Here is a 144,179-nt window from a genome sequence, read left to right as displayed (position 1 = left end):
GATTTGTTCAACTCCATCAGCAGCACCTTATTTAATTAATGAATGATTGATTAGATAGCTAGATATTGACTGTAAATGCTGGATTTAGAAAATGGTTCAGCTCACACATCAAATCACAATGGATTTTCTTATTAAAACATATTAACTTGTTAAGAACTGGATGGCAGTAACACATCTCAAAAAGTTGGAACAGGGCCACGTCTACCACTGTGTAGCATCCCCTCTTCTTTTAACAACATTCTGTAAATGTCTGGGAAGTGAAGAGACCAGCTGCTGGAGTTTTGGGAGAGGAATGTTGTCCCGTTCTTGTCTGATGTAGGATTCTAGCTGCTCAACAGTCCTGGGTCTTCTTTGTTGGATTTTTCATTTCATGATGTGTAAAATGTTTTCTGTTGGTGAAAGGTCTGGACTGCAGGCAGGCCAGTTCAGCACCTGGACTCTTCTTCTGTAAATACATGCTGCTGTGATGGATGCAGTATGTGGTTTAGCATTGTCTTGCTGAAATATGCAAGACCTTCCCTGAAAAAGATGCTGTCTGGATGGGAGCATATGTTGTTCTAAAACCTCTATATACTGTTCAGCATTGATTGTGCCTTTCCAAATGTGTAAGCTGCACACCATAGGTACTAATGCAACCCCACACCATCAGAGAAGCAGGCTTTTGAGCTTTTGAACGCAGATAAGAAGATGGATGGTTCCTCTCCTCCACAGGACACAGCGTCCGTAGGTTCCAAAAAGGAGTTCAAATTTTGATTCATTTGACCACAGAACAGTTCACAATTTTGCGTCAGTCCATTTTAAATGAGCTTTAGCCCAGAGAAGATGGCAGTGTTTCTGGATCATGTTGACATATGGCTTCCTCTTTGCATGATACAGCTTTTACTTGCATTTATGGATTGCACAGCAAACTGTGCTCACAGACAAAGGAACATTTTTCTGAATTTGTTCCACAATTTTTAGATGCAGTTTTTCACAGTTTGGTGAATCTCTGCCCATCTTTGCTTCTGAGAGACTCTCCCTCTCTAAAATGCTCTTTTTATATCCAGTCATGTGAGTTAATTGATCATCCAGCTGTTTTTTTATTAGTACCACTTACTTTTCTAGCCGTTTGTTGCCCCGTTCCAACTTTTTTTGAGATGCGTTGCTGCCATCAAGATGTAAATGAGTTCATATTTTTGATGAAATGGTAAAATGTCTAATTTTTATTATCTGATATGTGTTTTATGTTCTACTGTGAATAAAATATGGGTCTATGATATTTGCAAAGCATTGCATTCTGTTTTTATATACATTTATTTACATTTTACACAGTGTCCCAACTTTATTAGGGTTGTATACATAATAGTCAGACTTACCGTTTATATCCATTGCGTGATGGAGTCTTATCTTTGTTTTGCACACTCAGCATTTCACTTTTGACTTTAGAATTTGTTTTCATAAGCATTTAATTAGCATACATACATACATCATCTAAACCGCTTATCCTTCTGGGTCACGGTGTGGTGCTGGAGCCTATCCCAGCTGTCATTGGGCGGAAGGCAGGATACACCCTGGACAGGTCGCCAGTCCATCACAAGGCAGACAGACAGACAGACAGACAGACACAATCACTCACACTCAGGGGCAATTTAGCATGTCCAATCAGCCTGACTGCATGTTTTTGGACTGTGGGAGGAAACCGGAGTACCCAGAGGAAACCCACGCAGACACGGGGAGAACAGGCAAACTCCACACAGAAATGACTCTGGTCACCCGGCCAGGAATCAAACCCAGGCCATTCTTGCTGTGAGGTGACAGCGCTACCCACTGCGCCACCGTGCTGCCCCATTTAATTAGCTTGCTATTAATTTTCTGCCTCCCTTGGTTTTCTGGTGCTCACACAGAGCACTGATCTTCATAGCAAGCTAAGCGCTTTTTTTAACATAATGTTTACCTCAGAAATTGACCAATCACGGCCTACGAAAAAGTGGGGTGCATGCATGATGGGAAAATAACTGGCCTACAGATGGACTTCCTTCAAATGTAAGACAAAGAACTTCATTGAACTTCCAGAGTGTAACACCAGTGGGATACAATCTAAAATCAACTAAATATCATATTGGGTTAACACACAAGAGAGAAAATTACATGCATTGGTGGATTAATTGTCAGAGACTGTTGTTATGCCATTGTAGATTTGGTACGTCACACTCTTTCCAGATAGTTTTGATGAGGAAAGCAAGATGAGCTGGTAAGCAGAAGTTAGTGCAAGAGGATGATAGCTGAGTGAGGATGAAGAAAGCACAGAGGAAGTTGTTAATATGTTTGATAAATTAATTCATTTATTCATTAATTCCATATCTGGCTGTTGGTCGCTACATACTGACTCCACTGGCCTAGCTAGCTACCATTAGTGACAGCAACCACTGAGACTTAGCTATGAGGCTGAAGTAAGCTACTTATTTGCAGCTACCGATTTATTCAATAGCAAAGTCTGTAAATTACTTATATACAATAGGCTACTGTGAAAAATCCTAAGGCAGTCTGAGAAAACGATATGTAAATCTGTTTATCTGGGTTTATTTATTCAAAAAGTGTAATAAATACAAATTCACAATTCGCCTAGAATTAAAAGTTACCATCCAGTACCTAAACTGAATCTCAAATGGCTCTCTTCCCCGTATAATACACAACATAGGCCTTAAACCAATAGTTTCAATAGCCTCTGCTCCTAAACAATATTATGTCTAAAAAAGAGGCATTTGGGATTCAGACACATGCACATAACAGCATTTATAAGGTTAGTTTTATTCCCTTTGTAGTGATTAAACATTACTGTCTGTCAGTGTCATGGCAGCAGTAATTCAGTAATCAGTGGTGTTTTCCACTGTTTACTGTGTTTATGTCAGTGCTACTATCTTATTTCCCTCGGCCGACAGCGCTGCAGGTTTTTTTAATTTGCTGTATACAGCTTTTAACTAACATTATCACATGATTTCAATGAGCATCAGTCCCTTATTACGGTATTTTCACATCGAGTAACTTCATGTATGACCTGTCTGTGATATTAGGGAACAAACAACAACACAATGGCGTTTGAGAGAAAAGCAAGAGTTTAATATTAGCTCTAGTTGAACTCCAAGGAGCGCAGCATCAGCAGAAAATGCACCAGCAAAGTTTCCACTCTGGCTGAAAAGCTCTGTTAACTGACACAGACAAACAGCGCTGCTAACTAAACACAGAGAAAAACAGAGAACAGAAACACAGACAACAACGAGAACAGAAGAAAAACAATGAAGAAGGAAAAATTAGTAAAAAGAAAACTGAAGTTGGACGCGACTGATTCCAGAGCTTCCAGTGGACACTCCCTACAGCTGGACAGCTGCAAAATATGATACACCATCAATAAAATCCTGGATATTGTTCAAAACAAAAGTTCTCAACGAACCCAGAAACATTACTGAGAGGCTTCACTTTAATAGATAGCCAGGTAATGTGCAGCCAACTTTACACATCATTCCTGCAGACTGGTCCATATTTTTGCTCTCTGATCACCAGAAATCTGTCACATCAGTGGTGGGATTTGTACAGAGTGGACTGAGTGGAACTGGCAGACATTAAACGGTGCTGGGTTTGATGCATTCTTTCAAGGAATTGAACCACTACTGAAAACACCACATTTAAATATTTTAATCAGGGTTGGGATAGCTACTGAAAAATTTGTAGTTACCCACTTTGTAGCTACTTCCCCAAAATTTGTAGCTAGCTACAATTTAGCTAGCTACTACTTTTCCAGAAAAAGTAGTGGCTACTTTTTAGCTACTTTCAAAGTGTGATTGTTAAAAATGTTTTTGAATCTCCAGCTGACACACCAAACAGGCCCAACTGACAGTGTAAACAAGACACTGCATTTAATCCTGTGCCAGAAAGAAACATACAATTTAAAAACTGCAAATATACAAAAAGATCACCAAAAAGTGTAACCAACAATCAAACTCACAAACCCAAAGGTGTGATATCCAACAGAAATTTAGACTAAAGGCGAAATCAATCATTCCAGGTTTTTCCTCAAATCAACAAAAATAACCGAATACAAACCAGAGAATTTTGTGCAAACCACTGTGAACTGTTGAAATAAAACTGCTCCAATTTAAACATTTCAGCAAGATATACCGATCAGGCATAACATTACGATCGCCTCCTTGTTTCTACACTCATTGTCCATTTTATCAGCTCCACTTACTATATAGGTGCACTTTGTAGTTCTACAGTTACAGACTGTAGTCCATCTGTTTCTCTGCATACTTTGTTAGCCCCCTTTTACCCTGTGCTCAGGACCCCCAAGGTGAGCATGTACTATTTGGGTGGTGGATCATTCTCAGCACAGCAGTAACACTGATGTGGTGGTGGTGTGTTAGTGGGTATTGTGCTAGTATGAGTGGATCAGAGACAGCAGTGCCTCAGGCACCATTTAAGGTGGAACGGGACAATTCGAAGCGACTTCGGTCTCGTAAAAAGTCTAACATTGAGAGACATTTTACAAGAAACTTGCAGAAAAGTTTCCTGAGATGCGAGGAAAGCAGCTATAGCTGAGTTAAAGGTTAAAGCAGAGCAAAGTAAGTCTGAGTTTGTGTTCATATTTTTAGCCTGTACTATCAGCACATTCGCACACACTGAGACATATTTACAGCCAAGATAGTAAAATGGACATAAAATGTTGTGGCTCCCAAAGTGGTTTCATTTTTGTTGAAAGGACAAAACGGCTCTTCTTAACATTTCGGTTGCAACCCCTGAGTTAAGCCTACTAGTAAGTGGTGATCAGCACGTGGTTGCTCGAACTGTCTGCGGCTCAGTCAGGATTACACAGTCGCCACCAGCCCAGTTAACGGCCGTGCTCTGTGGTTCAGATTTTGTGTGGATAGCCTGAAGCCTGTAGCGAAATTGTAGCGAAAATCTTCACTGTAGATACACAAAAATTTGTAGGTGCTACAGTTATTAGTTACATTTCATAAAATTGTTTCGGCTACAGCTACTAGCTACAAATATTTGTAGCTAACTACAAAAAGTGGCGTGCTACTTAGCTACTCCCCCATCCCTGATTTTAATGTCATTTTTTCTTAGGTCATTTAGCTGTATATCTTTTTTACCTTTTTTTTTAATTATGATAGAAATATTCAATCTTATTTTTAGCTATTAATACCATATTTTATATAATTTTATTTATTTATTTAATAATTTGGATGTCTTCTATTTCACATTTAATCACTTATGATGAACTTTTTTTGTGACAAACTGCAATAATAAAACAAATATTCCAACTGATCTCATGCTTGTTTCACAGAAGGTGCATTAATGTGAAATTTGTAACCTGAAAACTGCAAAGCAAGTGTTATTAATAGTTTTGGGGGAAAAGGAAAAATTCTAATTTGTGTTTCTCTTTTACATAATATGGCTCTACAGCTCTTCTTCTAACAGGAGGTGTAAAGCAGAAAAAGTATGTGAACTGTTCGGCTAATGACTTCAACAAAAGCTAACTGGATCCAGCAAAACTGGAGTCCAGTCAGTGAAAGGAGTTTGGAGGTGTGATTAGAGCTACTTTGACTCAAACATTTTCAGTTTGTTATTCAGAAGAAGTATCTGCTGATGTGAACCATCATAAGAGATCTCAGAAGATCTACAATCAGCAACTGCTGATTTACATAAAGCTGGAAAGGGTTACAAAGTAATCTCAACGATTTTACACATTCATCAGTCTATAGTTAGACAAACTGACTGTAAATTGACACAATTTATTACTGTTTCCACTGTCCATAGAAGTAGGCAACCGTCCAAAAGCACAACACATAATGCTCAATGAAGAAAAAAGACCCAATAGTAACAGCTAAAGGCCTGCAGGAGTCATAAGAACTGGTTAACATCTCTGTTTATGAGTCTACCATACAAAAAACATTGAATAAATATGTGTCCATAGCAGGAAACCATCAAGGAAGCCACTGCACTCCAAATGAAATGTTGCTGCATGCCTGAAGTTTTACAAAGAGCACCTTGACAGTCCAAAACTGTACCGAGAGTTTTGTGGACTGATGAAAGTAAGATTGAACTGTTCTGAAAGACCAAACAGCACTATGTATGGTGTAAATAGGGCACCACAAACCAGCATGAAAACACCATGCCATCAGTGAAGCATGGTGGAGGCAGCATCATGATTTGGGGCTGCTGTGCTGCCTTTGAGGCTGGACTGTCTGCCATCGTCAAGGAAAAAATGAATTCTCAAGTTCATCAAGGTATCCAACAGGATCATGTCAGGTTGACTGTATGCGGGACAATCAACCTTATTCACCAACCATTCTTAAGAAGAAATTTCATCCTGAAACCCACTTACGCAGTTTTACGAAGATTCCGACATTCAGATTCAGTGTTTTCTTATTTGGGATTTGTTCTTAGGAAAGAACAGAGTCTATACACACTCAAGATCACAGAGGGAGAACAATTCTGCGGTTTAAGAACACAACAACAACAAATCTGACACAGACTTTTCCTTAAGACCTTTCTCAAGAACAAATTTAAGAAAAAAACTTGGTGAATGAGGCCTGTTGACCCTAAATATCGAAGTAAACTTGACTACAAAATGGCTTTAAAAATCTGGCTTTTGCAGTGTTCCAGTCAAAGTCCAGACCCAAAGAGACAGAGATGTTGTATAGTGACCTCAGGAGAGCTGTTCACACCAGATATCTGAAGAACATAGCTGAGCTGAAGCAGTTGTGCTAGGATGAATGGTGCAATATTCCTCTTCGATGCTGTGCAGGTCTCGTCCACAGTTACTGGAAGTGCTTGCTTGAAGTTGTTGCTGCCAAAAAGGTTTGACCAGTTATTAAACCCAAGGGCTCACTTATTTTGTAATAACTGTATGTTATTAGTTTTAGCACATTGTGTTTGTCTATAAAAATGTTCATGAATCAACTTACCTGAATCTGTTCCTGTGTTTGCATTTTTGCTCCTACTTGTGGTTGAGTATCTGTGTGTGTGTGTGTGGATGTGTAACTCTGTCTGCTGTCACATTTCCCCTTGATCTCCCCAATGCAGTCAAACATAAACTCCCTGAAGTTTCTATATTGTACTAAATACACACACAAAGCAGTTTTCAAAAGGGTTCTTAACAGCTGCAATCAAATACTGCATTAGCAGCACTTTTTAATGAAGGTTTTATCTCCAGAGAATTTCCTTTAAACATGTATTGCTGCTGTTGCTTTGTTAGTCTATGAGGTGGAAGCTGAGTTCTAACAGTGTTTCCTCCACAGAGAAAGAGATCTGAGATCTGATGCATATCTGCTGTTTTCTCATGATCACTACATGTTCAGGTCCCTGACTTGGTCTTGAGAAATGAAAGTGCAGATGTAGTCGAGCTCTTACTTGAACAGACAGCACTGTGTATAGCAAGACTGCAAGTAGTCCAATTTTTCACCTTAAAAAAGGTATTTTTCTAATTTCAGTTGATTTGGCTCTGATCTGTTACAGAAATATATAAATATAACAATAAAACCGCTCCAGACAAAAAGAAAAAAATAATATCAAATTTAAAAAGTATGTTCAGCCATTCAAACAAAAGCAGAACAACAAGCACACATGATTTTATTGCTCGAAAAGCTTCAGTCATACTGGTCTTCTGTTTGTTCTGAGGTTCACTTGATCATGTCCAGTTTATCAAACATAGCTTTTCCCAGAGGATAACTGTAAACTTTCAACAAAGAAATATCAGTTTAAAAATATTAGCTTAGTCTTTTCGTGTGCGTTCAAGTATTAAGTCTTAAAACATTATATACACAATAACGTACAGCTTGACTGCAAAAATAAGTGCATAGAGCAGAATCTTTAAATGCATTCTTTGCACATTGATGAAGAGCACCATTGAGTATGAAACTGTAAATCGTACAAAAGATTGCAGTGAGAAACACAATCACTGAGTCAAGTACCTGATTAGTGTACAGTGTTACTGCTACATTAATACAGTGAAAACAGCACTGAATCCACTCACTGCTTTAGTGTTTCAGTTCACAGCAGCTGAGTCACTATCACTGATATGACTTAATGACACAGTGTGTCAGACGCTGATAGAGCAGTGTCTGCATATTGTGTTCTGAATAATAGAAACACTGTATGTACATAAATCATAATATCAGTAGATTTACTGTAACAGTATCAGGCAGTATTTAAACCCACAGAGCCTGTTCTATCCAGTCTGTATGTCCAGCAGTAGAGAAGCTCTCTCAGCATGTTGAGAGTCTCCTACTGACCTCCTTCTGCTCCTGAGCAGCTCCTCCTGAATATTTATGGACCTCCTCCAGTAAAGTGTTACTAAGTTCTCTCACTCTGAGTCTCAGTGTCTCCAGCTCTCTGTCCTTCTCCTCCATCTGTCTGCTGAACTCTTCCTGCATCTTTGACTTTGAGACCAAAATGTTTCTCTGGAGTTCAGGCAGGATGATCTTCATGAGGTTCCTCTCTGCCTCCATTCTGGCTTCTCCTTCATACGTCTCCCTGATCTCCTCCATGTCCTGTCTGTGTCTCTCCTCCATCTCTCTCCTCTCCCTCTCTCTCTTTTCTTTTAGTCTCTTCACTTTTCCTTCCATTTCTGTTCTTCTCTCTAATTCTCGTTCTAGCTCTCGTTCCAGTTCTCTCTTTTTCTCTTCACTCCTCTCTTCTTTCATTCTTCTCTCTAGCTCAGTTGTTCGGTCATTTAGTTGTTTGATCTCTCCTTCGTGCTCTTGTACTGCTCCCTCTATCTTTCTCAGAGAGTTCTGCACCTCCTTTTCTAGTTTTTCTTTCATTTCTTTTTCTTCTTTGAGCTTCTTTTCTTCTCTTTCTGTCATGATCTTTATCTCCATTGTTCTGATCTGAGATTCTGTCTCCAGGTAGATCTCACTGCTGTAGAATTTCTCTCTGTTTCCTTCCACCATCTTCTCTATCTTCTCTAGCAGCTCTGAGGTTTGAGAACCATCTCCACTCTCCTTAATGCTGAGACAGTGAAACCTGTTCCTACATTTCTCTACAAGTCTCTGGACCTCCTGGTTTCCTGACTGGATAAACTCTTCAATGTTCTTCTCTTGGACTTCATCAGTGAAAAGGATCATGGTGTTCCTCCAACATCTCTCTCCGAAGATCTCCTCCATTTTCTCCAGCATGCCTCTCTCCTCTCCTGTAGACTGCTTCACTGGTATGACTAGGAGGAAGGCGTGGGGTCCTGGGGCGGACAGACCGACACAGAGTCCCACGTCCTGTCTCAGCTCCTCCAGAGAGAGTCCAGGACAGAACCAGTCAGGAGTGTCCACCACAGTCACCTGCCTCCCAGCCACCTCCCCCTGTCTGCTCTCACTCTGCTGCCTCACTGTAGACGCTCCAGCCTGGCTCCTCTCCTCTCTGCCCAGGATGGTGTTTCCTGCTGCTCTCTTCCCACATTCAGTCCTCCCCAGCAGCACCAGCCTGAGCTCTGCTACAGGAACTGACACTGGAGAGGCTGAACTAGAGGATTCTCCACTCACTGTAAATCAACAAGTATAAGGAATTTAATGTCTTACTGTGTGATGGCGATTATTATATTTATATAACTATTTAAGATACTGTATGAAACTGGAAACATTACTTTTTGGAGGAAGTCCCTGCAGACTGTCTCTTCTCCTGAGTGGTGCTGCAGATTCTGAAGTCTCTCCACTCACTATTAAACAGAACAAACAGCAAAAAGGAGATTATGTCACTGACTACTTGTTCACATTGGGTGCCACTGTCACGCTCCCTGCCACTCATCAGACGGAGCTAGTTCTCTCGCTCGCATGTTCTGACACGAACTCCATTTCCCAGACTCCTCAGCAAAGTCACATGACTCCGGAGAGATCCTCATCCTTCAATCATCGCTCAAGTTCGCCTGAATACTAATGCTTTGCAGCTGTTTTAGATAATATTTAAGCCCGGGCTTTAGTTAGAATCTTTGCGAGGTATTGCTTTCTCTACGAAACTACTGAGCGTTTTCTTTGGTTATGACTTTATTCTTATCGTTTTCTCTGACTCTGTTTTTGGATTTGCCATTTTGTACTTCTGCCTGGTTATTTGGATTGGTGACCCTTTGCTTGTTTTGTGAACTTCGACCTGTTTTGCCCTTGTCTGTTATGGTAGCCATTCTCATCTTGCTGTGTTTTCTGGAACTGACCCATGCTCGTTATCTGACTACGGTGCTCATCCCTGGTTCCCCAAGTAAAGCTTCCTTTTTGTTTTCAAACCGTGGGCGTCTGCTTTCTGTTCAAACGTTACAGAATACCTCGCCACCTATGCAGATGGTGGATCCGGAAGCTTTCCAAAAGGCATTGACGGAGCAAGGACAACTACTCGGCAGGCATCAGCAGGTTCTGTCCGGGGTAACTCACTCGCTGGAGACGTTAGCTCATCAGCAAGCTGAACAACAGTCCCAGTTGGCGCAGCTCGTCACTAGTGTCAAAGAACTGAGTACTCAACTCCAGAATCTCAGCGTGACTGAACCTGAAGTAAACATCGCGACTCCGTTGGCTCCCATGTCGACCACATTTACTACTTTCCCGGTTAGTAAACCAGATAAGTTTGAGGGTAACCCTGACAAATGTAGAGGCTTTTTGCTCCAGTGTACTGTGTTTTTTGACAATTCCCCTGCTAGTAATGACCAGGCTAAGATATCCTTCATTGTATCAAGGTTAGCAGGTAAAGTGTTAGAGCGGGCTATCGCTAGCTGGAACAGGATTCACCGTTTGTTATGTCCAATTCCTTAGTGAATTCAAAACGGTTTTTGATCATCCTTATGAAGGCAGGATCAGTGGGGAATTATTGGCTAAACTTAAACAAGGAGCTCATTCAGTGGTCGATTATTCCCTAGAATTTCAGACTCTAGCAGGAGTACTGGCTGGAATGGAGCAGCCCTTTTAGTAATGTTCAGACAAGGACTCAACCAGGAGATATTGAATGAACTCGCCTGATAGAAACCACAGAAGAATCCTCTCCAGAATAGGGAGCCCACCAGAATCACCTGAAGCCACAGAACCCATGCAGTGCGATTCAACGCGATTGACACCAGAAGAAAGACTTCGCAGGCTCACAAACAACCTCTGCTTATACTGTGGGAACCCGGGACATCAGATAAGAGAGTGTAGAGTGAGGCCTCCTTAGAACATGGCGCCAACCCTTGGACAGCACGTGGAGTACACTCCGCATGCTAATGTGGTGAGTCTTTTATATTACCTGTCAGTATCTGCTGCCAATCCGATTCTCTTGTTTCAGCCCTCCTAGATTCCGGAGCAGAAGGGAACTTCATTCATGCCCGGATCGTGGAACAGCTGAAGATTCCTGTGGAAAGTCTTCAGGACGTGTTAAAGGTGGCAGCGCTAGATGGAGGACCCGTTGGAGTCGGGACCATCTACAAAATCACCACTCCCATCGTTGTACGGACCAGCGCTCTCCACCAAGAGACATTGTCTTTTTTAGTTTTAGAACATTCTGAGTTCTAACTGATTTTAGGACTCCCATGGCTAGAGAGACACAATCCTTTGATTTCCTGGTCAGAACACACTATCACAAAGTGGTCTGACAAATGCCTACTCACTTGCATGACCCCTCCAGTAGTCTCCATGTTATCTACATCTGTAGAAAGTCCTGATGTGGAAGCCCCAATTCAAATCCCACCTGAGTTTCTAGACCTTAGAGAAGTTTTCAATAAAATGAACGCTACCAAGTTACCACCACATCGGCCATATGATTGTGCTATCGAGTTGCTAGATAATCCTACTTTCCCCAAGGCCAGAGTGTATCCATTGACCCAAGAAGAACAGAAAGCCCTAGATGTATACATTCAGGAGGCTTTAACACAAGGGTTTATTCGGCCATCCACTTCCCCAATCTCCTCTAGTTTCTTCTTTATAAAGAAAAAAGATGGAGGACTGCGCCCTTGTATAGACTATAGAGCCCTGAATCAAATCACCAAGCCCTATTCCTATCCGCTTCCCCTGGTTCCAGTGGCTTTAGAACAATTAAAAGTGGCTAAGGTGTTCACTAAGCTAGATCTTAGAAGTGCCTATAATCTGATCAGAGTCAGAGAGGGAGACGAGTGGAAGATGGCCTTCATGACCACTAGGGGGCACTATGAATACCTCGTGATGCCATTCGGGCTCTCTATAGCGCCCTCTGTTTTCCAAGCTTTCATAAATGAGGTACTGCGGGATATGCTAGGGAACTTTGTCATTGCATATCTAGACGATATTCTCGTTTACTCACCAGACCAGGAGACTCATGTGCAACATGTCCGTGCAGTTTTGAAGAGGCTATTGGACAATAATCTATATGTTGAAAGAGAAAAACGCAAGTTCAACTTGGAGTTTGTCGACTTCTTAGGATATGTCGTTAGTAATCAGGGAGAGATAATGAATGATCACAAGGTTGATGCAGTGGTAAATTGGCCCGCTCCCACTTCAGTCAAGGAGTTGCAAAGATTTTTGGGATTCGCAAATTTCTATAGGAGGTTCATTAGAAATTTCAGCACTATCACAGCTCCTCTTACTTCCCTATTAAAAGGTTCGCAAAAAAAGATCCGCTGGTCAGAGCAAGCAGAGGCTGCCTTTCAACGTCTCAAAGCAGCTTTTACCACAGCTCCCATTCTCAAACACGCCGATCCTTCCCAACCTTTTGTGGTAGAAGTGGACGCATCAGAGACTGGCGTAGGAGCAGTTTTGTCGCAGAGAACTGGGTCCCCTCAGAAATTGCATCCGATCGCCTTTTATTTCCACAAGTTGTCGCCAGCAGAAATGAACTATGGTATTGGTGATAGAGAATTATTAGCTGTAAAATTAGCCTTAGAAGAGTGGAGACATTGGCTTGAGGGAGCAAACCATCCTTTCACCGTGCTCACTGATCACTAGAATTTAGAATATCTTAGGAATGCCTGGAGATTGAATGCTCGTCAAGCTCAATGGTCACTGTTTTTTGCCCGTTTCAATTTCAGCATCACTTATCTATCAGGATCTCGTAATACCAAGGCCAACGCTCTTTCCCACATACATCAAAGAGACAGTGTCAACACAGAGCTGGAGAACGCTAAACCCATTATACCCCCAGAAGTGATCCTTTCATCGATACGCTGGGAAATGGATGATGATATAGAAGCTGCTTTAGTTAACACTTCCATTCCTAATCAGTGTCCTGCAGGAAGAAAGTATGTACCCCCACAATGTCTTAATAGGTTGATAACTTGGGCCCATTCATCTCTTACTTCGGGCCACCCTGGGGAGACACAAACACATCAGCTATTAGCTCACAGCTCCACTTGCTCACAATGTAAGACCCCGAAAACCCTACCTGCAGGCAAGCTAATGCCCCTTCCGATACCTGCCAGACCTTGGTCTCATGTAGCCATTGACTTTCTGACTGACCTTTCAGATTCGCAAGGTTTTAACACCATCCTTACAGTGATTGATAGATTTTCAAGGGGAGTCAGATTCATTCCATTTCAAAACATTCCAAGTGCTTTCCAGACTGCTGAAGCCTTGTTTAATCATGTATTTAGGCTGTTTGGGATCCCGGAGGACATTGTTTCTGATCGTGGGTCACAGTTCACGTTTTTTGAGCACATTGGAGTAGGACAATGTGAACGTATGAACCAAGAGCTAGGCAAGTTTTTGAGAATTTTTTGCTATGACAACCCTTCTGATTGGTATAGGTTTTTAGCCTGGGCCGAAATAGCCCAAAATTCTCTAACCAGCTCTACCACAGGGATGACTCCTTTTCAGTGTTTTTTGGGCTATCAGCCACCCTTAGCACCATGGACAGGTTCAGTGACAGAGGTTCCGGCTGTGGATGACTGGGTGAGCTGGAGTGAACAGGTCTGGGAACAGACGCACAGACGCATAGAGACTGTCCTACAAAGGAACAAAACAGGCCGACCGGCACAGAGGTGAAACGCCTGTCTACCAACCTGGTGATCGCGTCTGCCTGGCCATGAGAGACTTTCGCCAGACGGAGGGAAGTGGAAAGCTCCAACCTAAATATATTGGACCATTTAAAGTTGTTAAAAGGATTAACGAGGTGACTTATAGGTTAGAATTACCCCCTAGGTTTAGAGTTTCATGGTCTTTTCATGTGTCCCTTCTTAAACCTGTTGTTGCAGGCCCATTGGACGAGGTGTCGCTGGACGTCACACCACCCCCGCCGGAGGTGATAGATGAGGCCCCAGTCTATGCTGTTCGGAGGTTGCTGGACTCCAGGAGGCGGGGTGGACTGTTGCAATATCTGGTGGATTGGGAGGGTTACGGTCCTGAGGAGCAGAGTTGGGTGCTGGCTAAAGACGTTTTGGATCCAGGTCTTGTCGCAGACTTTCACAGCCAGCACCCGGTAAAGCCTGCTCCACGTTCCAGGGGTCGCCCACGTAAGGGGCCCCCTGCCTCCCTTGTGGCGCGTTTGCGGAGACACCATGATCAAACCCCATCCGTCCAGCGCCTCGACGGTTCTGGTTCCGCCCCTGTTCAGAGGTCCGGTGGGGGGCTCGGTGGTCGTCCTGGTCGCCCTCGTACCAAGGCCCGCCAGGACTCTTTGGAGGGGGGTACTGTCACGCTTCCTGCCACTCATCAGACGGATCCCTCGCTCGCATGTTCTGACACGAACTCCATTTCCCAGATTCCTCAGCAAAGTCACATGACTCCGGAGAGATCCTCATCCTCCAATCATCGCTCAAGTTCGCCTGAATACTAATGCTTTGCAGCTGTTTTAGATAATATTTAAGCCCAGGCTTTAGTTAGAATCTTTGCAAGGTATTGCTTTCTCTACGAAACTACTGAGCGTTTTCTTTGTGATTGTTTTCCTGGTTATGACTTTATTCTTATCGTTTTCTCTGACTCTGTTTTTGGATTTGCCCTTTTGTACTTCTGCCTGGTTATTTGGATTGGTGATTTTGACCCTTTGCTTGTTTTGTGGACTTCGACCTGTTTTGCCCTTTTATGGTAGTCTGTTATGGTAGCATTCTCATCTTGCTGTGTTTTCTGGAACTGACCCATGCTTGTCATCTGACTACGATGTTCATCCCTGATTCCCCAAGTAAAGCTTCCTTTTTGTTTTCAAACCACGAGCGTCTGCTTTCTGTTCAAACGTTACAGCCTCAATCTTGGTAATTTTGTCTTTGAATGTCTGGTTTAGTCTTAACGACTAATGATCACTGAAGAGAAGTTTAAATGTATTTTTTAAAAATCTAATATTTTTGCTATGCTTGTTAAATTGTTTTACAAGTTTTTATGTTTTTGATTTGTGAAATTAATAAATGTCAAGAATTAAATAACTATGTTTGTTATTTGGAGTGATTAAAAGGGTACCACAGCTGAATATAAGTGTTATTATAGCGAGTAGCGTCTCTTTGTCCTCAGCGTGGATCTCCTCTGGTTCAGCACAGCAGCTCAGCTGCTCCTCCTTTAGGTAAAGAGTTCCTGCAGTAACGGCTGCAGCAGAACCTGCTCAATTTATCCTACTTTTACTCAGTTTTGTTCCTTACCTTGCAGATCTATAACTTTACTCAAAATTTACTCAATCATATTGCATCTTCATAGTAAAGTACATATTTTAAACATTTAGATTTTGAAATTTTAAGCATCTTCAGCCAACCTGAGTAGTCACTTACATTCTAGAGGCTCAATCTTTTTCCTTCTCCTGGCTGGAGCTGCTGAGTCTGGATCTGTTCTCTCTTGCAGCTGCTTGTTTCTCTCCTCTAGAAGTCTGTCTTTCTCCTCAACCTGCTTGTCTCTTTCCATTAGCTGTGTGTTTCTCTCACTTAGAAGTCTCTCCTTCTCTTCAAGCTGTTTGTCTTTTTCACTCACTTCAGTTTTCTGTTGTTCCAGTAGGATCATCATCTCCTGTAGTTTGCTGCTCTTGTCCTGCAGTTCCTTTCTCAGAGTCTCCAGCTGCTTTTTACTGCTTTCCTCCTCTTTCACTGTGATCTCCAGTAGAGTCTCTTTCTCTCTCAGCAGTTTGATCTGATTCTCCAGTTGTGAGTCTTTATCTTTAAGCTGTTTATTAACACTTTCTAATCTTTCATTAGTTTCCTTTAATAATGAATCTCTCGTATCAACAGTCTCTAAATGTTCTTTTATAATCGTGTTTTTATCTTTCAGTTCTTGTTTTGTCTCTTTTAATTCTTCATCTTTCTCCACAAGTCTTTTCTCCATTTCTTCCATTTGTATTCTATGATTCTCTAATGTCTTTGTTGTTTGTCTCAGTTCATCTTGTGTCTCTGTGAGAAGTTTGTCTTTCTCTTCTAAAATCTTCTCCTTCATCTGAAGTGTTGTTGTATTTTCTGTCAGAAGTCTGTCTTTCTCCTCCAATTGTTTTTCTCTCTCCATTAGCTGTGTATTTCTCTCAGATAGAATGTGTTTTGTTTCTTTGAGCTGTTTGTTTTTTTCAGTTAAATCTGTTAGAACAATTCAGTTTGCCAAGATGACAGATACACAGAACTGAGATTTAACAAGTAAGGAAATATTAGCCCCTTAAAATGTTAAGCTTATTAGTTAAGGCTTATAGTTCAGTAACTACAACTTCAAAGCAAACTGGCTGATCTATTCTTATGTTATATAAGTGTGTGATAACACTTTGGACCCATCAGTGGGTTCTGGGTGTTTAAAGGGTTAAAGTGGAATAGATTTTATCTCTCTGTTAAGAAAGCTGGGAAGAAAATCTATAAAAATAAGGAAAAAAATAAATATGTTAATGAGGAAATTAATAGTAAAGATTCATTAACAACAAATAAATATAATTACAAGTCAAAAGTTTGGAGACATATAGACACACTTTCTCTCATATAAGAGTTTATCTTTTTTATATATTTTCTCAAATTTTAGAATTAAAGTGAAGATAAAGTAACACAAAATCACGCAGAAACAATAAACAGTGTCAAACAAATCAAAATATCATATACTTCAGATGATTTTAGAACTCAGCCTTCCTTTCTCTTGATGCAGCTTAGCACACTTGTTTACACTTTCTTGCATTTAAGAAAGAGACTTTTGATTGTAACATTGGAGGCGGGATGCAGGTATGAGTTGCTTTTATTGAAATTAGAGTTAACAGAGTCCAGAAACTGAGAAGGAGAAGTTGGAAGATCAGATAAGTCCATAATGAAATAAAACCAAACAAAAAGATCAAAGAAAACAAGCAACAGAGGAACATCCACAGTGCAAGACAAAGAGACTGAACAAACACAGGGGTATAAATACACTGAGGAAAAACAAGAAACACCTGGGACTAATGAGGAGACGGAGCTACAGGCAGGTGGAGCAGATAAGGGAGTAGGACAAGGGAGGAGACAGAACAACACAACAACAAAAACACATGGTAAAAGTAAACAAAAGGCACATGGCTACAACAGAGGGGAGGAAACAGACACACTCTGAACAAAGAGGAAACCATGACATTGATAAAGATTATAGAAAATAAATATTAAGATGGGTGTGTCCAAACATCTGACTGGCAGACTCAATTACATGTATTATACCTATATTTCATAGTGTTGTTACTTAATTATATTTACTAATTTAGTAAGTAAAGATTTAAATCTTTAAATCTGAAAACTCACCAGTCGTCTGTGATGAAAGGAGAGTTTTCAGGGTTTCAGTTTCAGTCTGTAGGTCAGAATTCTGTTGTGCTGAAATGATAAAGACAGAATATTAATTTATCAGTCAGATATTTTACAATCAGTCTGTGTCTTAAATTCTTACCTGTGTGTTTCAGTTGTTGTTCTTTCTCTTCTAACTCTTCCTGCTGACGGGTGAGTTCAGTTTTCTGTTGTTCCAGTAGGATCATCATCTCCTGTAGTTTGCTGCTCTTGTCCTGCAGTTCCTTTCTCAGAGTCTCCAGCTGCTTTTTACTGCTTTCCTCCTCTTTCACTGTGATCTCCAGTAGAGTCTCTTTCTCTCTCAGCAGTTTGATCTGATTCTCCAGTTGTGAGTCTTTATCTTTAGGCTGTGTCTGAGTCTTTTTGGCCATTTGTTCCAGTTTTTCTTTCGTCTCCTGAAGAAGTGTTTCTTTCTCTTCCAGCATCTTGTCCTTCATCTGAAGTGTCTCTGTGATTTTTGTCAGAAGTTTTTCTTTCTCTTGTATTTGTTTGTCTTTTTCTATCAGCTGTGCATTTCTCTCCATTAAAATACTCTCTATATCTTTATAGAGTTTGGCTTCATCTGAAAACTCTGTGAGAAACACATTCATTTAACATCCAAGACGCATCTGAGCAGCACATTGATCCATATACACCGATCAGGCATAACATTATGACCAAAAAGAAAGAAGACCTTTATGAATGAACATAAACTCAATTATAACTCTGTTTCACCAAGTTATCTACAATTAACACACTGATTACACATTTGATTATGGTGAAAATCCAGATATACACCGATCAGGCATAACATTATGACCACCTCCTTGTTTCTACACTCACTGTCCATTTTATCAGCTCCACTTACTATATAGGTGCACTCTGTAGTTCTACAATTACAGACTGTAGTCCATCTGTTTCTCTGCATACTTTGTTAGCCCCCTTTTACCCTGTTCTTCAGTGGTCAGGACCCCCATGGACCCCCACAGAGCAGGTACTATTTGGGTGGTGGATCATTCTCAGCAACACTGACGTGGTGGTGGTGTGTTAGTGTGTGTTGTGCTGGTACGAGTGGATCAGACACAGCAGTGCTGCTGAAAACACTGTGTCCACTCACTGTCCACTATATTAGACACTCCTACCTTGTCAGTCCACCTTGTAGATGTAAAGTAGATGTTGATGATAGCTCATCTGCTGCTGCACAGTTTGTGTTGGTCATCCTCTAGTCATTCATCAGTGGCCACAGGACGCTGTCGGATGGATATTTTTGGTTGGTGGACTATTCTCAGTCCAGCAGTGACACTGAGGTGTTTAAAAACTCCAGCAGCACTGCTGTGTCTGATCCACTCAGACCAGCACAACACACTCTAACGCACGAGAATGATCCACCACCCAAATAGTACCTGCTCTGTGAGGGTCCATGGGGGTCCTGACCACTGAAGAACAGAGTAAAAGGGGGCTAACAAAGTATGCAGAGAAACAGATGGACCACAGTCTGTAACTGTAGAACTACAAAGTGCACCTATATAGTAAGTGGAGCTGATAAAATGGACAGTGAGCGTAGAAACAAGGAGGTGGTCATAATGTTATGCCTGATCGGTGTATATCTGGATTTTCACCATAATCAAATGTGTAATCTGTTAATTGTGTCTGTTAATTGTAGATAACTTGGTGAAACAGAGTTATAATTGAGTTTATGTTCATTCATAAAGGTCTTCTTTTTGAAGCTGATTGATTCTTGTGAAGCTGCTTCTGTATTGTCAATACTCATACTTCTTCTTTTTGCATCTGTGTCCTATTTCTGTCTAAGTGCTAATATTTCTTATCTTGCTGTTTACCTATATATTTTAAGTAACTTAGCACTTCATACAGGGTTTTTAAAGTATATAACTAAACTGGAAGTAAAGTTAGTTTACAACACTTGTATTAACTGTAGTGGCACAATCTCTTGCTGTTACACAAGACCAGTTCACTAAAGAAGATGATCAGATAAAAGCAAAGAATTTAGAACAGGAGCAACAGGATCTCCAACAGAAATCCTGTTACTGCAGAAACTCACACCAGCCTGCACAGCTGCACTGATTTCTAACTGAGGCTTTAATGATCTGAGCAAAGCTGACAGCAGTAGAATGTGTTTTAGTTAAAGTTATTCTACTCTCTGTTCCACTGTTCATCAAATCACTGCATTTAATGCGAAGATTACTAAATACAGCTTCCTCCTTCAGACGTATCAGACACCTCCCTCATCATCTGACACCATCTGCACTCTCACAGCAGCTACACAGAGTCACACAGAGATGAGCTAAGATCACTGATTCAAGACTGAAACTCAGTGAATACTGCTGATCAGAGTGAAGAACCACAGAACTTTTCATGAAATTGTATTAAAAACTAATATTTTTCATTATTATCATAAATTTAATAAATAAAAGAAATGGTTTTGAGAAAGTTACTCCATTCAAATTTCACAGGTTTAACTATGAGTGGGTTTTATTTTAAAAAATCTCCTTTAAAACTCACCCATAAGCTGAAAAGAGTCCTTCATTTTCTTTCTCTCCTCTTCTGTCCATTCTCTGTCACTCTGTAGAAGAGAATAAAACAGAGTGAAGATGTGATGATGGTTGGTGTCAGTATGAATCACTGAGAGCTGATATTACTAACAGTAGAGACTCTGCTGATTGAAATATTTAAACTCAGGTGAAGAAGAGATTAAAGCAGAGTTAGAGCAGGATTTTATAACAGGAGTTAAACTGAACATCTGACAACAAATCAACAGTTGTTAGGGTGATGATAAGGGAGTTAATACAGTGATCAGAAACAACATAATATTTACATTATATAATACATAATATATAACATTAACTGCTTTATTAGTTTCTTATTACATACTAATACAACTTGAGTTAAAGTTAATTCTTTAAGTTAATTTAAGTTAATTCTATTTATTAATCAGTGAACTCACCTGCTGGATGAAGAAACTCTGGAGAGGAGAAACTGATTAGTGAACAAATTTGACCTCCAGAACATTAATTAGATGAAGTGGGATTGTGAGATCGGCCGCAGCCTGGGACAGGCGGCAGCGGTGAAGAGGGAGCTGAGCCATAAGGGAAAGCTCTCAGTTTACCAGTCAGTCTACATCCCAACCTTCACCTATGGTCATGAGCTGTGGGTAATGACCGAAAGAATGAGATTACGAATACAAGCAGTGGAAATGAGCTTGTATTCGTAGGCTACAATACACCTATGTACTACAAACGTAGGTGTATTGGTGGGCTACACTCTACTTAATAGGGTGCTTGATAGGGAGCTTGGTCATCCGGGAGGAGTTCGGAGTAGAGCTGCTACTCCTCGGCTTTGAGAGGAGCCAGTTGAGGTGGTTTGGTCCTCTATATCTCCAAGTTGGCCTAGGAGAAGCTTGTTAATGATAATGATGATGGAACGACTCAAAAATATTCCATCATCACATAAGAACAGTGACATCACTCCCAACAGAGCCAGACTGCTTTTATTTGTTGTGTCTTTTTCTCATCAGTGAACTTCACTGTCTCTACATTTCTGCAGTGCAATGGGATTATGCACAGGAGCATTGTGGGAAGGAAGGAGGGAGATGAAGTCAAAAGCTTTCATTCTGAGATCAGAGACTTTGTTCATCATGTGAAATTTACCTGAAACTCAATATTATGTAGCTGCTTGATGTCTGTATTGAATGTAGTTCATGTGATAAGAGTATAAAATCAGTCACTACCAGCAGAGAAAGAAGAAAACACAGTTATTTACTTACCAACCGTGCTGTGGAATAAAAACAGAAGGAAACACAAAGTTAGTCAAACCTCCATGAGAAACACTTTTACAATTATAATATTTCAGTCTTTTTAACTCTTTATCTCCTTATCAGAATCTCCTTTTCTCATCTGTAATGTAGTTCTTCATCCTTCACTACGGAATTGTCACTCAGTGCTTTCAGTACAATTTTTTTCTTTTTTTATTCCAGCAGCAGTTAAAATCAGATAAAGTACATTTACAGAATGAACAGACAGATTAACTAATATAATAACTAAGATTAACTGATATATGAACTAAAAGATGAACTGATATAATAACTATTATTAACTAATATAGTGTCAGTCAGGAACAGATCATGAAGGATTCTTCACTAAAGAACCACATAAACTCTCTCTAAATGAACGACTAACAGACCCATCAGTTCCTCACACAGAGCTTCTGTATTAGAGTTTTACCTGCAGCTCAGCAAAATAAATACAACCCCATTTCCAAAAAAGTTGTGATGCTGTGCAAAATGTAAATAAAAACAAAATGCAAATCATTTAGTTGGGAAAGCAGAGAATCCCAGACAACCCTGTCCCCTGCAACTTCCTCCAGCTCATTCCAGGGGACCCCAAGTCCCTCCCAGGCCAACATGGAGATATAATCCCTCCAGTGGGTCCTAGGATGACCCCGGGGTCTCGTCCCAGTAGGCTGTGGCTGGTAAACCCCCACCGGGAGGCGTTCAGGGGGCATCCTGATCAGATGCCTGAATTGTCTATGTATATTTTATTTTACTGTTTTGATAAATATTGCATTCATTTACATGATATTTAAAATTGGCCTTGATTTGTTTGTTTGTATTTTACACTCAGACTTGAATTTCAGTTTGAAATATTGTAGTTTCGTCAAATCAGTCAGACGGGGGCGCTTGACCTAATACAGCTCCTGACGGGAGTAAACATCCCTCAAGAGAAATGAGCTGAAGTTCAGGGACTGAATCGGAGAACTGAGACTCGCCTCTTTATTGGTGAACTCTGAGTCTGAACAGCACGCGAGTCCACAGATACGACTGAAGTGTGAATAAAGATGCGCAGTTTCGGTTTTATCTCCTCACTACGCGCAGCTCAACTCTGAACACGCCCCTTTTAGTGTCTGTAGTTTGTAGATCTGCAGCTTTAATTAGTTAAGAACAGGATTTTTGTGAGTCAGTCAGCAGCCTGTAGTGACGTCACACATTAAATATAATATTTTAATAATATAATTTCTGTTTTATTTTTTCATCTAAAATGTTTATTTTGTTGTTACAGAAGTTCAAATTCTGTTTTTTCTACTGAAATGCTCCATCTGTCCTTCACTCCACATTAACATCATTTATCCTCTGTATGTTTTACCTCCTTTATCTGAACACAACACCATTCTGAACATCTGTGTTTTTCATTTCTGTCTCTTCATCTTTCATTCTGAGATGAGACGCTGATGATGATGATGACTTTATGTAGAGTGAACTTCAGCAATACTTACTGCCCCACACATTTACAGTACACTCCTCTGTTGTGTCTCCATTGATGATCTGACACAGATAATCTCCACTATCTGTCAATCTACAGTCTCTGATCTGTAAGGAGATGGTTCCTCTCTGCAGCTCCTGAATGAACAGACTCACTCTGCCCTTGTAGCCCCTCCCCTCTGTCACCTGCCGGTTCTTATAGACACAAACACAGTTCGTCCCTTTAAACCACCTGATCTCCATGGCAACAGCACTGATTTCAGGTGACAGGTGACAGGAGAGAGTGACCACAGAGCCAAACTGACGCTCTCTTTCTCGAGGACCAAAGAGTTTAAACTCATCTGTGTAGAAACACACACACACACACACACACACACACAAACACACACACACACACACACACACACACACACACACAAACACACACACACACACACATTAACAGTTGTGTCTCGTGTGTCTCCACAATAAAAATAAACTCTCTGATTGAATATTATTTAATGATGTTCACAGTAAAACCTTTCGTAGGTTCTGGAAGTTTAACTTACTGTTTCTCGCAGCCGCCATTTTTATCTCTTTATCTCCTCCTACAGATTCACACTAATACAATCCTACAGAAAGAGAGAGAGAGAGAGAGAGAGAGAGAGAGAGAGAGAGAGAGAGTTTACCATCCGTTATTGACCATCAATTAATCACACAGAAAGACATCAACAATCAAAAATAAATAAATGTCTTATATTAAGACATTAGAAAAAGTCAAAACACCGTCATATATGGTGCAGAGAAACTCATCATAATTCCACACCAGCTCAAAGCCCTCATAGCCCTACATTATCTTATAGAAACCAAAATCAATCTTAATTCTTGACCATACCAGGCTTTTAAAGACCTCGCAGACATCACAGTTCAGACCAGAGTCCAGCTTCTTCTTTCCACTAAAATAAATCGCTACTTTAGCCTGACCTAAAATAAAACTAATCAACTGGCACTTATTCATCCATTTTTGACAATATGGAAAACGAAAAAAAAAGCATTGAGATTAAAACATTCACCAAAAACAATAAAAAGTGAACTTAAAATCTTAAACAACCCATTCAACCTTACACACTGTGTAAAACAATGGCACACTGTTTTCCTCAGTGAACAGAACAGACACGCTGAGGAGACTGCAGGGTTTAAAATAGAGACAAAAGCACTCACAGCAACTATGCCATGTAAAACTCTCCATTGCATGTCCCCAGCTGACTTGGTCAACGGTGGTTTGTAGAGCGCCCTCCATGCAGGTTTCGTAACCAGACCCACCTTCCTAATCCTCTCAGACAGCCTTCAGGCCCCTCCTTCCATGAGTGACAGTCTTGCTCCATGGATAACTGGCTCCCATAGAAGCTAGTAAAGGGGGTCATAAGAGGTCTGCTTCTCCAACTTATACAACTGCCATGCTTTAAAGACACTGACATAAAAGGAGGGAAGTCCGAAAAGAGACAGTTCATCAGTTTGTAGTAGAAAAACACTGCCCTCCAGTCCTAAGCCTTCAGCCTTGCGTAAAACAAAACCTGCCATAGATCCCCAAAGAGCATCCACAGAACCATATAAAAACTTTTGTAGGAACTATAATCTAAAAGTTGCTTTCCGACTGTCGAGGTGTATAAGGCCCTGCCCCCCCTTCATCTCTAGACAAGCATAAAACACTTTGTCTAACCCAATGAAGTTTATCCCACATAAAATCAACAATGAGAGTCTGAATCCCAGTTAAAGACTTGTGAAGCTTAAGGACAGCCAAACCAAACCCCCCTTAGACCAAACCAGCCCCCCTGGCAATGTTGGCTCTCCTCCTTGCCAGTTTCCCACCAACAAACCCATACTTTTTCCTCAGTTAACTTTTATGGAAGAAACAATTCCAAAATCATGTATAATGGCACTTAAAACATTAACATCGCTATCTCCAGTAATCCCTACAACCACATCATCAGCATAGGCCGCCGCTAAGAGACGGTGGAGCATGGGCTCAATAGCTATAGCATATAGCATTCCTGACAATGAGCAACCCTGTCTGATTCCCCTCCCGACTTTTAAAGGAGCGCACAAACCACCGTTGACCTTCAGCACACTCTCGATGTCACTGTAGAGCACCCTCACCATTGAAACAAAGCTGGGGGAAAACCCAAATGCCCTAAAGGTATCCCACAAGTACTGATGCTCAACCCTATCAAAGGCCTTTATTTGGTCCAAAGAAATGAGCCCAAACTGGTGCCCTAACCCAGACACTTCTAAGATATCTCTAATAAGAGATATATTATCAAAAATTGCCAGTGTACCTGCCAGGAACACAGTAGGCCTGATCCGTGTGTGTAACCTTCCCCATCACCTTCTTTAAGCGATTAGCCAAAACTTTAGAGAGGATCTTGTAGTCAGTTCACAGCAAGCTCACAGGCCTCCAGTTTTTGACCTCACTGATGTCACCTTTCTTGGCCAGTAGGGTGAAGACTGCTGTCCTACAGCTTTACGTCAGTTGTCCTCCAACAAAGCTGTCATTAAGCTACGTGCAGCTCCTTCATGGTAATCACTCACACCAACTCTTCATTTTGCTCAGGTGCCACCTGTGGCAACCCCTCATGAAACTGTTGTGATACTGACTGGTCCTCCCTATACTCACTGGAGTAAAGCTTTGAAAAAAAACTCCACTGCCCTCCCCCTGACCTCCGCTGGGTCTTTGAGTTCTTGGCCGTCAGCTGAGCGATGGCTATGAATGAACCTGCTCTGTCCATTTTCTTCTCCAAACTGAAGAAAACCTTTGATGGGGCATCCATCTCCGAAATGTTTCGAAAATGAGATCTTATCAATGCCCCCTGTGCTCTCACCCCTAGCAGGTCTGCTAAAGCTGTTTTTCTGTTACGAAGTGTCTGGATATGGCAACAGTCCCCCCAGAATCTACTAGATTCTGAAGAAACATAATGTCATTTTCAAGCTCTGTAGCAGCCTTGATGATACTGGAAGTGACACCAAGAGTGTACTGTTTACAAAACTGCTGTATTTGAATTTTGCCAACATCCCACCATTCCTGCTACATATTTATCCTTTCTCAGCCTCCATGTGTCCCAGAAGTATGTGTCATGTGGCAGTATGCACTCCTGGATTTCCCTGAACTGATAGATCCTCCCGGTCACCATACTATGATCAGTAAAACCAACAGGTGTAATTGTGCTGTGCTTAAAAATCTGCAGATGATATTTAAAACAATAAATCCTATCCAGCCTAGTCAAAGAGACAAATCCGTCACGTACATGTGCCCATGTGTATTGTCGAGCAGAGATATGCTTAGTGCGCCACACATCAGCCGAATCATGAATCTCAATTATACTATTCAAAATACGCCTTGAAGCCGGATCTGACTCTATACGATTCCTATCTAAAACACTACCTGTGCAATTAAAATCACCCCCCAACACCAAGTATTGATCGGTGTCACACTCAACTAAAGTCTGTGAGAGCTTTTCTAAAAATGCAGAGCTCTCTCTGGGTGTTACTGGTGCATAAACACACAAACTTCGCAGAATCTTTCAGAAGCCGTCCCTCCACCACTTCCTTATAATCACAAGACTGAGGCAAGAAGGCCTTAGAAAAGAGCACAGCCACATCTGCACTGCTGGGGCTCCCATGGCTTAAAACGACCCTGCCCTCCCACTCCCTGCCAGTCCACCTCGTTCACGCGGTCACTGTGTGTCTCCTGAACCATGGCAACTTTCAACAACTCGTACAGAACTGCTCTTTTTCTCGCGTCTCTCGCTCCATTCAGATTGAGCAGAAATTTTAATATCACACATCCCAAAGAAGAGTAGAAACAGAAGCCAGCTCAACATTAAAGCTGAGAAAAAGAGCACTTCAGTCCTTCGCAGCCTCATCCACATCCACGAGTTGGGTTCAGACTTTCAGCACTAGATTTTCAGACGATGTATCTCAGGCTCCTCTGCTCCCCCTCCTCCTCACTTTTCATCAACGCCCTCGCCGATTGTATGAACAGATCTAAATTTGGAAAATACTTTCAACATTGACGTTTCTCTTACCTTTCGTTTCATTCAGAAATCGGCGCTCCTGCTCCGGGCTGTAAACCCCGCTGCGGACACGCGCTTCTCAAAAAGCGAAGAGTCAGAGGAGTCGCGCTCCGATTCACTCCCCGTAGCCCCCCTCACTCCCTCACTCCGAGACCCAGATAAAGACACTGCACTTTTATTTGTCTATCTAGCGCGCCGGCCTGTTGGCCGGCCTTTTAAACACAGATTCTGCCCCCTTTGGACCCTCGCACTGCCCCACCTGTTCCGTTTCTGTGTGTTGTTCCTCGTCTACACTGCCCTGTTCCTCAGTGATACCCACCCTTACACTCTGCCCCTCGTTCCCGTCTCGCTCACCTTACTCTGCCCATGATCTGTTGCTGCTTCTCCCGCCTCCTCTGCCGAGGCTCCCACCTGAGTCCCGACGGCCGAAGCCACTTCTGCGCGGCTGGGCTCAGGCCGAATCCCGCGGCCGTACCCGGGCAGTCCCGCACTAGGTGCCCTTCCAAGCCCCAACCGAAACACTTCATTCGGTCGTGGCAAAAAAAAAAAACATTTTCAAAGTCATAGATCTTAAATCTCAGTGCCAAGTTCAGCTCATCCACGTCATTTTTCAGAACCATAAAACCCTCTTCTGAATGAGACTCTATATTGAAGCAGATCTGATTGGAGATTTACGGCCCAGGGGGATTTTATGAATCACCGAAACAATCTGGCCGAGCCGAGAGAGCTCGCGCAGCAGGACTTCGTCTTTAATAAACGGGGAGAAGATGCTCGGGGTAACTTTTTTCGCCGGATTAACGAGGGAAACACAGCATTGTGGGTGTCTTTTACCACACTGCCCCGCTCCACCAGCGCGTTCACCTTCACTACCTCATCTAAAACAGAACAGCGCTGTTCATGCGGGAGGCAGACTTGATGGCTTTATAACCCCCCAGAGCTAAACTGCACTCCTCCACAGAGCACTACAGGCGAGATCCATTACCCCCCCACAATCCCTCACCTAACGCCCCCCCCGCTCTGTAAGCCCTGACCTACATCTAAGGGGAAAAAGGGGAAATCAACAAATTAAAGGGAAAGAATAAAGCCAGAAAGAACCCAGCCGCTCTCACACACACTCCGCTCCACCTCAGACGCCCGCACATGCGCACGAGAGAGAGAGAGAGAGAGAGAGAGAGAGAGAGAGAGAGAGATTTCTGTACTTATTTTCCACTCAGGTTTGATGTTCACATTGGTCTTTATCCTGATTAGCATGATGCTAACTGCTCTTACCTTCGCTGTTCTTCATACAGTCATATCGCTGCTGGTGGTCAAATATGTCCACATTTTAAATCAGTTCATATCAGGTTTTTGTCTACAACAGCAGATCCATAATAATAAGACCGAGTTTAAACTCTCTACTAATCTCACACACGACTCTCCACTTCAGCGTCCAGAGCGGAAGAAGCAGCGACTACTTTTACTTTTATCGTCATTCCAGTCTGGGTTGCCAGATTGGTTCGAGAATTTCCAGCACAGCAACTTTTCCAAATCCTCCCAAAATATTGTTCATCAGAAACAGACAGGGGGGCAGATTTGATCAGATAACTGTGAGAGTGACCAACGAAAAAATAGGTTAATAAAATATGTCTACAGTTTCCAAACTGACATGATATCTAATGATTTATATGACAATATTAAAACAAAAACAAACAATATTAATAACAGTATAATAACAATGTCATGTGGTTTCTGCTACATATTCAGTAAAGAAGTTCAGTTTTATTTTTCATCACTGTGACAGTTTTCTCTTTATTTGTCTTTCAAAATATCTCAGTAAAATATCTCAGTAATAATAAAGTGATGATGGTTAAACAGAAAGAGAAAGGACTATTAACTGTTATGGAATGAAAACAGATGATCATTATACAGAAACACTGTGAAAACATTTTTTAGCTTGCACAAAACACTTGCTACTGAAAGAAAAAGAAAGCAAAAATAGTAACAAACATTTCAGACAAAACATAAAGATGACAATAGTCCAAAAGAGAGTATGAAAAATAAACATGCAAATCAATAATAAGAAAAAGAAAAGGCATATGCAATAGAATACAAGAAGGAGCATGTTAATGTGAATCATAATGTACTACATTTTCACAAAAGCACACAATCTTGAAAGCTCTTGTTTTCATGCAACAGTTTTGCAAAGTAAAGAAAAAAGCAAAGCATATGAGCCATAGTTCTAAATACATCATAAAATACATAATATTGGCAACATTGAATGCTAAAAGATGTAGTAAAACATATAATGAAATATGTATATATAATATGAAGAGCAATACTATAAACAATACTATAAGTGAAAGCACCTGGGTCAAGCTGTAAGTCCTGATCTGTTAAGAACCAGATGGATATCTTTAGGAAGACAGAACATTTGGTAAAGGTTTAAAAGTCTAACTTCAACAACTGAAACAGATACAGACATATTTCTGTTGACTAATTAAATTTGTATAAGCATTCAAGCCTCTCAAATCCAGTAAAGACGTTGCTTACATACCAAAAAATACAGATACCTTTTTGTTCCTGACCTCTTCTGGTCTTAAATGGTCAGTGAATAGCAGTGTGGACAAAGTACACAGCCTCTTAATTATTATGTAAGACAAGTTTTACAAGCTTGAGTAAAAGCTGAAACACTCTTGGTTGAATATTACTTGTACAGAGGTTTTCAGTCAACATTTGTGCTTCAGTACCTGCTTTTAAATGATATAGCTATCAAAAGTAAAAAATATTATAGAAAATATGTTAATTGTGATGAATACTTTCTGTTCAGGAGACTTAGCTACAGACATGAACCATTAACTTTGATGTTTGCAGCCACCCAGCCCTCCCCAGTGTCACATCTGCTGGCCATTCTCCTCCTCACCAACGGAGGTCTAACTGTCCTGAGTATTGAGTTTCATGTCACACCTGCTCCTAATCAGTGGCTGTTTAGTGGAGTATTTAGATTCTGTTCAGACATGAGTTCAGTGAGAGGTCTTGCTTTGGTTCTTCCTTACATTTCTGTAGTGGTGTATTTTGTGTTTTCTTCCTGGTTATGACCTGTAGCTCTGGAATTTTGGTTTGGATTGTGTTTTTGAAGTGTTTTCTGACTGTTGACATCATCTTGAAGTATTCATCAAAATAATATAACTGCAACCGTTAGTTGATATCCATGAACATATTAAACACAATGGATTATACATAAAACACTAAATTCTTGTTTTACCATTACCTTCCACTTTTCCAAATAAATATGTAAATAAAATATCAAACAATAATTTCAATGCAGTATGATATCTGATTAACACTGACTTCAATTTAACTCAAATCATATTTTATAAAGAGAATTTCTATTTTTACTCAAGTTCAGTGGTTTTGTACTTTGTTCACTCCTGGCGAGAAGCTCCTGTAGCTGCAAAGTGGTGGGTGGGAGGGGCCTAGAAGTGAGAAAAAAGAGACACTGAAACAGGATTTTACTAAAATTAATATTTTAAACTTCAGTTGTATAAGATGGGGATCCACCAAGGAAGCAGATCTATTAGTCATGAAAACTCTGGAGAAGTGAAAAGGGTAGTTGAGAAAACAGAATCTCCTGTAGTCGAGTTTAAAGGCCTCACCAGTCAGAATTTTAGTGATTTTAAAATGAAAATGAACAATCCTGGTGCACATTAGATTAAACTACAGAAAAGGAAAAAACAACAAAAAAAAACCATGTGGTTCAGTCAAGCAAAAAAGTTTTATTACCTAGAAACAAAGCATGAGCACAATCTTTATGGGCACCTCCCCACCTTACAGTATTGTCCAGTTTCAAAGACAGAAGCCCACCATCTCACAACGTCATCTCCATCCTTAAAAGTGGGCAGATTTTGGTCCACATTGTACTGAAAAATGTTCGCTACCAATTCTGAATGAAGCAGGAGGGCACAGTTCTCTTATTTTTCTAATTAAATCTTAATGTTTTAATTGCACAATTTGAGGTGTCACGGAAATATGCATAAAGGTAAACCTCAGCTTCATGAACGACGCACAATGTTTATCTTGAATGACTAGAAACAGACATATGATCTGTGCTACAGATAGGAGAACTTTTCCTAGTGCACTCTGTGCTCTGTTGAGCACCCCCACCCGCCTATTTACCATTTAAAATGCTGAATTCATGTATGACATAGGCACGCACACCCCTAAAATATAAAAAGAGAAACAGCATTCTGAATACTATCTTTTCAAACAGTAACATGGACTGAATACAGATACTTAATTTCTGTATTCTGAATAGTTTTCTGCTACATCCCAACCAGTTTGCAGATATAAGGATCCAGCGTAACTGGAATAATGAAAAAGATCAGCACACACAGTATGACCTGCTGTTGCTCTCTACAGGCCGAGTTAGGTTTTATGAGTTTATTGACTGAAATATGAATCAACACATCATGATGAGGATGGAGATCCATGCCTCGTTCAAAACAGTAGCTCCACCTAGTGTTAAAACTAAGAAGTACAATACAGTTAAGCACAAATTTCATGTGTGGGCCATATTCCATTATATTTTCAGAATTTGCTGTGAGCCAATTAAAAATGGACTAAGGGCCGCAGTTTGGAGACCCCTGCTTTACATGCAATGCAGCAGCGACTGGAGCTGCTCACGGAGCCGCCATTTCTAACATGCTGCCTCATTTACATTTACAGCATTTGGCAGAGCGACTTACAATTTGATCATTTTCACACAGGTAGGTGAAGGTAGTGTTAGGGGTCTTGCACAAGGACTCTTATTGGTATAGTGTAGGATGTTTACCCAGGCAGGGATTAAACCCCAGTCTACAGCACAGAAGGCAGAGGTGTTACCCACTACACTATACCAAACACACAGTCACTGCAGTTCTGTTCATCTGTGAACGATTTTTCATAACTTTTTATAAAGGATTGTTGTTCTTTGGAAATTTGAACTATGCTGTTTACCTTAAACTTAGAATTTACCGGACATCCACTCTATAAAGGATGGAGCCCTTAAACTGGTAGTGCTGGTTTTCCTTTTCATCTGACCAGAACTGAAAAGACATCTAAATATCTCAAAGTGTTAAAAGCTGTAAAATACCTAAACATTCCAGTTTAAGGACTCCTGTTTAATCTCTCCATGGTATTTTTAGACTAAATACGGTACAAACATTCAGTACAAACACTGTATAAAAATATTGTAATTTTTTTTACTGAAATATGAAATAAAAAAGGTTACATTTTTTACACTGAAATCTAAAAGGAAAATATATAAAATGTATATATTCAAATATAAAAAATTTGAACTATTCCTTTAAGTGAGTGTTTCAATATGGATGAAGAAGGCTATCCTGTTATATGGACCTAAAGTGACCAGTGAGTGTATCTTACAGCACTGTGTGTCTCTAGAGTGCCATGACATTACAGCATGTATTATATGAACTAAATTCTTTGTAATTACCTTCTTATGTCTACCTGAAAAATGCAAAGTATAGAATATATAGATATAGATATGTAGACCTCCTCTGGCTTGGTTCTCTGTTACACTAAAATATTCAAATTATTGTGACAAAATATAAGTGTGAGGTGTCATACTTCACAACTTCACCTGAATCAAATCAGACCATATTCCACATGTCCACATGAGGGAGAGCAGAGGGAGAGTTATGAACTTTCCTCTAACTTGAGGTTCATGAAGCCCTACAGGACCTCCAGTTCGTCCACTAAGAAAGGCTGCTTCACTTTAAGAACTTTATAGAATTCTGCTTTCACAGATTTTCCTCCTGAGTCAAGAACTCTGTACAAGATCCTCATTTGTTTCTGAGATGGTGTTGCATTTTGTATGTTGCTATACATTTCAGCAGTGATCATGTTTTTACTGTGTAAACAGTCCACCATCTCCATCACTGAGGAAACTCTCTGAATGAGCTGTGCTCTGTGTTCATCCACAAATGCAGCTCCTGAAATAAAGATCAAAGCAAAATCAAAATGATCATTTTAGCATTTTATGGTTTTATGGTTATACCCAAAATTTTAAGCATTAGAATTACATGACGACATGACTTTCAACTGAACAATACACTGAGGAGCTCAAAGCAGGCGTCCATGACCAAAACAACTTCAAGTGCAGCTTTGAATGTTTTAACCGTTTAATGTTCTGCTCAACCATTTGGTAGAGCACATTTTGAGTCACTATATGTGCCACAAAGTGCCATCTCGACCGTTTGGTAAACGTGAATATTTTTGGAATTGTGGGGTCAAAAAAACAAACAAACAAACAAAAAAAAGGCCAATTGTTTTTATTATTGCCCCAAACAAATAAAGAATCCAAAAAAAACATCCATCACTTTTTTCTTGGTGAGGACATTAAAGGGTTAAGTTAGCAGAAAGAAAACCTGTCAGTAAAACAAGCGACTCCCCCATGAGCAGTCTTTATTCATAAGCCTGATTCAGGATAACTGTGGAGTGAAGATGTTCTTGGTTCTGTTTGAGAAGGAACAAATTCACAGTAGTGCATTAAGTGAGCACAACATACCTGCTTCCATTCTAAGTGGGCTTGTCTCTGTACTGTAACCTGAGGAAAGGAGACAGAAACCAAGTCTTAGTGAACACATGAAATACTATGACTTCAGGATAATGTTTTCTAAGAACTGTACATGAACACCTCCAAATGCTGTTTTATCTGGCTATGTTGTATTTGCAAGGAAAAGACAAAAAAAGAGGAAAAAGTAGAAGTAAAAAGTCATTCTATTGGCCTGTCATGAGTTCTATGGCAGGGATATTACTAACTTTGATTAAGTTCAGTAGTTCCACTTTTGGTGATATTTATTGGTTGTAGGGCCGATTGAGCTGGAGGGAGATCACTGTACACAGCTTCGTCATTACCCATGTTTAGCAGAGCACTTGCAATACATTTCACTTTGAACCTAAGAATTAAACAAATAAAACATTCATTCATTCATTCATTCATTAATCCATCATCTAAACTGCTTTATCCTCCTGGGTTGCTGGGTTGAAGGAAGGATATACCCTGGACAGGGCACCAGTCTATCGTGTGTGTTTGGCAAAGAGGCACATACATTTTAGCATTTCTAAATGGCCTGATTGCCTGTCTTTGGACTAGGGGAGGAAACCACACAGACACAGGGAGAACATACACATACAGAAAGGACCTTGGTCACCCAGCCAGGATTTGAACCCAGTTCCTAACCATTGCGCCAACTTGGCACTCTCTCAACAGACAAAAGTTAATTATTAAAATATTGCCTGAAGTCCTCTCCCATTCCAGTTTTGCATTAAAGAAAAAATGGAGCCAACCGCATAACTGGCACTAAGCCAACAATCCAGCACATTTATGAGAAATCGAAGGACACAGCTGATGTTTCAGACCTTCAGTCTCCCACAGTCCTTCACTCATAAGAACTCATGGACTCTATCAGTACACTGAAGCATTCATCAGTGGTGGGGATTACATGTTTTCACGTCTGCTGTCACTAAACACCTGGACTGAACATGTAGCTTAAATGGGCTGAGCTACATAGACAACTTTAACCTGTTTTGGGAACACAAGAATTTTTTTCTCTCATGATAGCCTCAGCCCCAAAGCTTTACCTAAAAAGTGACTGTCTCCTCTACCCCCACCAGCCAGCATACCAGGAAGAACAAACAAAAAACATGGGTGCTCTGCTACAGCTCACCAGGTTTTTCAGTTGCTAGAAGGATCTGATGAGGTTCCCACACCTCCATGTCATCTTTATCTAAGAGACTCAGTGTAGCCTCCTCAGCCTGCAGGAACACCACAAACGTGGGGTGATAGTTTGGGCCATAGTCACGCTCAAATATGGCAACCTGGGTAAACAAAATGGTAGCAAGATAAAATGTCTGTAAACATGTAAACATTATGGAGCTTTCTCCTTTCAGGGTGATCACACAGGCTGTACTTTACCTTTGGTTCAGAAACATAGGGGTCACAGAGTGGCCTGTACCTTCTTCCAGGGATGAGTTTGCATGTGGAGCTGGTCTTAAAATACATGACATCTTCATGCTTATCCTTCACCTTTGGTCACAGGAAAGAAAGGTAAAGGTGTGTGACTATATTTGTACATTAGGGGGCAGATCTACTAATGCTGTCACAATCCTTATTTTTGTGTTACAAAGTGACTCTTGTGATTTACTATACATGTGCACAACAGCTCTTTAGCATAGATAAGGAGAACAAAGGGGTGGTCATTGCTATTTTGCACTTCTGCATATCTGTTTATGGGAGGTTCCCTCACAAAGCATAAAAAGATATTATAATAAACCACCTACTCCAATTTACCAAGGCAAGTATAACTACTGACACTATTTAATATCTGTGAATAGCTTGACTTATAATGGCTGCCACAGGAGGAAAAGTCCGGCGGCAGTACATGAAATTTTGGATTATGTGTGAGCTCTCAAAGTCTTTAATTATCATGTGGGAATAATAACGTGTTTTTGTGATATTTCAACTGGTCCACTAAAAATTATTACATTTTCTTGAAAAGCAATAACTTATTTTCTGAGATAAGTAAAATATCAACATTTTGAAAATAAATAAAGAAGATAAGTCATTATTTTGACTTACTAGGTCAAACTAACAAGAAAACAATTTAATATTTTCAAACAATAACATTTCAAAATATGTTCATACAAAGGTCCTGGCGTAAAGAGGCTTCCATTCAAAAATGTTGTAAGCCAAACTGGTAATTACTGACTGCTTTACTAAATCTGCCCCTAGTCTTAAAGAGGGCTGCAGGGTAATGCTGTGGTCTTCATGAGGACAATGTTAGAATAAAGTGACATTAACACTTTACCTCTTTATCTGGAACATTCCCTGGCAGTAAGTGAATGTTTAGTTGTTTCCTCCTTTGCTTGTCCATTATTTCTTTATAGAAGAGCAGCACTTGGGCGTTTATGGGACTGGGATGTAAAATCATTTTCTTTAGAAGTCCAAAGAGGGAAAGGCCTTGGATGTTAATAATAACATGTGTGTTTGTCACATTCAGTGGCTGTATGATTTCTGTATTATCACCAGTGAAATGTGCCACCACAACCTGAAAAAAAAAATTACAGTCTATTCAAAGTCAGTAAAAATGTCTGACGTGCTGATATTTATATTCACAAACAGCAAAGTGTTCATAAAAAACATTCAGATAAAATTAAGTGATAATTTGTGGTCTGTGTAACTGAAGTCTTTAACAACATTAAAAAAGCTGTCATGGTGGGCAGGTTTGAGTGTCCTGGTGCGTCACAGAGTTCACCTAGAACCTCACTGGAATTTGTGCTTGGAGAAATGTACCCTGTAAAAATAAAAATGATGGTCTGGTCTACATTTCACTGATTTCCTAAGTGAAAAGAAGTTAACGTCATCTCTGATGGAACAATCTTAAATATGACATATTTCAGTAAATTCTAATGGACAATTATAATTTGTTTACTGAAATAAAGTCATCTTGCATGATCTAACCACACAGTGTCAACAGTATTCAAGCTTGGAGTCAGTAAATGCAATTTCAAACCCTTAATATTTGGTTATTAAAGAAGTTGAAGTTTGATTTTGATGTATGTTTTGGATCATTATCTTTTTGTAACATCTAATCTCTTTTCTTCTTCAGTTTCTTCACTGACTGTGGGACATGAACTTCAAGAATGTGTTGATATTTAGTAGAATTGTTCTTTCCTTTATTCCCACAACATTTCCCGGGCCACTCTGTGCTACACAATCACAATGCATAATAGATTAACATCATATCATATTCACATCATATTCATATCATATTTAGCAGTTGTTAGGGTATTTTTTTAATGCTTCTCCTTTTTCTTCAAATATACCCTAACACATTTCTGATGACCATTCAATGTGGATGATGTTTATCTAACAATATTGCACACTGGACCAGTGCATCATTATTCATGTGGCAGACACCTCTTCCTGTATGTCATTGGCAGTGATGTGGGGGTTTTGCTTTGTATACTTGACCAGTTTACAGCAGTTCTATAAGAGAATCTTCTTAGTTTTTGAGATCTTTTTTTGATTTCTCCTTAACTTCCATTTCTAAATTGCTTTGAACAGTGGAAATACAGAATGTGTTTAAATGTATTTTATAATAATAATAATAATAATAATAATAACAATAATAATAATAATAATAATAATAATAATAATAATAATAACAGTATCTGTATTTATAGAACATTCATTCTAGAGGGAGCTCAAAGTGCTTTACACACAAGTCATTAAAAGTTTAAAAATCATATAAGACAATTGTAAAGAAAGACAAGAGGGATATGAGTTCTAGGTTATATTTTATTAAGGATCCATGCTGTTGCATTTTGTGCCAGTTGGGGAGGATGTATTGTTTTATTAGGAAGCTCAGTAAGAACACAACACTGGCATTTTGACAACCATTGCTGTCTCAGTACTATGGTTAGAAAGAATACTTGATTGAAATTTGTTTGATATTAGATATGCATTTAATTGTTTGGAAACAGCTTTTTCTTAGACTTTTCTTAGACTGGTTCTTCAAAGGTTCTTTAATAAAGAAAAAGGTGCCTTTTTAATGGTTTTGTATACAACCCTTTCTGCAGGAATGTTGGGATACTGTGCAAATGTAAATACAAAGAGAATGCAATTGTGTTCAAATAATTAAACTATATTTAACCGAAAATAGGACAAAGATTAGGTTGAGGTAAATAAATTTTAAAACAATATATGCCTATTTTGAATTTGATGCCAGCAACATGTTTAAAAAAAATGGGACTAGGGCATGTTAACCATTGTGCTGCAATACCTCTTCTTTTAACAACACTCTGTAAGCACTTGGGAACTGAAGAAAACAATTGCTGTAGTTCTAAAAATGCACTGTTTTCCCATTCTTCCGTGATATACAATTTCATCTTCTGAACAATGGGTTGAGAAGGATGACAGGTCTGGACTGCAGGCAGGCCAGTTTAGCACTTGGACTATTGCTACGGAGCCATGCTGTTGCAATATGTGCAGAATGTGGTTTGGCATTGTCTTACTGAAATAATCAGTGTCTGCCCTGAAAAAGACGTTGTCTGCATAGTAGCATTTGTTGTTCCAAAATCTGTATATATCGTTCTGCATTGATGGTGCCTTCACATGTGTGCAAGCCACCCATGCCATGTGCATTAATTTAAACCAGAGGATGCGCCATGATTTCTATACATTATTTCAAAGTTTGGTTTCTCAAACCACAGGACACTTTTCCACTTTGCCATAGTCCATCTTAAATGAGCTTGGGCCCAGAGAAGTTGACAGCACTTCTACATCCTGTTTATATTTGGTTTCTTCCTTGCATGGTAGACTTCCAGTGATTTCCACTAAAGAATCATATCTGTTTTTAATGCAGCACCGCCTCAGGGCCCAAAGATCACAGCCAGCCAATACTGGTCTTTGGCTTTGTCCCTTGCATACAGAGATTTCTCTGGATTCTCTGAATGTTTTAATGATGTTATGTACTGTAGATGCTGAAATCCCCAAGTTCTTTGCTATTTATATTGATAAATGTTATTTGCCCATGCAGTCTTTCACAGAGTGAGTGCTCTTCACTTCTAAAAGGCTCATCCTTTCTAAGATGCTCTTTTTATACCCAATCATGTTACTGGCCTGTTGATGATTAACCTAATAAGTTGTGGGATTTCTATGTGTAATTATCATACTACTTTACCAGTCTTTTGTTGCCCTGTCCCAACTTTTTTGAAACATGTTGCTGGCATCAAATTCAAAATAGAATATATTTTTATTTTTTTAAAAAAAAATTTTTTTTTCAGTTTCAACATTTGATATGTTCTTTTTGTATGATTTTTAAATAAATATAGGGTTTAAATGTTGTGCACATCACTGCATTCTGTTTTTATTTACATTTAAACTTTTGTGGAAGCATGAACACTCAAAGAACCATTTGCATCAATCTAGCATTTAGATCAGAGACCAGATCTTTACAGGAGAAAGTCAGAGCTGTATTTGATGAGCTATTATAAATGTTTTTAAGTCAATGTAATGCTTCTAAAAATAATTTTCAAACACTTTCTTCCTTACTTCTATATTGACCTAAAAGAATATACAGAGTATTAGTTTTTTTTTTGCTTTGTAAAAATCAGTTAGTTTTAGATGCTCAGTCAGCCACTTAGTTGGACCCCTGGCTGTGTAAGTACAACACTCACAAGTTTTAGAAGATAACAGAATGTATTAGCCTCTAAAATCATTTACACCTGAGACATTAAAATGAAAAAAAAGGTGAATCAGCTGAAAGGTCTCCCAAACCTATGCGCACACCACACTTTTTTAATTTCCCAATATCTTAAATTCAGCAAACGAATAATAATTGTGCAATAAAATTTGCAGAAAGAATGTTATATTTAAGTTTGTTTCATGCGAGGTGATATTAACTTATTTACTTAGAAAATCAACAAAATGTGTAATTTGACCAAGGATGTTCAAACTTTTACTTTAGTTTTAGTCTTTCACAACTTGCACAGTTAAATCTTTACAATTACGGTTGACCTTCTATACGACTTACTGTCTACCTCAAACTTTCTTGTTCAAATGTATTATTGTATTGTATTTTTTGCAGAGACTTGAGCCAAATTACCTGTATTGTGCAACATGTCTGTATTGTACGTCTTTACTGTGTAGTTTTGTAAACAAATGTCATTTATGTATGTTTCACCAAAGCCTTGGAGGAATGTTGTTTTGTTCATAGGGTTAGGATGACAAAGTTCTTGTTGACCTTGATCTACAGAATTAGCATTCATGAGGAAGCAGATCTATATGATGTTCGAGTTTCTACATGTGAAATGACACAGAAATGATCTGCCCAAAACCTGAAGACTGGAAAATTATTTAATGTTCCCCTCAAATTTTTAACTGAAGGTTATGCATTATTTACAAAGCAATAGAGTAAAATAAGCACAAATTGATAACAATCATTGGTGTAATAACTGTTGATGTATTTAACTAAAATGTCTGCAAAAAAAATAATTTAAAAATCTTCATTAAATTTACCATATTGTATCTCACAGTGTGGGAGGAGCAGATGACTCAGTGAACCTTCAAAGCAGTCAATACTGTATAGAGGTCCGGCAGGCTGCATCTGACCTAAACCGTCCAAGAAATGGGGGTCCCAGGGCTCTATTTTATACAGCACCTCCCCTTTCCCCTCCATCTCAAACACAAGGTGGGTCTCACTACACTGAAACTGACCAGCATGAGGACATAAAAACCTAAAATTAAGAGGACAAAATGAGACAAAATCATGTCAAATTCATCTTTCTCTACCTTACTGTGCTGTTATTGTTTGAATAATGTCATAAACTGAAGACACGCAGTACCTGTACAAGTTATGGTGCATTTCAGGACTGAACCCCTCAGCAGCAGCCATGGAAAACTGTGGAAGTGCAGCACAAGACAGAATGATATATATCACTGTTGTCAAAAGAAAACCTTGTATCTTCAAAATGATAACTTTACAGGTAAAGGAAAAAAAAACTACTGTACTTTTAATGTAAGTTAATGGAACAAGAATTGTTTCTAAGTCAGTTTAGTTCATGTCTTTTAGTCCATTCACTGTAAAATTTACATACAGTGTAATGGGTAACAGATGTTACCAGGTGTTAAATTATGTCAAAAACTGAAAAACGTCAAACATGGAGACAAGGTTTTCTTTCGACAACAGCGATAGACACTGATCAGGCATAACATTATGACCACCTTGTAGACAAAGTGCACCTATATAGTAAGTGGAGCTGATAAAATGGACAGTGAGTGTAGAAACAAGGGGGTGGTCATAATGTTATGCCTGATCGGTGTGAGTATATATATAATCTGATCTTAATCCAGTTAGGCATGTATTTTACTAACAAAACTGAACACGTTTTTCAAGATTTTTAGAAATGCTGAGGAGCTCCAGTTTAACTTACAGTTAAATAGTGATGATTTATTACCATATTAAACATACCATTCCTTATAACATGGTTTTGTGTAACAAACTGCTTGATAAAGACATTATGTATGTTAAATGCAGAAAATAGAAACAAAAAAATCTTTGTACAAAGTGAAACCATGGAAGTTTTCTTCAACGATAGAAGTCCCCAAAATGTATATTGTTCATAACGCAACATGCTTCTTCATCCTATACATATCATGCTTTTAAATACAATATTATGATATAAACTGTGATATAAGTTTTGGTAATCATCATGATTGTGATGAGTGAATTTTATATCACTATTTGTCAACTGACCCCTTTGGACTACTGAATTGGCACCAATGCACTCACATGTTCATCATAAGAGGTCTGTGCAGATGCTGAGCTAGAACCTTCAGCCAGGGAATCACCAGAACTCACACTGACTCTGGAAAGGGACTTTTCTGTTGAAAGAATAATAATAAGCACAAATGAATGTATTTATTGTATGATGTATAGGGTTACAGTATAAAATACTGTCAGTGCTGAGAAATAAATGATTACGTTTTGTAATTTTCCGTTAGTGTCCAAGGACTCAATGTCTTTTTCATCAAAGTCTGCTCTTTTACATTTTTAAGCATTCTTTTCAGTTCTTATACACTTTGCTAAGCAGCTACCTCAAACATTCAAACATCAAATGTATCCAATATGCTAATTAGTTCTTTTTAATAACACCTGCTTTAAAGCCCATTTTATAGCAGGGAAGTACACATAGCACATAATGTACTTCTGCATATGTTACTAGATGCAAACAGCAACACAACAATATGATATGAAAACAATAACACAGTTGCACTTTTAAACATGTTACACACCCTCAGAAAAGACTGCAACACAAATGGCTTAAACAAAGGAACATTTTCAGCTGCATCCAATGGAAGTGTGCAGCACAAGACTGGAGACTGCATGATAATGACTCTCTGGTAACGATGCACAGTCACATGTGGACGTTTCACAATGTAGTCCAAGTAGGAAAGTGACAGATGAAGAGAACACAAAGCTCACAAAAGAAGAATGAGAGAACACAGTTTCACACTCTCACTCACCCACACACAGCATCACAAACATGACTGAAAAATATTCACAGTCACATCTACTACAGTTTGTCTTTAACAGATTACTGAGATAAATGCAGAAAAGCCTTCTTTTCTGACTTTCTGATTACTCACCAATCAGCAGAACAGACTCCTTCATTTTGAGTCTCTCCTCTTCTGTCCATTCTATGTCTCTCTGTAAAAGAGAATAAAACAGTGTGAAGACTTCATGCATGATGTCATACTGCATGTTATATGATCATTAACTATTTAACAGAAGTGGTAACAGAAGTGGTAAGTAATGAAACAAGTACTTTATTTGACTGTATTTAAGTAATATTTTTAAAAGAAATCTTAAAAGAAAAATCTGTACTTTTTACACACTACATTTTCAAAACAGGCTCATTGCTTTAGTTTAAATAATCTATCTATTTTATCTCTTTATCTAATTTATCTACAATTCCAAAAAAGTTGGGACGCTGTGTAAAATGTAATAAATGTAAATAAAAACAGAATGCAATGATTTACAAATCTCATAGACCAATATTTTATTCATAACAGAACATAGAACACATATCAGATTTTGAAAGTGAGACATTTTATGATTTCATGAAAAACATTAACTAAAAAAGTTAGAGGCAACAAACAGACAGAGGCAACAAAAGGCTGGAAAAGTAAGTGGTACTAATAAAAAACAGCTGGAGCAGCAATTTGCAACTAACTTACATGACTGGATATGAAAAGAGCATTTTAGGGAGGCAGAGTCTCTCAGAAGCAAAGATGGGCAGAGATTCACCAATCTGTGAAAAACTGTGTCTAAAAATTTAAAAAATTGGAACAATTTCAGAAAAATGTTCCTCAACGTAAAATTGCGGAGACTTTCTATGAGTCTATGAGATTTACAAATCATTGCTTTCTGTTATTATTTACATGTATTTACATTTTACAGAGCGTCCCAACTTTCTTGAAATTGGGATTGCATTGTTTTAATTAGGCAATTGTATTAAGGCACCTAATAAAGCACAAATTGGCTCCCTCCTGGATGTAAAGTGGGGGAGGGGCTAGAGGAGTGACTTTGGCTTACAGGCCCCAGCAGTGAGCACATGGGAAAAGGAAGAAAAATAAGCATATAAAACAATGGAATCCAAAGAGATCGACAGCGCCGAGCCAGAGCTTAATGTGGACAATGCATCTGAAAAAAACCTACATCCAAGGCTTTACTCAGTGCCGTCTGAAGTGATACAGCGCTGGTTATCTGACTGTAATTGAGACTGTAAGTGGATAGAGACTAGATAAAGCTGAAGTGAGCTTCATTTTCCTTTCCACCTTAAATATTGAAGTGGTTACGTTCAGACACCCATATGGACAGACAGTATCAAGTCATTACAGGTAAGATATAAATAGACCATAATCATTTTTCATGTGTTTAAGATTGCTGTGTTGTTTTTCCTCATTCCTTGATTTAACTTTCCCATCACATCATTTGTGTCTGCCTGCTGTGCCAGTAACCTGTGTTTTTGGCTTCAATAATTATCAGGTTTTAAGTTTGTACATCTTTACCTTTGTAGGTTTAACATTGTACATCCCAGCTGACTTTATTTTAACTTAGTTTTGTCATCTTTTCTGGGCAGAAGTTTCTGTCTGTCTGTGCTGAGCAGACATGCTTTAAAGTAAAAGTGCTGTAGTGTTCATTGTGTTTGTGTGAATCCAGCTTTCTGATTGGTTGCTACTGTTTTGTGTCAGGGTGGAAGTGTTGGAATATGTAGGGTGATGACTGCACCGATGTTAGGAATAGCCTATAGCCTGATATAACGACACTTCAGGACATTAGCACATTTTGTCTGTGTGTGTGTGTGTGTGTGTGTGTGTGTGTGTGTGTGTGTGTGTGTGTGTGTGATGTGTGTTTGGAATGTGGGCTGGTCTGTGTATCATTTAACTCCCAGTCTGGAAATAGGAATAATTTGGTATGGTGTTTAGTATTGACTACTAAAATAACAAACAAATAAATAAATAAATAATACAAACATTTTTTCTAGAAATTCCATCAATGTCTATCTCAATTTCTTGTAAAGGAAGTCAAACATGTAAACGTGTTCAGGTGCTCTAGACGAGTGCATTTTTGTGGATGATGCCTGCAGTTTAAGTATAAACCATGTAACTCAGTGTGATGGATGTTTCCCTCTAAACTGATCTCAGAACTGATTTTTAAAGAAATACTTTCACTTTTTTACTTTAAGTACATTTATGAGCATGTAAATCTAAGTCATACTTGAACTTTTACTTGAGTGTTTTTTTTAGATTACTAGTACCTTTACTTTAGTAATTTGTGTACTTCTGACTGTTGGTGTGTCAGTGTGAATCACTGAGAGCTGATATTAATAAGAGTAGAGACTCTGCTGATTGTGGTTTAAGCAAATGTAATATCCAGTCACATGAGCCAAACTAAAGGAAAAATGCAGCACAATAATAATAATAATAATAATTTGATATTTCCATTGTTATTATTATATTATATTATATTATATTATATTATATTATATTATATTATATTCAGTGTTGTGCTTTAAGAAACAAGAATACCTTAATTTGTCACTATATTTGCCCTAATTTATCCCTAAAAGCTATGCACTCTTAAATATTATTTAAGGGAAAAATCACTGCATGCAAAATATCCTGATATTTTTCCAAGGAATAGGTTGCCCCTTAATTTTTCATGGAAAACCAATTATTATCTAATAATAATTATTATTATTATTTCAGATTTCATTAATATTGAAATATTTTATAAAACATAAATATTTTAATTTACTGTTTGAAAAAATGTTTGTACAAATGTATATGATACCTTTAAAATCCACCTTGAGTTTTTGTTTGTTTTACATCACTAAAAGACATTTTCAGTTTCAAATATTGTGGTAACACCAAATGGTCAAACAGGGATACTGAACCTAATAAAGCTCCTGGTAGGAGTGGACATCATGCACGAGAAATAGTCCGACTGGTAGAACTGATTCCTCTTATTAACTCCACTCTGCACACGCAAAATTATCATCAGTATTATCTCCTCTCTACGCTCTCGTAACTCAACTCTGAATACAGAACACTGATCAGTATCAGCACCGTAATGATTACACTTCACTCCATGTTTTTGCATTTTGCATTAAAAAATTACAGTGACAGTTTGCTAAAGAATTGTGGCATATTTAGAACAATGTGCTCACCTGATAAATGAAGACTGTATTAACTCTAAGAGACTCTGTTTAGAGAGAAAGTATGGAGTTTTAAAACATGGAAAGATGAACTTACACCTGTATACACTATATTAAGAATAGTAGCTCAAAAGAACTCCAGTTGTGTAATAAATATGTCTGACTCCACATCAACAAGATGTTTAAGCTCTTTTGAATAAAACAATTCATATTCAGAGAACAGATTTCTGATTATATTAATGATAATCAGTGTGAAAAGCTGGGAGTTTCACTTTGTAATCTGTCAGTATCACTGTGTGTAGATCAGATGTGTGTGTGTGTGTGTGTGTGTGTGTGTGTGTGTGTGTGTGTGTGTGTGAGTGTGTGTGTGTGTGTGTGTGACTGTGTGTGAATGAGGTAACAGTGTTATTAATGGTGTTCAGTCATCTCAGGCTGCTGTGAGCTCTACACTATAGTGATACATACAGAGCTGAAGTGTGTGTTAGTAACTCTCTCTGCTGATGATGTTCAGCTGAACACTCTGAACACACAGTACAGATAAATACATTCAGTCTTTACAACACAAACATTCTTCATCAACAATCAGCTCATCACAGTAAAATTATACACTGAATTATACTCACTGCTCTGTGCTTCTGTCCCTGAATGCCCCTGTGAAATAAATAATATAATATAATGTTTCAGTGTGTCTTTCACTTCTCCCTCTTCATTCTCTCCTCTCTTATCTCTCTTATTACAGACAGTAAAAATGAATAAAACAGCCTGAAGATTTAATGCTTGAAGTCATGAGAGACACATAAAAAACTAAAAATAACAACGTTTCTCTGAAATCTCCCCTTCAGCTCCGTTACCATTAGTTTTAACTCTTTGCAGTCCATCTAGTGAATCTGTGCTGAGAGACTCTGCAGACTGAATAAGAGAAGCTGATCATTCTTAAATGAAGTGAATGGAAGTGAAGGAGATGAGAGGATCTCAGTAATCAAGTCTTTCAGAGCTGCTGACTCTTTATTTGTTGCTTGTTGTGAGTCACTGATATAGAGACTCATCAAACAGGCAGATAGTGTGTGTGTGAGTGTGTGTCAGAAGCTCCTGCTGTGTGTGTTCTGGGCTATTTTCAGTAATGGAGGAGAGGAAAACTACAGTAATGAGAGACACTCTAATGAGAGAAAGAGAAAGAAGTAAACAGAGTTATTTACTTACCGACGGTGCTGTGGAATAAAAAACAGAAGGAAACACAAAGTTAGTCAAATCTCCATGAGAAACATTTTTACAGTTATAATATTTCAGTCTTTTTAACTCTTTATCTCCTCATCAGAATCTCCTTTTCTCATCTGTACTGTAGTCCTTCATCCTTCACTACTGAACTGTCACTCAAGGCTTTCAGTACAACTCCATGAAGATGTTCAGCTAAACAGTTAAAGTGTAAACCTACAGCAGAAACTCAACCCTTATAGAAATGATTGGTAACACTTTACAATAAGTTTCTTTAGTAAACTAGTAATTATGCATCAACAACTCATGAACTAATATAGTAATTATCAGTAATTAATAATGTGTTATGATTCATTACTGATGAACAAACTTTGCCAGGTTTTTCTTGTGTAGAGATTTACCTGCATCTAAGCTCCTCTCTTTAAAACAAGCACTTAACTTTAAACAGAAAGAAATCAGGTGATAAAAAATGTGACTGATAAAGCAGATCAGACTTTATGGGTAAAATATGACTCAACTGTAATATGTTGTAGAGTAAAAGCACAAGATATCTAAACATCCTACAATAGTCTATGATTTTCAGTCTTAAGTGTCATAAACACCATATATTTTAAATATTTAAGGATGATTAGACAGCCAGAATAAACATTTCACATCTTATTTATATTTATTTCACATCATAATTAGTACATTTACTTAAGCTCAGCATGTGTAAGAACACATTTAAACACTGAAAGAGTCACAGCTCATCTGTCATTTTTATGTATTAATCAGACAGAACTGACCTTATGGAGGAGAAAGTTTGGAGAAGAAAGCATTCATAACTTTAGAGGAAATAAAGACTCAAAAAAATCCAGAAATGGATTTTTAGTTGTGAAGCCATTTTAAACTTTTTTTAAACAAAAATAATGAGGCTTCCATTTTTTTTACATTTGATATTCTACAGTTTGAAAGGAAAAATGACTGAACACTGAAACTGAAACTGCAAACTAAAGAGATCTAAAAGCTCTTTCTATAGACTGAGATCTGCTGATCTGTAGCTTCTGAGAAGTTAGTCTGATTGTCTCCTCTATAAGTCTGACTCTCTGCAGCTCTTCTCTGACTGTCTGTAACCTGTTTGTTCTGTCCAGCAAACTCTGTATGAAAATCCAGGTGATCAGTTATTATAGTTCATTATTAGCTCCATTATCGTCTTCATAGAACAGTATTAAATACAAATGCTAATATAAACGTGACTCTGCTGTTAAAGTTCATGTAAGGAAATGATTCTAACACAAATTTCTGATTATATTAATGATAATGTGTGTGTGTGTATGTGTGTGTGTGTGTGTGTGTGTGAGAGAGTGTGTGTAGGTGTGTAGGTGTGTATGTGTGTGAATGTGTATGTGTGAGTGTGTGTGCGTTTGTGTGTGTGTGTGTGTATGTGTGTATGTGTGTGTGTATGCGTGTGTTTGTGTGTGAGTGTATGTGTGGATGTGTGTGTGTGTGTGTGTGTGTGTGTGTGTGTGTGTGTGTGTGTGTATGTGTGTATGTGTGTGTGTATGCGTGTGTTTGTGTGTGAGTGTGAGTGTATGTGTGGATGTGTGTGTGTGTGAGTGTGTGTATGTGTGAGTGTGTGTGTGTTTGTGTGTGTGTATGTGAATGAGGTAACAGTGTTATTAATGGTGTTCAGTCATCTCAGGCTGCTGTGAGCTCTACACTATAGTGATACATACAGAGCTGAAGTGTGTGTTAGTAACTCTCTCTGCTGATGATGTTCAGCTGAACACTCTGAACACACAGTACAGATAAATACATTCAGTCTTTACAACACAAACATTCTTCATCAACAATCAGCTCATCACAGTAAAATTACACACTGAATTATACTCACCAATCAGTCCTGCAGCCTCCTGTGAAGTGAATAATATAATGTGAAGACTTCTTGCATTGAATAATAAGTGAATTATTACATTTAATTATTAGGAAAACTGTAAGTGTAACAGCACAGTGAATGTGGATGATGCTGCTCTGTTGTTTGGGGGTTTCATTTCTTAATGTGGATCTGATACAGACTCACAGTGTTATTTTTAGAAAAAGTAATTTCTAATTTAGTATTATATTTGCAAATTTTATTTTGGTCTCTCTATCTCTCCCTCTCTCTCTCTTGCTCTCTCTCTCTCTTTCTCCTTCTCTCCCTGTTTTCCTAGAGTACTGTGTTATTAATCATTGATGGTATGTATATGAATGTGTCATTATTTAAGTAGATTAATATTCTGGTTCAGCTTCCAATGTTCCATCTTCCACCTTCTCTGCGAGCAGCCCAACTGCTTTTCTCTAGAGCTTTCAGAGCTTCTCACTCACATTACAGCCTTCTGTTCATTAGTACACCTGAGATTCTGTCATTTCCTAATGAGATGAACTCAGATATTTGAGTCTCACATAATATAAACACATGAACTTTTGTAAAACAAATGCATTTTTAATTTTTAAACATTTGAGCATAAAATAGCAGAAGGTACTCTCTGTGATCCGACTAAAAAAATGCTATAAAATCCATCTCTGTTCATTTGAATTAAATACTTAAGACACTGTTTGTATCAGATTTTTTTTCAAAGCTCAGGAAATGACTAATGGAGGAAAATCTGCTCTCACAGTCAGTTGTTTGCTGTGTTTGTTCACTACTGGACTGAACTGTGAGGAGAAAGTCTAAAAGTAATGTAACAGATGTCATGTAGTTCATTTAAATAGAACAAATGTAAAATCAAAAATGAGTCTTCTCTGTTTCAGTCAGTCTTACACTCCTCCCTCTTCATTCACCCCTCTCTTATCTGTCTTATTACAGACTGTAGAAGTGAATAAAACATCCTGAAGATTTTATAAATAAAGCCACAAAGAATATATGAACATCTAGTAAATCTGTGCTGAGAGACTCTGCAGACTGAATAAGAGAAGCTGATTATTCTTAAATGAAGTGAATGGAAGTGAAGGAGATGAGAGGATCTCAGTAATCGAGTCTTTCAGAGCTGCTGACTCTTCATTATTTGCTGCTTGTTGTGAGTCACTGATATAGAGACTCATCAAACAGGCAGATAGTGTGTGTGAGTGTGTGTCAGAAGCTCCTGCTGTGTGTGTTCTGGGCTATTTTCAGTAATGGAGGAGAGGAAAACTACAGTAATGAGAGACACTCTAATGATAATGATGTACTGATGATGAACGACTCAAATATTCCATCATCACATAAGAACAGTGACATCACTCCCAACAGAGCCAGACTGCTTTTATTTGTTGTGTCTTTTTCTCATCAGTGAACTTCACTGTCTCTACATTTCTGCAGTGCAGTGGGATTATGCACAGGAGCATTGTGGGAAGGAAGGAGGGAGATGAAGTCAAAAGCTTTCATTCTGAGATCAGAGACTTTATTCATCATGTGAAATTTACCTGAAACTCAATATTATGTAGCTGCTTGATGTCTGTATTGAATGTAGTTGATGTGATAAGAGTATAAAATCAGTCACTACCAGCAGAGAAAGAACTAAACATAGTTATTTACTTACCAACTGAGCTGTGGAATAAAAACAGAAGGAAACACAAAGTTAGTCAAATCTCCATGAGAAACACTTTTACAGTCTTTTAACTCTTTATCTCCCTATCAGAATCTCATTTTCTCATCTCTACTGTAGCTTCTGATGAACAAACATGAGAAGGAATTGTTTTTATTCCAGCAGCAGTTAAAATCAGATCAAGTACAGTTACAGAATGAACAGACAGATTAACTAATATAATAACTAAGATTAACTGATATATGAACTAAAAGATGAACTGATATAATAACTATCATTAACTAATATAGTGTCAATCAGGAACAGATCATGAAGGAACATATGAAATAAATCATTAAGAAACGGTAAATATAAGAAGAGAGTTTTGTGTTCTGAAGCTTCATGAATGAATGAGGATCATGAGCTGAAGGAAAACTAATGAATAAACTGAATGAAAGACTAAAAGATGAATCTCTATTGTAACAGTCAGGAGTCGGAGCTTCAGGAGAGCCGAATACTCAAACACCATCAACACGTTTTCAGGTTTATGTGGAGAACTGAGAGCTGAAAACAGGTCAAATCAGAGCCGTCAAGCAGCAGGTCAGGCTTTTTAACTGTGCTGATCATTCTGGGTTCGTTTCCCAAAATCACTTCATTAACCTGTTTTTAAGAAAGTTCGTTAAATAGCGAGTTTTTTCAGAAACGCTTCTTCACTAAAGAACCACATAAACTCTCTCTAAATGAACGACTAACAGACCCATCAGTTCCTCACACAGAGCTTCTTTATTAGAGTTTTACCAGCAGCTCAGCAAAAAGCTGGAGGGAAAAACTTTGAATGAAAAACAAACAAAGCCTCCCAGAGTAAAAATCTAAGACACTAATAATAATAATACTAAAATTGCTCGTTTAATCAGGAAATCAAAACATGGTGAACAGGAGCTTTTCTTCACTTTACATATTATTATTATTATTATTATTATTATTATTATTATTATTATTATTATTACTTATTATTATTGTTGTTGTTGTTATTAATATTATTATCAACCATAAATATGGCAATAAAAATGAGTTAAGAATATTTGTTAATATAATCGTAACACTTTGTTAACATTATAATAATTTACTTTTCTTATTAAAAAAAATCATTATATAATACATACAAAATAATTTAACATAATAATATTAAAACTGGATACAAGTTTTTGATTGTAATATTTTCAGTTGGAGGTTAAACAATTCATCCCTTAAGAGAAAATAAAAACTCTAAAAGATCTAGAAATGGATTTTGAAAGTCATTTTGATCCACTTTACTCTTAAAGCTACTTCATTCTGTAAGAAGAACTCAATATTTAAGATGATTTAGAACTGAACTAAACTGATTTAGAGTCTAAACTAAAACTTTGCTTGAGTTCATTAAATAAATGAAGCTTTTTTCTTGAATGTTTGTTGATGGAAATCCATGATGTGTCCTGTCAGGCTGAAGGTGAGCTGGCTTGAAATAACTCAGCTGTAAAACTGTAGTATTGCTGTGATTTTACAGATGTAGAGAATCTTCACCATCATCACCAGATCTACAGGCTGGAGATCACATTCACTCACATTCTTCACCTTCAACTCTTTAGAAGATTAAGATCAGATTTAATCTTCTGTCTGTATTTTAATGTTTTTATAAATACCTTCATTCATTAATTTGGTAATTTATATTTAAATTTGGTCTCAATTCCTTTGTTTGTATTTTACACTCAAAGACATGAATTTCAGTTTGAAATATTGTGGTTCCATCAAATGGTTAGACGGGGGCGCTGTACTTAATACAGCTCCTGGCGGGAGTGGACATCGCTCAAGAGAAACGAGCTGAAGTTCAGGGTCTGAATCGGAGAACTGAGACTCGCCTCTTTATTGGTGAGCTCCGCCCCGCGCGCAACCAGTCTGAACAGCGCGCGAGTTCACAGATAAGACTCAAGTGTGAATAAAGATGCGCAGTTTCGGTTTTATCTCCTCACTACGCGCAGCTCAACTCTGAACACGCCCCTTTTAGTGTCTGTAGTTTGTGGATCTGCAGCTTTAATTAGTTAAGAACAGGATTTTTGTGACAGTTAGTCAGCAGCCTGTAGTGACGTCACATATTACATATAATATTTTAATAATATTTCATTTATTTTTATTTTTTCATCTAAAATATTTATTTACTTCTTATAGAAGTTTTTAGTTCAGCTGCAGTTGTAAGTTTTCCACTGTGCAGTCATGATGTGGAGGTTTAGAGTCAGAGTGAGAAACAGAGTCACTGTTTTTTCTACTGAAATGCCCCATCTGTCCTTCACTCCACATTAACATCATTTATCCTCTGTGTGTTTTACCTCCTTTATCTGAACACAACACCATTCTGAACATCTGTGTTTCTCATTTCTGTCTCTTCATCTTTCATTCTCAGACGCTGATGATGATGATGATGATGAGTTTATGTAGAGTGAACTTCTGGAATACTTACTCACTGTTACTCCTACTGTATACTCCTCTGTTGTGTCTCCATTGGTGACCTGACACAGATAATCTCCACTATCTGAGTCTCTACAGTCTCTGATCTGTAAGGAGACGTTTCCTCTCTGCAGCTCCTGAGTGAACAGACTCACTCTTCCCTCGTAGCCCCTCCCCTCTGTCACCTGCCTGTTCTTATAGAGACAAACACAGTCCGTCCCCTTAAACCACCTGATCTCCATGGAAACAGCACTAATTTCAGGAGACAGGTGACAGGAAAGAGTGAGAGCAGAGCCAGACTGTGTATCTGTACCACGGGGTCCAAAGAGTTTAAAGTCATCTGTGTAGAAACACACACACACACACACACACACACACACACACACACACACACACATTAATAGTTGTGTCTCGTGTGTCTCCACAATAAAAACAAACTCTCTGATTGAATATTATTTAATGATGTTCACAGTAAAACCTTTTGTAGGTTCTGGAAGTTTAACTTACTGTTTCTTTCAGCCGCCATTTTTATCTCTTTATCTCCTCCTACAGATTCACACTAATACAATCCTACACACAGAGAGAGAGAGAGAGAGAGAGAGAGAGAGAGAGAGAGATAGAAATTTCTATACTTAATTTTTGATCAGATAACTGTGAGAGTGACCAACGAAAAATTAGGTAAATAAAATATGTCTACAGTTTCCAAACTGACATGATATCTAATGATTTATATGACAATATTAAAACAGAAACAAACAATATTAATAACAGTATAATAACAATGTCATGTGGTTTCTGCTACATATTCAGTAAAGAAGTTCAGTTTTATTTTTCATTACAGTGACAGTTTTTTTCTTTCTTTCTCTTCCAAAATATCTCAGTAAAATATCTCAGTAATAATAAAGTGATGATGATTAAACAGAAAGAGAAAGGACTATTAACTGTTATGGAAAGTCAACAAATGACCATTATACAGAAATCCATGTTGAAAATGATGTGAGTTATAAATGCAGGCAGGGCAGGTTAGCACTTCTTTCTCTTCTGCTTTAACTGCATAGAAAACATTTAGTGCTGAACTTCGTAGAACTAAAGGAAATAATTCATTTAGACTTTAATTACAGAGTTCAATGTGGGAATATCTGTAAATATTTGGCAGCTCTTTCTCAGCTCAGTCCATCTGAACGAGGCCATTTATTGACTTTCTAAGCTGAATAACAATAACAGGCAGAAATCTGTTCTCATGTGAGGAAACTGAATGATCTGCTTCAGATGACAGACTGTTTTTCTCACAAGCTAACGCTCCATATGTGCTCGCTAGACAATAATCCATCATGTTAATACTAATAAAAGGGAGTGAAGTTCACTGATGGAGCCTCTTTTAGACTAAACTCAGTGTTACAGCAGGAATATTCAGAGAGAGACTCACTCACACCTTCATCATCATCATGAAGGAGGTTCTTCATCAGGCAGCCGTGTTCTTCACACAGTCTTTTGGGGAGAAGAGCATTAATGAGTGTTAAACACAGCTCAGCTAACATCACTACTGTTATCACTCTTATCAACACTTTCAGACTCACAATAAAGCTCTGAAATATTTTGTTGATGTTCAGCAAAGTGATAGAAGTAAATATGGAATCAAAAGCAGAGCATCAGTGAATATTACACTGTAGATACTGATAACATTATAAAAGCTCTTTCAGTGTCTTATCAGTGTTTGTTTCTAATGCAGAGCACTGCTGACACTAATGTAGGAACATTTTATTCACTTTTCCAGTAACGTCTACAGGCCTTCAGAACACTGTATATTTATTGTGATATAAAATCTTTACACTTCTATTAAACTGAGAGTTGTTCTACACTGTCATGTTAAAGACTGAAGAAAAAGCTCTTTATGAATGAGGTTTTGTATTAAACCACATCTGGAGACATTTGGAACATTTAAAACATCCAGTCTGTTCTCTGACCACAAGAGGGCAGCAGCATCTAAATGCAATGAACCTGCTTTCATTCATTTACTCCTCTTAAACTGAGAGCTTTTATGGCTTTAATGTCTGTTTTTCCTCCTTTTTCTTTTCTGTTTGTTCACCACAATCTATCAGCTCAGTAGTTTCCATGTTATTTAGTCATGTTATGTTAAATGGAGCTATAAAGTCTCTCTGCAACTACAAACCACAGAGAGACTTGATCATATACAGTAACTGTCAGCTATAGACACTGCCTCAAAGAGACCTATTTGTCACTTTATTTAGATTTTCGCACTTATAAAATCATAATAATAACTATTTAACACATTTTAAAAGTCTAAAAGCAATTGTCACCTCAAACCTTTAGATGCACAGTGTAAACACAGTATTGGCAACAATGTTCCAGATAGATAGTGCAAGAAGAGCATCAAAAGAGGTATATATGAGTGTGAAGGGGGGGGGTTAGTTCAGTCCTTGTGAGTTTAAAAACCTGATTGCAAGAGGAACAAAGCTGTTGCAGAGTCTGGCATTGATGGCACGGATGTTCCGGTACCTTTTGCCAGACAGCAGCAGTGAAAAAGTCCGTGTGAGGGATGGATGGGGTCGTTCACGATGCTGGTGGCTTTGCGGATGCAGCGCGTGGTGTAGATGTCCATGATGGAGGTGAGAGAGACCCCGGTGATCTTCTCAGCTGTCCTCACTATGTGCTGTAGGGTCTTGCGGTCGGAGGCGGTGCAATTCCCAAACCAGGCGATGATGCAGCTGCTCAGGATGCTCTCCACGGTCCCCTTGTAGAACATGGTGAGGATGGGAGGGGGGAGATGAACTTTCTTCAGTCTCCGTTGGAAGGCTCTCTTGGCTATGGAGTTGGTGTTGAGGGACCAGGTGAGGTTCTCTGTGATGTGTACGCTGAGGAACTTGGTGCTCTGGACGATTTCCACAGCAGAGCCAGTGATGTTCAGTGGGGCGTGGTCACCCCACACTCTTCGGAAGTCAACAACCATCTCCTTAGTTTTGTCTACATTCAGAGACAGGTTGTTGGTTCCGCACAAGTCTGTTAGCCGCTGCACCTCCTCTCTGTACGCTGACACTCTCTCACTCACTCGCTCATCATTCTTGCTGATCAGACCCACCACAGTCGTGTCATCAGCAAACTTGATGATGTGATTTGAGCTGTACTTTTTTTTTTTTACTTTTTTGTTTTACTTATTTTTAATTTATGATGTTTAATTAAATAAAGCAAAGAGAAAAATAATTCCACAACGGCTGTGTCATCCGAGAATTTCTGCAGATGACACGACTCTGTGTTGTATCTGAAGTCAGAGCTGTAGAGGTTGAACAGGAATGGGGCTAACACAGTCCCCTGGGGTGCCCCAACACTGCACACAGCCTTGTCTGAGACACAGCCCTGCAGTCGCACATACTGAGGTCATCCAGTAAGATAGTCCATTATCCATGAGCAGGGGTGTAAAGAGTACTGAATATCCCTACTGAAGTACAAGTCCTGGTACTGTAATCATAATTTGCTCAGGTTCAAGTACAAGTATTAGTAAATAAAATTACTCAAGTAAGAGTAATTAAGTAGTTCATAAAAAAACTACTTAAGTACTGAGTTACTTAGTTACTTTTTCTAAGACTGTATATTTTCACTGATATCTGTTCAGAACATTTCTACCAATAAAATCAGCAGCAACATCAGCAACTTACCCAGCTTTAATTTTACTGTAATATTTCACTAATCATGCTGATCACTTCATACAGAATCAGACATTATTACTGCATTTCACAGTTAAACAGCTACACAGCCTCTCACAATTAAAGACAAATACTAAGGCAGAGAGACAAAGAGAGAGAGAGAGAGAGAGAGAGAGAGAGAGAGAGAGAGAGAGAGAATAAGAGAGAGAGAGAGACAGAGAGAGAGAGAGAGAGAGAGAAAGAAAGAGAGAGAGACAGAGTAAGAGGGAGAGAGAGACAGAGAGAGAGAGAGAGACAGAGAGAGCATGGGGGTGGGGAGGGATCAGATCAGGCCAGTCCATGGCAGCGAGACAGAATCACTGTCCAGAGTTGATGAAGAACCTGTATTAGACTAGATTTCTTGTAGCCATAAACGACCGTTAATCTCCAAAACAGCAGCTAAACTAGGCTGTATTTTAAATGGTAAACTGCAGGCTGTGGGTGACACCTGTTAACTAAAGCAGCTCACAGGCACTGTAGTAAAATATAAAATAAATATAAAATAAATAAATATAAAATAAATAAAATATACACAACAAATTTCAAGTTTAATAAACAGAAGCTTTATTAAAGGAAGAAGAAAACTGTAAACACAGTACCTGTTTAACTCAGATCAGCTAGCTAGCTCGGCTAATGCTCCCACAAGTTGGATTAGAGTTGTGAGAGCGGATGATCCTCACAGTGCTGCCTGATGTGTCCAGGTGAGAGTATGTTCTTTTCAGCAGGTAGATAACTGCACTCTAATGACATCCTGTTATGCAAACTGCAGAGGGTAGAGAGATGTTCTGACCAGAGGTCTCAGATGAGCTAGCATCAGCCTTTCAAGTGTCTTTATTAGGTGGGATGTCAGTGCAACAGGTTGATAGTCATTCAGTGCTATTGGTTGCCTTTTCTTGGGGATGGGAATCACACAAGATGTTTTCCACATAGCTAGGACTCTCTTCAGGCTACAGCTCAGATTAAAGATGGGCTGAAGGTTCCACACAGCTGCTCCACACACAGTTTCAGCACCCTAGGTTCAATGCCATCAGGTCCTGCTGCTTTACTCTGCTTGAGTTTTTTCAGTTCCTTCTTCACCTGATCAGCAGTGAATGTACTATCACTGGACATTTCAAATGTGGGGGCTGGGTGAGAGGCGTCCATTGCAGACAGTGGTTGCTGATGGTCAGAGGTTTGAAAGGCTGTGGTGGAGCAGGGTGAGGCTGTGGATGGCCCATGGCGTAATTGTGTAGGTGTGTTAATCTGTGTAGGAGACAGACACAGTGGAGTAGGAGAGGAGCCGTTCTCAAACTGCACAAAGAATTAGTTTAACTCATTCACCCATTCACGCTTTCCCTCTGCTGGAATAGGCCTGCGTTGGTTGAAGCCAGTGATGTCTTTTAGGCCTCTTCAGACATCACAAGTGTTATTCAGCTCTAGTCTTTTAGTTTTCCAGCTTGAACCTTCTTAATTGAGGTTTAAGCTCTTTTTGTACCCTCTCCAGTTCCTCCCTGTCTCCTGCCATAAATGCTCTTTTCTTCTGGTTCTGCAGAGATTTTAAGTCATGGGTGACCCAGGGTTTGTTGTTGGGAAAGCACCGGACAGTCCTGGAGGGTCGACACACACGTTGATGTAGTCAGTGATGCATGATGGCATTGCATCAATGTCCTCACCATGTGGTTCACACAGGACATCCTATTGTGTAGCCTCCAGATAGCCCCTCAGTGATTCTACAGCCTGAGGTGACCACTTCCTCACTGTCCTTGTGGTCACTGCCTGTCTCTGAACCAGGGATTTATACCATGAATTGAGGTGAACCAGGTTATGGTTTAAACGACCCAGTCGGGGGAGAGCAATGGATTTATATGCTAAAGCCGCTGGCTGATTCCTCGTGTAGACAAAGCGAGGACACGCAGTGCAGTCATAGTCTGAAAGTTCCATTGAATGATCCATTAAAAAGTCAATAAAAGTTTTTAAAAAGTTGTATAACAACTTTAGACCAGGTCTCACTAACCAGAAAAGAAAGTGGGTAAAAAGACACTATTTACAAACAGAAGACGCAGACACAGAGCCACTGGAACAGGCAGCCACCTCGAGCGGTGCCAAGAAGGGCCTGGGTTCGATTCCCCGGCCAGGCGACCAGACCTGGGATAAGCTCCAGCACCCCCCGCGACCCAGAAGGAGAAGCGGCTTAGAAGATGTGTGTGTGTGTGTGTGTGTGAGTACACAAACATACAATTATTTCAATACAAAATCATTCATAGGATACACACACACACCCTTCATCTAAACCGCTTCTCCTTCTGGGTCGCGGGGTTCATAGGACACACATTACACAATATAAATTGTCCAAAATGGGACTTAGCAATTCAAGCATATGTACACAATGTATAACATAATGTATAACAAAACTGATGACTATTTTCACACATTCTGGACTCGCACGTCAGTCCACTGATTCTGGGAAAACATAACCTCAAAATTATATTTGGGGAGCAGCATTCCAATGTCACTCTCCCTATGCCTCCTAGGAGACCTCTCAGAGGTAGTATCATCAGTCAGAGAGACAGTTCCATTACTTATAGCAGTAACTATAGCAAAAAAAAAAAAACACTGCTAAATTGGAAAGACAAAAAATATATATTTCTATAACAGAGTGGGCCAATTTATTAACAAAGCACCTAAACAAAGCATGACCTGCAACATTTACATTGTTTGTACCTTGATGGATGAAAAATGTATCTGCACAGAACCTTTTTTTCTACCAGTGTAGTGGCTGTAGTGGTCACCTCAAAGGAATCCTGTTCAGCCTTACTGTGCTGGGAAGTAGGTTGGGGCGTGGGGGGAAGAAAGACGAAGAGAACGGTGGGGACAGAAGATGGGTGGTGGGGGGCCCTTGGGGGTGCCCTGGCTCTCCCTTTTCTTCTGCACAGTATGTATTTGTATGTGTATATACATATACATATATTTACTTTATTTATTTAGTATACTGCCTGTCTGTCATTATTATTATTAATATTATTCTTATTACTATTATTATTATTATTATTATTATTATTAGTAGTAGTAGTAGTAGTAGTAGTATTTATTTTTACTATTTCTTTGCAGAGAAGACTGGACACTCCATTACTTTGGTTCAGTTGTAGTCATTTGTGGTGATTTTATTTCAATATAATTTTGTTCCACAAACACAATTTCATAGAAATCATTTATGAGCCCAAAGGTGATGTTAATGTAGCTTTAGACTGAGTGTAAATAGTGTCTTTATCATGTTAGTGAATATAGAGTTCTGTTGTGTGAGATGCTGAAGTTGTAGTGATTTAGTTCAGTTCATTTACAGCTTCATATTGTAGTGACGCTGTACAATCTATAAGCTTAGTTGACAAAAGTACAAAGACATTACTTTTAATGTTTTGGCTGACCAGCTTATAGAAAAGTGTAGCGAATATTCAGGTTACAGCATTTTGAAACATTCCACAATAAGCAGGTGAACTGGTAACAGGTGATGGTATAATGACTGGGTATAAAAACAAAAGCTCAGTTTTTGTGTGCAAAGATGGGACGTGGCTCACCACTTTGTACCAAATTTCTTGAGAGAATTATCGAACAGTTCATAAAGAACATTTTTCAATGCACGACTGCAAAGAATTTAAATTCAGGGAATCCAGAGTAAACTCAGTCTGTGTAGGACAAGGCCGGAAACCACTGTGGAATGTTTGTGAACTTCAGCCCTCAGACAGCACTGCATGAGAAAGCGTCATGCTGCAGTGTTCAATATAGCCATTGGCTCAGCAGTACTTTGGAAAACTGTTGTCACTAAACACAGTCGACCACTACATCAAGAGACGCAAATTTACTGTACAAGAAGAAAACCATACATTCATTTTACGCAGAAACACTGCATTCTCTTGGTCAACTTCATGCCAGGTGGTCTGAAAAACAATGGAAATGTGTGCTGTGGTCAGAGGAATCCATGTTTAAACTTGTATTTGGGAAAAAAAACAGACATACAAATCTCTGTGCCAAAGATGAAAGAAATCATTCAGACTTTTACCAGCGAAAGATGCAAAATGTTAGAATCTGTTATGGTGTGGGGGAGCATTACTGCCCACAGCACAAGTTATTCAGCTGACAACTTGTCCACACCCAGAGAACTTCCTGCCACCCTGCCAACAGCTGCACAACTGTTATTTCCTTGAATTGAATCAGAGAATCCAACTCCTCCCTCTCCCTCAGTCGCAACTGTGAAAGGTCTCGTAGCAGTTCTGTTGTACCTTCAGTCCTTCCATGCATTACAAATCCACATAATACACAGCCAGCCTCCTCATTTCAGCTGGGTCAGAGGTCAAAGTCCCATCAATCCTGTGTGAAAACATCATCTGTTTTTTTCTGCACCACTTTCCTTTCTAAATAAAAAGTATGTACTGGGATCATCCATCTCTACTACTGAACAGATTCCTGCCTTTCTCAAGCACTGCTGAGCTTCTGTTTTTTCTCCAGTGCTCTGTCAAGCTGAACCTGTTCTTCTCCACTATTTCTCTTTCTAATCGCTCTGTTTCTTGATCTATACTTCCAAACGCCCTTTTCTGTGCCCTCCAGCTCTCACAGTACAAAATAAAATGATCCCAGAAGAAACTGTCACAATAATTTGACCTTAAACTGCCGACAGTATTGTGGCCAACATGTAGACTTTATACTTACGTGCACAGTCACCGTATGATGAAAAACAGTTCTTTTTTTTATGAAAAATTACAAAATGATAAACATTTTGAAAAACAGGAGTATTCACCACCCTACTATTAAACTCTTTCTTCATTAAATTGATCTAATATTGCCCCACTGACTCTAGACTCACATACTTTGAGCCATGTATATTCTCACTGCCTTATTCCTACTCCTCTACACATCTATGAGATCAGCCTTAACTTTGCAAGTATTTTATTAGATGGACTTTGTGGCTCCTCCTCATTAATATCAATGGTAAACTGTTTGGTACAATTTCAATCTCATAATTATACTTATTTCAGCCTCTTCATAATCCTGAAGAGCCTGTTTTACTTTGTGAAAAACCTCTACAAAATCAGCCCCCATATTTTGTTCATAAACGTTAACAAACAAGAATTTAAAAGCTTTTAAAAGCCTGGATCTGCTTTTACTAACAATACCATCCCTGATACTGTCTCTTCTACTCACAGCAGATTCACATCTAATCCTTTTCCCTTCCCACCATCCGTCCCACTCCACTTCATTTTCCCTATCAGTGTCTCCTGCAAGATAATTATATTAATCTTTATAAACTCTGAAAGCATCTCTCTTTCATTCCTGCCTCTGCCCCCCGTTCATATTCAAAGAGCCCACTCTCACTAACTCCATACAGAGAAAGGAAGCAAGAAATGACAGAAACAGAAAGGAAACCAAAGCCAAACACAGCACACCTTGAGACTCATTCACCTTTATTTTTTTCTGTGTTGCTGAGCCTTTATGCCCAAGTTATCTAGTTAGATTTTTTTTCAGTCTAAAGCTTTTCTCCTCACTCAAATCCTCAAATCCAACTGTATGTTGTGATTTCACTGCTGACACCACAAACGTATCTATGTCAGGGAAAATCCTTCACTTCTACCGTCTTACCAAATGTCTCATTGATGAAAGAGTTTCTCTCTTTAAGAATATAAATCTGTGCTCTCTCTCTCTCTCTCTCTCTCTCTCTCTCTCTCTCTCTCTCTCTCTCTCTCTCTCTGACTGAGATCCAAATCAGAAATACCCATAAGGTCTGAAAAACAATCCCCATTCTCCTCTCCCTCACTAACTAGCTCAGTTACTTCCACTGGGGTCTCACTCTGTGTATTTCTAGCCTCTGCACTCACCCCCACCTCCTCTTCCTCTAATTCCCTCTCCACTAGTTTTCCCTGAAAACTCTGACTCATGTACGCTTTCCTCAGCTCCTTTAACGTTCTCAGGCTGTCATATCTCTTCATCTGTGTTATCAACCAGATCCTGCACAGCACTAACGTTAACACTGCTTCCTTCACTGGGCTGCTCTGTGCTTACCCCCACCCCCACCCCCAAACTAGCAGGGACTGTTCCCACAACTTTACCTACCTAACATTACCTACAGGTTCTAATAATGTTTCAAATAAAACATTTCTATGTGATGTTCAAAGAACGTTTTAAGGATCACTGAATGTCCCTGTGAGGTTAAATGTTAACTAAGACACAACGTTTTAACTGCAACATTCAGACAATGTTCTGAGGATGTTGTCAGAGCCACAGATTACATGTTACATGATAACAGAAGAAGAACAATGTCAACACAACATTTGAAAAATGTCTTGTGGATGTTATTAAGGCTTGAGATGACAATGTAAAATTTTATAGAACGTTCCTGTAATGTTGTAAGGTAGAATTTTTCGTGTGCAACATTCTGAGGATGTTTTGGAGGTAACAGATTATAGAATGTTCGTTTATAAAACATCTGCATAGTGTCACATGATAAATGAGAAACATTGTCAATGCAGCATTCTGAAAATCGTTTGAGGATCTTATTGAAGCCTGACAGAATCTTTAACTTTAAGTCCCACCTCCAGTCTTTGTGCTATCCATGTTTGTTTAATAAATAAATATTATATTGAAAGCATTTTATCCTACTTTATTCTACTGTGAACAGATATTTTCACACCCAGTCTGAGGGAGACAGAGAGAGAGAGAGAGAGAGAGAGAGAGAGAGAGATACTAACTGCTCTCACCTTCTCTGTTCTTCATACAGTCATATCGCTGCTGGTGGTGAAATATGTCCACATTTTAAATCAGTTCATATCAGGTTTTTGTCTATAACAGCAGATCCATAATAATAAGACCGAGTTTAAACTCTCCACTAATCTCACACACGACTCTCCACTTCAGTGTCCAGAGCGGAAACCACAAATACTTTCAGTTTCCCCTCAATCTGTTCTCTGACCACAATAGGGCAGCCACATTTAAATGGACTGAACCTGTTTTCATTCCTTTACTCCTCTTAAACTGAGAGCTTTTGTGGCTTTAATGCTGGTTGTTCTTCCTTTTTATTTTTTTTTTTCACACTATAAATCCTCTTATGATTTAACGGTGTTGTGTCAATCAGGATGCAGCAGTGAAAGAGAAGTGCTGTTTCAGTGAGAGTGAAACTGACACTTTGACAGCAGCAGATTGAGCCCTGAGACTCCTTCATTTCTGCAGCTGGACTGTAGCAGTGACCACTTTAAAGACCGCACTGATGAGTCTCAAGTCAGAGCTTCATCATCATCTGTTGAATAATATAGAAACTCCACAACTCAAACATTTTCATTAATAATCTGATCACTTCTCCTATCAGTGAAAGGGATGCTTGTGAAATGCACTTTCCAAACAGCTGGATATTATATTGTATTGTTTTCCTATCTTGTGCCTGTCTAAAAAAAAATCTACTTCATTGTTTTTTATTTTTTTAATCAGGCTTACCAGCGCTTACTGTGGATTACGCGTCTGAAAAAACCTACATCCATGGCTGTACTTGGGAGTTTGGAGAATTCCCAGCAGGCCAGAGCTATTGAATGAACTCACAGCACAAGAACACTCAAACTGCAAATGTAACATCCAGGTGTATATCTGTAGTAATTTAGGGGTAAAACCAGTGGCCCCATCTTAAGTGATACAGCCCCTGTTTACTGACTGTAATTGAGACTCATACAGTGGAGAGAGATTAGATGAAGATGCAGTGAGCTTCATTTCCTGATGATGTAGCAATTACGTTCAGACGCCTGGACAGACGTTACTTCAGCGCATTAAGTCATTACAGGTAAGACAAATATAAACCATGAACATGTTTCATGCCTGCCGTGGCTCTATGCTTTAGCCTAGGATGATTAGGTTTAGATGTTTAAGATTGCTGTGTTGTTTTTCCTCATCTTTGCACATCAGGTGTTTGATTTAACCTGCATATCGACTTCACTTGGGCCTTCACTTAACTTGAGCAGCTGTCTAACATAATAACCCACAAAAACTGGTAAGACACTCATTACCATAGAATATCTTAAAAAATATGAATGTCATCCAATGAACTGACAACATGACACTGTTTCACAAGTTTATTTTTATATCTAACACAAGTTAATATGTACAGATGTTTCACAGTGGATGTTTTTGTGGACTGAGGTGCTTTTTTCTGTTGTTGAGAGACGCATGTTGCGTGTTGCTGTCTTCAATGCGGAGCCCTCTGGGGCTCAACTAGAAGCAGTAGAGTAGCTGACATCACAAGTGTTACTTCTGTTCTGACTAATCAGATGAAAAGGAAAGCAGGTCTTCAGTAAAAGTTGCAGTGACTGAGTGTCCTGATCAAAATTATGACAACATAAAAAAGCAGTTTCATTTTTTACTGTAGATTGATTTTTTTAAATATCAACACTGTGATTTCTAGTTATTAGTAGATCATTAGTAGATCACTGTCTAAAAGAGCAGGTGTCATCTTGAAATGACAGCTAGTAAGCATAGCGGACTCATAGTTATAACAGTATCATGGCTAAATTACAGGGAGAAACACAGCCAAAAGCAGTGTTAAAAATACTGTGTGAACCCCACAAATCCCTCAGTGTTGAGAGTGAGATGGTGACTGTAAACTGTAGATTTACCTGTTTCCATGGAAAAGCCGTGAGATTGCACAATTTTACTATAGTTTACTATACTTTTTACTACAGTTACTATACATTTAGACAATGTGTTCCTCTTTTATATATTTTTATATTCAATATTAATACTAAATGGGTTGAATAGATACTTTAAGTATTGCATGTCAAAAGGACACTATAAACATAAGACACTGAGAAATGGACGCAACACTGTAACAGAAGAAATGGCACTAAAAGTTATCTTACTGTATTCTGTCATATCAACTCTGAAAGTGCAATGACAATGTTATGTCAGTTACATAAACAGTCACTTTTCATGGATGTTATTAGAGTTTGTTATGAGAGTTACATGAGTTTATGTAGATTTATGTCAGTTGTCATAAGTTTCTATGAAGACTGTCCATAAATAAAGTGTTATCCATATAAACCCATGCAAATGTGCTACAATAGTACAAGTATATTGTATGCTTTCCTTAAACATTGTCTGTGTCGGTCCAGTCATGGTCCAGACTTATAATCCTACATTTGCACACCATGACATCAACTTAACTGCAGGTGAGACGTTTTCTCTCTACTGAATACATTCAGAAGGCCAAATGTTCAGTACTGTGCAAAAGTCTTAGGCACCAAAGCAAATCATTTAAAACCATTTATCTTGGCAATGTGTGAGTCTTTGCTTATAAAAACATCATGTAATATTACAATAAATATAAACAAACATAAATACTGTAAAAAGTAACACGTTAAGTAACAAGTTAAGACGTTGTGATGTAGTTAGAAGAACACAGGTTTTGGTTCCAGATTTCTTCTTGATGGCCCCAGACATTGTATAGGTTTGTTCAAATTCATCACCAGCACACTTGATTTAAATGAAGGATTGATTAGTCGGACCAGGAGTTGGAAGAAAAAACACTTATTGTGAAATTAAATAACTTATATAAATATATTCATACAGCACTGTATAAACAATGTGTTCTATGTGATGTTCCCAAGTTTTTCTCGATCCTTGCTGAAATTCACATGCAGAATGTGTTTGATTTGTACATGAAACTACTACATCAGGTCCACAGAGTAAAGAAGCAGTGTTCCTCAGTATTGGTCCTTATATGTCACATGCAGATTCGACAAATCTCCACTATGATCTGTGTGGACAATATGTGGATATAAACAACATGATATTTACAAAAAAAAGACGACTGTTAAGAAAGTAATAATGTCTAAATCAAGAATTTTGAACAAACTTTTATTTTAAATCACTACAAAATCATTTTGCATCTTATGAAAGAACAGTGTACAAACTCATGTATAGGACTTTTTCTTGGTGGAACTGTTCCTATGGAACAACTAATACAGCACACAGTGCTTATAGTTTATATACAAAGACAGATCTGACCTTACAAGGTGGTCAGAACAAACACACAGAACAAGACAGATCTTACAAAATCCACGGTGTATATAAACATTACATATACAGAAACTGTTGGATGTGCATTTGATGCAGGACATTAATAATTTAAAATCACACAAGAGACCTGATTTAGTGTAGAAGCAAAATGTGAATCTTTCATTGGTACAGTACATTAATATAAATATAACAGAATTATGTCCATTTACTGTAGTGCCCTAAAGCTTTAAGGGTTCTTCTTCCAGCAGCTGATGAATCACTACTGCAGCTCAGAATATGAATCTGAAGACCTGAGATGATGACGCTGGTTGGGAATTACAGTCTAAACCAGAGAGATTTTCAAATCCAGACCTCATTAATGAATCTGTTCAGTCATTTTGTAATCACTGATAGTTAGTAGAACAGTTTGTGTTGAATGCTGGGTAAATGGGGGTGTAAACCTATGATACATGCTTGTTGAAATTCTAGTCTTGTCATCTACTGGCCTTCAAAACACTTAGTCACAGACTGTAGAAGTATTGTAGGACAGTGGTTCTAAGCTCTGGTCCTGGAGAACCCCACCCTGCATATTTAGTGGTTTTCCACTCTGACATACTTGATCCAATAAATCAGCAAAAGAACAGAAAAAGTACAGTGAAACTACTTAAGCGAAAGTATGAGTATTGTGTCAAAATCTTACTTAATTAAAAGTGGAATGGAATGGAACCAAAAACATACTTGAGTGGAAGTCAAAAAGTATCATCATTTGAACCTCTTTTTTAGTGTACAGACAGATAAAATTAAGAGTCACTCATAATTTATTAACATTTAATTGATATTACTGTAGTGATCAGACTGTACAACCCAGACTAGAACATCTGCTTTGTCATAATCTTTTACAACAAACTCTGTGTAGTTCAGCACCAAAAATGGGGCTCAGGTTCTTGCACAAAGATATTTTAGTACAGTTACGTCCAGTCCCATTATACAGTTACACAAAATTGGAAGGAAGAAAAAAAAATATAAGGAGTACTTTGCAGGTTCAAAAGAAAAAAACAAGGAGTAAAAATAATGTTTTCTTTCTTGAAAATGTGAGTGAATAGAAGTAGAGTCAATTTCTTTCTACTTAATACTGTAGTGAAAAGTAACTCAAGTATTTTCCAGCCCTGCTAATCAGCTAATTAATACACCCTTAATGAGTTGAAGTGGGCATGTAAGAGCAGGGAAACACTAGCATGTGCAGAACAGGGGTACTCAATGACCAAAATGGGGAACCACTGTCTTAGGTTAGGGTAGAACAGCATAGCTGCTTCTCTGAGTCTTAATTAACCATTTGGAAAATAATGATTGCCACCTCTCAGCCAATCACAACCATTTCTAAATGTTCCTTCAGAACTTCTCAGAACAAACCTGCAGTGAGAACGGCTATGGCAGTAAATCATCCAGAATTATCAGATGGCATGTAAAAAGGGTGTTACTGAATCACATTTAAATCAAACTCTGCCCTGATCATCTGGAGGAGCTGTTTTTATTTCATTACAGAAGCTAAAAAAGTTTTGAACTAAACTGTAAGGAGGACCACAGTCACAGCTCAGTAGTGAAACTGCTAACAGGCTGAGATATGCTAGCTTTAAGGTAAGCATAAGTAAATTTTTCTTAACTTAGCTGCTGACAGTTAGCTTGATAACAGTCAGATTAAACAGGACTTACACACTAAGCGATGGTCACACTCACAATTAAAACACACTTAAAATATGTAAAAATAAATATTAATGCTCTTGTACACGTCATCCCTGGTACTGTTTCATTACAGTATGCTAACGTACCTTGTGTAAAAGATGATGAATCCTCCACAGCATCTAACACTGCTTTGATTATAGCTTCAGAATTAGCTTTAGCATCAGCTCATCTGAAGGGGCAGCTTTCTAAGTTGAACCCTCTTTCTTATTAAAAACAAAAACCTGACAGTTTACCAGTCGCTAAATGATTTCACAGGTTTAATTAATATAAACATCATCAATTTCATATTAATTGATTGACATTCAAATTTTCAGTTTTCAAACATGTATGTTTAAAGTGCATCCTATGAAGTTTATTTTGGAGTAATAATCCCCTAAAGCATTTTAGTCTTTTTATACAAGTGTTGTGGACACTATCTGGTCACTTGAGCTGAAAGTTTGACAGATATAGCAGCAGTAACTGAGGGAAGCGATGCTTGTTTGAATTTTGCTAACGGTCAGTTGGTGAGCGACAGACATTGGCATATATTATTATCAAAAGTCTTCAGCCAAAACATCTATGGTAATGTTGCCTTGTCTACATTACAGAAATACAGTATTGATGTGAGCATAGAATATAAGTAAATAAGAGTCATTCTCTTACATAATGATGTCATTTCTGATTCAGTGCTTCAGGACTGATTCATTCTGGATAATATCAAACCAATCAATGGTGCATTTTCATTTCTGCATTAAAAATCAAAGTTAATACTGACAGAAATCAAACATCCATCACTCCACCTGATTTCTCACTCTGGTCCTTTTGTCGGAAGAGCCACTTCAGCACTCCTCCAGACTCTTCTTTTACCTGAAGTTCTTTTCTGGATGTTGTTCCTCTTTTCTCTGTCTCTGCAGTTCTCATCACAGCCATCTGATAAACCTCCTTTCTGAGTGAATGAGTTTCACTGAGCTCTAAACATCTCTGTTTCAGTGTCTCCAGCTCTCTGTCCTTCTCCTCCATCTGTCTGCTGAACTCTTCCTGCATCTTTGACTTTGAGGCCAAAATGTTTCTCTGGAGTTCAGGCAGGATGATCTTCATGAGGTTCCTCTCTGCCTCCATTCTGGCTTCTCCTTCATACGTCTCCCTGATCTCCTCCATCTCCTGTCTGTGTCTCTCCTCCATCTCTCTCCTCTCCCGCTCTCTCTTTTCTTTTAGTTTCTTCACCTTTTCCTCCATTTGTGTCCTTCGATCCAACTCTCTTTCTAGCTCTCGTTCCAGTTCTCTCTTTTTCTCTTCATCCCTCTCTTCCTTCATTCTTCTTTCTAGCTCAGTTGTTCGGTCGTTTAGTTGTTTTATCTCTCCTTCATGCTCTTGTACTGCTCCATCTATCTTTCTCAGAGAGTTCTGCACCTCCTTTTCTAGTTTTCTTTTAATTTGTCTCTCTTCTATCACCCTCCTTTCTTCTTTTTCCTTCATGATCTTTGTCTCCATTGCTCTGATCTGAGATTCTGTCTCTCTCCTTAATGCTGAGACAGTGAAACCTGTTCCCACATTTCTCTACGAGTCTCTGGACCTCCTGGTTTCCTGACTGGATAAACTCTTCAATGTTCTTCTCTTGGACTTCATCAGTAACAGTGAAAAGGATCATGGTGTTCCTCCAACATCTCTCTCCAAAGATCTCCTCCATTTTCTCCAACATGCCTCTCTCCTCTCCTGTAGACTGCTTCACTGGTATGACTAGGAGGAAGGCGTGGGGTCCTGGGGCAGACAGATGCACACAGTGTCCCACGTCCTGTCTCAGCTCCTCCAGAGAGAGTCCAGGACAGAACCAGTCAGGAGTGTCCACCACAGTCACCTGCCTCCCAGCCACCTCCCCCTGTCTGCTCTCACTCTGCTGCCTCACTGTAGACGCTCCAGCCTGGCTCCTCTCCTCTCTGCCCAGGATGGTGTTTCCTGCTGCTCTCTTCCCACATCCAGTCCTCCCCAGCAGCACCAGCCTGAGCTCTGCTATAGGAACTGACTCTGGAGAGGCTGAACTAGAGGATTCTCCACTCACTGTGAATCAACAAGAAAGAGGTATTTAATCTCTTACTGTGTGATGGTGATTATTATATATTTTTAAAAATATTAAGGATATTATAGAAAATCAGTGGAATCATTTACTATCTGGAGGAAAGTCCTGCAGACTGTTTTTTCTCCTGAGTGGTGCTGCAGATTCTGGAGTCTCTCCACTCACTATGAAACAGAACAACCAGCAAAGAGGAGAATACATTATTTACAATGTTTTCACTTTATATGCAGAAGAAACACGGGGGCCTCCATCTTCTTAATTTTATCCTTTTCATTCTGGTTTAGTGGCAGCGACTGTTGGTCACTGAAGACGACTTTTACTCTATTTGGTATAAAAATGTTCTATGCTATAGTTTTAAATTGTTTACACATAAACTGTATTATACTGATGGTTTGTTAACCCCTTAGTTACATTTGGAACACTTCAAAATTAAGAAGAAGGGCAGAATTAACCAGCTATGTTTATTTTTAGGAACAATTAAATGGGTATTTTAAAGATGCATTAGCTTGTTTCTAGCACAGCAAAGGGAACCACAGTAAGTCACAGCTGAATATAAGTGTTATTATAGTGAATAGCCTCTCTTTCTCCTCAGGCTGGATCTCCTCTGGATCAGCACAGCAGCTCAGCTGCTCCTCCTTTTAGGTAAAGAGCTCCTGCAGTGACAGCGTCATTATAATACTTTACAGTTAAATGTATTCAAGAATAGGATTTTGGGCTTTTATTTTACTCTTGGTTTGTGAATATTCAAAGAAATTTGCCACCAGTGGCTGATCAAGAGGTTGTTATCGGTGAAATAACCAATTTTGGCTTCATTATAGCAATAAAAATGTTTTTGTATATCAGCCATCACATCAGCCTGCATTTAATTATTTTGTATTGTACAATTCATGTATACATGTCTTGTATCACATTCTGAGCTTGTACACTAATTACTGTTAGTGCTAGTGTAACAGCTGAGCTCAGAGAACGGCACAGTATAAACAGTGAGAACACAGCATCTCAAACTGTTATACACTTGTTCTCTGTTCTCACATTCTAGAAAGGTCATTCTTTCAAGGAAACATTCTTCCCATGAACACAAGTCTGTTCTTCTTGTTCAGGTACAGAAACACTCACTGTTTCCTGATGGCGATCAGCATAAATCAGAAGCTAAAAGACAAAAATCAGATGAGCTGATGCCTTTAAATAGGCGAAGTTGAATAGGATATGTAGTTTTTATATAAGAAAAAGAAGTTTATGTCATGAAATGTATCAATAAGAGTTTAAAATTTTGCTGTTTAATGTTTTGCTGATCTCAACAAATACTAAACTCTTATATAACTACACTTTACAGCAAAGTTGACAATTGTTATATTTGGTTTAATTCATATTAAATCATACTGGAATATGCATCTGTATTTTAATTTGTTAGACACCTACAGTGTGTGATCAAATAACAATATACACACTTTATACATTTATATTTTACAGAATTTCATTTTCAGCATCTTCATTCAACTATATTAGTTACTTACAGTCTGGAGGATCAATCTCTTTGCTGTTTCTCCTCCTGGCTGGAGCTGCTGAGTCTGGATCTGTTCTCTCCTGCAGCTGCTTGTTTCTCTCCTCTAGAAGTCTGTCTTTCTCCTCAACCTGCTTGTCTCTTTCCATTAGCTGTGTGTTTCTCTCACTTAGAAGTCTCTCCTTCTCTTCAAGCTGTTTCACTGTGATCTCCAGTAGAGTCTCTTTCTCTCTCAGCAGTTTGATCTGATTCTCCAGTTGTGAGTCTTTATCTTTAAGCTGCTTATTAACACTTTCTAATCTTTCATTCATTTCCTTTTGATTCTCTTCAAATTTCTTTGTCGTTTGTCTCAGTTCATCTTGTGTCTCTGTGAGAAGTTTGTCTTTCTCTTCTAAAATCTTCTCCTTCATCTGAAGTGTTGCTGTCTTTTCTGTCAGAAGTCTGTCTTTCTCCTCCACTTGTTTTTCTCTCTCCATTAGCTGTCTGTCTCTCTCAGTTATAATGTTTGTTTTCTCTTCAAGTTGTTTAGCCTTTCCAGTTAAATCTGTAAGAAATCATCATTTTGAGTTCACAGTTTGATGGTATTTCAAAAGGAAGGTTTTCTTAGTTAGCTAAATAATTTAAGCCAAAGCTTGTAGTTTGTCCAACAGGATTGTTGCTTATTGTTGCTCATTAAATTTATTTACAGTATGTACAACTTTTAACCCCTTAAAACCCTGTCAGTCCTTCTAACTGGAATTTAAAGAGTTAAACTTAGTTATTAGTCTTTGATGCTCTTTTGCCTACAGACAAAAACCCTTTAAATCAGACCAACACACACAATGACACAAAAAGACTGAAAGGAGATCCACAAAGTCCAAAACCATCAAGGCCTTTACAGTCTGTCTTTACCAGAACAGCACAATGACAATAATCTCTAAAACTGTAGCAGAGAGATCTGAATGATTTATACCAAAATTAGGGAATTACACAAAATATGAGATGTGATAATCTAATAATACTCCATTCTATAATTATTATAATGATATTTTTATTATAATAAAAATGGAAATGGTATTGAAAAACCTGCCTGCATTAAAACATTAGAATTTTACAGGTTTAACTGTCATTATTTTTTATTTTGTGCCTCCTTTAAAACTCACCAGTCAGCAGAACAGATTCCTTCATTTTCTTTCTCTCCTCTTCTGTCCATTCTCTGTTACTCTGTAGAAGAGAATAAAACAGACTGAAGATGTGATGATGGTTGGTGTCAGTATGAATCACTGAGAGCTGATATTACTAACAGTAGAGACTCTGCTGATTGTAGCTGATTGAAATATTTAAACTCAGGTGAAGAAGAGATTAAAGCAGAGTTAGAGCAGGATTTTCTAACAGGAGTAAAACTGAACATCTGACAACAAATCAAGGTTCTGGTAAAAGGTGATAATAAGGCGGCTAAGACAGAGATCAGAAACATCAGACTGATATTAAGCAAAAGGTGACTTTCTCATGCATCCAAATTTGTTTGCATAAGAAAATGATATTTATTAATTAGTGTACTGACCTGATAGACTCTGAAATACAGTATGTCCTGCAAAAGAGAAAGTAATTAGTGAACAATATTGACTCTTGACATGCTGAATATGCTGAACTAAAACTAAAAAAACTAAACCAAAACATAAACCAGACTGGATTTCTGTATGTGTGTGTCTGAACTACAGAGCTAACACTGAGCAACTGTGTCTAAACATGTCTTGAGTTGTAATTTGTTGTGTGCTGTACATTATTTTAATAATTCTTGACTGGACACTACTTTGTGGGAAAAACCTGAAATGATTTAATTGTGGAGCTGAACTGGTCATTCATGTAGGATCATTGTGTAAAAATATAAACACTTATTTCTATTTCAGTGTCTTACACTCTTCATTCTCTCCTCTCTTATCTGTCTCATAACAGACTGTAGAGGTAAATAAAACAGCTTTTCATGCATTTTTATGTTAAGTGTTTCAACTGAACTGACAAATAACTTCTCTGATTAAATGCCACTGAACATTTCCTCTTCCTAAAGATGGAAATTTAATTCATGTTATTTCAATTCATTAACAAAATACATTCACTTATGCTGGTCCACCATAAACAAGCAAGTTTATTGGCAATTTTTTGGTTCACAAGGATTTGAGTAAACCAGATATTAAACCTGGGAGTCAATCATGATTGTAGTTTATTCAACGACTCATCTTGTTCATCTTATTTTATGCCATTTATTTCTGCCAAAAAGTTGTGCTGCTGTTGAAATGTGTCAGTAAACCTTGAGTGAGAGAGAAAGTGATCTGTTCTCTGAAAAAAACCCTCAAGTCACTTTAAGATTCAATCTTTCCTGTGTATCTACAAAACTACACACAGGGTCTGTGAGGATCAGGAGCTTGGTCAGTGTGAGGGTCAGAGAAGTGAAGCTGCCCCTGGACATGATCAGCCTGTAAGGACTGTGGACTAAATGATGCCACATCAGTCCATCTAGAACTCCTCCACACACTGAAGGAACACAGGTGGAGCTGCTTTGTAGTGGAGGAGAATATGAACTGTTTAACTGGAGCACATGAGTAGAAGAGCAGGCTGGAGATGAGAGAGAGCTGCAGACTGAATAAGAGAAGCTGATTATTCTGATCTTTCAGCTTCCTTTGTACTGAAGTTGTGATGTGTGTAAATGAAGCTGTTCGAGTTCACCTGGACTCCAGTGTGTGAGTGTGTGTTCCTGTAAAACCACTAATTCTGGTCAGTGTGGTGTGACTGCCCCCTGACCATCACAAAGCAGGACAGTGTGATTTGGAGAGTCAGTAAAAGAATCAGCTGAATTACAGTAGAAAAGGAAAATGAATGTTCAGCACAAACTCTAATGAAAACGAGACACTAGAACAGTAGAATGTGGTGGTGTGAAAAGCTCTTGTGTGAGTCTCTGTGTTATTTGTAGCTGAGATGATGAGGGTGAGTGTGTGAGTAAGTAGATCTGTCAAATCTGCCTGAGAAACACAGTGTTGAAGAAACACATCAGATAATGAGCTCATTTAGATCAAATCTACTTTACATGGTGAGTTTAGAAATGTAGTCTCACAAATATGAGCTAGAAGAAGTGAATGGAAGTGAAGGAGATGAGAGGATCTCAGTAATCGAGTCTTTCAGAGCTGCTGACTCTTCATTATTTGCTGCTTGTTGTGAGTCACTGATATAGAGACTCATCAAACAGGCAGATAGTGTGTGTGAGTGTGTGTCAGAAGCTCCTGCTGTGTGTGTTCTGGGCTATTTTCAGTAATGGAGGAGAGGAAAACTACAGTAATGAGAGACACTCTAATGATAATGATGTACTGATGATGAACGACTCAAATATTCCATCATCACATAAGAACAGTGACATCACTCCCAACAGAGCCAGACTGCTTTAATTTGTTGTGTCTTTTTCTCATCAGTGAGCTTCACTGTCTCTACATTTCTGCAGTGCAATGGGATTATGCACAGGAGCATTGTGGGAAGGAAGGAGGGAGATGAAGTCAAAAGCTTTCATTCTGAGATCAGAGACTTTATTCATCATGTGAAATTTACCTGAAACTCAATATTATGTAGCTGCTTGATGTCTGTATTGAATGTAGTTCATGTGATAAGAGTATAAAATCAGTCACTACCAGCAGAGAAAGAAGTAAACACAGTTATTTACTTACCCACGATGCTGTGGAATAAAAACAGAAGGAAACACAAAGTTAGTCAAATCTCCATGAGAAACACTTTTACAGTTATAATATTTCAGTCTTTTTAACTCTTTATCTCCTTATCAGAATCTCCTTTTCTCATCCGTACTGTAGTTCTTCATCCTTCACTACTGAACTGTCACTCAATGCTTTCAGTACAACTCCATGAAGACGTTCAGCTAAACAGTTAAAGTGTAAACCTACAGCAGAAACTCAACCCTTATAGAAATGACTGGTAACACTTTACAATAAGGTTCCTTAGTAAATTAATAATTATGCATCAACAACTCATGAACTAATATAGTAATTATCAGTCATGAATAATGAGTTATGCTTCATTACTGATGAACAAACAGGAGAAGGAATTGTTTTTATTCCTGCAGCAGTTAAAATCAGATAAAGTACATTTACAGAACAAATATAATAACTAAGATTAACTGATATATGAACTAAAAGATGAACTGATATAATAACTATTATTAACTAATATAGTGTCAATCAGGAACAGATCATGAAGGAACATATGAAATAAATCATTAAGAAACGGTAAATATAAGAAGAGAGTTTTGTGTTCTGAAGCTTCATGAATGAATGAGGATCATGAGCTGAAGGAAAACTAATGAATAAACTGAATGAAAGACTAAAAGATGAATCTCTATTGTAACAGTCAGGAGTCGGAGCTTCAGGAGAGCCTAATACTGAAACACCATCAACACGTTTTCAGGTTTATGTGGAGAACTGAGAGCTGAAAACAGCTCAAATCAGAGCCGTCAAGCAGCAGGTCAGGCTTTTTTACTGCGCTGATCATTCTGGGTTCGTTTCCCGAAATCACTTCATTAACATGTTTTTAAGAAAGTTCGTTAAATAGCGAGTTTTTTCAGAAACTCTTCTTCACTAAAGAACCACATGAACTCTCTCTAAATGAATGACTAACAGACCCATCAGTTCCTCACACAGAGCTTCTTTATTAGAGTTTTACCTGCAGCTCTGAAAAATAAATAAATAAATGAATGAATGAATGAATGAATGAATGAAAGAAAGAATAAATAAATAAATAAATGCATAAAGTGTATAAGTGTACAAATGTAAAATAATAATACTAATAACTATACTACTACTCATAATGAAAATAATAATAATGGATATTTCTAATACTTCTGCTACTACTAATAATAAAAACAACAATAATATATTTAACTGTATTATTTACTGAGTATGTCAGTAAATATATTGATTTGTTTCTGGCCTCATCATTAAAATGGGGAATATAAACAAGGTGAACAGGAGCTTTTACCCCCTTCACATTATTATTATTATTATTATTATTATTATTATTATTATTATTGTTGTTGTTCTTGTTGTTGTTGTTGTCATTGTTGTCATTGTTATTACTATTATGGGAATAATAAGAGTTAAGAGTATATAATATAGTGTAATGGAATATAAAATTAAAACTATAAGGTTTTAGATTGTAATGCGTTAAATTGGATTAAGTTGGTAATATAATACAATATAAAATAATATAATATAATTTAAAAACAATGTATATGTTTAGAGATTGTGATATATTAGGATGGAGGATAAAGGATTCGTCCCTTTAGAGAAAATAAAGACTCTAAAAGATCTAGAAATGGATTTTTTGTTGTGAAGTCATTTTGATCCACGTTACTCTTAAAGCTACTTCAGACAAACAAAACAATTCTTTTAATTCAAACCTCAAAAACAGGCTGTTTGACTTTTACAGTGTATGTAGTTCATATTTCAGCTAAGTTCAGTGATTCTGTAAGAAGAACTCAATATTTAAGATGATTTAGAACTGAACCAAACTGATTTAGAGTTTAAACTAAAACTTTGCTTGAGTTCATTAAATAAATGAAGCTTTTTTCTTGAATGTTTGTTGATGGAAATCCATGATGTGTCCTGTCAGGCTGAAGGTGAGCTGGCTTGAAATAACTCAGCTGTAAAACTGTAGTATTGCTGTGATTTTACAGATGTAGAGAATCTTCACCATCATCACCAGATCTACAGGCTGGAGATCACATTCACTCACATTCTTCACCTTAAACTCTTTATGAGATTAAAAGTTTAAAATGGAATATTTTGTATATATCGTGTTTGTTTTGATAAATGATGCATTAATATATTAATCAAAATTGGTCAGTTTGAAATATTGTAGTAACATCAAATGGTCAGACGGGGCGCTGGTCTTAATACAGCTCCTGGCGGGAGTGGACATCGCTCAAGAGAAATGAGCTGAAGTTCAGGGTCTGAATCGGAGAACTGAGACTCTTTATTGGTGAACTCCGCCCCGCGCGCAATGAGTCTGAACAGCGCGCGAGTCCACAGATATGACTGAAGTGTGAATAAAGATGCGCAGTTTCGGTTTTATCTCCTCACTACGCGCAGCTCAACTCTGAACACGCCCCTTTTAGTGTCTGTAGTTTGTGGATCTGCAGCTTTAATTAGTTAAGAACAGGATTTATTGTAAGAGTGAGTAAGCAACCTGTATTTATGTCACATATTAAATATAATATTTTAATTATATAATTTCATTTTTATTTTTTCATCTAAAATATTTATTTACTTCTTATATTGTTTGTTTTTTTTAGTTCAGCTGCAGTTGTAAGTTTTCCACTGTGCAGTCATGATGTGGAGGTTTAGAGTCAGAGTGAGAAACAGAGTCACTGTTTTTTCTACTGAAATGCTCCATCTGTCCTTCACTCCACATTAACATCATTTATCCTCTGTATGTTTTACCTCCTTTATCTGAACACAACACCATTCTGAACATCTGTGTTTCTCATTTCTGTCTTTTCATCTTTCATTCTCAGACGCTGATGATGATGATGATGATGATGATGAGTTTATGTAGAGTAAACTTCTGGAATACTTACCCCGCACTATTACTGTACACTCCTCTGTTGTGTCTCCATTGGTGACCTGACACAGATAATGTCCTGTATCTGATTCTCTACAGTCTCTGATCTGTAAGGAGACGTTTCCTCTCTGCAGCTCCTCAGTGAACAGACTCACTCTGCCCTCGTAGCCCCTCACCTCTGTCACCTGCCTGTTCTTATAGAGACAAACAGAGTCCGTCCCCTTAAACCACCTGATCTCCATGGCAACAGCACTAATTTCAGGAGACAGGTGACAGGAGAGAGTGACCACAGAGGGAGACTGAGGCACTTCACATTCATCACAGGGTCCAAAGAGTTTAAACTCCTCTGTGTAGAAACACACACACACACACACACACACACACACACACACACACACACACACACACACACAAACACACACACACATTAATAGTTGTGTCTCGTGTGTCTCCACAATAAAAATAAACTCTCTGATTGAATATTATTTAATGATGTTCACAGTAAAACCTTTTGTAGGTTCTGGAAGTTTAACTTACTGTTTCTTGCAGCCGCCATTTTTATCTCTTTATCTCCTCCTACAGATTCACACTAATACAATCCTACAGAGAGAGAGAGAGAGAGAGAGAGAGAGAAAGAGAGACAGAGAGAGAGAGATTGTGTAAATATTAATGTATAAGGTAGATAAAAGTTTTCCCATTTCCCATTTGCTCCTCAGGTTCGATGTTCACAGTGATCTTTATCCTGATTAGCATGATGCTAACTGCTCTTACCTTTCCTGCTCTTCATACAGTCATATCGCTGCTGTGGGTGAAATACACCACATTTCCAAAAGTATTCGCTCATCGGCCTTCACACGCATATGAAATTGAGTCACATCCCATTCTTAATCCATAGGGTTTAATATGATGTTGGCCCACCCTTTGCAGCTATAACAGCTTTAACTCTTCAGGGAAGGCCTTCCACAAGGGTTAGGAGTGTGTTTATGGGAATGTTTGACCATTCTTCCAGAAGCGCATTTGTGAGGTCAGACACTCATGTTGGACGAGAGGGCCTGACTTGCAGTCTCCATTCTAATTCATCCCAAAGGTGTTCTATCGGGTTGAGGTCAGGACTCTATGCAGGCCAGTCAAGTTCTTCCACACCAAACTCGCTCATCCATGTCTTTATGGACCTTGGTTTGTGCACTTGTGCGCAGGGGTCATCCCCGAACTGTTCCCACAAAGTTGGGAGCATGAAATTGTCCAAAATCTCTTGGTCTGCTGAAGCATTAAGAGCTCATTTCACTGGAACTAAGGGGCCGAGCCCAACTCCTGAAAAACATCGAAGGCCACATGAAGTTTGGAGGTCTGTAGTGATTAACTCTTCAGAAAGTTGGTGACCTCTGCGCACTATGCGCCTCAGCATCCGCTGACCCCGCTCTGTCATTTTACGTGGCCTACCACTTTGTGGCTGAGTTGCTGTCATTTCCAATCACTTCCACTTTGTTATAGTACCACTGACAGTTGACTGTGGAATATTTAGTAGCGAGGAAATTTCACGACTGGACTCGTTGCACAGGTGGCTTCCTATCACGGTACCACGCTGGAATTCACTGAGCTCCTGAGAGCGACCCATTCTTTCACTAATGTCTGTAGAAGCAGTCTGCATGCCTATGTGCTTGGTTTTATACACCTGTGGCCATGGAAGTGATTGGAACACCTGAATTCAATGATTTGGATGGGTGACTGAATACTTTTGGCAATATAGTGTATGTCCACATTTTAATTCAGTTCATATCAGGTTTTTGTCTATAACAGCAGATAATGAGACCATAATAATAAGACCGAGTTTAAACTCTCCACTAATCTCACACACGACTCTCCACTTCAGCATCCAGAGCGGAAGAAGCAGCGACTACTTTCACTTTTACCTTCATTCAGTCGCTGCATTTGAGCCCCAGTCTGGGTTGCCAGATTGGTTCGAGAATTTCCGGCACAACAACTTCCAAATATTCCCAAAATCTTATTTATCAGAAATAGACAGGAGGGCAGATTTGATCAGATAACTGTGAGAGTGACCAACGAAAAGTAGATAAATATGTCCACAGTTTCCAAACTGACATGATATCTAATGATTTATATGACAATATTAAAACAAAAACAAACAATATTAATAACAGTATAATAACAATGTCATGTGGTTTTTGCTCCATATTCAGTAAATAAGCTCAGTTTTATTTTTCATTACAGTGACAGTTTTTTCTTTCTTTCTCTTTCAAAATATCTCAGTAAAATATCTCAGTAATAATAAAGTGATGATGACTAAACAGAAAGAGAAAGGACTATTAACTGTCATGGAAAGTCAACAAATGATCATTATACAGAAATCCGTGTTGAAAATGATGTGATTTATAAATGCAGGCAGGGCAGGTTAGCACTTCTTTCTCTTCTGCTTTAACTGCATAGAAAACATTTAGTGATGAACTTTGTAGAACTAAAGGAAATAATCCATTTAGACTTTAATTACAGAGTTCAATGTGGGAATATCTGGAAATATCTGGCAGCTCTTTCTCAACTCTGTCCGTCTGAACGAGGCCATTTATTGACTTTCTAAGCTGAATAACAATAACAGGCAGAAATCTGTTCTCATATGAGGAAACTGAATACTAATAAAAGGGAGTGAAATTCACTGATGGAGCCTCTTTTAGACTAAACTCAGTGTTACAGCAGGAATATTCAGAGAGAGACTCACTCACACCTTCATCATCATCATGAAGGAGGTTCTTCATCAGGCAGCCGTGTTCTTCACACAGTCTTTTGGGGAGAAGAGCATTAATGAGTGTTAAACACAGCTCAGCTAACATCACTACTGTTATCACTCTTATTAACACTTTCAGACTCACAATAAAGCTCTGAAATATTTTGTTGATGTTCAGCAAAGTGATAGAAGTAAATGTGGAATCAAAAGCAGAGCATCAGTGAATATTACACTGTAGTTACTGATAACATTATAAAAGCTCTTTCAGTGTCTTATCAGTGTTTGTTTCTAATGCAGAGCACTGCTGACACTAATGTAGGAACAGTTTTATTCACTTTTCCAGTAACGTCTACAGGCCTTCAGAACACTGTATATTTATTGTGATATAAAATCTTTACACTTCTATTAAACTGAGAGTTGTTCTACACTGTCATGTTAAAGACTGAAGAAAAAGCTCTTTATGAATGAGGTTTTGTATTAAACTACATCTGGAGACATTTGGAACATTTAAAACATTCAGTCTGTTCTCTGACCACAAGAGGGCAGCAGCATCTAAATGGAGTGAACCTACTTTCATTCATTTACTCCCCTTAAACTGAGAGCTTTTATGGCTTTAATGACTGTTTTTCCTCCTTTTTCTTTTCTGTTTGTTCACCACAATCTATCAGCTCGGTAGTTTGCATGTTAGTTAGCCATGTTAAATGAAGCGCTATGGTTGCAAACTTGTATCATATTGAGATCACTGGACCAGGAGACCTTCTTCCATTGCTCCAAGGTCAAGTTCCAGTGTCCATTTTAGGCACTTACAGCTGTGGACAGGGGTTAGCATAGGTTCTCCGACTGGTCTGCGGTACCGCAGCTCCATACGCAGCAGGGTGTGATACACTGTGTTGTGACACATTCCTTCTGTAACCATCATTAAACATTTCTGACTTGTGCCACAGAAGCCAGTTTCAGTTATGACCAGACGGGATAGCATTCGCTGCCCTCGCGCATCAGTGAGCCTTAGGAGCCCAACACCCTGTCGCTGGTTTGTGGTTTGTCCCTGTTTAGACCACTTTCTGTAGGTACTCACTGCTGCTGAACAGGACCACCTCACAAGCCCCACCTTTTCGGAGTACAACATGTGAACTTTTAGAACGGACTGGTCATTTTCTGTCAGCTATATAACAGACCTTGACATATGCCAACTGATTGGCAAGTAAAATCATCTGGCCTCTATAATGGTCAGCAGATGATGATGAAGCTCTGAGTTGAGTTGAGACACTTCATTTAAGGCAGTCACTGCTACAGAAGAAAACTGGTAGACTGTGGTGAAGAAAAAAGAAAAAGGAGGAACTACCATCATTAAAGCCATAAGGCCAGTTTAGGAGGAGCAATCAGTTCAAGAGGAGTAAAGAAATGAAAGCAGTTTCATTCTGTTTAGATGCTGCTGCCCTCATGTGGTCAGAGAACATATTGAGGTGAAAGTGAAAGTATGTGTGGTTTCCGCTCTGGACGCTGAAGTGGAGAGTCGTGTGTGAGATTAGTGGAGAGTTTAAACTCGGTCTTATTATTATGGATCTGCTGTTATAGACAAAAACCTGATATGAACTGATTTAAAATGTGGACATATTTCATCACCAGCAGCGATATGACTGTATGAAGAACAGCACAGGTAAGAGCAGTTAGTTATTTCTCTCTCTCTCTCTCTCTCTCTCTCTCTCTCTCTCTCTCTCTCTCTATCTGTATCAGACTGGGTGTGAAAATATCTCTTCAGTGTAAGATAAAGTAGAATAAGAGGCTTTAAATATAATATTTATTATATATTTAGAAGGCAGAGCTTGTGAACCCAAATTGACTGTAAGGTGGTTAAACTGCTCTTGACTCTATAAAATTTTACACTGATGTTTGTTGAGGTAACTCCTAGAGAGTCAACAAATGTTTACACTGTGATTTTAACATTTTTAACATTCTCAGTTTTACTGTATATGTTTTATAGTAACTTCTGCTCAATTATGTTTTTGTTTTTTTTTTACTGTGCTCTGTATACTAATTTGACCTTGACCATGAGCTTGTTAATACATCACATTAAAGGAACATATGAACCCATTAAATGGTCAGGGCCCACTGGCAGGCGCAACATTTTATTTACACATTTCTATAACTTAAGAATAGCTCAGCTATGTTGCATCCTACACATCCTTGTAGTTACTGAATAATAAGCCTTAATATGTAATAAGCCTGAGAGTTTAAGGGGTTAAAGATCCTGAAATGATATTCCAAATGTTGCATTGACAATATTTCTACTTTATCATGTTTTATAAATGAATATCTGTTACTTCCATAACATCCCCAGAACATCCTCAGAACGCTGCACGCAAAACATTCTACCTTCATATCACATCACACAAATGTTTTACACAAAGCATTGTCATCTCAGGCCTAAATAACATCCACAAGACATTTTTCAAATGTTGCGTTGAGAATGTTGTTCCTTTGTTATCATGTAACATAATCTGTGGAACATTGTCTGAATGTTGCATTTTAAACATTATGTTTTAGTTAACATTTAACCTCACAGGTACATTATTTGATCCATAAAATTCTTTGTGCATTATTTAATTGTAAAATCATTCATATCCAATAGTTTACCAGTAATGTCATCTGCTAAAGCTAAACCAATATGTCAAACGATAAATCGCTTTCTAACAGCACTGCAAAAAGTATGTATCCTCAGGTTAAATATTTAACAAAACAATAGTTTAATATAACGAAGTAAAATAACTGAGGTAATAATTTTGCATGATATGCCAGCAACTTTAAATCATACTTAATTATATTCTATTAGTTAATATCATTAGTTAACATATTAATTCATAGTCTGTTTGTTCTATGTTCAGCATTAAGTAATGATGATATGCCCCACCAAGTAAAGTCATGGTGTAAATATACACTATATTGCCAAAAGTATTCAGTCACCCATCCAAATCATTGAATTCAGGTGTTCCAATCACTTCCATGGCCACAGGTGTATAAACCAAGCACCTAGGCATGCAGACTGCTTCTACAAACATTAGTGAAAGAATGGGTCGCTCTCAGGAGCTCAGTGAATTCCAGCTTGATTCCATGATAGGATGCCACCTGTGCAACAAGTCCAGTCGTGAAATTTCCTCACTACTAAATATTCCACAGTCAACTGTCAGTGGTATTATAACAAAGTGGAAGTGATTGGGAACGACAGCAACTCAGCCACAAAGTGGTAGGCCACGTAAAATGACAGAGCAGGGTCAGCGGATGCTGAGGCGCATAGTGTGCAGAGGTCACCAACTTTCTGCAGAGTCAATTGCTACAGACCTCCAAACTTCATGTGGCCTTCAGATTAGCTCAAGAACAGCGTAGAGAGCTTCATGGAGTGAGTTTCCATGGCCGAGCAGCTGCATCCAAGCCTTACATCACCAAGCGCAATGCAAAGTGTCGAATGCAGTGGTGTAAAGCGTTGCCACTGGATTCTAGAGCAGTGGAGACGTGTTCTCTGGTGTGACCAATCACGCTTCTCCATCTGGCAATCCGATGGACAAGTCTGGGTTTGGCAGTTGCCAGGAAAACGGTACTTGTCTGACTGCATTGTGCCAAGTGTAAAGTTTGGTGGAGGGGGATTATGGGGTGGGGTTGTTTTTCAGGATTTGGGCTCGGCCCCTTACTTTCAGTGAAAGGAACTCTTAATGTTTCAGCAGACCAAGAGATTTTGGACAATTTCATGCTCCCAACTTTGTGGGAACAGTTTGGGGACGGTCCCTTCCTGTTCCAACATGACTTCGCACCAGTGCACAAACCAAGGTCCATAAAGACATGAATGAGCGAGTTTGGTGTGGAAGAACTTGACTGGCCTGCATAGAGTCCTGACCTCAACCCGATAGAACACCTTTGGGATGAATTAGAGCGGAGACTGTGAGCCAGTCCTTCTCGTCCAACATCAGTGTCTGACCTCACAAATGCGCTTCTGGAAGAATGGTCAAAAATTCCCATAAACACACTCCTAAACCTTGTGGAAAGCCTTCCCAGAAGACTTGAAGCTGTTATAGCTGCAAAGGGTGGGCCGACATCATATTAAACCCTATGGATTAAGAATGGAATGTCAGTCAATTTCATATGCGTGTGAAGGCCGACGAGCGAATACTTTTGGCAATATAGTGTATTTACATTTATCAGTCTTCATGTTAAACAAAGCTTCTGGACCTAACAGCTCTGAAATGCTTAAATACAAATATCTAAGCTTCAGACAGCATTGCTGAAACTGCCTGAACACATTTGGAATACTGGTTAATTCCCTGAAATCTGGACCAAGGCATCACCATGTCCATCTCAAAATCTACAGAGGAATCTCTGTTAGTAGTGTATTAGCAAAAGTCTTCTGCGTTATTATTAACAAGAGGAAAATCTTTGCCTGTTTTGTGGACTTTAAAAAGCATCGACTCTGAATGGCACAAAGTATTATTCTACAAATCCATTAAAAAGCAATGTTGAAGGTTAAATATACATCTAATAAAAACAATATATAATAAGACACAGTGCTGTGCAAAGTTTGACACAAAAGAACTATATATTTTAAACAAAACAAAGGAGTAAAGCAAGGCTGCAGTTTATTTAGCAAGGCCTTATTTAAGGTATATATAAATGACCAAATTACAAAAATTCAGCTATTCCTGGACTCAGGATCTCAGAAAATATCTGATGTATGCACATGATTTAGTAATAATAGCACCAACAAAAGATGCTCTTCAACAGAACCTGTCAATACTAGAAACTTACTGTAAAGATTGGACCCTTACAGTAAATATGGAGAAAATAAAAGTAATGATTTTTTCAAAATAAAGCCAACAATTACTGTTTTTAGGCATGATATATAAATTCAGAAGCAATTTTTAAATTAGCAATTACATCACAGACAGTAAAATCATGCCAATCTTACTATATGTTCAGAAAAACAATTTCTAAGTTCAGTCCACCCACTGCAACGTGGGCGTTATTCAAATTATTCAAGTCAATAATCTAACAATGTGATATGGCAGTGAAATCTGGGGCAAAGAAAGAATAAAAAACTGAAATTTGGGACAAACACCTACAGATTATTTAATCTAGAATCCGCAAAGACATCCTGCAGATGCACAGAGGTGTTTCTAATCTGGCCAGCAGAGCAGAGCTGGTCAGATTTCCACTTGTTCTGGACTTTGAGAAAAGATGCTGTAGATTCTGGTTCCAGATTCCCTTCACTACAGAGCCTCCATCAGTAACAAAACAAACCCAAACCACCCACAAAACAACTCAGCATCACCTCAACACTGACAGAGACTGAAGACAATAAGAGAGCAGATTATAGTTTCTACTCGAAAAACACCAAATTACACACCAAAATAAACTGAAACGCTATGACTTAATCAGAGAAACACACAGATTCATTACCATACAATTTTTTGTCACTTTTTATTAAAGAATCTTTTATTGTATTCTGTTAAGTACTTTGAGCTGCATTTTGATGAATGAAAGGTGCTTATATAAATAAAGACATGTAATTTCTATATTACCCACCGTAGATTGTGATAGCATAAGCCATGTGAAATAAAAGAGGATAATGATATACAAATCTACTGCACGAAAGACCAGAAAGCAGATTCACTAACACTCCTCACAAACTAAACACATTCATTCACTCATGAGCATCAACTAGGTGGTCAAAGGTCAATGAAAATGTACAGTTTACTCCTGTAACTCAGCTATTCACATTCAGAACTGCTTAAATATCTCAGAAAACATGAGTTAAAAGCTCATTGTTCAAACACTCGCTCTGTAGCTTATTTGTTATATTAAAACCATCCTATAAACGATCAGCATCTGTTTTAGAATGACGCTAATTTTTCTTACCTTAATTACTCTTCATTATCTTCCTCCTCCTCAGATGAAATGGGTCCATGTTTCAGATAAAAGCTGTTGTAACAACAAATCATCATTTAGTAGAAGTTAAGAGTTTCTATTCTACTTTTACTTCCTGATTAAATGAGAACCTCCATGTAGTAAAATTCCTGTCCTGGAAGCAGATTAAACTACATTCAGCTTCAGTCACTGAGGTAAATGAACCACACTGAGCTCCAGCAGCACCGACTGTACTTTCTCCCTCCTCATAGTTTCAGTTCAGACTAAATTATAATCCATTTATCTGTGAAAATAACCGCTCTAATGTCCAGCTTTAAGATCAACACCTGAAGATAATCTTTGCTCTCTGAAGTTTGTGGGTCTGAAGTTCATCAGTAGTTAATGAGTAACTCTCTCTCTCCTTCTGTTAGCTGCAGCTGTTAGCATCTTCTTCTGCTGACTCTGCTGTGCTTCTGACTGAAATCACAGATAAAGAGACTCAACTGACCCTCATTTATTCAAATAGGTCATAATATTGAGATTAGTGGGTGAAAATCATTTGAACACACACTCTGTGATGAAAACGTTATAAACCTCGTTCCATATTTCTGCTCTCTGATCATCACAATTCTGTAACATCAGTGGTGGGATTTGGACAGATTGGACTGAGTGGAGCCAGCAGACATTAAACAGTGTTGGGTTTGATATACTCTTTAAAGGATTTTAACCAACATTAAAAATCCCACCTTTATGTCATTTTTTATTATTTTTTGGAATTATCTGTATTGTTATGTATAAAGTCAGTTTATAATAAGCTCTGGTCTTCATCTATGTTACAATAAATGACATACTGTAACAGTTGATGAAAGTTCAGACAAGCGCAGAGCAGGCTATAGAAAAAGGTTTTTAGTGTAGGGAGAATCCGTAATCAAAGTACAAGCAGTCGAGGGTCGGTACACACACAGAGTCCAAAAGGATAAGGCTAAGGTCGTAAACGTAAACAGGCAGAATCTCAAAACCCGGGAAGTCAATACACATAAACAAGGCTCGGTAATGCACAGAGATATAGCAATACTTCACAAAGACAAAGCATAGTAGACAAACATTTATAGTCCTTGAAACAGGTGTAAACAATCAATACTCAGGTGAGCGCAAACGTTGATAGGTGGCTTGCTGAGAGTTCCTGGTCATGTGACCTCTCAGTGAATTCTGGGAGTTGGAGTGCTGGACGGAGTGAGGGATGTCAGTCTCCGCTACAGAAGGCGTGACACATACACAGTTGGTTTAAATGAGTAACAAAAATAATGTATTGTTCTGGTCCACTGAACACATACTGAATACATGAACAGATTGGAGTTGTGGGTTAGAGCTACTTATAAAAACTACACAAACATTTTGTGTTTGCTTTTCAAAAGAAGCATCTGCTGATGTGAACTCTGTCTCACAAGACAGAAATCTCAGTATGATCGGAAACTATTTATTTCCATAAAGCTGGAAAGGGTTACAAAGTAATCTCACAGAGTTTAGGTGTTCATCAGTCTACAGTTAAACATACTGTCTTTAAATGGAAGTGATTTAGTGCTGTGTCTACCCTCCGTAGATGTGGGCACACAGCCAAAATAACAAACACAAAGCAGAATCTTAATGAAATAAAAAAGAACCCAGAATATCAGATAAAGGCTTGATGGAATCATTTGAATTGGTTAACATCTCTGTTAATGAGTCTACTATACAAAAAGCATTGAGCAGGTATGGTGTCCATGGCAGGAAACCATGGATGAAGCTGCTGCTCTCCAAAAAATGACACTGCATGTTTTAAGTTTGCCCAAAAGCACCTCGGCACTCCAAATCGCTACTGGGGTAAATGTTTTGTGGACTGAAGGTTGAATTATTTGAGAAGAACAAACAGCACTATGTATGGTGTAAAAGGGAACTGCACACCAACATGAGTACATAAATGAATAAATGATTAAATGCCTGCAGTCATTTCATTTTAATGCTGCCATATTTCACTATATTTAAAGACATTCACATCAAAAGCCTTAGCTGACCTTTTTACAGTCCCATGCTTTCTAATATAATACTGCTTCTCATCCTAATGAAGTTATACTGACTTTGATTAACTGCCTGAATCATATTACTGAATATAATCAAAGCATGCTGGGTAAATTAGTCTGTAATCAGCGTCTGATTTATGCCATACAATCCTTCCAAATGCTCACAATGTTTTAACATTTTAAAAATATTGTCAACATGATCTTTAACTTTCTCTTGCATTTACATATTTAAGAGAAGATTCTAAACACTAGTTTATCTGTTAAACAGTGATATTTGCTGATTACAATCTGCTCAATCTTTAGTAATTAACTGTAAATAAGCAATAATAATAATAATAATAATTATTATTATTATTATTATTATTATTAGTTTTATTTTTATTCTTAACTAATTCACCAGTTCTTTCTTATTTAAGTACTTAGTGAAGTGCTGATTGCACTAATATATCATTAAAGTGTGAAATGTGGAAAATTTACAGTGATCATTCATCTATTCTACATTGTTATAACAGAAATATGATGCATTAATTAAAAACGTACCCTCATTTATGTCACTCCTAATCCAAGGCCAAAAGCACAAGGCAAGTCTGCTCTTTGACTCTATCACCCTCCCCTGCCTTCTCTCTCTGTCACCATTTTAATTTGAAACATACTTTTAGTTTGAGGAAGATGACATGTAAAAAAAAACAAAACAAAAAAAAAAACAACAACAACAACAACAACAAAAAGAGGCTTGTTCACACCAGCAGGAAATTAAGAGCAAAAAAGTTTAATGTGTGGGCAAATAAATATTTGTCTATTTTTTTCACAGCTTTCTCCTTAACCATTATCATGGTAGGGGTTTTGATTGTTGTCCATACAGTATTTATATCTGAGTAAACTGAGATGCAGTTTATTTTCATGTGCGTTTCTGGAGTTCAGTGTAACAGTCTATGTAAACATTGGCAAACTGAGCTCTAGAAATCCTCGGTTTTGTTAAAAGCTGAGAATGAGAGAGAAGTGAATTAAAAATTCTGGAAATTATGATCACTGAATGCATACTGTATTCAAAGAAGTAAAGAAATATACATGCTCTGGTCCAAACAGAGTGTCATTCTGAAGAACTTTAAAGCGTAAAAACAACAGTAATTTGTTCATTTCATTTGTAAAATGAGCGAATCGGTTTCCCACCTTTTCAAAAGTAACCTCAATGTTTGCAGTTTAGAGTGCAGGCAATACTTTACTTGGCTGTATCTGCCTTCATACCACAGGAGGAAATCCTGTTTGGACATTTTTCATTATTTTAACTCTTTTGTTTTGAAACAACATTTAACAGTTAACTAATAATTATTACTACAATTCTTTTTTGAGCAGCACAAGTATAACAATCATTATTAAGTGATACTAAGTCATAATTATAACATACTAGATGGTGTTTTTTATTTTTCAGTGATGGAAAATTCTTAGCATTACTTTGCGGAATTTGATCACTAGCTAACCACCTTGGTTATCTCAACGTAACATATAAATAATGAATAAGTGTAAGAAATGAAGAAGATGAAAAAGTTGAAGATCTTACAAACTGGTATGTAGCATTGAGGCAATGCCCTGGTCTGATCAGTTGCTCTGGAGACTCATACCATGTGGAGCCATGCCATGTTTATGCTATTTACATATACTGCATCTTGACGTCTTCTAAAGCAGTAGAATATGTATTACGAATATGTAAAATGAGACTGAAAGTCAATGAAAGTCTTGCATGCATTGTTTAGGATCATAAGTAACAATAATACATCACCAGCTATGTTGAATGCTGTGCACATTGTGTGTATTGAAATGCTATCATCATGTAACTTCACTGCTCTGCTGCAGTAGGTGACGTGTGTCTGTCACAATCCTGGCTCCACCTCCTTCTGATTCAACCTACCAGCTTGAACAGGGTTGAATTTTCCACTGATTGAAAAATGGAGCATTGGGCACATAATTCCTGTTTCCTTCTCTGCGCTATCTGAGCGCGAGCTGCACCGGAAGCGTTCACACTGAACCACAGAGGAGAAACCAGCCCGGCTGAACCGGAGTCCCTGTTCACACCGTGTCAGACCTGCGGCTTCGCTGCAGTGAAAACGGCTCAGTTTGCATTTAGTGTCTTTATTACGAACAGCAGTGTTAGCAGCAGTGAGCTAACAGTAGTGAGCTAATTTAAGTGATTTAGTCCAGGCTAACAGGAGGGTCAGCTGAGTTGGCTGAGTGTCCGGGTTTAACGTTAAACACAGCTGAGGTTTTAACCCCAGACTCGCTGTTTCGCCGCCGAATTGGGCTCGTCTGAAAACGACAGTAGCGGCCAAACCGACTGACCACAGACAGGAGAAATGAACGGCCTCATGAGTGGATAAACGAATCGTCATAGGAGTGTTTGAATAGCTGTAAACCCGGACAGAGAGCGCAGACAGAGAGGTCCGCGGGTTTCAGGCCAAATTGGGCTCGTTTGAAAATGTAGTCGTGAGTGAAGTTTTAAAAGTCGCGGTGTTTTGGTGTTTTTGGCTCCTTTAAGAACCGGAATCGCCGTGTGAGTGACTGAATAGCCGTTAACTTGAGGACACACAGGCAGGTACAGTGGAGCACAGAGAGAGAGAGAGAGAGAGAGAGAGAGATGCACGATGTGTAATGTGATGGTGCATCTGTTAAGTTCAATTTATACAAACAATTTCAAACATTACTTTGTAGTGGTCACTGTTGTATCACTGAGCTTATTTAATATGCTAATCTGGCAGTAACAGTAAAGGTTGGAGCTCTTGATATAAATCACAAGAGCTGCAATATTTATTATACAGTAGAAAATATATATATATTAACAAGGTTTAAATGAGGAAATTTCAACAAATCATAGAGAGCTTGTGAACTGCCTGTAGATGAGTTTGATCAATGCATGTGCTGTGTATGTGATAACCACTAAATGGTAGTCTTGCTCACTCAGTGTTCCAGCGCCTCAAGCCAGAAAAAAGTGGATATTCTGGTCGTCTTTGCCAAAATAAAAAGAAATTATATTAATTTATAGAAGATAACTGCATTTAAATCCATATTGCAATATTGGCCAGAAAAAATAGATATTTTCCCCAAATCGTTCAGCTCTCGCTACATCTTGCACATACTATGATTCAAGATTTTATTTTTTTGTTTTAGAAATTATCAGACAACAAAGTCTTAAAGGTTAGAGTTACAATGACATAGAGCAGAGAAAAGTGGCAAATCAGTCACCAAAAGTCAGTAATTTTCAGTTGATCAGCTAATTCAGATATTAATACTACAATTACATATGATAGCAGTAACAACAACAGTTATCATGATTTCAGATTTTTTGCATTTTACATTACAGTGGTATGGATGCTAAATTGATTTAAAAGTGCACAGGATGTGTCAGGTTACAGGCTTAAACAGATAAATGTTTGATTTTCTTTTTTCACAGGTGAGGCAGTGGTCACTGCTTTAATGGTAGCTAACAAGATCATTGAGAGATCCACAGTGTCCAAAGCCTGGAATTACATTCCTTATGGATGCCTCCTCAGATGACTGTCATCTTTCTACTAGTTGTTCTTTAAACTGATATGTAGAGACAATTAAGGGTGAGTGGACTGAGAATGAAGAAAACAAAAGTGCACAGTGAGAATGAACAGTGACATGTCGTTCTATGAGATAGTTGATGTGATCATGAAGTCCCAATCCTTAAAATACAAACCCTATTTCCAGAAAAGTTGGGACATTTTGTAAAATGCAATTAAACAAGAATCTGTGATTTGTTAAATCTCTTGAATCTATATTAACTGACAAAAGTATAAAGAAAAGATTTCACTGACTAACTTATTTAAAATAATTTTAGAATTTGATGCCTGCAACACACTCAAAAAAAGTTGGGACAGAGGCACGTTTACCACACTGTTACATTGTCTTTCCTCTTAATACCACTTTTTAATTGTTTGGGACACGAAGATACTAATTGTTACAATTTTGTAAGTGGAATTTTTGCCCATTCATGCTTAGAACTCATTGAGTTCTGGCTCAACAGTCTGTGGTTGTTGTCTGATTCTGCTCTTCATGATGTGCCATACATGTTCAATAGGAGACCGATCTGGACTGCAGCCAGGCCTGTAAAGCCATGCTGTTGAAGTGCATGCAGAATGAGGCCTGGCACTATCTTGGTGAAATAACCATGGACTTCCAGGGAATTGATGTTGTCTTGATGCATATGTCTCTGTAAAATCCCAATAAATGTGTCAGTGGTACCTTTCACACATATTCAAGTCACCCATGCCATGGGCACTGATGACCCCTACCATGACAGATGTTGCCATTTGCACTTTTCACTGATAAAAGTCTGGACTCTCATCTTTGGCATGGAGAATTCAACATCCATTTTTCCCTAAAACAAGCTGAAATGTGGACTCACTGACAACAGCACACATTTCCATTGTCTTTCAGACCGTCTGAGATGAGCCTGGGCCCAGAGAACTCACCAATGTTTCTACATAGAACTGATGTACAGCTTTCTCACATTAGAGTTTTAAAGTTGCATTTCTTGATGTAGCGGTGGACTGTTAAGTCACAACGGTTTTCCAAAATACTCCTGAAGTACTCCTTTCTCGTGCAGTGCCATCTGAAGGCTTGAAGATCACACACATTGAGCAGTGATTTTTAAGAAATGTTGAGAGATGTTTAAGAGATGTTTAAGAAAATTAACAAATCACAAATTCTTGTTTGTATTGCGTTTTACAAAATGTCCCAGTTTTTTCAGGGTTTGTATTGTCAGCACACTTTCCATCTTACTGTCATTGTTCAAAATGCCCTTAACAACTATGTGAAGGCCACTTTTAAGGACTGTAATAACTGTTGCAGTACTAGGTTCTGTTATTGACACTTGTGCTTTGTATTAGTTAAAAGTCCTCATGCTAGAGGCATATTCAGTGTAGCTGAGTCCTGAGTGTAGTGTGGTTGCCTAGTCCTTCAGGTTGCTGGCTTTGTTTTGAGCATGTATAAGTGAAATCAAGAAACCTTTTTCTCATGCAGTTTCAATCTGAATCTTTTAATAAGTGTATGCTGCTGTTACAGACTAAACTACAGAGAAATCAAGAATGATACAGGAGGTAATTAGCGCTCTAATTTACATTATTGTTTATTTTTAGACAGACATTATAAATCTTTAAAACTGTAGAAAGATTCACAGTAGCTATCATTTTGCCCCCATTTGGTGTTTATTTTGAACGCTAGGTTGCTGGGTGATGTCATGATTGTTAAAGTTCAACTGTCAAAATAAAAAGTGAAGGTATTTATTATTGTTGAGGTTTTATTGTTCTGGCCAAAGGTTTTACATTGTTTTAAAAGAGCAATAGTGTATTGGCTGTTGTGTATTTATGTAAAATTAAAGTACCCCATTCTTTTATCTGCTGAAGTAAAAAGTAATTATGCAGAATGTTTGTGTAATTGAGTATATTGACTCCTGTATAAAAACTGGAATATAACAAAATGACCACAAAAATGGTATATAATTTTTTGATAATGCCAAATTCCTGTGAATATACGGAATGATAAAATAAAAATGTTAACCATCTACTTTAATATTGGGGTAATTACATGTAATTTTGCATTGTATTTCTGTATTTAACCAGTAGAATCCAGTGATGTAACAGTGGTATCTTGTGAATAAACAGTACATTGTGATAGTTGGTAGGCGGATCAAGCAACATTTAACTGTTATCCACTGTAAATTTGTAGGATAAGAACATTTATTGACAGATTATGTCTGTTGATAAATGTTTAATAGGATTGAAAAGACAGTAAAGTGACCGTTAATCTGTAAAAATCTGTACTTTGACAAATTGCAGACGTTAAGTGTATTTATGCAGTATTTCCATGATTTTAATACATTCTAGAGATGTTTTATAACAATGAAAAATTGTAATTCTACTAAACTTTGGCCATAAAATTACACAGAATATTTACAAGGAAAAACTGTAATTTTACAGTAATCTACTGTACAGAATTTTACTGTAAAATTACGAGAACTGTTTGGCAACTTTTGCTGCCAGACATCTTACCGTTTTACAGTGTGACCCAGTATTATTCTACAGGGTAACAGCTTTTAGCTGTTGTAAATATGAATTATAAACTGGAATCTGCTGTCTGTATGTTTAAAGGAGCACTCTCAGTGCTCTCCTTCTGCTTCTTAGCAATTTCTCAAGTGTATTTATGGGCCTCTTCCAGAAAGACCTTACTAAGTTCCACCCCTCTCTTTATTAGGGTCTGCAACTCCCTGTCCTTCTCCTCCATCTGCCTCCTGAACTCTTCCTGCATCTTTGACTTGGATTCAAATAATTTTTGCTGGAGTTCAGGCAGGATGATCTTCATGAGTATTCTCTTTACTTCCATTCTGGCTTCTCCTTCATACGTCTCCCTGATCTCCTCCATCTCCTGTCTGTGTCTCTCCTCCATCTCTCTCCTCTCCTTTTCAGTCTCTTCTTTCACTCTTTCTAGCTCCAGCTGAACCTCATTCCTCCTCTGAATCTCTCTTTCTAGCTGTCTCTTCAGGTCTACCCTTTTCTGATCATCTCTTTCCTCTTGTAACTCTCTCTCTAGTTTAGTTATTCGCTCTTCATGCTGAGTTATTTGTACATGATATTTAGCTGTTAATTCTTCAAACTTCATTGTAATCTCCTGTACACATTTCTCCAGTTTCTCTCTAGATTTTCTTTCTTGTCTCTCTCTCATCTCCTCTCTTTCTCTCGCAATTCTTCTCTCTATCTCTCTGATCTGAGATTGTGTCTCCAGGTAGATCTCACTGCTGTAGAATTTCTCTCTGTTTCCTTCCACCATCTTCTCTATCTTCTCCAGCAGCTCTGAGGTTTGAGAATCTCCACTCTCCTTAATGCTGAGACAGTGAAACCTGTTCCCACATTTCTCTACAAGTCTCTGGACCTCCTGGTTTCCTGACTGGATAAACTCTTCAATGTTCTTCTCTTGGACTTCATCAGTAACAGTGAAAAGGATCATGGTGTTCCTCCAACATCTCTCTCCAAAAATCTCCTCCATTTTCTCCAGCATGCCTCTCTCCTCTCTTGTAGACTGCTTCACTGGTATGACTAGGAGGAAGGCGTGGGGTCCTGGGGCAGACAGACGGACACAGAGTCCCACGTCCTGTCTCAGCTCCTCCAGAGAGAGTCCAGGACAGAACCAGTCAGGAGTGTCCACCACAGTCACCTGCCTCCCAGCCACCTCCCCCTGTCTGCTCTCACTCTGCTGCCTCACTGTAGACACTCCAGCCTGGCTCCTCTCCTCTCTGCCCAGGATGGTGTTTCCTGCTGCTCTCTTCCCACATCCAGTCCTCCCCAGCAGCACCAGCCTGAGCTCTGATACAGGAACTGACTCTGGAGAGGCTGAACTAGAGGATTCTCCACTCACTGTAAATCAACAAGAATAAGAAATTCAACATAACATGTATAACTACATATTTGTTGTTGTGCTATTCCATTAAATATTCATGATGCCACATCAAATACTAATAATTTACTCTTTTGAGAACATCCATCCAGTTTAATGAGTCTGTACAAACAGCAGTAAGCATCTCTTTAAAGTTAATTTGTCTGCGTAAAGTGCATGTTTACATATTTAATCACTGAGATATATTTTGTTGGATGATTGTGGTAAATGAGTACCATAATTCTTATTCTACATTTAAACATCCAATATCAAATCTGTTATAGACATTAATCAGATTTTTTTTTCCTTCCTTTTGTTTTACATCTTCTGATTTATTTCATCTGACTCACAAATCACTCACTTGTTGGAGGATTCCACTCTTTGCTGCTTCTTCTCCCGGCTGGAGCTGCTGAGTCTGGATCTGTTCTCTCCTGCAGCTGCTTGTTTCTCTCCTCTAGAAGTCTGTCTTTCTCCTCAGCCTGCTTGTCTCTTTCCATTAGCTGTGTGTTTCTCTCACTTAGAAGTCTCTCCTTCTCTTCAAGCTGTTTCACTGTGATCTCCAGTAGAGTCTCTTTCTCTCTCAGCAGTTTGATCTGATTCTCCAGTTGTGAGTCTTTATCTTTAAGCTGTTTATTAACACTTTCTAATCTTTCATTAGTTTCCTTTAATAATGAATCTCTCTTATCAACAGTCTCTAAATGTTCTTTTATAATCGTGTTTTTATCTTTCAGTTCTTGTTTTGTCTCTTTTAATTCTTCATCTTTCTCCACAAGTCTTTTCTCCATTTCTTCCATTTGTATTCTATGATTCTCTAATGTGTTTGTTGTTTGTCTCAGTTCATCTTGTGTCTCTGTGAGAAGTTTGTCTTTCTCTTCTAAAATCTTCTCCTTCATTTGAAGTGTTGTTGTATTTTCTGTCAGAAGTCTGTCTTTCTCCTCCACTTGTTTTTCTCTCTCCATTAGCTGTCTGTCTCTCTCAGATAGAATGTGTTTTGTTTCTTTGAGCTGTTTGGTCTTTTCAGTTAAATCTGTAAGAAAACATGAATTAAATTTTTCTGAATACACAGAACTGAGATTTAACAGCAGTGTGAGTTTATTAGCTGGTAAGGAAACATTAAGGTGGAGTAGATTTTGTGTCTCTCTTACACAAAGCCTGGAAAAATTAAACTGGAATATGAAGAGTGAAATACAGAAATTAATTGTTGAGAATAATTAAAAACAGAAGTTTAGACTTACTCATAGAAAAGCCTTTTGCACAATTTTCCATATTCTACAATCTTAGTGAAAACATAAATCTATAAAATAACACATGGTTTTCTGATAAAAAAAAAAAATGCTACTTTGCCTTGTTGCTTCTTTACACACTCTTGTCATTTTAGCATGAGTTAAAACAGAGCAGGACCAGCTCATAATGCTCCCATGATACCAAAAACACGACTGCAGAACACTAGAGAACACTAGAGGGCAGAACAATCAGTTTCTGTGCTTCTTAATACATCCTGTGGTGGATGTACTGAGAAATTCCACTGAAGTACTCAGTACTTAAGTAGATTTTTCATTCTGCTTCTTTTGTATTTCTACTCAAGTTGTTTTGGTTAAAATACTTTTACTTTGTGTAATTATTTTATGCAAGTATCAAAACTTTGTTAAGTACTGATTTAGGCTCCTCTACCCACACCTGAACCTGATCATGAACAGCGTGAGTGTTTTTTTTATTTATTAGCTAACATCTCTGAAGAACATCAGGCTGTTTTCATACCCAGTTCATTTTCTAAAGACCCATCACAATTTTGTTTTTGTTTTTTTTTGCTTTTTTTTTAATTGTATGTGTTTCCTTTGGTTTGGATGGTGGACTGCTAGGGCTAAAGTGGACTAAATTACATACGTGTGTGGTTGTTCTTTGGTCAGAAGTTCTGCAGGGATGCAACACTCTGTTGCTCTCACATTCACCACCAAAAAAATAGAGAAAAATATGACTGCAGAACACTACAGGGCGCCCTGAGAAAGTACTCAATAAATTGTAGTGAATGGAGCTAAATAGCTAAAAATAAATAAATAAATAAATAAAAAAATATATATATTTCTTTCCATTTATGTGGGAATTTTTGCTTTTTTTTATCATGTATTCTTTTAAAACTGCAAAGAAAACACTAGTTTTTTCCATAGCTGACAGGTTTCAGGCAGTAGGAGGGGAGGCAAAACATACTGTTTAAAAAAAGTGACTGACGAAATGTAATTAGGCCACCGACTAAAATTGCCTTTCATGTCATTCTAATGACCGTCTTTATAAAGCTATTCAGAGATGGGTAGTAACTAATCACATTTACTCAAGTATGTGTACTTCACTAAAATATTGATGGATTTTTACTCTCCTGAGTATCTTCAAGTCATATTACTTTCACTTCTACTAAAGTATATTAGTGAGTAAATGAATCGTGTTAATCCGTTACATTATATCCATTCATATTTAGTTCCTAATTCTGTTTTGTGTTTAATTTCAGTTTGTTTTGATGGTGTCAATATTTGTACTGCTTTGTGATTGGTTACATGTCTGACTTTAGAGCTTTGAGCTACTGAGTACTTAAGTAGATTTTCATTCTGCTTCTTTTGCATTTCTAATTAAGTTGTTTTGTTGAAGATACTTTTACTTTGTGTAATTATTTTGTGCAAGTATCACTTTTACTTAAGTACTGATTTAGGCTCCTCTTCCCACCTCTGAACCTGATCATGAACAGTGTGAGTGTTCAGTTTTGATGCTGCTTCAGTAGCTGCAGCCTCAGATAGCAGTAAATGTTACCTAACATCTCTGAAGAACATCAGGCTGTTTTTCTTCTTTTTCTAAAGACCCACCACACGTTCCTTGATGATATTGTATCTTTTTCCTTGCGTTCAGATGGTGGACTGCCAGGGCTAAAGTGGACTAAATTACATACGTGTATTGATTTATTGATCAGATGTTTTGCAGGGATGCACACACTCTGTGATTCCCACATTCACCATCATGAAAAGAGAAAAACAGAAAATAGAGACCCTCATCGTCTCTGTGTGTATTGCAGTTTAAGTTAAACTGATCAGGTCGCTGATGCTCGGAAAAATATGCTCCATAACCTTTAATCATCATTGTCAGTATCACCATATCATTATTTTATTGCTTGTCTCTCTTTATTTACAGCAGCTCACAGTACAGGAACGATATGAGTGTTTGTAAAGTGAAATGTTAGAGCAGCAGACAGTGCAGAGAAAATGTGCTCTGGAAGAAAAGTGTTGAACTCCCTTGTTAATCAGTGCGGCTCAGTTTGTTAGTGCAGATCTGAATTCGGGTGGAGTCGCATGTGAAAACTGAACTAAAGAGAAAGCTGGACAGGTCCACACCAACCAAGGCAGGTCTGAAAGCTCCTCCCAGCTGAAACGGAGATTCTGATTGGCTCTGCCACTCAATTCGACTCTGTCTGCTCGAGCAGTTTCGGGAGAAGAGAGGGGTTTTTTAGTTGTATCCTGAACTCAAAAGGTAGAGGGGTGTTGCCACAGTACTTTAAAAAGTGGTGGGGCAAATGCCCGCTTACCACTGTGGTTCCAGCAGCCCTGAGTAGGAAGGTAGCATTACTGCTACTGAGTGCTGATTGGTTGGTGAGCTGAGTAAAGCAGTTCATGCTGACTGTCATCATGAATGAACATAAGACACTGTTAAAGTCTTATATCTGGATCTCAGTAGAGCTCAGAACAATAACAGCAGTGTTGAAGTTTGTCATGGTCTTGTCTGTTTAGAAAACAAGATCATTTTTACATTTGAAAACGATTTAAGCATTTATAAAAGCTCCATAAGAACCCATTCATTCTGGACTCACTCAGGAGAGCTCTCTAGCATCTGAAGAACACATTACTGAGTGGTCATTCAAAAAGTTCTCTGCTCCTGAATACTTTTTCAGTAAGACTGAAGAAGATACACATCTGTACGTATTCCAGATTTTAACTGGTAGTGTACGTTAATAATTATTAAATCACATTAATTAACACAGTTAATAAAGACTGAGATTTCTGAGCTTAAAGCTGAAACTCACCAGTAATTTATCAGTCAGATATTTTACAATCAGTCTGTGTCTTAAATTCTTACCTGTGTGTTTAAGTTGTTGTTCTTTCTCTTCTAACTCTTTCTGCTGACGGGTGAGTTCAGTTTTCTGTTGTTCCAGTAGGATCATCATCTCCTGTAGTTTGCTGCTCTTGTCCTGCAGTTCCTTTCTCAGACTCTCCAGTTGTGAGTCTTTCTCTTTAAGCTGTATCTGAGTCTCTTTGCTTATTTGTTCTATTTTTTCTTTTTCTTCTCCCAGAAGTTTGTCTTTCTCTTCCAGCATCTTGTCCTTCATCTGAAGTGTTTCTGTGTTTATTGTAAGACATTTTTCTTTCTCTTTAATTTGTTTGTCTTTTTCCATCAGCTGTGCTTTTCTCTCCATTAAAATGCTCTCTTCATCTTTATAAGGTTTGGTTTCTTCTTTTAACTCTGTGAAAAACACATTCATTTAACATTCAAGAGGCATCTGAGCAGCACATTAATTCAGGTCCTCATTTCAGATTTTCACCATAATCAGTCTGTTAATTATACATAACGTGGTGAAACAGAGCTTTAACCGAGTGCAGCCTCATTTACAAACGTGTTCTGTTTGAAGCTGATTCATTCTTGTGAATCTGGTTTTATATTTTCAACATTCATACCTCTCTTTTTTGCATGTGTGTCCTACTTTTTCTAAGTGCTAATATTTCTTGTCTAATATAATATTTTAAATCTATTTTTCAGGATTTTAGCACTTAATACAGGGTTTTTAGAGTTTATGACTTTATGACTGGAAGTAAAGTTAGTTTACGATATTTGTATTAACTCTAGTAGCACAAACTGTTGCTGTTACACAAGACCAGCTCATTAAAGAACATGATCAGATAAAAGTAAAGATCCAGTAAATTCAGTATCAGTGAAAAGCTGGTGAGAAGTGAAGAAGTAGAGGAGAGGACAGAAAGAGGCTAAAGTTAATGATCTTCTAAAACAGGCTCAGAAACTCACACCAGCCTGCACATTTGCACTGATTTCTAACTGAGACTTTACTGATCTGAGCAAAGCTGACAGCAGTAGAATGTGTTTTAGTTAAAGCTGGTTATTCTACTCTCTGTTCCACCGTTCATCAAATCACTGCATTTAATGAGAAGATTCCTAAATACAGCTTCCTCCTCCAGACCTATCAGACACCTCCCTCATCACCTGACACCATCTTCTCTCACAGCAGCTACACAGAGTCACACAGAGATGAGTTAAGATCACTGATTCAAGACTGAAACTCAGTGAATGCTTCTGATTAAAGTCCCATCATAATCTAAACTATTCTACTGTAGTGTCTCTACAGTATCGGTAATACCTCATTGAACATGCAGTTTTTAGCCTCTTAAAACTCTCTCAGTCCTTTGAACCAGAATTTAAAGAGTTAAACTCAGTTATTAGTCTTTGATGCTCTTTTGCCTGCAGACAAAAACCCAGTGAACCAATCAGATGCTTTAAATAAGACTGACACACACAATGACACAAAAAGACTGAAAGAAGATCCACAAAGTCCAAAACCATCACATCCTTTACAGCCTGTCTTTACCAGAACAGCACAATGACAATAATCTCTAAAACTGTAGCAGAGAGATCTGAATGATTTATACCAAAATCAGGGAATAACTCAAAATATGAGATGTGATAATCTAATAATATGGCATTCTATAATTATTATAATGATGTTTTTCATTATAATAAAAATGGAAATGCTACATTAAAACATTAGAATTTTTCAGGTTTAACAGGTTTGATTTTGCATCTCCTTTAAAACTCACCAGTCAGCAGAACAGATTCCTTCATTTTCTTCCTCTCCTCTTCTGTCCATTCTCTGTTACTCTGTAGAAGAGAATAAAACAGAGTGAAGATGTGATGATGGTTGGTGTCAGTATGAATCACTGAGAGCTGATATTACTAACAGTAGAGACTCTGCTGATTGTAGCTGATTGAAATATTTAAACTCAGGTGAAGAAGAGATTAAAGCAGAGTTAGAGCAGGATTTTCTAACAGGAGTAAAACTGAACATCTGACAACAAATCAAGGTTCTGGTAAAAGGTGGTAATAAGGCGGCCAAGACAGAGATCAGAAACATTACGCTGATATTAAGCAAAAGGCGATTTTCTCATGCATCCAAATCCGTAATAAAATGATGTTTATTAATTAGTATTCTCACCTGATAGACAGTGAAACACGGTATGGTCTGGAGAAGAGAAACTAATTAGTGAACAATATTGACATGCTGAATATGCTAAATATAAACTAGATCAGATTTCTGTAAGTGTGGGTCTGAACTACAGAGCTAACACTGAGCAACACTGATGTATAAAAATCTAAACACTCATACCTATTTCAGTGTCTTACACTCTTCATTCTCTCCTCTCTTATCTGTCTCATAACAGACTGTAGAGGTAAATAAAACAGCTTTTCATGCTTTTATGTGTTAAGTGTCTCAGCTGAGCTGACAAATAACTTTTCTGACTAAATCACACTGAAAACTTCCTCTTCCTAAAGATGGAAATCTAATTCATGTTGTTTGAATTCATTAACAAAACACATTCACTTATTATGCTGGTCCACCATAAATATACATGTTTATTGGCAATTTTTTTCTTCACAAAATTTGAGTAAACCAGGTATTAAACCTGGGAGTCAATCATGATTGTAGATTGAATAACCTTTGAATGAATAACTTTTCCTGTTCATCCTATTTTATGTCAGATATTTCTGACAAACAAAGTTGTGCTACTATTGAAATGTGTCAGTAATGAAACCTGATTGAGAGAGAAAGTGATCTGTCCTCTAAAAAAGCCCCTCAAGTCACTTTAAGATTCAGATTTTCCTGTGTATCAACAAAACTACACACAGGGTCAGTGAGGGTCAGGAGCTTGGTCAGTGTGAGGGTCAGAGAGGTCTAAATGATGCCTCATCAGTCCATCTAGAACTCCTCCACACACTGAAGGAACACAGGTGGAGCTGCTTTGTAGTGGAGGAGAATATGAACTGTTTAACTGGAGCACATGAGTAGAAGAGCAGACTGGAGATGAGAGAGAGCTGCAGACTGAATAAGAGAAGCTGATTATTCTGATCTTTCAACTTCCTTTGTACTGAAGCTGTGATGTGTGTGAATAAAAATGTTGGAGTTCACCTGAACCCCAGTGTGTGAGTGTGTGTTCCTAGAGCACCTCTAGGTCTGGTCAGTGTGGTGTGACCTCCCCCTGACCATCACATAGCAGGACAGTGTGATTTGGAGAGTCAGTAAAAGAATCAGCTGAATTACTGTAGAAAAGAAAAATGAATGTTCAACACAAACTCTAATGAACTCCAGACACTAGAACAGTAATGTGGTGGGTGTGAAAAGCTCTTGTGTGAGTCTCTGTGTTATTTGTAGCTGAGATGATGAGGGTGAGTGTGTGAGTAAGTAGATCTGTCAAATCTGCCTGAGAAACATAGTGTTGAAGAAAAATCAGATAATGAGCTCATTTAGATCAAATCTACTTTACATGGTGTGTTCAGAAATGACTGTAGTCACAAAAATATGAGCTAGAAGAAGTGAATGGAAGTGAAGGAGATGAGAGGATCTCAGTAATCAGGTCTTTCAGAGCTGCTGACTCTTCATTATTTGCTGCTTGTTGTGAGTCACTGATATAGAGACTCATCAAACAGGCAGATAGTGTGTGTGAGTGTGTCAGAGGCTCCTGCTGTGTGTGTTCTGGGCTATTTTCAGTAATGAAGGAGAGGAAAACTACAGTAATGAGAGACACTCTAATGATAATGATGTACTGATGATGAACGACTCATATATTCCATCATCACATAAGAACAGTGACATCACTCCCAACAGAGCCAGACTGCTTTTATTTGTTGTGTCTTTTTCTCATCAGTGAACTTCACTGTCTCTACATTTCTGCAGTGCAGTGGGATTATGCACAGGAGCATTGTGGGAAGGAAGGAGGGAGATGAAGTCAAAAGCTTTCATTCTGAAATCAGAGACTTTGTTCATCATGTGAAATTTACCTGAAACTCAATATTATGTAGCTGCTTGATGTCTGTATTGAATGTAGTTCATGTGATAAGAGTATAAAATCAGTCACTACCAGCAGAGAAAGAAGGAAACACAGTTATTTACTTACCGACCATCCTGTGGAATAAAAACAGAAGGAAACACAAAGTTAGTCAAATCTCCATGAGAAACACTTTTACAACTACTAATAATAACTATTATTAACTAATATAGTGTCAATCAGGAATAGATCATGAAGGAACATATGAAATAAATCATTAAGAAACGGTGAATATAAGAAGAGAGTTTTGTGTTCTGAAGCTTCATGAATGAATGAGGATCATGAGCTGAAGGAAAACTAATGAATAAACTGAATGAAAGACTAAAAGATGAATCTCTATTGTAACAGTCAGGAGGCGGAGCTTCAGGAGAGCCTAATACTCAAACACCATCAACACGTTTTCAGGTTTATGTGGAGAACTGAGAGCTGAAAACAGCTCAAATCAGATCCGTCAAGCAGCAGGTCAGGCTTTTTTACTGTGCTGATCATTCTGGGTTCGTTTCCCAAAATCACTTCATTAACATGTTTTTAAGAAAGTTCGTTAAATAGCGAGTTTTTTCAGAAACTCTTCTTCACTAAAGAACCAAATTAACTTGACAGTAAAGATAATATTTTTAGATTATTCCTTATTTCTAGATTAGTTTTGTCCCATTAATTAATCAGGAAATAAAAAAGGTGAACAAGATTTTTACCTCCTTGCCTTAAGCGCTAATTCATGTTGTTGCTGATAATAATAATAATAATAATAATAATAATAATAATAGTCAATGTAATTAAAATGTTTTACTATTACTGTATTTTTCTTGTCATTGTTATTTTTGCTGTTTGTCTTATTATATTATTATTATTGTTGTTATTATTATTAACAATCATAAACAGAATAAAAGGTAATAGAGTATTTGATAATAATAATAATAATAATAATAATAATAATAATAATAATAATTTGATTAATATAACATTTTCTAATAATAATACTATTATTACTATTATTTTTATTAGTAGTAGTATTAGTAGCATCTGATATTCTCCTATAGACTTTGTTTTTCTATTTACTGTTTTACTGTTTTTATGTCTGTATCAGCTCTAATAGACGATAGACAGATGTAGAATGTTTACAAGAGCACAACTAAGGATCATTGTTCACATTTTCTTGGCTCGTATTCAGAGCTGGAGACTTAAGCTGAAAAGTTACGCATGAAAAGTTCTCTGCATTCAGACTGGCTTGATTTTCTGGGCGGCACATTCAGAATATTGAAATCACACAAGTGCTGTTCAAGACTCTCGGGGTGCCAGATTTTTCTTGTGTACAGATTTTCAAGCAAATATATTTTATTTCCATCTAAGCTCCTCCCTTTAAGACAAGCACTTCACTTTAAACAGAAAGAAATCAGATGATAGAAATTGATAAAGCAGATCAGACCTTAGGGGTGAAATATGACTCAACTGTAATATGATGTAAATTAACAGCATGAGATTCAAACATTTATAGATTCAAATGAACGTCATATAATAGTCTATGATTTTCATTCTTAAGTGCCATAAACACCATATATTATGAATATTTAAGGATGATTAGACAGCCAGAACAACCATTTCACATTTTATTTATATTTATTTCACATCATATTTATTACATTTATTTAAGCTCAGCATGTGTAAGAACACATTTATGAAAATCTAATCTGTAAAGATTTGGCTACTTGAATAAAAACACAACTGGATTTTAACTAATAACATGATAGATAAACATAATAGACCCCCAACAGTAAGACTTCACATATATCAGCCCTCAAAAAGAACACAGACTTTCTGGAGCTTCATAAAGACGAATCTGTACATTTAGTGTTTTTCTATTTACTGTTTTACTGTTTTTATATTGTGTGTACAGTTCAAATAAACTCTTCTTCAGATATTATTAAACACTGAAAGAGTCACAGCTCATCAATCTTTTTCATGTATTAATCATACAGAACTGACCTTATGGAGGAGAAAGTTTGGAGATTAAAGGATTCGTCACTTTAGAGAAAATAAAGACTCAAAAAGATCTAGAAATGGATTTTAAGTTATGAAGCCATTTTAAACATTTTTATAACCAAAAATAATGAAGCTTCCATGTTTTATGCTTGATATTCTACAGTGTGAGAGAAAAAATGACTGAGCACTAAAACTGAAACTGCAAACTAAAGAGATCTAAAAGCTGTTTCTGTAGTCTGAGATCTGCTGCTCTTTAGCTTCTGAGAAGTTAGTCTGATTCTCTCCTCAATAAGTCTGACTCTCTGCTGCTTCTCTGACTGTCTGTAACCTGTTTGTTCTGTCTTTACTCCATGATCCAGCTGATCAGTTATTATATTTCATTATTAGCTTTATTATTACCTTCATAGAACAGTATTAAATATAAATGCTGATATAAATGTGACACTGCTGTTAAAGTTCATGTAAGGAAATGATTCTAACACACATTTCTGATTATATTAATGATAATCAGTGTGAAAAACTGAGCTTCACTGAATTATACTCACCGCTCAGTCTTTCAATTCCCTGTGAAGTAAATAATATAATGTGAGGATTTAATGCATGGATTCAAAAGTAAGTTTTTACATTAAAATATTAGGAAAGCTGGAAATGTAACAACACAGTGAATGTGGATGATGCTGCTCTGTTGTTTGGGGGTTTTATTTTCATTATGTGGATCTGATCCAGACTGACAGTGTTACATTTTAGAACTATAAATTTCTAATTTAGTATTACATTTGCAACTGGAATGTTGGTCTCTCTCTCTCTCTCTCTCTCTCTCTCTCTCTCTCCTTATTTTTCTATAGTACTGTATTATAATTCATTGATTCTGTTATTTCCTAATGAGATGAACTCAGACTGACTTATATTTGAGTTTCACATAATATAACTAAATAAACTTTTGCAAAACAAAGGCAATTTTAATGTTTTACACATGTGAGCCAAAAATAGCAGATGTGATTCTCTGTGATCTGACTAAGAAAATACTATGAAATCAATCCTGTTTGTATCAGATTTTTTCCAAAGTTGGGGAAACATGACATTCACTTCTCTTATTACAGAGTATAGAAGTGAATAAAACAGCTTAAACCTTTCATAATTAATGATAAAAAAAAAAATAATAATAATCTGGTGAATCTGTGCTGAGAGACTCTGCAGACTGAATAAGAGAAGCTGATTATTCTTAAATGAAGTGAATAGAAGTGAAGGAGATGAGAGGATCTCAGTAATCAAGTCTTTCAGAGCTTCTGACTCTTCATTATTTGCTGCTTGTTGTGAGTCACTGATATAGAGACTCATCAAACAGGCAGATAGTGTGTGTGAGTGTGTGTCAGAAGCTCCTGCTGTGTGTGTTCTGGGCTATTTTCAGTAATGGAGGAGAGGAAAACTACAGTAATGAGAGACACTCTAATGATAATGATGTACTGATGATGAACGACTCAAATATTCCATCATCTCATAAGAACAGTGACATCACTCCCAACAGAGCCAGACTGCTTTTATTTGTTGTGTCTTTTTCTCATCAGTGAACTTCACTGTCTCTACATTTCTGCAGTGCAGTGGGATTATGCACAGGAGCATTGTGGGAAGGACGGAAGGAGATGAAGTCAAAAGCTTTCATTCTGAGATCAGAGACTTTGTTCATCATGTGAAATTTACCTGAAACTCAATATTATGTAGCTGCTTGATGTCTGTATTGAATGCAGTTGATGTGATAAGAGTATAAAATCAGTCACTACCAGCAGAGAAAGAAGGAAACACAGTTATTTACTTACCGACCATCCTGTGGAATAAAAACAGAAGGAAACACAAAGTTAGTCAAATCTCCAGGAGTAACATTTTAAAATTATAATATTTCAGTCTTTTTAACTCTTTATCTCCTTATCAGAATCTCCTTTTCTCATCTGTACTGTAGTTTTTCATCCTTCACTACTGAACTGTCACTCAATGCTTTCAGTACAACTCCATGAAGATGTTCAACTAAATAGTTAATTGAAACTCAACCCTTATAGAAATGATTGGTAACACTTTACAATAAGGTTCCTTAGTAAACTAGTAATTATGCATCAACAACTCATGAACTAATATAGTAATTATTAGTAATTAATAATGTGTTATGATTCATTACTGATGAACAAACATGAGAAGGAATTGTTTTTATTCCTGCAGCAGTTAAAATCAGATAAAGTACATTTACAGAATGAACAGACAGACTAACTCATATAATAACTAAGATTAACTGATATATGAACTAAAAGATGAACTGATGTAATAACTATTATTAACTAATATAGTGTCAATCAGGAACAGATCATGAAGGAACATATGAAATAAATCATTAAGAAATGGTAAATATAAGAAGAGAGTTTTGTGTTCTGAAGCTTCATGAATGAATGAGGATCATGAGCTGAAAGAAAACTAATGAATAAACTGAATGAAAGACTAAAAGATAAATCTCTATTGTAACAGTCAGGAGTCGGAGCTTCAGGAGAGCCTAATACTCAAACACCATCAACACGTTTTCAGGTTTATGTGGAGAACTGAGAGCTGAAAACGGCTCAAATCAGAGCCGTCAAGCAGCAGGTCAGGCTTTTTTACTGTGCTGATCATTCTGGGTTCGTTTCCCAAAATCACTTCATTAACATGTTTTTAAGAAAGTTCGTTAAATAGCGAGTTTTTTCTTTATATAGGTTTATAGATCGATGGATTTTTAGTTGTGAAGCCATTTTGATCCACGTTACTCTTAAAGCTACTTCAGACAAACAAAACAATTCTTATAATTCAAACCTCAAAAACAGCCTGTTTGACTTTTACAGTGTATGTAGTTCATATTTCAGCTCAGTTCAGTGATTCTGTAAGAAGAAATCAATATTTAAGATGATTTAGAACTGAACTAAACTGATTTAGAGTCTAAACTAAAACTTTGCTTGAGTTCATTAAATAAATGAAGCTTTTTTCTTGAATGTTTGTTGATGGAAATCCATGATGTGTCCTTTTAGGCTGAAGGTGAGCTGGCTTGAAATAACTCAGCTGTAAAACTGTAGTATTGCTGTGATTTTACAGATGTAGAGAATCTTCACCATCATCACCAGATCTACAGGCTGGAGATCACATTTACTCATGTTCTTCACCTTCAACTCTTTAGAAGATTATAAGATTAAGACAATATTTTAGCTTATATCTAGATTTAATTTTATTGTTAAAAGTGTGCATTAATTTGTAAGATATTTATATAAAAGTTCTCAATCAATTTGTTTGTATTTTACACTTAAAGACATGAATTTCAGTTTGAAACATTGCGGTTTCATCAAACAGTCAGCTGGGGGCGCTGGACTTAATACAGCTCCTGGCGGGAGTGGACATCGCTCAAGAGAAAATGACCTGAAGTTCAGGGTCTGAATCGGAGAACTGAGATTCGCCTCTTTATTGGTGAACTCCACCCCGTGCGCAACGAGTCTGAACACGAGTCCACAGATGCGACTGAAGTGAAAATGTTTATTTAATTCTATACTGTTTTTTTCTAATTCAGCTGCAGTTGTAAGTTTTCCACTGTGCAGTCATGATGTGGAGGTTTAGTGTCAGAGTGAGAAACAGAGTCACTGTTTTTTCTACTGAAATGCTCCATCTGTCCTTCACTCCACATTGACATCATTTATCCTCTGTATGTTTTACCTCCTTTATCTGAACACAACACCATTCTGAACATCTGTGTTTCTCATTTCTGTCTTTTCATCTTCCATTCTGAGACGCTGATGATGATGATGATGATGAGTTTAGTGAGTCAGTAGAGTGAACTTCTGGAATACTTACCAAATACATTTACTGTACACTCCTCTGTTGTGTCTCCATTGGTGACCTGACACAGATAAACTCCTTCATCTGACCATCTACAGTCTCTGATCTGTAAGGAGACGTTTCCTCTCTGCAGCTCCTCAGTGAACAGACTCACTTTGCCCTCGTAGCCCCTCCCCTCTGTCACCTGCCTGTTCTTATAGAGACAAACACAGTCCGTCTCCTTAAACCACCTGATCTCCATGGCAACAGCACTGATTTCAGGAGACAGGTGACAGGAGAGAGTGACCACAGAGCCAGACTGACGCTCTGCAAAGGGACCACCACGGGGTCCAAAGAGTTTAAACTCATCTGTGTAGAAACACACACACACACACACACACACACACACACACACACACACACATTAATAGTTGTGTCTCGTGTGTCTCCACAATAAAAATAAACTCTCTGATTGAATATTATTTAATGATGTTCACAGTAAAACCTTTTGTAGGTTCTGGAAGTTTAACTTACTGTTTCTTGCAGCCGCCATTTTTATCTCTTTATCTCCTCCTACAGATTCACACTAATACAATCCTACAGAGAGAGAGAGAGAGAGAGAGAGAGAGAGAGAGAGAGAGAGACAGAGAGAGAGAGAAATACAGAGACAAAGACAGAGAGAGAGAGAGAGATTCACTGACATGCATATAAGTTCTTTAATTAAAGATCATAATATAGATAATATCAATCAATGTTCACAGTTATCTTTATCCTAATTAGCATGATGCTAACTGCTCTTACCTTCGCTGTTCTTCATACAGTCATATCGCTGCTGGTGGTGAAATATGTCCACATTTTAAATCAGTTCATATCAGGTTTTTGTCTATAACAGCAGATCCATAATAATAAGACCGAGTTTAAACTCGCCACTAATCTCACACGCGACTCTCCACTTCAGCGTCCAGAGCGGAAGAAGCCGCGACTACTTTTACTTTCACTTTCACCTTCATTCAGTCGCTGCGTTTGAGCGCCAGTCTGGGTTGCCAGATTGGTTTGACGATTTCCAACACAGCAACTTTTACAAATCCTCCCAAAATCTTATTGATCAGATAACTGTGAGAGTGACCAACGAAAAAGTAGGTAAATAAAATATGTCTACAGTTTCCAAACTGACATGATATCTAATGATTTATATGACAATATTAAAACAACAACAAACAATATTAATAACAGTATAATAACAATGTTATGTGGTTTCTGCTACATATTCAGTAAAGAAGTTCAGGTTTACTTTTCATTACAGTGACAGTTTTTTCTTTCTTTCTCTTTCAAAATATCTCAGTAAAATATCTCAGTAATAATAAAGTGATGCTGATTAAACAGAAAGAGAAAGGACTATTAACTGTTATGAAAAGTCAACAAATGATCATTTTACAGAAATCCGTGTTGAAAATGATGTGATTTATAAATTCATGCGTAGCAGATGTGGAAGAAGATTTGTGTTTCATTTCACATAAGATCCTTCTCTACTTTTGTCTATTATTTTGGTAAATATTCTTTGTTTCTTATCTTCTTTATTTTTTATCTTTTTTTTTTGGTTCATTTTATATCAGGGAGAATTTGTTTGAAGTCATTCTTGTAGCGAACCTTTATTTTGAAATAGCAGGGCTCAATTGGGGATGTTATTGGCGCTGGACTGCTCACTATCCTCAGTTCGTGGTAAGTACTGAGAGGATAGGTAGGTGTTTTTAGAGCTTTTTGTAGAAAGTTGTTTTTAAAGTTGTTCAAAGCACTTTTAATGCATTCAAATGCTTAGTCAAAATGTTTACTAAGAGTAAAACAACTTTGATTCTGTGACTTGTATTGAGAGTATGAGAGTGTTTTATCGAGTGCAGCAGTTCTTTTTACCAATGAATGTACAGCTACCATTTAGGCTTAATGGCTTCTTTCTTCTCACAGCGAGACAGAGAATTCATTCAGTGCTGTGCTTTTGCCACTTTCATTTTGTATACAGGTACAGTAACTCTCCAAATGCCAATATATGCTGTTGTGCTGTTTATTTTTAGCATTTTCTTTGTTTTGTGAAGTTTAGTGTTTATAAAACTACATGTTTGCCATGTTGGGGTTAAAATATAAATGTGTATTTTTATTATAGTATATTTGCTGCTCTTACTGTTCGCGGCAAAAAACTGAGAAGATAGCATGTGTATGTGAAAGAGACAGAGAATTCCTTCAGTGCTGTGCTTTTGCCACTTTCATTTTGTATACAGAGAAAGAGAGCAAGAGAATAAATTCCCAGTCGTATGGCAGAGTGTGTCCAGTCTTCCTCTTTTCCACCGGTAACACAATGCAGAGGGTTTTGGAGTGTCAAGGGTGCAGTTGAGTCACACATGCATGCAGTTTTAGTGGTGCCGTGACCCGGATCCTGTTGCTCTAGATCAGTCCTCAGTGGATCTTCACACAGTGGATCAGCATCAGCTTGGTCACCGGGAGCTGCAGTATTGTGCTTTGAGCGTCCATATAAGACTCTGACTAAGTTGCCTACTTATACAGCACAGAAAAAAAAGACATTTAGGGAATCTAAATATTAGTACACATAGTACTTTTTTTTCTCTTTTTATTATTTTTTTTTTAGTGTTTGATTGCAGTGTTTGATGTAGATTTGTTTACGTTATTTGGTAAATGCAATATCAAACATGACTTTTGCTATGGGGAAAGACACAACTTGTCCTGAAGATGAAAGCATGTCTGATTTTGGGTTGGGTAGAGGCAGATTCCTTGGCGGGGTACCATTCACACTAAGTGCAGAGGGGAACAAAGTAAATGTAGCCTCACCTGCATTTTGTTCTACTCGAGTGCTTGATTATGTTAGTGATCCCAGTTGTATACTTGAATGGGAGGAGCTAATGCAAATATATTTAAGAAAGTGAGTCATACCAGTGTCAGAGCAGCTTTAAGAGATACTTCCTAAATTAATGGGAAGAGCCAAGGACCTAGTAAGGATAACACTTCACAGTAATTCTTCTCTGAGGCTTACTGATGATCCAAAAGTAATTTTTGATGTGTTAAAGCAACACTTTAGTGAGATCAAATACTCATGTATGCCTTTAGCTGACTTTTATTTTACAGTACCAGGAGGCAAGGCCGGCAAATTGAGGACCCGTGCCATGAAGTAGCCATGATGTTTGTTAAGTACTGTCCTGATCCTACTCTCTCTGCTGTTTTCAAATTCAAAGCACTGAATAAATGGACAGCAAGTGAGATACAAGAACACCTCGACCATTATCAGTCTGAACTGAGAGCAGACACCAGCCAAGCCCAAATGGCCCAGTCATGTGAAACATGCGACTGTTCATGTGCAGACCCCTGAACCAACTGTCATGATGCCAAGCAATGGCCCAACGGAAACTCTTGAACAGACTGAAGCTGCTACTGTATCTTGCCCACTGGTTGAGGACAACTGTATGAAAGCCCTTGTAAGTCTTCTTGATCGTGCCCTAACACAAAATAGCCAGATTGCAGCCAAGCACCCCACTTCAACCCAGCCAATTGCAAATCGATGTAAGGTCTGCAGATCTAATGAGCACTCCACACTTGCTCACTGTAGACAACAGCACCTGTGACTGATTTGTTTTCAGCCCGGTCATGTCAGAAGAAACTGCACTACACAATGTTGGACTTAATTGATCTTCCCCATCATCATCTCAAGAGACACAGCCTTTAAACTAGGCAGACTGCACCCAGGAGGGGAAGGTGTGGGCAAGGATCAACAACCCCTCACTGATCTTGAACAATGTTTTCAGAATGCATGCACTCAAGCACCCGTAGGCGCCATCGTTATAGTGCAGAATATACAAAGAATTGAGCCTTTTGACAAATTGTTTTATGCACCAGTTAGTGTGAATAACAAATTTCAAGTACGGGGGATACTTGCATCTGGATGGCATGCATCTTCAGCGAGGAGGCAGAGGCAAGAACGCTGAATGAAAAAGCATCAGAACCTAAACCTTTGTCTCAGGAGATAGTCTTAGTTGGATGTGGGGGTAAACTGACCAGACCTAAATGCATATATGAGACTGAGTTAAAGGTGTATGGGGAGAGTTGCATTGTGCCTGTTCTTGTTGTGCCAGGACAAAAGGAAGAAATTATATTAGGCACAAATGTGATCAAATTTCTCATGCATTGAATGAAAGTCAGTGATGATTATTGGCGTCTCATTTCCAACAGTGCTCTACAGGCGTCTGTTGAGTGTGAACAGTTTCTATACCTTATGGCAAACACGTGCCTATGGAAAGGGGTTACCCAGCAAATTGGGAACTGTTAAACTTCAACAATCAGTCACTCTTTCAAGAAAGAAAGAACACCTGCTTTGGGGAAAACTACTAAGCAATGTTCCCATGTCCCCAGGGAGCACAGTTGTCGTTGAACCCACATCTTCCAGGGCCATGCCACGCCACATTATGGTTAGATGTATTGTTACTCCACTGTGGGGTGACAGATGAATCCCCATGAAGGTCACTAACTTTTCTGACCAGCCTGTCACTCTTAAAAGAAACACTAAATTAGCTGATGTGTCATCCTGTTTAGCTGTGGAGGATTTTGAGATTTTTCAAGGTGTGAGCCAGGCTGAAGTGACTTCACCATTCCAGCAGACTCCAACAACTGGTCTTTTAGATCTCAAACAAAGACTGCAAGATGTTGGGCTTGGTGATCTTGATATCAACTCCTGCTCCACAGACCTTGTAGGTAAAGACAAACTGGTCCAGCTGCTTGAGAAGTACCACGACATCTTTTCCAAACACCCTTTAGACTGTGGAGAAGCCAAAGGATTTGTCCACCGCATCTGACTCACAGATGATCGACCATTTCGACTCCCCTATCGCCGTGTGCCTCCTGCTCATTATCAGAAACTGTGGCAAGTACTATCGGAAATGGAAGAACAAGGCATTATTCATAAGTCAGTCAGTGAGTACGCTTCTCCTCTAGTCTTAGTGTGGAAGAAAGATGGCAGTCTAAAAATTTGCACTGATTTTAGGTGGTTAAATGCTAGAACCATCAAAGATGCACATCCACTCCCACACCAAGCAGACTGTTTGGCAGCACTAGGTGGAAATGCCTTTTTCAGTACCAGGGACCTGACTTCAGGTTTCTACAACATATCCATGGCTGAAGAAGACAAAAAGTACACTGCATTTACAACTCCACTAGGGCTACATGAATACAACCGTATGCCACAAGGATTATCCAACAGCCCAGCTTCATTTATGCACATGATGCTAAGCATCTTTGGTGACCTTAACTTTAGTAGCTTACTGTGCTATCTTGATGATCTGATGGTATTTGCCCCAAGCGAGGAGGAAGCACTGAAGAGACTGGAAATTGTATTCCAGCAGTTGCGACTTCATAATCTTAAACTCAGTCCAAAGAAATGTCATTTGATGCGTGAATCTGTCAAGTTTCTTGGCCATCTCATAGATAGTAATGGGGTTTCACTGGATCCAGCAAAGGTCGAGATCATCACAAGGATGTCAAGGGCTGATCTTATGGAAAAGGATGGATGCACACATTCAGTGAAAAGGATCAAGTTCTTTCTTGGTATGGTATTCTATTACCAGCACTTCATCCCCAATTGTTCTGCTATAGCCAGGTCACTTTTTGCGCTCACTGCTGGACAGAAGAGGAGAGGCAAAGTCAAAACAAACACAAAGGCGGGGACCTTTGTGTTTCACAAAGACAGTCAGTCGTAGATTTATTGATGAAGCTTACAACCACTTGCTTGAAGAAGCCGAAGGGTGAATCAGGATGGAATTCAAGACACTTTCCGTCTCAAGGTACAGTGCCTGTGAACAGCTTCCCTGCCCAAGATTCTCCTTGTGACAGAATGACCATCAATGGTGTCCTCTACAGAGTCATGAAAGACCCTCTTAGTAGGCAGAAAAGACATCAATTTGTTTTACCTGCAAGTCTACGGGAGAAAGCTTTGCATGGGGTACAGAATATTGTTGGTCACCAAGGACAGGCCAGGATGCTCTACCTTTCACGCCAATGCTTTTTCTGGCCCAAAATGGAGCAGGATGTCAGAGAGTATGTAAGGCGTTGCCAACGATGTATTTTGGCCAAAACACCTGAGCCATCTGCAAGAGCACCATTAGAAAGCATTAGGACTACTGCCCCTATGGAGTTAGTGTGTTTAGATTTCTGCAGTGCTGAGGACAGAAAACATGTTCCATGGATGTGCTTGTCATTAAAGACCATTTTATGAAGCTGGCTCACGCATTTCCATGTTCAAACCAGACTGCAAAACAAGTTGCCAAGAAGTTATTGGATCGTGTCTTTTGTGTGTATGGGTTTCCCCAAAGAATTCACACCGATCAGGGCGTCAACTTCGAGAGTGCACTCATAGAGGAGCTTTTGAACCTATCAGGAGTCTCCAAGTCACGCACTACAGCATATTACCCCATGGGTAACAGGGGGACTTAGAGGTCCAACCGCACGCTTGGTAATATGCTACAAACTCTCCCTCTTCAGGAAAAGCATAAGTGGCCTGAGCACATTCAAACGGTGACGTTTGCATACAATGCGACTGTACACGAAACAACAGGGTATGCCCCTTTTCAGTTAATGTTTGGTCGAATCCCAAGACTCCCTGTTGATGTAATGTTCAAGTAGGTACTGCGTGATCCTGTAGTTGTCGACCACGGAAGTTATGTGAAAATACTCATGACGTATCTTCATGAAGCGGCTGGTATCGCACAAAAGCATGCAGCCGTAGAACAACATAGGCAAGCCGAAGGTTACAACAGAAGGGTCAAGGGAACACACCTTAACGTAGGGGACAGAGTACTCATTGCGAACAGGGGAGAAAGAGGAAAGAGAAAACTTGCTGATAAATGGGACCCAACAGTCTACACTGTGGAAGACAGAAATCCTCAGACCAATCACAAACTTGTACATTGTAATTTGATCTTGGATATTAGTTTTCTGCCTGTAGATACACGTAATGAGGTGACAAGTGATGACCAGTTCAGTGATGGATGTCCAGAGAATGGGTTTTGCATTCTGGACTCATTTGAGACCTCAGAGCACGAAAATCCAGATGATAAAAGTACTGCTTGGATGTCTGATGATTCTGAAGATGCAGAGAGTTTGATGTCATCTGTTGATGGGGTTAAAGAAGATGATAATCCCAGTCCAGAAGATGATGAATCTAGTATTCAAGGAGATGACAATGAGAAGAACCGTCTCACACATAATGCTGGTGTAGAGGGTCCAGATTATGATTCGGACCAATCAGTCATTACAGACACAATTTCAAATGCTCCTGGCTCATCAGAACACACTAGTACTGAAACACAGTCACACATCACAGACACACAGGGTGTTGTTAGGTCTCGTGCAGGTAGAGTTGTAAAGAAGGTCAGTCGCCTGATTGAGTCTATGGCTCAAAAGTCTTTTAATGTTGAGGATTTTGCTAGCACAATCACTAAGAAATCCCAGTCACTTCTTTCTGTTTTTTAGAGCTCCTTTTGTCGAGTTAGTACAGAACATTTTTGGAAGGATTGTTTTCATGTTCACTATGAATTTCAGAACGTAATTGGGTCCAGGTTACTATATGGTATACAAGGCACCATATCATTCCAGGAAAATCTAAGGCCTGATCAACCTTGGGTTCTTCCTGACCTGTTCGGCAGCTAGCTCATATAGCTGAATCTCTGTAAGAAGAAGGCCCTTCATAGCCTGTGCCAGTTACGATTAGATGTGCTTTCCAGATACTAAAGTCTAGCATATGTTCTGGAACCGACTGATGAGGATTTTAGTGAAATTCAAGGGGAAGTGAATGTAGCAGATGTAGAAGAAGATTTTTTTTTTTTATTTCACATAAAATCCTTCTCTACTTTTGTCTATTATTTTGGTAAATATTCTTTGTTTATTGGTTTGTTGGTTCATTTTATATCAGGGAGAATTTGTTTGAAGTCATTCTTGTAGCGAACCTTTATTTTGAAATAGCAGGGCTCGATTGGGGATGTTATTGGCGCTGGACTGCTCACTATCCTCAGGTCGTGGTAAGTACTGAGAGGATAGGTAGGTGTTTTTAGAGCTCTCTATAAAAAGTTGTTTTTAAAGTTGTTCAAAGCAATTTTCATGCATTCAAATGCTTAGTCAAGATGTTTACTAAGAGTAAAACAACTTTGATTCTGTGACTTGTATTGAGAGTATGAGAGTGTTTTATCGAGTGCAGCAGTTCTTTTTACCAATGAATGTACAGCTACCATTTAGGCTTAATGGCTTCTTTTTTTCTCACAGCATGTGTATGTGAGAGAGACAGAGAATTCATTCAGTGCTGTGCTTTTGCCACTTTCATTTTGAATACAGAGAAAGAGAGCGAGAGAATAAATTCCCAGTCGTAAGGCAGAGTGTGTCCAGTCTTCCTCTTTTCCACTGGTAACACAACGCAGGGGGTTTTGGAGTGTCGAGGATGCAGTGGAGTCACACATGCATGCAGACACTGGTTACATAGACAGGGCAGGTTAGCACTTCTTTCTCTTCTGCTTTAACTGCATAGAGAACATTTAGTGCTGAACTTCGTAGAACTAAAGGAAATAATCAATTTAGACTTTAATTACAGAGTTCAATGTGGGAATATCTGTAAATATCTGGCAGCTCTTTCTCAACTAGCCATTTATTGACTTTCTAAGCTGAATAACAATAACAGGCAGAAATCTGTTCTCATATGAGGAAACTGAATGATCTGCTTCAGATGGCAGACTGTTTTTCTCACAAGCTAACGCTCCATATGTGCTCGCTAGACAATAATCCATCATATTAATACTAATAAAAGGGAGTGAAGTTCACTGATGGAGCCTCTTTTAGACTAAACTCAGTGTCACAGCAGGAATATTCAGAGAGAGACTCACTCACACCTTCATCATCATCATGAAGGAGGTTCTTCATCAGGCAGCCGTGTTCTTCACACAGTCTTTTGTGGAGAAGAGCATTAATGAGTGTTAAACACAGCTTAGCTAACATCGCTACTGTTATCACTCTTATCAACACTTTCAGACTCACAATAAAGCTTTGAAATATTGTGTTGAGGTTCAGCAAAGTGATAGAAGTAAATGTGGAATCAAAAGCAGAGCATCAGTGAATATTACACTGTAGTTACTGATAACATTATAAAAGCTCTTTCAGTGTCTTATCAGTGTTTGTTTCTAATGCAGAGCACTGCTGACACTAATGTAGGAACATTTTATTCACTTTTCCAGTAACGTCTACAGGCCTTCAGAACACTGTCTATTTCTTGTGATATAAAATCTTTACACTTCTATTAAACTGAGAGTTGTTCTACACTGTAATGTTAAAGAGTGAAAAAAAATCTCTTTATGAATGAGGTTTTGTATTAAACTACATCTGGAGACATTTGGAACATTTAAACATCCAGTCTGTTCTCTGACCACAAGAGGGCAGCAGCATCTAAATGGGGTGAACCTGCTTTCACTCCTTTACTCCTCTTAAACTGAGAGCTTTTATGGCTTTAATGGCTGTTTTTCCTCCTTTTTTCTTTTCTGTTTGTTCACCACAATCTATCAGCTCAGTAGTTTCCATGTTAGTTAGCCATGTTAAATGAAGCACTATGGTTGCAAACTTGTATCATATTGAGATCACTGGACTAGGAGACCTTCTTCCATTGCTCCAAGGTCAAGTTCCAGTGTCCATTTTAGGCACTTACAGCTGTGGACAGGGGTTAGCATAGGTTCTCTGACTGGTCTGCGGCACCGCAGCTCCATACGCAGCAGGGTGTGATACACTATGTGTTGTGACACATTCCTCCTGTAACCATCATTAAACATTTCTGACTTGTGTCACAGAAGCCATTCTGTCAGTTATGACCAGACGGGATAGCCTTCGCTGCCCTCGCGCATCAGTGAGCCTTAGGAACCCAACACCCTGTCGTTAGTTTGTTTGTTCGGACCACTTTCTGTAGGTACTCACTGCTGCTAAACAGGACCACCTCACAAGTCCCACCTTCTCTGAGATGCGCTGAGTCCAACATGTGAACTTTTAGCACTGACTGTTCATTTTCCGTCTCATATATCCATGTATTTTTACGAGCTGTCTAGGGATTTATGATGGTCATAACATAAAAAAGACAAAAGAGAGCCATTTGACGTTTAAACAGATCAGGTGGTGTTATTTCCTTTTCTTTTGCTGCCCTTTTGTGTGCACAACACAGGACAGCTTCAACAAACATAACCAGGCTAGCTAGGGATTTTAGAGAACTAACTTAGCTATGTGAAAATAAAGAAACAAAAATACAGACGGTCTTCCCTAACTCCACCCACTCTTACAGCCTGGTCAGCATAAGAGTGAAAGTTAAAGAGGAAGATCATGAGCTCAGTCCTAAACAATAGAGGTAACTGGACAGAGAACAAGGGGTAGAGCTAAGCTAATACACTTGAGACAATGACGGACAAAACACTAGCCATAAAACAAACATCCAGCTGAGCTGCAGTTCTGATCTAAAAACAATCACCCCAAGCCGCCATGGAGGAAAGCCTCGAGCACATCAGGCGCATCTGTCGAAGAAATACCCCATGCATTCACAGCCAGCCAATCAGATGCAAGCACCATTACGGGACTCCAGCCGATCACACGCACAAGTGGGCGGGTTCCTAATAAGCGAAAATAGACAGAGAGAGAACGAAAGAGAAACAAGCGAAACAAAACGTCGTAGGGATGAAACAATGTCCCAGACCTTGACATGTGCCAACTGATTGGCTAGTAAAATCATCTGGCCTCTGAGAACCGATCTCTGCCAAATCAAGCACCAAATAACAGACAAACATCTCTAAACATCTACATGTAGTTATATGATTGATCCAGTGGGTAAACACGGCATGCTGGCATATATACAACATCACACTAGTGCATGAGGAAAATGAGCCCTGGCGCCACCTGCAGGCTGATTCACTTTCTCTACATTGACTCTGAACCACCAACTACAAGAGAAAATGAACTCTGCTCTGCTGAACTGAGGATGTTCAGGCCTTTGATTTCATTCAGCCCAGAAGTCTAATTCAGTACTACTTCCCATATTTATTACCATAGAGATACCAGAGTTTGTTCATTTCAGGACCTTTCAGGGCAGGATGACCTTAAAGCTGCACTGTGTATGATTTTTTATGTTAAAAATGTAAATATTTGGCTTTACTGAGTCAAGAGGAAAAAACATCATGCTAAAATATTGTGCCGCCCTGTAAAGCCTAAAGTAATCATTTGTAAGTCTGATGTATCAGGTCAGATTTTGCAGGAGTTTTAGACATGCAGCATTTGATCACTGAATTTCTGTAGTTTGTATACCTTTGCTAGGCTTTCTAGCGTTAAAGGTCATTTTATGGAAGAATGGATTTTCCTTGTTTTTTGGGAGGAAAAATGAATAATTTAAATACAATTTCAACAGTTTTAAAATGTAGTGTCCACTCCACAGTTTATACAGTCCATATATGAAAAATAAGCTCCAAAATATTTGGAATTTATAATAGTTGTGATTTCAGTGTTAAAAGTAGGATCTTATGGGCCCCAGAGCAAATCAATTAATGGGCCTCCACCACACAAAATTACTTTCAGTTAATAAAAAATGACTGTGTGATTTGCATGATATTCAACATTGTTAAGTCTCAAACGTGTTGATGCTCTCAAGGCAAACCACTCCACTCACTAGCGTCTAATATGTTAAAACACATAAATACACATACAGTAAAAATAATGTGTTATTTATTATGGTAGAACACAGGTTTGTTCCTGTCTTCTTGCTGCTCTCCAGTCATCACATAGATTTGTTCAATTCCATCAGCAGCATCTGATTTAATTACTAAAGGATTGATTAGATAAACTAGATATTGACTGTAAATACTGGACTTCATTCAGGAGAGATTTAGGAAATGGTTCAGCTCACACATCAAATCACAATGGATTTTGTTTTATTTATTGTATTTATTCTGATGTTAGTGTTTCTGGAACAAATAAATGCTTACTGCCCAAATAAATAACTTACAACTAGCATCAGACAACCCCAATTCCAAAAAAGTTGGGAGGCTGTGTAAAATGCAAATGAATGCAAATAAAAACAGAATGCAATTATTTGCAAATCTCGTATTTGCAATCTCAAATCTCTTTTATTCACAATAGAACATAGAACACATATCAGATGTTGGAAATGAAACATTTTACCATTTCTTGAACAACATCAACTCATTTAGAACTTGATGGCAACAACGCATCTCAAAAAATTTGGGACAGGGCCGTGTCTACCATTGTGTAGCATCCCCTCTTCTTTTAACAACAGTCTGTAAACATCTGAGAAGTGAGGAGACCAACTGCTGGAGTTTTGGGAGAGGAATGTTGTCCCATTCTTGTCTGATGTAGGATTATAGCTGCTCAACAGTCCTGAGTCTTCTTTGCCAGATTTTTCGTTTCATGATGTGCCACATGTTTTCTGCTGGTGAAAGGTCTGGACTGCAGGCCAGTTCAGCACCCAAACTCTTCTTCTGTAAAGCTATGCTGTTGCAATAGATGCAGTATATGGTTTAGCATTGTCTTACTAGAAATATGCAAGGCCTTCCCTGAAAGAGCATCCTGTTCAGCATGGATTGTGCCTGTGATGTGTAAGCTGCCCATGCCGTAGGCACTAATAAAACCCCATACCATCAGAGATGCAAGCTTTTGAACTGTGTGCTCATAATAAGCTGGATGGTACCTCTCTTCTTGAGTCCACAGGACACAGTGTCTGTAGCTTCCAGAAAGGAGTTCAAACGGAACAGCTTTCCATTTTGCCTCAGTCCATTTTAAATGAGCTTTGGCCCAGAGAAGACAGTGACGTTTCTGGATTGTGCTGACATACGGCTTCGTCTTTGCGTGACACAGCTTTAATTTATATTTGTGAATTGCACAGCGAACTGTGTTCACAGACAATGATTTCTGGAAGTGTTCCTGAGCCCATGCAGTGATATCCAGTACAGGATCATGCCTGTTTTTAATGCGGTGATGTCTGAGGGCCTGAAGATCACGATCATCCAATATTGACCGTCGGCCTTGTCCCTTTTGTACAGAGATTTCTCCAGATTCTCTGAATCTTTTGATGATATTATGTACTATAGATGGTGGAATCTCCAAAGTCTTCACAATTTTACGTTGAGGAACATTTTTCTGAAATTGTTCCACAATTTTTAGATGCAGTTTTTCACATATTGGTGAACCTCTGCCCATCTTTGCTTCTGAGAGACTCTGCCTCTCTAAAATGCTTGTTTTACACCCAGTCATGTGAGTTAGTTGCAAAGTGCTCCTCCAGCTGTTTTTTATTAGTACCACTTACTTTTTCCAGCCTTTTGTTGCCCCTGTCTGAACTTTTCTTGAGTTGCATGTTATTGTTATTCAGCTTAGAAAGTCAGTAAATCACATTGTTCAGATGGACTGAGTTAAGAAAGAGCAGCCAGATATTTACAAATATTCCCACATTGAACTCAGCACTAAATGTTTTCTATGCAGTTAAAACAGAAAAGAAAGAAGTGCCCTGGGGTTTGGTTTGCTTACTAGCACTCCTACGAGCAGTTCTCTCAAAGTTGTCTTGGTCTTCTAGATCTCAACTTGATCTTCACCTTTTCTGTTAACTGCTGCTTTGCTATCTTCTTAAAGCCATCTCCTGCTTTGTGGGCATACATTATTGTACTTCTAAGAGTTCTAGGCTGCTTAGAGAAGCCTGTGGTTGTTCTTGTTGGGAGGTTTGAGTATTTATAAAGCTTTGAAATTAGCATCACCTGGCCTTTCCTAACAAAGACTGTGAACAAGCCACAGCCCTAACAAGCTAATTAAATTCTGAGACTTCAGTAAAAGTTATCTGAGAGCTCAAATCTCTTGAAGTGCCCAAACTTTTGCATGGTACTTCTTTCTTTTTTTCACTCTGAAATTGTACACAAAATACAGTAATCTTCCTTAAAATGTTAAAAAGCATGATTCATTTTTAATATTTTGTTTTATTGTTTTATTTTATGCTTTTTGGAGATCATTTCATCTTCTTCTCACTTCACTTTTCACAGTAACAGAAATTTTGACCAGGGTGCCTGAACTTTTGCAGGGCACTGTATACATATTGTTGTGCTTTATTAAAGGCTGTAGTCGGCCCCAGCCATGCTGTACAAATAAGCAAAGCTTTATGCTATCATCTCTACACTCATGTGTGCACCTGCTTCCAAGTTCCAACTCACTAGTTCTACCCGTTGTGATGCACAAGCACAGGGAAGGAAGGCCTTCACTATAAGAGTCCTTGTCAGAATAAACCCAGAACTAATCTGCTGGAGTAAAGCAGCTATTGTTTCTTTGAAAAGTACAGCATCCAGTTACATGTTACACTTGACTTTTTTCTACACAACAGGTCTCAAAATCATTATTACTAATAGATCAGTGATTTCTTGAGGAACTGAATGTGTTGCTCTTTTTTTAAAGATGCACTGGCACACATTTTTCAGTACTCAAACCATGACATTTCTCAAATACTGTTTTTATCTCAAAATCTCTGTGCCCTGAACCAAAATGTAAAATAACAGCTTTTACCACATTCTCTGGCAGTCAGCTCAACACTTTTTCTGATTGTTCACTCTGATTTTCCAAATGCTTTCCTCCACTAAATTAAGAGGCTTCATATGAACTCACTTAAAGGGTATGAGAGTCTTACTCACAAATAAGGAATAATAGGCTATTTTTAGTCAGTAGGAATATCACAAAGAACTTTACCCTTAAATGCATAACTCAGGTTGATAAAGAACCGTAGCCTCTACCTTGCCCTTTTTTCGGTTAGGACTTTAAGAGCTAAATATATTAAATTAACCATTAGCACTACGAAGAGACAGAGGAATCAACCAATCATGTTTTGATTTTCAATAAGCAGGTCCAATTTTGTGATAAGTAACTCCACTCTAAGCCTTCTGGAAGTCCTGGATACATCACTGAGTAGTTTTATACCAAAGCTCTCTACTGAGTCACTGTGAAACTGCTTCAAGGTAAAATATATGCCAATATGTCTGTCTAAGGCTTTAAATAAAAGTAAAACATGTAGTTTAGAAGTTTGAGATGTGTTTGTTTAAGCTAGAACTGCCTTTTTTTAAGTTTTCCAATCCACCTTAAATGCTACAGTAGTTACATTCTGAATTCTGTTCTTTAGTATGTGATTGTATGCTACAGCATTAGGCTTTCCCTACATTGGACGAGCAGGGCTCAGGACTAGGTAGAATGGTGTCCACATACTTTTGGTCATGTAGTGAATGTATATGGTACAAATACTAAAATGTGATTAGTTACAATCACACATTACAATCACACATGACTTGGTTACAATCATAGATTATAATTACAGATGATGATCCACTGAGTTAAAACTCTTGTAAACGCCACCGAAAGCATGTCAGTGTGAATCTTGCAGAACAAAGTGTCTGTTTAAGGGTTACTTCATGCCTCATTTTTCAGTAATGAAAATACAGCAGTCGAATGATTACTTTAATGTTTCCACATTTCACACTGACTTTCACAAAAATTTAATAGAGAAATACCTTAATAAGAAACAGCTTTGTGAAATGTCTTTGACTAAAAACACAATCATATTATTATTATTATTATTATTATTATTATTATTAGACTGTTTCTGATTATATTTTGGGAGGGTTTGGGGAAGTTGTTGGGCTGGAAACTCTTAAACCAGTCAGGTAAGTTAGACTGAAGATCTAGTACAACAACTTGTACAGAAAGTCAAAGCGAAACTAGTTCAGCATTTCACTCTGGATGCTACAATGTGAACATGTTTCACCTACAGGAGTGATATGACTACATGAAGAACAGCAAAGGTAAGAACAGTTAGCTTCACGCTAAAGCTTACTGTAAACATGAAACCTGTGTGGAGAATTGAGAGCAAACTTTTTCTTATTGCACTACAGAATCTAAATCAAATGCATATGAAATAATTTCCCAATTCCGAAAAAAAGTTGGGATGCTGTGTAAAATTAAATTTATGTGAATAAAAACAGAATTCAATCATTTGCAAATCTCATAGAGCCATATTTTATCCACAGTAGAACATAGAACACATATCAGATGTTGAAACTGAGACATTTTACCATTTCATAAACATTAACTCATATAGAACTTGATGGCAGCAACACATCTCAAAACATTTGGGACAGCGGCAACAAAAGGCTGGAAAAGTAAGTGGTACTAATAAAAAACAGCTGGAAGAGCAAGTTGCAACTAACTCACATGACTGGGTATAAAACAGGCATTTTAGAGAGGCAGAGTCTCTCAGAAGCAAAGATGGGCAGAGGTTCACCAATTAGCAAAAAACTACTATCCAAATCTAAAAATTGAGGGTCAATTTCAGAAAAATGTACCTCAATGTAAAATTGTGAATACTTTGGATATCCAGCCATCTACAGTACATCTGGAGAAATCCCTGTACGCAAGGGACAAGGTCAACGGTTAATATTGGATGTTCGTGACCTTTGGGCCCTCAGGTGGCACTGCTCTGAAAACAGACATGATTCTATACTGGAAATCACTGCATGGGCTCAGGAACAATTCCAGAAATCATTGTCTGTGAACACAGTTAGCCATGCCATCCACAAATGCAAGTTAAAGCTGTATCATGCAAAGAAGAAGCCATATGTCCACACAATCCAGAAACGTCGCCGTCTTCTCTGGGCCAAAGCTCATTTAAAATGGACTGAGGCAAAATGGAAAACTGTTCTCTGGTCAGATGAATCAAAATTTCATTTTCCATCTTCTTATCTGCATTCAAAAGTTCAAAAGCCTGCTTCTCTGATGGTTTGGGTTTGCATTAGTGCCTATGGTGTGGGCAGCTACACACCTGGAAAGGCACAATCAATGCTGAACAGTATATAGAGGTTTTAGAACAACATATGCTCCCGTCCAGACAGCGTCTCTTTCAGGGAAGGTCTTACATATTTCAGCAAGACAATGCTAAACCACATACTGTATACATCACAACAGCATGGCTTCAAAGAAGAAGAGTCCAGGTGCTGAACTGGCCTGCCTGCAGTCCAGACCTTTCACCAATAAAAAATATTTGGCATCATGAAATGAAAAAGAAGACCCAGGACTGTTGAGCAGCTATAATCCTACATCAGACAAGAATGGGACAACATTCCTCTCCCAAAACTCCAGCAATAGGACTTCTCACTTCCCAGATGTTTACAGACTGGTGTTAAAAGAAGAGGGGATGCTACATAGTGGTAGACGTGGCCCTGTCCCACCTTTTTTGAGATACGTTGCTGCCATCAAGTTCTAAATGTGTTAGTGTTATGAAATGGTAAAATGTCTCATTTTCAACATCTGATATGTGTTCTATGTTCTATTGTGAATAAAATATGATCATTGCATTCTGTTTTTATTTACATTTATTTACATTTTACACAGCATCCCAACTTTTTTGGAATTGGGGTTTTATCTGTATATGGGGATTTTAGTATTTTTGAGCTTAAAGGAGGAGATGAAGATGACATCTACAAGTAACGAATAAAAGTGAAACTTCCAGAACTTTATTATTACTTTATTATTTTTATTTAAGGTACAATTATTGGCACCCAATCATTAAGAGTCTTCTCCTATAATGTATAATATTTAACAGTCTGAAACCATCCCTTAATACAGAATATCTCCAGATCTTCCAGGGTCCTAGTTCTAAGTGGTGCCTTATAACTCTCTTCTTCAGCTGAACTTTTCAGATTTTCAGTGGGGTTTAGGTCAGTGGCAAAAGCTAGATTCTGTGGTCTGGAAAATCCAATCACGACCCAGCTTTAGCTTTTAGACAAAGGCAGCCAGATTTTTATGTAAAATCTCCTATTATTTCATGCAGTCTTTTGTAATATGAGTTTGAAGAGGAATGCTTGCAAAAAGAGACAGTAAAGAACAGAAGAAACAAAGATAAAGACTCAAAGTAGCCCTTGGTTGGTCAATTGACTGAAAAATGTTATTGCTTGCGTAAGGGTACTATATCGAACCATCTACTTCACCTCTTCCTCGTCCTCTGGAACAACAGAAACTTGTACAACCAGTCTGGCAGCTGAACAGACCAAATCTAAGGCTCTGAGGCTCTGAGGCTCTGCACTCAGACTCTTCTCAACTCAGCTGCCTGGGCCTCACCGCCTGTTCCGCAGTGAGGACACTTCACACCGCCTCACGTTTGATCCAGGCAGACAAGCTGCAGCAGGGGGTGATGGGGAGGCGGAACAATGAGCTCTCGTTCCCTCTCAGCTCAAGTGTTAAAAGAGCAGAGAGGGAACATGGGGAGAGAGAGAGAGAGAGAGAGAGAGAGGGACGAGCAGCAGCGACAGAGACAGCTAGTGCTGTAAAGGTCGAGTAAAGAGAAGGACTGAAAAGTCTAGCTGAAGCCACTGAGAAGTGCCTGCTTTGTCTTGGTTTTATTGTTGTTTGTTTGGTTGTATTTGGAGTGAAAATAAAGTAATATGCTGCTGCAGATCGGAACCCTTCCTCCAGCGTCCTCCCTGAGCCCGGGGTAGCACATTACATGCTACATGTATATGAACTGATTTAAAATGTGGACATATTTCACCACCAGCAGCGATATGACTGTATGAAGAACAGCGAAGGTGAGAGCAGTTAGCATCATGCTAATCAGGATAAAGATCACTGTGAACATCGAAACGGAGTGGAAAAGAAAAACACTTAATATAAAAAATATATGGTTATGATTGTGATCATCTCTCTCTCTCTCTCTCTCTCTCTCTCTCTCTCTCTCTGTAGGATTGTATTAGTGTGAATCTGTAGGAGGAGATAAAGAGATAAAAATGGCGGCTGCAAGAAACAGTAAGTTAAACTTCCAGAAGCTACAAAAGGTTTTACTGTGAACATCATTAAATAATATTCAATCAGAGAGTTTATTTTTATTGTGGAGACACACGAGACACAACTATTAATGTGTGTGTGTGTGTGTGTGTGTGGTGTGTGTGTGTGTGTGTGTGTGTTTTGACACAGATGAGTTCAAACCTATTGGACCCCGTTATACAGAGTTGCAGTCTCCCTCTGCGGTCACTCTCTCCTGTCACCTGTCTCCTGAAATCAGTGCTGTTGCCATGGAGATCAGGTGGTTTAAGGGGACGGACTGTGTTTGTCTCTATAAGAACAGGCAGGTGACAGAGGGGAGGGGCTACGAGGGCAGAGTGAGTCTGTTCACTCAGGAGCTGCAGAGAGGAAACGTCTCCTTACAGATCAGAGACTGTAGAGACTCAGATTTAGGACATTATTTGTGTCGGGTCACCAATGGAGACACAACAGAGGAATGTACAGTAGGAATGTGGGGTAAGTATTTCAGAGGTTCACTCTACATAAACTCATCATCATCATCATCATCATCAGCATCTCAGAATGAAAGATGAAGAGACAGAAATGAGAAACACAGATGTTCAGAATGGTGTTGTGTTCAGATAAAGGAGGTAAAACATACAGAGGATAAATGATGTTAATGTGGAGTGAAGGACAGATGGAGCATTTCAGTAGAAAAAACAGTGACTCTGTTTCTGACTCTAAACCTCCACATCATGACTGCACAGTGGAAAACTTACAACTGCAGCTGAATTAAAAACTTAGAGCAAAATAAGAACAAAATAAATGTTTTGAATGAAAAATTAAAATGGGAACATAAACGTGAGACTCATTAAACATAAAGTTGATTAAACATCCAGTGAAATCTACAGACTGTATTCAGATCATTAATACTCACAATATGCACTGATCAGGCATAGTATTGCACCTCCTTGTTTCTATACTCATTGTCCATTTGATCAACTCCACTTACTACATAGCTGCATTTTATGGTTTGTAGTGGTGTGTTAGTTTATGTTGTGCTGGTATGAGTGGATCTGACACTACAGTCTGTAATTGTAGAACTACAAAGTGCACCTATACAGTAAGTGGAGCAAATAAAATGAACATTGAGCGTAGAAACAAGGAGGTGGTCATAATGTTATGCCTGATCAGTGTATATTAATTATTAAAATATTATGTTTAATACGTGACGTCACTACAGGCTGCTGACTGACTCTCACAAAAAATCCTTTTCTTAACTAATTAAAGCTGCAGATCCACAAACTACAGACACAAAAAGGGACGTATGCAGAGTTGAGCTGCGCGTAGTGAGGAGATAAAACCGAAACTGTGCATCTTTATTCACACTTCAGTCAATCTCATTTCTCTTGAGCGATGTCCCCTCCCCCCAGGAGCTGTATTAAGTCCAGCGCCCCCATCTGACCATTTGATGTAATCACAATATTTCAAACTGAAATTAATGTCTTTCAGTGTAAAATACAAACAAACTAATTTAGACCAAATTTAAATATAAATTACAAAATGAATACATTAAAATAATGATCAAAACAATAAAATAAAACATAGATTGAAGATTAAATCTTATCTTAATCTAATAATCTTCTAAAGAGTTTAAGGTGAAGAATGTGAGTGAATGTGATCTCCAGCCTGTAGATCTGGTGATGATGGTGAAGATTCTCTACATCTGTAAAATCACAGCAATACTACAGTTTTACAGCTGAGATATTTCAAGCCAGCTCAGCTTCAGCCTGACAGGACACATCATGGATTTCCATCAACAAACATTCAAGAAAAAAAAAAGCTTCATTTATTTAATAAACGCAAGCAAAGTTTTATATATATAATATATATATATATATATATATATATATATACTATATATATATATATATATACTAGTAATTATGCATCAACAACTCCTGAACTAATATAGTAATTATCAGTAATGAATAATGTGTTATGATTCATTACTGATGAACAAACATGAGAAGGAATTGTTTTATATATATATATATATATATATATATATATATATATATATAATTTATTGACACTAATATTGATGAAAATAGATCTAAATGTTATTATCCTCTGGCTTTTGCAGAGCTAATTCTAATAAAATAAGACTCTAATAAAGAACTCTAATTATGTGGTTCTTTAGTGAAGAAGTGTTTCTGAGAAAACTCACTATTTAACAAACTTTCTTAAAAACATGTTAATGAAGTGATTTTGGGAAACGAACCCAGAATGATCAGCACAGTAAAAAAGCCTGACCTGCTGCTTGACGGCTCTGATTTGAGCTGTTTTCAGCTCTCAGTTCTCCACATAAACCTGAAAACGTGTTGATGGTGTTTGAGTATTAGGCTCTCCTGAAGCTCCGACTCCTGACTGTTACAATAGAGATTCATCTTTTAGTCTTTCATTCAGTTTATTCATTAGTTTTCCTTCAGCTCATGATCCTCATTCATTCATGAAGCTTCAGAACACAAAACTCTCTTCTTATATTTACCGTTTCTTAATGATTTATTTCATATGTTCCTTCATGATCTGTTCCTGATTGACACTATATTAGTTAATAATAGTTATTATATCAGTTCATCTTTTAGTTCATATATCAGTTAATCTTAGTTATTATATGAGTTAATCTGTCTGTTCATTCTGTAAATGTACTTTATCTGATTTTAACTGCTGAAGGAATAAAAACAATTCCTTCTCATGTTTATTCATCAGTAATGAAGCATAACACATTATTCATTACTGATAATTACTATATTAGTTCATGAGTTGTTGATGCATAATTACTAGTTTACTAAGGAACCTTATTGTAAAGTGTTACCAATCATTTCTATAAGGGTTGAGTTTCTGCTGTAGGTTTACACTTTAACTGTTTAGCTGAACATCTTCATGGAGTTGTACTGAAAGCATTGAGTGACAGTTCAGTAGTGAAGGATGAAGAACTACAGTACAGATGAGAAAAGGAGATTCTGATAAGGAGATAAAGAGTTAAAAAGACTCAAATATTATAATTATAAAAGTGTTTCTCATTGAGATTTGACTAACTTTGTGTTTCGTTCTGTTTTTATTCCACAGTACGGTGGGTGAGTACATAACTATGTTTACTTCTTTCTCTGCTGGTAATGACTGATTTTAAACTCTTATCACATGAACTACATTCAATACAGACATACACAGAGAGAGAGAGAGAGAGAGAGAGAGAGAGAGAGAGAGAGAGAGAGAGAGAGAGAGAACACAGACAAATTGCAGAAAATTACAGTAGCATATAACATACTGAAATAGAAATGTCTAGTTCTATAATGTAACACTGTCAGTCTGTATCAGTTCCTCATATAGGAAATAAAGACCCCAGACAACAGTGCAGCATCATCCACATTCACTTTGATGAAGTCACTTTGACTTTATCATTTCCAGCTTTCTAATATTTACATATAACAATTCACTTATGATTCTGTACATGAAATCTTCACATTATATTATTCACTTCACAGCGCCGATCACGGAGAGAAGCACAGAGAGGTGAGTATAATTCAGTGTGTAATGCTTTTATTGTGATGTGCTGATTGTTGATGAAGAATGTTTGTGTTGTAAAGACTGAATGTATTTATCTGTACTGTGTGTTCAGAGTGTTCAGCTGAACATCATCAGCAGAAAGAGTTACTAACACACACTTCAGCTCTGTATGTATCACTATAGTGTAGAGCTCACAGCAGCCTGAGATGACTGAACACCATTAATAACACTGTTACCTCATTCACACACAGACTCACACACACTCACACACACACACACACACACACACACACACATCTGATCTACACACTGATACTGACAAATTACACAGTGAAGCTCACAGTTTCTCACACTGATTATCATTAATATAATCAGAAATTTGTGTTAGAATCATTTCCTTACATGAACTTTAATGGCAGAGTCACGTTTATATCAGCATTTATTTAATACTGTTCTATGAAGACAGTAATGTAGCTAATAAAGAAATATGATAACTGGTCAGCAGGATTTTAATACAAAGTTTATTGAACAGAATAACAGGTTACAGACAGTCAGAGAAGCAGCAGAGAGTCAGACTTATTGAGGAGAGAAACAGACTAACTTCTCAGAAGCTACAGAGCAGCAGATCTCAGACTTCAAACTAGCTTCATTTTTTGATCTTGTTAATTTGCAGTTTCACTTTTAGAGCTCATTAATTTTTCCTCTCAGACTGTAGAATATCAGACATAAAAACATTTTTTCTTCTTGGGTCCACTTAGAAAACATAAGCTGTTTTATGTATCAAAACAGTCATAATTCAGTTTTACATTATTTTTTTTTTTTATCTTTGCTTCATTACTTGGTTTTAAACAGGCTGTTTGTGTTACTGTGCCTTTAGGATTGATATCTGTAAATGAGTTCTGATTGGCCTGTATTGTGCCTCATTAAAAAAGCAGTGCAGGCTGAAACCCTCCTTATGCTTACTTCCTGCTGAATAGATGAATATATAAAAATGTGTTGGCTTTCGTGCCATGTATATACATATATATATATATATATATATATATATATGATGATAGGGGCTCTTTAAATGTCTATGCTGTCTCAGTGTATGTCTCACTGAAGTCCTAAATACTCCTTATTACTTGTGTGTGAATTAGTGGGACTAAACTTTTGTCTGCTGAGTAGACAAATATATGTAAATGTGTAAAAGGCATCATAAACACAGTGAACTTAAAATGGGCTGTATTTGAAGCTAGTTTCCATATATGGACTGTATGAACTGGAGAGTGAACAGTACATTTTGACAATTCAACACTGTTTCCAAACTACATTAAACTTTAATTAAAACAAATGATGAAAATGATGTTTTCTATGTGGGCTCTTTAAACATCTGCACATCTTCATGTCTTACTAAAGAAAATATGGATGTGATGTTTTGTCTTAGTATGTACTTTAAATATATGTTCTTATTTTCTCTCTAATCAGAGTCTCGAGTTCAGAGAGTCTACGTTTCTCAGGTGAGCACATTTTAATAAATTATAAAAATAAATATTAGCGTGAGTGAAGGCTGTTCAGTTTTCATTGTTCATTAAATTTATATTTGTTTAGTTATGAGTTACGTTAGTTGCTTCTTTTCTCTTTCATGGTGTTGAGTTGAGTGTTAGTACAGTGTTGATGCTGATCAGTGTTCTGTAAGTGATCATGATCCTCAGAAGCTGCAGAGCTGAACTATTTTAATTCCTCTTTTCTGATGCTGCGTTTCTGTGGATCTGTTATTCACTTCCCATGAACTCATGACTGATGAATGATTTATTATGAAAACTAAAAATATAAGATGAAAAAGCTCTTTTTCAGTTATTAATAAAATATTGTCTGTGATGATCACAGCACAGTGTCTGTAGTGTATCTGTCTTTCTCAGTCAGACTGTGTTTAAAGTGGCACAGCGGCAAACAGACAGTGTCCTTAATGTTCTCTAAACACAGGTTTTAAAATATGCTACCATTTTAAACACAATATCAGTTTAATCAGTTAAACTCATCAGAGTCTCTGCTGTTATTAATATCAGCTTTCAGTGATTCATACTGACACACCAACAGTGATTTAAACAGAGAAACAGTTATTGGTCATATAACATACAGAATGACATCATGTATGAAATCTTCACACTTTTTTATTCAGAGTGACAGAGAATGGACAGAAGAAGAGAGACTGAAAATGAAGGAATCTGCTCTGCTGACCGGTGAGTTTTAAAAGAGATACAACATTAAAATCAGTGACAGTTAAACCTGTTATATTCTAATATTATAGTGTGAGCAAGTTTCCCAAAAACATAAAAAAAAAATTATTATAATTAAAAGGTTTGGTCATAATATTTATATAATGCAGTGTTATGAAACTATCACATCACAGACTCTGTGTTTCACTGGTTTTGATATAAATTATTCAGATCTCTCTGCTGCAGTTTTAGAGAATCTTTCTCTGATAACTGTTTAACATCATCACTCTATTCTGTTAAAGGCCTGTTTTAGAGGATGTGATGATGATGTGACTTTGCTGATACTCCTTCAATCAGTTTTCATCACTATATTTATGTGTTTATTCCTATTTAAAGCATCTGAGTAGCTTAAAGGTGAACTCAAAACATATTTTAAAAATTCAGTGGTTGAGACGTAAACAAAATCATTCCGAGTGGTTTGATGTGAAATAGTTGATTGTATTGAAATTTACTGACTGATTTATTTACAGTGGTGGTGAAAAGAATCAGGGGTTGTGATGCTACAATGCAAGCATAGCAATTTACTTTACTATTTAAAACTTCCAGTGAACCCACACCTGTCTTCTGAGATTTTATATACAATGCTGATGATGGTAAAACAGTGGTAAATCTAAAGAAATACTTTTTTGGGGACATTAAAACTCCCTGCGTGTACCTCTCAACCATGAATAAATTGGGAAAAAAATGCATTTCAGGCCAAAATCTTCTCTCAAAACTATCGTTAATCAATGTCTCCGAAATTCGGCAGCATATTTGTAACCATTTCATGTTGTTTTAATGTATAAATCAGTCTGATGACTACCTGGATGTTAAATGTTAAATTAATGTGTTTGTCATAGAGTCACCAGGACTGAGCAAACTTCTTAAAGACAAAGAGAGTCTTCTAATGGAGAGAAATACACAACTGATGGAAAAAGACAAACAAATTCAAAAGAAAGAAAAACTTCTGAAAACAATCGCAGAGACACTTCAGATGAAGGACAAGATGCTGGAAGAGAAAGAAACACTTCTCAGAGAGACAAAAAGAAAACTAGAACAGATAAATGAAGAATGTGAGATGAATCAGAAACAGCTTAAAGATAAAGACTCACAACTGGAGAATCAGATCAAACTGCTGAGAGAGAAAGAGACTCTACTGGAGATCACAGTGAAAGAGGAGGAAAGCGGTAAAAAGCAGCTGGAGACTCTGAGAAAGGAACTGCAGGAGAAAGAACAACTTCTGACAGACAATGTAAAAACACTGCAGATGAAGGACAATGAATTAGAAGAGAAGGAGAAACTTCTCAGTGAAGTAAAAGATGAACTGAAACAAACAAAGAAATTAGAGGAGAATCACAGAATAAAAGTGGAAGAAATGGAGAAAAGACTTGTGGAGAAAGATGAAGAATTAAAAGAGACAAAACAAGAACTGAAAGATAAAAACACGATTATAAAAGAACATTTAGAGACTGTTGATAAGAGAGATTCATTATTAAAGGAAACTAATGAAAGATTAGAAAGTGTTAATAAACAGCTTAAAGATAAAGACTCACAACTGGAGAATCAGATCAAACTGCTGAGAGAGAAAGAGACTCTACTGGAGATCACAGTGAAAGAGGTGGAAAGCAGTAAAAAGCAGCTGGAGACTCTGAGAAAGGAACTGCCGGACAAGAGCAGCAAACTACAGGAGATGATGATCCTACTGGAACAACAGAAAACTGAAGTGAGTGAAAAAGACAAACAGCTTGAAGAAAAGGAGAGACTTCTAAGTGAGAGAAACACACAGCTAATGGAAAGAGACAAGCAGGTTGAGGAGAAAGACAGACTTCTAGAGGAGAGAAACAAGCAGCTGCAGGAGAGAACAGATCCAGACTCAGCAGCTCCAGCCAGGAGGAGAAGCAGCAAAGAGGGGAATCCTCCAGAAAGTGAGTAATTTTATTAAAATAATTAACAAAATGAATATGAAGGACGTCTATATTTATGTCATGCCTCATTTCTTTGTTCTTTTTGTTTTACAGTGAGTGGAGAATCCTCTACTTCAGCCTCTCCAGAGTCACTTCCTGTAGCAGAGCTCAGGCTGGTGCTGCTGGGGAGGACTGGATGTGGGAAGAGAGCAGCAGGAAACACCATCCTGGGCAGAGAGGAGAGGAGCCAGGCTGGAGCGTCTACAGTAAGGCAGCAGAGTGAGAGCAGACAGGAGGAGGTGGCTGGGAGGCAGGTGACTGTGGTGGACACTCCTGACTGGTTCTGTCCTGGACTCTCTCTGGAGGAGCTGAGACAGGACGTGGGACTCTGTGTCCATCTGTCTGCCCCAGGACCCCACGCCTTCCTCCTAGTCATACCAGTGAAGCAGTCTACAGGAGAGGAGAGAGGCATGCTGGAGAAAATGGAGGAGATTTTTGGAGAGAGATGTTGGAGGAACACCATGATCCTTTTCACTGTGACTGATGAAGTCCAAGAGAAGAACATTGAAGAGTTTATCCAGTCAGGAAAGCAGGAGGTCCAGAGGCTTGTAGAGAAATGTGGGAACAGGTTTCACTGTCTCAGCATTAAGGAGAGTGGAGATGGTTCTCAAACCTCAGAGCTGCTGGAGAAGATCGAGAAGATGGTGAAGGGAAACAGAGAGAAATTCTACAGCAGTGAGATCTACCTGGAGACACAATCTCAGATCAGAACAATGGAGACAAATATTATGAAGGCAAGAGAAGAAACTAAGGCAAAGGAAGTGAGAAAAATGAAAGAAAAACTAGAAAAGGAGGTGCAGAAGTCCCTGAGAAAGATAGAGGGATCCATACAGGAGCATAAAGGAGAGATAAAACCACTGAATGACCGAACAACTGAGCTAGAAAGAAGAAGGAAAGAAGAGAGGGATGAAGAGAAAAAGAGAGAACTGGAACGAGAGCTGGAAAGAGAGTTAGAGAGAAGAACAGAAATAGATGAAAAGGTGAAGAAACTAAAAGAAAAGAGAGAGCGGGAGAGGAGAGAGATGGAGGAGAGACACAGACAGGAGATGGAGGAGATCAGGGAGACGTATGAAGGAGAAGCCAGAATGGAGGCAGAGAGGAACCTCATGAAGATCATCCTGCCTGAACTCCAGAGAAACATTTTGGCCTCAAAGTCAAAGATGCAGGAAGAGTTCAGCAGACAGATGGAGGAGAAGGACAGAGAGCTGGAGAAACTGAGACTCAGAGTGAGAGAACTTAGTAGTACTTTACTTGAGGAGGTCCATAAATATACAGGAGGAGCTGCCCAGGAGCAGAAGGAGGTCAGTAGGAGACTCTCAACATGCTGAGAGAGCTCCTCTACTGCTGGACATACAGACTGGATAGAACAGGCTGGGTGGGTTTAAACACTGCCTGTTACAGTAAAACTGCTGATATTATGATTTATGTACATACAGTGTTACTATTATTCATAATACAAGATGCAGATGCTGCTCATTCGGGGTGTAATGATACACTCTGCTCAAGATTCGATTTTCTTATGATACTTTAAACAAAATTTGAATGGATAAAAATTTTGAACAACATTCATTTTTTACTTCTGAAGTGTAAACAATGCAAAATAAAGCACATTGGACCTGATCAGTTCCATGTGCTGTGCCCTGCAGGTCATTTTTGGGGTCTCAATCAATGGCCCTTGCTCCCACCTTTTCTGTTTCCTTCACAATGTTGGACTTAGGAGAGATAAGGGACATGTCTTATACCAAACACAGTCTGAGATCATGTCTCATTTTCACATATGGAAAGGTGAAAAAATAGCTTCAACTAAACTAAAAATCATTAAAGATGTATGTATATTCAGTCACATATATGCAGAGTTATGTGTTTTCCCTCATACCATTCCTCTTTACCTGTTTCTTTCAAATATACACCTAAACTGAGTTTTAAATCTAGTAATCACAGTGATGCACACACAGAGAATTGGAAAGCAAACAAGTAATGAGTGACACTCTGGGTGCGGTGGGGGCTGTTTTCAGAGGTTTCAGAAGTTTCACAATATCCTCAGCATCACTGATGTCAAAGCCGTCCAGAGTATCGATTTATATCGATCGATGTACCTCTGTACTCACAAGAGCTGCCATTGTGGCTGCTTGTTGTTCGAGATAGCGTTCAAGCATTTCTAGTGAGTTATTTCATTGTGTGATGACATCCATGATGAGTTTCTGTGGTGGGATCTGTAGCAGTTCCTGTTAAGCCACGGGCACTTCAGTGGAAGAAGGCGACTATGCGTCTCACTTGACTGAGCAATCGATTGACATGATTTGCACTTAGGCCTGCTTGGGAAGCAAGATTTAAATAGTGGGCAAAACACTTACAACGCTAGCCCAGCCTCTTTCACTGCTACCTCCATATTGCGTGCATTGTCCATAACAACAGCAATGTTGTGATTAGTTCCGAATCCAAAAGTTCAACACCTCAGCTATGTTTAGCCCAGTGTGTGACTCAAAAAGAGAGTTTGGAGTATGATGCTCACCATTTCCCACTCTACAGTGATCAAATGTGCCGTTGTAGTGACACAGCTCTGGAAAGCTGTGTCCACCCGTCTGTTGTTATTGCTTTGCCGTCTGCCTCTTTCAAAGTTTGCATCACCTTTGCTTTTGTTTTATTGTACAGGGCTGGTAAAAGTGTGACTGAAGTGTGGATGTGATTGGATGCTGTACTTGGGCTCCAGCCTTCCAACTAGAAGCAGAAATCTATAATTATCGACTTCAGAAAAGAGCCTCATGTCCTTCGCAATAATAACACCAATGCAACTGGTTATTTCTTGGGCTCTTATGCTAGATTGTGGAAGTGGGGCTGCAAAAGCACTTTGTAGAGATGTTTGGCCTTTGAGCACTTTTTTCCTCGCAGGCAGTGGCAGGAGCTTTTCACTGTGATTGAGCTGTAAATGCTGTATTATATTTGTTGTGGTAGCTGTTTAGTAGGCCACGGTTTTTGCCCTGTTGTTATTTTTGTTTTGGGAAACGGTAAAACCAAAATGTTGCCACACCTCGGATTTAAAACACGACGGAGCAACCTCAATCTCAGATACACCTTCACCAGTTTCCATGGCAGAATGGAAGAAGCTGCAAGGCTATTCATGAGGCTAAAGACTGTGGCGTATGGGAGCATAACATATGATGTGCTGGTGTGGGTAAAATCGATTGCACAATCTGGTGTTTAAATAATGCAATTGCATTAGATGGCATAATAAACAGCACACACTTGATATCGTCCATTACCACAATGCACATCATCACATATTTGCATTGTGATATGTCACAATGTATCGTTACACTCCTACTGCTCATCTATCAGCTTCTGACAATCTCTATCATTAAGTCACATCAGTTACACTAGTTTAAAGGAGTTCACTGCAGTTTACTGTATAATCTGCATGACCGATAAAATCTTTTACTTAAATGTGATTTACAAACAAAAGTTTCTGCACAATCACATTTGGATATCACTCCAGGCTGAGTCCAGCAGGTCAATGTGAAACTGTTTGTGCACCATTTTATCTGCATCTTAGGTCTTTATATTGAACATCAGTCACATTAGTGGCTCAACTGCTGTGAACTGAAACACTAAAGCAGTGAGTGGATTCAGTGCTGTTTTCACTGTATTAATGTAGTAATAACACTAAACACTGATCAGGCACTTGACTCTGAATGTACTTCTCACTGCAGTCTTTTGTAAGCTTTAGAGTATCAGACCAATAAGTGCTCTTCATCAATATGGATTTTTTAATGTTCATAATCAAGCTGGACAAGTTATTATTGTGATTATGATGGTCTTGTACCATTCTGCTGGTAGTTTTTCCCACTTCTCTACTGCAAACTTTTCAAGCTCTTGGATGTTTGCAGGGTGTCCCTTCCCTGTGACAGATTTCAGCTGTCTCTTAAAATTTTTAATGGGATTGAGATCAGGATTCATTGCTGACCAGTTTAAAATAGTCCACTTCTTCTTTTGCAACGATTCTACTTTTTGATGTGTGCTTTGGGTCTTTATCATGCTGGAGGACCCATAATCCCTGACCCAAACCTAGCTTTCTTACAGTAGGTAGCACATTTCGCTCTAAAATGCCTTCGTAATCTTCTGATTTCATTATTCCTTTAATCCAGTTGAGGCCTCCAGTTTCTGAGGCAGCAAAATTACCCCGCAACATTATGGACTGACCACCAAGTTTGACTGTAGGCAGTGTCCTTTTGCTTTCAAGCTTCATTTAATTTCATTTCATATAAACAAACTGCTGGTCCGCATTGCCAGAGAGCTCTATTTTCATTTCGTCAGTCCACAACACATTTGCCCAAAAGGACTGTGGTTGGTTTAGGTTAATTTTGACAAAAATCAATCTTGCCTTCTTATATATTTCTTTCAGCAATGGAGTCTTCCTTGTCCTTCATTCATGAAGTCTTTGGTGTGTGGCGTATGGTACAGATTGAAACCATCACGCCAGATTGCTCCAGGTCTGCCTTTAGCTTTTTGGATATTAATCATGGTTTTTTTTCACACCAACCTTTGAGGACTCACTGATTTTCCTCTTTGACCCACATCTTAGGAGGTTCTTAATAGTTCCATGAGCAATAAAGTTCCTAATTACATTACACACTGTTGAAACAGGGATGGCGAGGACTTTGGAGATGGCCTTGTACCCTTCACCATTCTTGGGCTTAGAGACAGTAGCACTTCTGATGCTCTCAGACAGCTCTTGTGTCTTCAGCATTGTGAAAAGGGATCAGAGAAAGTAAAGAGGCCTTTTTACCATTCATTGGTTAAATGAAGTCATGTGAGCCCTCATTTATCACAGGTGATTCTAATTTCCAATTTATCACAGGTGAGCCTAATCTTGTCTAATCTGAAAGGAATTCATCAATAGGGTGCCAATAATTCTGTCATATCTATATTTCTATTTTTATGCTTTTTGACCCTCTATTGCTTTTATTTGTTTCACAACATGTTTTTATTTTTGTAGATATTGTACATTATGTACTTACAATTCAGGGGTGCCAATAATGGTGGACAGAACTGTATGTCTGAACAAACTATTTTATTTTGATATTAGACACATTTAAAACTTTCACACAACTTCTATTGAACTTGTACTTTCTTTTCTTGTTCTATGATACAGTTTTGTTGTATGAATTTCTGCTACAGATCAGAGCAAAATCATCTGAAATGATAAAACCACATTCATTGTTGAGGTGAAAATCTCACTAGTCCAGCTAGTGTTGTGGCTACACACAGTGCTGTCTGTTCAAGTAAGAGCTCCACTACATCTGCACTTTAATTTCTCAAGACCAAATCACTGCCCAAATATGTAGTGATCATGAGAAAACAGCAGAGTGACATCAGATCTCAGATCTCTTTCTCTGTGGAGGAAACACTGTTAGAACTCTGCTTCCATCTCATGGACTAACAAAGCAACAGCAGCAATATGTGTTAAATGGACAAAGCTCAGTTCAGTGCTGAGAGAAAACATTACAAATAAAACTAATTAAACTAATATTGCAGCATTTAACTGCTGCTGTTAAGAACACTGTTGAAAACTGCTGTGTGTGTGTTTAGTACAATGATGAATCTTCAGAGTGTTTAGATTTGACAGCTCTGGGGGAGATCAGAGAGAAATTCATGTGAAAAGCATAAATATGGAGGATTCAGAGTCTCCAGAGCATCTGATCAGCTTTCCAGTGACTGTAGACACACACACACACACACACACACACACACACACACACACACACACACACACACACACTCACATTCTAATATCAGAGTTGAGCTCTTTCCCTATTATTGTTACTTACACCAATCAGGCATAACATTATGACCACCCCCTTGTTTCTACACTCATTGTCCATTTTATCAGCTCCACTTACTATATAGGTGCACTTTGTAGTTCTACAATTACAGACTGTAGTCCATCTGTTTCTCTGCATACTTTGTTAGCCCCCTTTTACCCTGTTCTTCAGTGGTCAGGACCCCCATGGACCCCCACAGAGCAGGTACTATTTGGGTGGTGGATCATTCTCAGCACTGCAGTAACACTGACGTTGTGGTGGTGTGTTAGTGTGTGTTGCGCTGGTCTGAGTGGATCAGACACCTCAGTGTCACTGCTGGACTGAGAATAGTCCACCAACCAAAAATATCCAGCCAATAGTGTCCAGTGGGCAGCGTCCTGTGACCACTGATGAAGGACTAGAGGATGACCAACACAAACTGTGCAGCAGCAGATGAGCTATCGTCTCTGACTTTACATCGACAAGGTGAACTGACAAGGTAGGAGTGTCTAATAGAGTGGACACAGTGTTTAAAAACTCCAGCAGAGCTGCTGTGTTTGATCCACTCATACCAGCACAACACACACTAACACACCACCAGCACGTCAGTGTTACTGCAGTGCTGAGAATGATCCACCACCCAAATAGTACCTGCTCTGTGAGGGTCCATGGGGGTCCTGACCACTGAAGAACAGGGTAAAAGTGGGCTGGAATGTGATTAACTTTTAATGTTGACTGCAGGCATTTTCTGGAGTTTAATATAAAGTAAATTTTACTGTAGAGACATTTGAAGGTATAATTTAAAGATTAAAATGTGACTGAAATATAAACTGTATATGAAATGATTATCTTTCTGCAGTTATGTTTTATGGCACCAGAAACTAACAATACAAACACAATTTCTCTTCTCATGACAACTCATAACAACAAGCTGATGCACAATTACTTCAAAACTCTGTTTTTAAAGATAGAATGAAAATAAATTGGTCTATTACACATTTAATGGAGCAGCAGGGTGAACTAAGTGAAACGTTCACATAACAGACAGTGGGACACAAACATAATTGGAATTCATTAGTTAATTAGGATTGTAATTAAATATCCTGGCTTTAATATAATAAGACCTGTTATATGCCATGGTCTTCATAGCATGTTGTGCTTAAAAACATGATAATATATATTTATGATATATTTTCTTTAAACACACTTTACCTAACATTTTCAGCAAAACTGGGACATCTAATCATAAAATGTGATCTGTTCTTCATCTCAGTCACAAGTACAGACAAACACACTGTGTTCACACATTAAATCAGTGTGTTCAAATGATCTTCACCCAGTAATCTCAGTATTATGATCTATTTGAATGAATGAGGGTCTGTTGAGTCTCTTTATCTGTGATTTCAGTCAGAAACACGACAGAATCAGCAGGAGGAGATGCTAACAGCTGAAATTAGCTAATAATAAGAAAAATTAGCAGCATGGTAAGCAGATGTTAATCATTTATAGGATGGTTTCAATATAACAAATAAGCTACAGAGTGAATATATAGAAAATGACCTTTTAATTCATGTTTTTTAGACATTTAACCCCCCATAAGCCCCATTTTGGGGGAAATTATCTGGTATTTTGGGTGCCATTATCTGACATATCTAACAGAAATTTGATATCTTTATGAATTTGATTATTTTGTTATAAGAAATTTACTTAGCGCCTGC

At 38.2% G+C, this 144,179-nt stretch overlaps 9 protein-coding genes and 1 long non-coding RNA gene across 12 annotated transcripts; 2 read left to right on the top strand and 8 right to left on the bottom strand.

The window, feature by feature from the left end:
- Positions 1 to 8,217: 8,217 nt before the first annotated feature.
- On the bottom strand, positions 8,218 to 16,348 carry LOC118800468 (calponin homology domain-containing protein DDB_G0272472-like). Its single transcript, XM_036560712.1, has 3 exons — positions 15,641 to 16,348; positions 9,614 to 9,685; positions 8,218 to 9,511 (listed from the first exon to the last, which is right to left on the bottom strand). Exons 1-3 carry the CDS (start codon positions 16,290 to 16,292, stop codon positions 8,244 to 8,246), a joined length of 1,992 nt encoding a protein of 663 aa, XP_036416605.1. The 5' UTR covers positions 16,293 to 16,348; the 3' UTR covers positions 8,218 to 8,243.
- Positions 16,349 to 17,075: 727 nt separating this feature from the next.
- LOC118800465 (golgin subfamily A member 6-like protein 22) lies at positions 17,076 to 20,150 on the bottom strand. Its single transcript, XM_036560709.1, has 4 exons — positions 20,126 to 20,150; positions 17,730 to 18,197; positions 17,588 to 17,656; positions 17,076 to 17,092 (listed from the first exon to the last, which is right to left on the bottom strand). Exons 1-4 carry the CDS (start codon positions 20,148 to 20,150, stop codon positions 17,076 to 17,078), a joined length of 579 nt encoding a protein of 192 aa, XP_036416602.1.
- Positions 20,151 to 21,127: 977 nt separating this feature from the next.
- On the bottom strand, positions 21,128 to 28,378 carry LOC118800475 (butyrophilin-like protein 1). The gene is made up of 4 exons (XM_036560723.1): positions 28,196 to 28,378; positions 23,426 to 23,488; positions 22,892 to 23,218; positions 21,128 to 21,394 (listed from the first exon to the last, which is right to left on the bottom strand). The coding sequence occupies exons 2-4, from the start codon at positions 23,442 to 23,444 to the stop codon at positions 21,375 to 21,377; spliced, it is 366 nt and encodes a 121-aa protein (XP_036416616.1). The 5' UTR covers positions 23,445 to 23,488; positions 28,196 to 28,378; the 3' UTR covers positions 21,128 to 21,374.
- A 4,254-nt stretch (positions 28,379 to 32,632) lies between these two features.
- Positions 32,633 to 52,924, bottom strand: LOC118800464 (NACHT, LRR and PYD domains-containing protein 1b allele 2-like). The gene is made up of 11 exons (XM_036560708.1): positions 52,906 to 52,924; positions 52,416 to 52,705; positions 42,114 to 42,174; positions 41,257 to 41,348; positions 40,310 to 40,365; positions 39,984 to 40,201; positions 35,770 to 36,029; positions 34,878 to 34,988; positions 34,630 to 34,780; positions 33,468 to 33,506; positions 32,633 to 32,892 (listed from the first exon to the last, which is right to left on the bottom strand). The coding sequence occupies exons 1-11, from the start codon at positions 52,922 to 52,924 to the stop codon at positions 32,633 to 32,635; spliced, it is 1,557 nt and encodes a 518-aa protein (XP_036416601.1).
- Positions 52,925 to 52,929: 5 nt separating this feature from the next.
- Positions 52,930 to 62,992, bottom strand: LOC118800476. The gene is made up of 2 exons (XR_005006239.1): positions 62,819 to 62,992; positions 52,930 to 52,968 (listed from the first exon to the last, which is right to left on the bottom strand). It is a non-coding gene; the product is annotated as an uncharacterized LOC118800476 (long non-coding RNA).
- A 6,135-nt stretch (positions 62,993 to 69,127) lies between these two features.
- LOC118800469 (calponin homology domain-containing protein DDB_G0272472-like) lies at positions 69,128 to 86,973 on the bottom strand. 2 transcript variants are annotated; one of them, XM_036560715.1, is made up of 10 exons: positions 86,619 to 86,973; positions 80,718 to 80,773; positions 78,518 to 78,580; positions 77,997 to 78,326; positions 75,076 to 75,083; positions 72,930 to 72,956; positions 72,529 to 72,589; positions 71,400 to 71,930; positions 69,978 to 70,049; positions 69,128 to 69,869 (listed from the first exon to the last, which is right to left on the bottom strand). In XM_036560715.1, exons 3-10 carry the CDS (start codon positions 78,534 to 78,536, stop codon positions 69,244 to 69,246), a joined length of 1,674 nt encoding a protein of 557 aa, XP_036416608.1. In that variant the 5' UTR covers positions 78,537 to 78,580; positions 80,718 to 80,773; positions 86,619 to 86,973; the 3' UTR covers positions 69,128 to 69,243. The 2 variants fall into 2 exon arrangements, with proteins under 2 accessions (XP_036416608.1, XP_036416606.1); XM_036560713.1 differs by lacking the exon at positions 80,718 to 80,773.
- LOC118800473 (butyrophilin-like protein 2) lies at positions 82,210 to 129,653 on the top strand. 2 transcript variants are annotated; one of them, XM_036560720.1, is made up of 3 exons: positions 82,210 to 82,374; positions 128,854 to 128,916; positions 129,085 to 129,653. In XM_036560720.1, the coding sequence occupies exons 2-3, from the start codon at positions 128,898 to 128,900 to the stop codon at positions 129,483 to 129,485; spliced, it is 420 nt and encodes a 139-aa protein (XP_036416613.1). In that variant the 5' UTR covers positions 82,210 to 82,374; positions 128,854 to 128,897; the 3' UTR covers positions 129,486 to 129,653. The 2 variants fall into 2 exon arrangements, with proteins under 2 accessions (XP_036416613.1, XP_036416612.1); XM_036560719.1 differs by lacking the exon at positions 82,210 to 82,374 and adding an exon at positions 128,610 to 128,699.
- LOC118800471 (calponin homology domain-containing protein DDB_G0272472-like) lies at positions 94,765 to 95,350 on the bottom strand. Its single transcript, XM_036560717.1, has one exon. It carries the CDS (start codon positions 95,333 to 95,335, stop codon positions 94,868 to 94,870), a length of 468 nt encoding a protein of 155 aa, XP_036416610.1. The 5' UTR covers positions 95,336 to 95,350; the 3' UTR covers positions 94,765 to 94,867.
- LOC118800474 (butyrophilin-like protein 2) lies at positions 110,027 to 111,006 on the bottom strand. Its single transcript, XM_036560721.1, has 3 exons — positions 110,836 to 111,006; positions 110,569 to 110,631; positions 110,027 to 110,403 (listed from the first exon to the last, which is right to left on the bottom strand). The coding sequence occupies exons 2-3, from the start codon at positions 110,585 to 110,587 to the stop codon at positions 110,042 to 110,044; spliced, it is 381 nt and encodes a 126-aa protein (XP_036416614.1). The 5' UTR covers positions 110,588 to 110,631; positions 110,836 to 111,006; the 3' UTR covers positions 110,027 to 110,041.
- A 2,797-nt stretch (positions 129,654 to 132,450) lies between the features above and the next one.
- LOC118800467 (trichohyalin-like) lies at positions 132,451 to 138,047 on the top strand. Its single transcript, XM_036560711.1, has 5 exons — positions 132,451 to 132,468; positions 133,930 to 133,961; positions 134,624 to 134,684; positions 135,560 to 136,624; positions 136,718 to 138,047. The coding sequence occupies exons 3-5, from the start codon at positions 134,660 to 134,662 to the stop codon at positions 137,989 to 137,991; spliced, it is 2,364 nt and encodes a 787-aa protein (XP_036416604.1). The 5' UTR covers positions 132,451 to 132,468; positions 133,930 to 133,961; positions 134,624 to 134,659; the 3' UTR covers positions 137,992 to 138,047.
- The last annotated feature ends 6,132 nt before the right edge of the window (positions 138,048 to 144,179 follow it).

This window comes from Colossoma macropomum, unplaced genomic scaffold (genome assembly GCF_904425465.1).
Source record: "Colossoma macropomum unplaced genomic scaffold, Colossoma_macropomum, whole genome shotgun sequence".
Taxonomy (NCBI): domain Eukaryota; kingdom Metazoa; phylum Chordata; class Actinopteri; order Characiformes; family Serrasalmidae; genus Colossoma; species Colossoma macropomum.
Note: the sequence above shows the minus strand (reverse complement) of the source record. Positions and strands in the feature narration are given on the sequence as shown.

Coding starts and splice junctions, on each gene's coding strand:
- LOC118800468 (XM_036560712.1), bottom strand. CDS start 16,292: ATGAAGGAGAAGATTTTAGAAGAGAAAGACAAACTTCTCACAGAGACA. Junction 9,686..15,640: donor AAAGATTGAGCCTCTAGAAT/GTAAGTGACTAC, acceptor TCTGTTTAATAG/TGAGTGGAGAGACTTCAGAA. Junction 9,512..9,613: donor GCAGGGACTTCCTCCAAAAA/GTAATGTTTCCA, acceptor GTTGATTTACAG/TGAGTGGAGAATCCTCTAGT.
- LOC118800469 (XM_036560715.1), bottom strand. Junction 71,931..72,528: donor GGAATCTGTTCTGCTGACTG/GTGAGTTTTAAA, acceptor GATTTCTTACAG/ATTTAACTGGAAAGGCTAAA. Junction 70,050..71,399: donor AGAGATTGATCCTCCAGACT/GTAAGTAACTAA, acceptor TCTGTTTCATAG/TGAGTGGAGAGACTCCAGAA.
- LOC118800471 (XM_036560717.1), bottom strand. CDS start 95,335: ATGAAGTTTGAAGAATTAACAGCTAAATATCATGTACAAATAACTCAG.
- LOC118800475 (XM_036560723.1), bottom strand. Junction 21,395..22,891: donor TACTGTAAATGTGTGGGGCA/GTAAGTATTGCT, acceptor TTTATTCCACAG/CACGGTTGGTAAGTAAATAA.
- LOC118800465 (XM_036560709.1), bottom strand. CDS start 20,150: ATGAAGGACTCTTTTCAGCTTATGG. Junction 18,198..20,125: donor GGACTCTTTTCAGCTTATGG/GTGAGTTTTAAA, acceptor TGTTTCTCACAG/AGTTTTCAGATGAAGCCAAA. Junction 17,657..17,729: donor ACAACAACTGAAACACACAG/GTAAGAATTTAA, acceptor TTATCATTTCAG/CACAACAGAATTCTGACCTA.
- LOC118800467 (XM_036560711.1), top strand. CDS start 134,660: ATGAAGGAATCTGCTCTGCTGACCG. Junction 134,685..135,559: donor GGAATCTGCTCTGCTGACCG/GTGAGTTTTAAA, acceptor TGTTTGTCATAG/AGTCACCAGGACTGAGCAAA. Junction 136,625..136,717: donor AGAGGGGAATCCTCCAGAAA/GTGAGTAATTTT, acceptor TTTGTTTTACAG/TGAGTGGAGAATCCTCTACT.
- LOC118800464 (XM_036560708.1), bottom strand. Junction 42,175..52,415: donor AGTATACAGTAGGAGTAACA/GTGAGTAAGTAT, acceptor TCTCTTTTACAG/AGAGACATAGAATGGACAGA. Junction 32,893..33,467: donor CCCACTTAGAATGGAAGCAG/GTATGTTGTGCT, acceptor TCTTTATTTCAG/GAGCTGCATTTGTGGATGAA.